Source organism: Ornithorhynchus anatinus, chromosome 3, assembly GCF_004115215.2.
Source record: "Ornithorhynchus anatinus isolate Pmale09 chromosome 3, mOrnAna1.pri.v4, whole genome shotgun sequence".
Classification (NCBI taxonomy): Eukaryota; Metazoa; Chordata; class Mammalia; order Monotremata; family Ornithorhynchidae; genus Ornithorhynchus; species Ornithorhynchus anatinus.
The window spans coordinates 37,961,619-38,088,104 of record NC_041730.1 but is presented as its reverse complement, the minus strand read 5'-3'; the positions used below and the strand labels follow the sequence as shown (position 1 = coordinate 38,088,104).

Below are 126,486 nucleotides of genomic sequence, written 5' to 3'. Positions count from 1 at the left end.
AATTAAATTTTAGCAAAAAGGAAAGATTTCTTATGACTCTCTTTGAAGGAATTAAAAGGAAACCAAGAAAGGCTACAGACCATTTCCATCAACAAAGCCATATCTGCCACCTGAATGAGTCCCAAAGTTTTCATTAGTCTTCAGCTTGGAGAATGGGAGGGAGGATCTGGACTCCTTCCCACAAAGGCTCAGGAAGGGAGGAAGAAAAAGCTTGTTATGGAGCAAGACATGATAAAATCTCAGATCAGATACATCCTCTAATGGGTCCAATACTATCCAGTTGGAAAATGCGTCAGTTTCTAAAGTTGGAAAAACAAATGTGATAATAACTCTTCAGTACTAACTCACCAAGCTGAGAGCATTATGAGAAGTCCTCGAATTACTTCTACAAGACATGGATTATGATGATAGAACATGGAGTCTCCCTTTGGACCTTGCCCCGATGCTTCAGAACTGAGAACACACATCAGGAAAATAAACAGGCAGAGGGTTCAACACATTGAGAAGCTCATGTGAAAGGCTTTAAAATGTTCTTACGTGCAGGACCCAGTTGTGGCCAGTCAATCAGTTAAAACAGTCAGTCCATTATCATGGAAGCAATACTTGAAGAACCTCACTTTCTTTAGCTGGGACACCACCGAATACAAAAGAGGAGGAAATCCAAATTGCTCAGTAGTGAGTTACAATGTGATAATCTTAAACAGAGGCACCGAAGTAACATTTTTTAATGATATTTGTTAAGTGCTTACTATGTGTCAGGAACTGTACTAAGTTCTGGGGTAGAGACAAGAAAATCAGGTGGAACAGAGTCCCTGTCCTACTTGGGGCTCACAGTCTTAATCCCAATATTTACACAGGAGGTAACTGAGGCCCAGATAAAGATAGTGACTTGTCCAAAGTCACACAGAAGTCAAGTGGCAGAGCCAGGGTTAGAACCCAGGTCCTTCTGACTCCAAGAGCTGTGCTCTAATAATAATTATAATAATAATGGTATTTGTTAAACACCTACTATGTGCTAGGCCACTCTTCTAAATCCTGGAATGGATACAAGATATAGGGTTGGACACATTCTCTATCCCACATAGGGTCACAGTCTTAATCCCCATTTTACAGTTGAGGGAACTGAGTTACAGAGAAGTGATTTGCCCAAAGTCACTCAGCAGACAATTGGGGGATTCCGGGATTAGAACTCATGACCTTCTGACTCCCAGGCCCATGCTCTGTCCACTAGGTCCTGCTGTTTCCCATTTTAAAGACCCAGTGAAGCAAAAGCTCAAATGTTGGGGCATAACAATTGGAAGACAGCAGCAGAACACAGACAATTGTTGTGCAGCAGTCAGAAATGGGGTCTTAGAATGGAGGCTTTGGAAAAATAGCTACCCTAAGAGGGAGAAGCAACAATAAAAACAGGTAACAGGAGCAGTTTGTGCATGCATACAATATAGGATTGATTGCTGGTAACCCAGGGATCTTATCACACATCAATAGGAATAAAAAAGTTTTCCCAGACAGTTGCATCACCACCGAATCCAGAGAACAGAACTCAATCTCTTTCTTTCTTTCTGTCTCTCATTCTATTTCTCTCGCTTAAAGATTGGACAGGAATAGCATTCAGTCACACAACAGAGATTCAGCTCCTGGTGACCAAAGCTCTTAAAAGTCTGTGTTAATCCAAAATGCTGACATCAAAATGATTTCTCTGTTCTATTCCCCAAGTTTTCCACACTTCTTCCCATTCTTCATTTACAACAGAGCTAAGAACAATTGGATCTTTAGGATAAGGGAATTAGTCTATTGAGGGAAATACAATTTCTAGGGTCCAAGACCCCCTCATATGAGATTCCAAATGAAAATGAAGCTAGGGCAACCAGACGGAGTTAACGTTGCTCCTTGGACTAAGCACAAATACCGTTTTTATCCATTTCAACATAATGTATCTTATGCCCTCTAGTGGTCGACACTTCAAAACTCAGGTCTCCCATTCTTAATAATAATAATGATAATAATAATGATAATAATGATAATAATGGCATTTGTTAAGCACTTATTATGTGCAAAGCACTGTTCTAAGCGCTGGGGGAGGATACAAGGTGATCAGGATGCCCCACGTGGGGCTCACAGTTTTAATCTCCATTTTATAGATGAGGTAACTGAGTCACAGAGAAGTTAAATGACTTGCCCAAAGTCACACAGCTGACAAGCGGTGAAAATGGGATTAGAACCTATGACCTCTGACTCCCAAGCCCGGGATCTTTCTACTGAACCATGCTGCTTCTCAGTGTTAGGCCTCAGTCTGGTCTTAGCGGCCAGTCAGCTAATTGTACTATTGAGCGCTTACTGTACAAGCGCTTGGGAGAATATAGTATCACAGGCATATTCACTGTCCATAAGGAGCTTACAGTATAGAGGACAACTTTACAGTCTAGAGCAATAAACCCTATATAGTATCTATTGTCATTCCAGAACTTCCCTCGTACTTCCCTCGTACACATTCTACGATTAAAAACAGACTTCTGCCAGAATTGTGTCAAGATGAACATAGTAAGGTTCTGGTCATTTGTCACCTAATATTGCCATTAATTCTATGCACTGAGTATAAAATAATAATTATTGTATTCAATAAAATTCTATATGCCAAGCTCAGGGGCAGGCCAGAAGTGTCAGATCAGACATAGTTCCTTGTCCCACATGAGGTTCAAAATCTAAGAGGCAGGGAAATCAGGTATCCTCTACTGGTTTTACAGATGATAATAATAATAATTGAATCAAGCACTGTTCTAGGCTCTGGGGTAGATATGTGTTGATCAGGTCTGGCGCCTCCTCCCCCTCCCATCCTTTAACTGTTGGAGTTCCTCAAGAGTCAGTTCTTGGCCCTCTTCTGTTCTCCATTTACACTCACTCCCTCGGTGAACTCATTCGCTCTCACGGCTTTGACTACCATCTCTACGCAGATGACACGTAGATCTACATCTCCGCCCCTGTCCTCTCCCCCTCCCTTCAGGCTCACATCTCCTCCCGCCTCCAGGATGTCTCCACCTGGATGTTGGCCCGCCACCTAAAACTCAACATGAGCAAGACTGAGCTCCTCATCTTCCCTTCCAAACCTGGTCCTCTCCCAGACTTCTCTATCACCGTGGATGGCACGACCATCCTTCCTGTCTCTCAGGCCCGCAATCTCAGTGTCATCCTTGACTCGTCTCTCTCGTTCACCCCACACATCCTATCCGTTACCGAGACCTGCCGGTTTCACCTCTACAATATCGCCAAGATCCGCCCTTTCCTCTCCACCCAGACGGCTACCTTACTGTTACGGGCTCTCGTTATATCCCGGCTAGACTACTGTGTCAGCCTTCTCTCTGACCTCCCTTCCTCCTCTCTCGCCCCGCTCCAGTCTCTTCTTCACTCTGCTGCCCGGCTCATCTTCCTGCAGAAATGATCTGGGCATGTCACTCCCCTTCTTAAACAACTCCAGTGGTTGCCTATCAACCTCTGCTCCAAACAAAAACTCCTCACTCTAGGCTTCAAGGCTCTCCATCACCTTGCCCCTTCCTACCTCTCCTCCCTTCTCTCTTTCTACCGCCCACCCCGCACGCTCCGCTCCTCCGCCGCTCACCTCCTCACCGTCCCTCGGTCTCGCCTATCCCGCCGTCGACCCCTGGGCCACGTCCTCCCGTGGTCCTGCAATGCCCTCCCTCCTCACCTCCGCCAAACTGATTCTCTTCCCCTCTTCAAAACCCTATTTAAAACTCACCTCCTCCAAGAGGCCTTCCCAGACTGAGCTCCCCTTCTCCCTCTACTCCCTCTACCACCCCCCCCTTCACCTCTCCGCAGCTTAACCCTCTTTTCCCCCCATTTCCCTCTGCTCCTCCTCCTCTCCCTTCCCATCCCCTCAGCACTGTACTCGTCTGCTCAACTGTATATATTTATTACCCTATTTATTTTGTTAATGAAATGTACATCACCTTGATTCTATTTAGTTGCCATTGTTTTTACGAAATGTTCTTCCCCTTGACTCTATTTATTGCCATTGTTCTTGTCTGTCCGTCTCCCCCGATTAGACTGTAAGCCCGTCAAACGGCAGGGACTGTCTCTATCTGTTGCCGACTTGTTCATTCCAAGCGCTTAGTACAGTGCTCTGCACATAGTAAGCGCTCAATAAATACTATTGAATGAATGAATGAATGAATACAGTCCTTGTACCACATGGGGCCCACAGCCTCACTAGGAGGGAGAACAGATATTGAATCCCCATTTTACAGTTGAGAAAACTGAGGCCCAGAGATGTTAAGTGACTTGTCCCAGGTCACAAAGCAGTCAGTGGCAGAGCCAAGAATAGAACTTGGGTCCTCTGACTCCCAGACCTAGTCTTTCCACTAGGCTACAATGCTTTACAGGTGAAGTATCTGAGGTGCATAAAAGTTAAATGACTTGCTGAAGACCACATAGAAGGCCACTGGAAGAGCAGCAATTAGAACCAGTTATTCTGATTCCCAGGATTATGCTCTCCATTAGGCAACTCTGCCAGTGAAAAGTTTGTGGGGGGGGTCTGCTTGGCCTAGCTAAATGGAGTGAGAGTCAAACCTGTAACAGTTCACTTTTTTTATTTCACTGGGCCTGTCAGGTCCAATTTGCTTTGTGAGAGGAGAGGAGGATGAGGAAAGTGAATCCATGAATATGCAGTGCTAGGTTATGTAGCCTTCTTAGCACTTTTTTTAAAATGGTATTTGTTAAGCACTTACTCTGTACCAGTCACTGTGCTAAGCGATGGGGTAGATACAAGCTAATCAGGTTGGACACAGTCCATCTCCCACAAGGGGCTCACAGTCTTAATCTCCACTTTTACAGATAATAATAATAATAATGTTGGTATTTGTTAAGCACTTACTCTGTGCCGAGCACAGTTCTAAGCGCTGGGGTAGACACAGGGTAATCAGGTTGTCTTACTTACTAATACCTTACTATTACGGGCTCTCGTTATATCCCGGCTAGACTACTGTGTCAGCCTTCTCTCTGACCTCCCTTCCTCCTCTCTCGCCCCGCTCCGGTCTATTCTTCACTCCGCTGCCCGGCTCATCTTCCTGCAGAAACGATCTGGGCATGTCACTCCCCTTCTTAAACAACTCCAGTGGTTGCCTATCGACCTCCGCTCCAAACAAAAACTCCTCACTCTAGGCTTCAAGGCTCTCCATCACCTTGCCCCTTCCTACCTCTCCTCCCTTCTCTCTTTCTACCGCCCACCCCGCACGCTCCGCTCCTCTGCCGCCCACCTCCTCGCCGTCCCTCGGTCTCGCCTATCCCGCCGTCGACCCCTGGGTCACGTCCTCCCGCGGTCCTGGAACGCCCTCCCTCCTCACCTCCGCCAAACTGATTCTCTTTCCCTCTTCAAAACCTTACTTAAAAATCACCTCCTCCAAGAGGCCTTCCCAGACTGAGCTCCTCTTCCCCCTCTACTCCCTCTGCCATCCCCCCTTTACCTCTCCGCAGCTAAAGCCTCATTTTCCCCTTTTCCCTCTGCTCCTCCACCTCTCCCTTCCCATCCCCACAGCACTGTACCCGTCCGCTCAACTGTATATATTTTCGTTACCCTATTTATTTTGTTAATGAATTGTACATCGCCTTGATTCTATTTAGTTGCCATTGTTTTTACGAGATGTTCTTCCCCTTGACGCTGTTTAGTGCCATTGTTCTTGTCTGTCCGTCTCCCCCGATTAGACTGTAAGCCCGTCAAACGGCAGGGACTGTCTCTATCTGTTGCCAACTTGTTCATCCCAAGCGCTTAGTACAGTGCTCTGCACATAGTAAGCGCTCAATAAATACTATTGAATGAATGAAAGGTTGTCCCACGTGAGGCTCACAGTTAACCCCCATTTGACAGATGAGGGAACTGAGGCACAGAGAAGTTAAGTGACTTGCCCACAGTCACACAGCTGACAAGGGGCAGAGCGGCATTCAAACCCATGACCTCTGACTCCCAAGCCCATGCTCTTTCCACTGAGCCACGCTGCTTCTCAGATGAGGTCACTTAGGCACAGAGAAGTGAAGTGACTTGACCAAGGTCACACAGAAGACAAGTTGCAGAGCTGAGATTAGCACCCGGGATCCTTCTGTCTCCCAGGCCTGTGATCTATCCACTTGGCCATGCTGCTTCTCAGTGCTTGTGCAACTGTGCTGCTGTTTTTTTTCTGGTAGCCATTGTCTCAACGCTGGCCCAGCAGTGGGGAGGGGGTAGGGAAAAGAGACACAGGCCAGTCCTGTCCAGAATAGACTCTAACTCAGCATGTCTGTCCGCTGCCTCACCTTAGCCTCCTCTATTGCGGGAGAGATCTGGTAGGATGAAAAGGCATGGGCTTTCAGTCTGATAGTCACCTTTTATCAATTTGAATTTGACTCAAACAGCTAAACCTCCTTTATATATACTCTTGCTATGCTAGTTTGTCTGGAGCTGAGTCTTCCACATAAAGCCATCAGTGGAGAAATATATATGCAGAAAGATTTGATCTTGATATTCAAGGACTTTGAAAGAAGGATGGAATCCAGGGAACCAAAACCAAAATAAAACATGGAGAATTGGGTGTCCAAACCCAAGTCTCAGCCTTGCTACCTGGGGATCCAAATCCAAAATAAAAGATGGATGTTTGTATGTCCAAACCCAAGTCCCAACCTTGATACCATCCTAACATTCGGACTGATGTCGGTAAAGTTGCCGCATTTCACACTAGTTTTCCCACCTGAATGTTAGGCTAAGTCTGCCAACTGTTTTTGTTTTCCTTGGAGAAATAGTCCTAAGGCATTATTAATCTGCAGGAAAATCATCCTTTCAGGTTTGAAAGTATCTGAAACTGCTTCCAAATTAACTATACTTCAGTTTAATGAGCCTAAGCCATCCCGGAGTGGGGCATTTGGGGTAGATGGGTGAGAACAGGAGAGTCCTTTAGAAAACAATCAAGAGAATAAACTCCTGTCATATTAACTAGTTACTAATTCACAGATCTAACTCTACTATGAGTTAGAGCAGGCCCCTGAGTCACAGTGGGCCTGTTTCAACCCAGTATTTCTGGATGAGTATTCTAGAGAGATCAATGGACTCCAGGGATACCCCACACTCCACACCAGGCTATAATGGGAAAAATGAGTGGGGGATGAGTGGGAGAATGAGTGGGGGATGAGTGAGAGAATGAGTGGGGGAAATCTAAACAGCATATCCCCTCCAAACCCACATCATGGGGGTTAGAATGACTTATTTCTCTGTCAAACATACCCCCTAAAACTCCCCACAATTATATTGTTGCCTGAATTGGTGGTTTCTCCATTACCAACCCATCTGGTGATTTATCAAGTGCATATTTCCTTTCAGATCAGTGATCTATTTGAAGGAATTCTACTTTGGAAGAAAGAGCCCTTGTAGGAATTTTTTATTATTTTTAAATCTTCCTTCTGATTTACCTGAAAGTGCAGCTGTTTCTGAGAAATGCTCAATTTACAAGCCAAAAACTGGAAAGCCCATGGGGTCAGGAAGCAGTTTGTCCCTTTCTCTAACGATGGGGCCCCAAAAGGTAGATGGAAGGAGAGAGCTAAATCAGGATGTTTTCATATGCTCTTTCTTCTGGGCAACGTTCCTGGATTTTCTGTTTGTTTTGTTAGACACTTCACTCCACAAAGCATTGTGTACATCCTCTGAGCTCTACCAACACATAAATAATATAATAATGCTGCCCTAATTCGTAAGGCTCTTTTCAATTCAAAGAGCCCCACGTGGCGAATGAAGTCTGCGGGTGATCCACAGGCCATGAATTAATTAATAGGGGGAATGTGTGGAAGTAAACACAGCTGCTCTCTTCTGGCTTGCAGGATATGAATGCAATCAGCAAGTGAAAAATGTGCTGTTGAATACACTGCTTCATTGTGTTTTGCTTCCCTGATTTAACTCACCAGCAAATCATCTGGATGGGGAGCCAATATCAATACGACATTAACTGCCTGGAAGCGGAAAGTCAACTCTGAGAAAAGCTTCCTGTCCACCGTGCTTTCACGCAACAAGAGTTTAACTGTCTGGAGCAAACATCAATAGTAGAAATTTAAAGAAGGACCCTTTCCTTACACACACACACACACACACACACACACTCACACACACACACACCCATCACACCCACACATAATGTTGTCTCCTGAGCAGAATGCCAATCCATAGCATTTTATTAGACAATGAGCTCCAACAACCAGCTCCACCCACTCAGCTGCTCTTGGTTAATCTCCAGGTCAACTCCATATCCAATTGCTCATAACCTACTTACTTCAGACCTGCTGGAGCATTTCTCCTTCTGGGAGTGACACTATTACAGCTTGGGCAGGCAAGTCAGCATTTTTGACCTTCTGAGACTGGGGAGTATATTTGAGCCTCCTTCTTGCCTGTGGGCATGGCTTCCTGATGGAACAGCAACAGAATATTGATTTCCAAAGCAAACATTGTCACCCAAAGGTCAAACATCTGACTACTGACAGACAAACCCCTCAGTCAACAACCTCCCCTTTGTAGCCCAACCTGGCTGAGGTGTCATTTGATTGCGATGGGAAAATGATTGAAAAAAGAACAGACTGATTAATCAATTCATCAATCATATTTATTGAGTGCTTATTGTGTGCAGAACATGTACTAAACGCTTGGGAGGGTACCATATAGCAAAGTTGGTAGACATTTTCCCTGCTCACAACAGTTCTAGAGGATGAGCTGGAGTCTAGAATGAGGCAGCAAAAGCCTTGCCTGCAGACAAAAGCCAACCAAGTCCACCAGAAACAAAGCAGAGAATGGGTTGTGTATTCAAGCAGGACAGGATGTTTTCCAGGGAACACATGCTGTTGCTGGTGAACTTTGCCTTTCATGAAAAACTGCTACCTCTGCAGAATCCCTTGGACCAGCCCTACCCCTCCACCAAAACAGAAGGACTCACCCAAGAGAAAAGCTAAAAGCAAGTTAGCTGGGGTTTAGTCGTTCAGACAGAGCTGAGATCTGCTTATGGGAGCTGCTGTGGAGAAAATGGTTAATTAGGCGTAGTCCACACCCCCTCTTCACCCAAGCCTCCTTTCCTCTCATCCTCTGACCCTTCTAACCTCAAGTGGGTTGTCTGGTCCTGAGTCAAAACTCAGTCAGCAAGGAGGGGTGGCCATTAGTAAGGAAGGAAAGGGTGCAGTCAGCAGGCGAGGATGGAGACAGACAGGCTTTTCGCTCACACCCACCTGATGTTTACTGTACTACCTGCCTGCACTGGTTTCAAGTCTCTCCGTTGTTCAGAGCTATAGACGGTAAGCTCCTTGTTGGCAGGGATCATGTCAGTTGACTCTTTGGTATTTTACTTTCCCAAGTGCTTAGTAGAGTGCTCTGCACACAAATACCGTTCATTGATTGATTAATGAGCCTATCTTGTGCCAGGCACATTTACCATTCACTTAGTATTAACATCCCTGCTCCGGCTTCACTGTTTCTAATGCCACAAGAGAGCATCAGACCCAGTTTAGACAGCAATTCTGTTCTAATGATTGATGCCATCGAGACTTCACTTGTGGTTTCTGAGGTATGTTCTTCCACAACTCCTTAGGCTCCCTTCTCCTCTACAATCAAGCCTCTGTCTTTCCAGCAAAAACTCCATCATAAACCTTCAGGAACTGATTTGAAGTTGGGTAAGCTTAGATAATATGAAGAGGCATTTCACTTGGAGTTGAAGATGAGAGTAAAAAATGAAATGGATTAAGAGAAAGGTTATTCAAGACTTGAAGCTAACCTCTTTTGACATTTTCCCTTCCAGTCACAGCAAAAATATTCACCATTTTCTATCAATATTTAAAAAATTGAAGTCAGATTAAATATCCCAAACTGAGTGATCACCATTTTCCACTGGAAAATGACAGTTGCTCTTTGGTGGAGCAAGAGAAGAATTATTTTATTTTCTTTGTTAAGGATTGAGACTGCTCGCAAAACAGGGAGAATATGGTTTGCCTAGTGTTCCATGTTTAACTAAATATGACTCTTTTCATTTTATTTACTGAAAATGATACTGTACACAGATAAGGACCCTAAAGTACCAAATGTAGTACTTACGTGTTTGGTCACTTGCTATATTTAGAGGTGAAGGGCTGTATGTTCTGCAGTGACCATTTCATATCTTCAATGATCCATTTATTACCACCAGTGTCCATTCACAGGGTCTGGGACTTTTACAGAGGGATTTATGAAGAGAATTACAGACAGAGAATTCCAGAGCTAAGGAACAAGCACAGACAATCCTAAGGGCTGGATATGTTTTCAGCATGGCCTAGTAGAAAGAGCCCAGGCTTGGGAGTCAGAGGACCTGCATTCTAGTCCGAGCTCTGCTACTTGTCTACTGTGTGATCTTGGGCCTGTGAGTTAACTTCTCTGTGCCTCATTCTCATCATCTGTAAAATGGGGATTAAATCCTTGCCCCACTTACTTAGTGTATGAGCCGTATGTGGGACAGGGATTGTGTCCAATCTATTTATCTTGTATCTACCCCAGTGCTTAATACAGTGCTTGATGCATAATGCTTAACAAGTACCCTAATTCATTTATTAGTTGCACTGAGTCCAAATTTGAGAGTTTTTTAGAATACATCTCTACGATCTGTCCCTTCCTCTTCATCCAAACTTTTACCATGGTGGTTGAAGCACTTGTCATTTCCCATCTCAATTGCTGCATTGGTCACCTCATTGACTTCTAACTTCTCTCCCTTTCAGACCACACTTAACTCTACTGTCCAAATCATTTTTCTAAAAAATTGTTCTGTGCATGTCTCCTCATTCCTCTGAAAACTTCCAGTAGCAGCCCATCAATCTGGCCTTAAGTAGAAACTCCTCACCATTGGTTTTTAAAGCACTTAGGGAGCTTTCCTCCCACTACCAATCCTTTTTTCTTTCATACTTCAACCTAGATCACACACTTCAATCCTTTAAACTAACTTACTCACTGTGTCTCACTCTCATCTCTCTCACCATTAACCTCTCACCCACATCTTCCCTCTGCCCTGAATCTCTTTCCCACTTCCAATCCAACAGACCACCACTCTCCCCATCTTCAAATCTCTATTAAATTCACATCTCCTAATTTCTCCCACTTCTCTTCAGCCTGCTCTTTTCAGTTCTCTCAAACTAACCATCCAACTATATGTTCTTGACTCTCTCTCCTCCATCCATTTGTTCACATTATTCTCTGTTGGAACTCTCTTCTCCCCCAGATCTATCAGATCACAACACTCCCCACAATCAAAGCATTCCTGAAAGCCCACCTCCTCCAACATGCCTTTTTCTATTAATTCCCGGCATCCAAGTCGTAATCCTATCAGTCATCAACAGCACTTGTTACTTAACATTTACAAAAATGAACTGTTCAATTGTACATTCAATTATTTATTTTGATTAGTCTGGAGATACTTTTATGCCCATTTCCACCATTAGAGTGTAAACTCCTTTGGGCTGAGAACTTCTCACATGTTTGTTTTGAGCTCCCCAAGCACTGAGTAGAGTGCATTACATCTGCATTACCATTGCTACTACTATGACGACAATGACTACTAGTACTAATTGTAGGGTTAGGAATCAGTCACTGAAATGAAACTAACAGAATTAACTTCAGAAAACAAAATTGTTCCTGTTACAGGAGAGGAAGCTTGTGCTTTCTTCAGCTGGTTTAAAGTGCATCTTAAGGAACAGGACAAGTGGTTTAAAAAATCTTTAACTTAAACCGTGAGATGCCTTCACCTTCTCAACATTTTGCCTTCCAACGCTCAAGGGAAAATGGACAGTTGTGGCAATGTTCAAAGAAATTTCTAAGAAAATGTTCCCTCTGAGGCGTCCTCAAACACTCAGGTACATATAGTTTATTAATTATGGTATTTGTTAAATGCTTACTGTGTCAAGCACTGTTCTAAACACTGGGGTAGATGCAAATTAATCAGGTTGGACCCTGCCCATGTCCCACATGGGGCTCACAGTCTAAGTAGCAGAGAAAACAATGTAAGTCTGAGGAACTTGAAGAACTCAGAGAGGAAGGTTTTCCTCCATGAGCTCCAGAAATCCAGGGTAATTGAAGTTTCATCTCTGCATCAGTCATAGTTCATGGCAGAATTTGCTGTGATTTGGGCATGACAAGGATCTTGTTTTCCTTTCTAATTTAGCTGGGCCGGATTACTTCTGATAGAACCTGACTCCAGCAAGTCTTCACATGAGCTCTTAGCTCTCGTGTTTAAACAAAGTAACAGCAGTGGTGCTTGATTTTGAATGAGTAACAGAATCTGATGTCATTTTCTTGTTAAACATGGTTATCCCTGCAGGTATGTACTTCTTCCTAACAGTTGAACTCTGTCAACACAAGTCTTTACTTTTCTCTTGCTTACTTTGGGGAGCACTCTGTCAATACTGTACAAGGTTTTTTTTTTCCTCTTTCTTTGTCATTGACCACTGAGGTTTAGAAACATGACTTTCAGTTGAAGAATCAGTTACTAGTCTTTACCTTCTTTAATATTAATTCAGGTTCACAAAACAAACAGCTATGATATAATTTCCATCCCCAAAGTCAATGTTTGGCTTACAGCACTTAATTAGTGACTGAGGAAGCTTAAATCATTTTTGCTAATTACAGAGTGATGCAATGGGATTTGGAGTAATTTCTATCAACATAATGAGGGATTAGTGAAAAACTGTTAACTATGCTGTGGGTCAATATGGTAAGAACATACTGTACTCTAATGTATGACATATTAGGAAGGAATGATTATTGCCATTAGGAAGCCCTTATATATCATTTTCAATGTGGCATTAATGAGGCTTGCTTTATGTAGGACACCACATATTTGTAAAATGGCTTTTGATCAATTTTATTAGCTCAAGAGCCTTGTGTAAACATTATGACCACAGTATTCACAGTGGGAGAAATGGTATTCATCCTCCATAATACTTCATTTGCACACATACTAAAAGAAACCAGAAATGGCTAACAGAGTAAATGCTCACTCATTTAACTCTGTATGACCCTCTTCTATAGAACGCAAAGAAATTAAGGTTTATTTTTCCTTTGACTCTCTACATTGCAACACTATGGTCCAGAATAGTTCTTAAGTCTTTGAATATTTTATAAAGAAAATCTTCTATCTCTGTGAAGTATACCTTGCCATTAAGAGTAGTAGAATTAGTAATAGTAGTGATAGTATTTATTATGAACTTTCTATGTGCAGAGCACTGTACTAAGCACTGGGGAAGAATGCATAGGTGGAAAATTGGACAGGGTTTCTGTTTCTCAGAGAGCTTACAAACAAAGAGTTTCAGTGGGGAGAAAAGATTGGAGACAGACCCATCAGGAGTGATGAAACATTAAAACACTACACAAATGCACAGAATAAGCTCAAATTCTTAACAGAGATGGAGGAGTGGTAGAGTGCATGGGAGCAGTGTGACTTAGTGTAAAGGGCACAGGCTTGGGAGTCAGAGGTCATGGGTTCTAATCCCAGCTTTGCCACTTATCAGCTGTGTGACTTTGGGCAAGTCACTTAACTTCTCTGGGCCTCAGTTACCTCATCTGTAAAATGGGGATGAAGACTGTGAGCCCCACGTGGGACAACCTGATTTCCTTGTGACTACCCCAGAGCTTAGAACAGTGTTTGGCACATAGTAAGCGTTTAAAAAATAGCATCATTAATTAATTAACTAATTCCTGGGAAGTGGGCACAGAGTATGCTGGGAGTGGAGACTTCAGGGGTAAGAGGGAAGGTAGGGGTTGTCATGAGACTTTTCTCCCTGGGATGGAGGAGTCCGAGAGTGTACAGGAGATATTTCTCTCCCTGGTCTGGTGTACCTGGAAATGCCAGAAAGAGGGACACAATATGGATAAACAGATGAAGAAATACATTTAAATGTGTTTTACCAAATCCTCTCAATTAATTGAGATATGCCCTCTACATGAACAGACACTTTCTTTTAAATATGTAATTAGTGCCATTTAAGAAAGCTTTCTAACAAAATGGCATGTGAATGAATATTTTGACATGTTTATGGGAAACTGGGCATGCTTGTCTATAAAGTAAAGTCTTACATGATCCTTAGATAACTTAGCAATCATCAAAATATGATCATTCGATCATTATGATTATCTTCTGCAAGAATGGAAAACAAAAAAAACCCCTGCTTCTAAGGCAATGCTTTGGTTTGCATTCTGCAAATCAATGTAAGAGCTATTCTCATCCTCCCTTATTGCCAGCTTGAGATTTTTCTAGAACTGAGCTGTAGGCACATCTCTATCTGTGTTAGAGCCTTAATCTAACTGACAAAGGAAAGCTGCATCTTTCAGATCTTTCCTCATTTGGCTCTTTAAAAGAATATTGGGGCCTTTTCCCCAGTGAGGATTCTGTGACCTCATTCTACTTACATTTATAACCACCCTTTTCATGATTTAAGGAAGAGAGGGCAGGAATGTGTTTGTGAAGAAAAGTGGTCATAATGGCAGCAGTAACTAAGCAGCCCCCACAGGAAAAGAAGCTAAAAGGGGAAACAGAGTCATTTGGTGATGAGGAATGGGGGACATTCGACTTAATAATTGTGGTATTTGTTAAGCACTTACTTTGTGCCAGGCCCTGCGCTAAGTGCTGGGGTGGATATAAGCAAATTAGGTTGGACACAATCCCTGTCCCACATGGGGCTCACAGTCTTAATCCCCATTTTACAGAAGAGGGAACTAGGCACAGAGAAGTAAAAGGACTTGCCCAAGGTCACTCAGCAGACAAGTGGCAGAGCTGGGATTAGATCCCAGGTCCTTCTGACTCCCAGGACTGTGCTCCATCCACTAGGCCACGCTGCTTCTCTTGCTATAGTTAACACCTGGCTACTTTCCCTTCCCCAAAATTTAACAATGAGACCACAAAAAATCCCACAGTAGTAATAGTATTTATTAAGCACCTACTAAATGCAAAGCACAGTAGTAAATGCTGGGAAAGAAGTTCATGGATGAGATGAAGACAAAGTTTCTCAAGAGAATTTCAATTTAAATGTAAGGAAAGAAAGGGGCTGGAGACAGACACATAAGGGTGAATGACATAAAAATATAAAAGACATAAAAGATGATAACTAAGGCAGAAACACCAGGGTTTTAGATTCCTGAGGACTCAGACCAACAGTTCCAGAAGTGACGGTTTCAGCCATGGTGGTGACCTCGCAGGTGCTGCCATTTTTGAGTCCTTCCTGGGCCAGGGCAGGGGCTAATGGGAATGCCCCCGTAGCCTGGGGGTGGGCCACTTCTTTCCCACATGGTTGGCCTCAGAGAGGTGGTGTAAAGGGAGAGGAGAAGGGTTCACAGTACCGGAGTCTCTCTAGGGTTGGATTAGGGCCTAATGGGAAACCCCAGGACTTGGGGGTCAGGCAGTTTTTCCCCCATGTAGGGGGTCCTGGAGGTTGGGGGTAAGGGGAGACAATGATGTGGACTCTATTTGCTGTCACTGTTTGAATCCTTTCTGGGCTATGAAAAAAGATGCTTTGGAATGGTGTGTTTCAGAGAACTAATATAACTGAAGCCTAAGGGATTAGCTTGATTTATGTACATTTGCACTTACACACCCGTGCACGCATGTGTACAAACATACAACCCCACACTCTGAAGGAACAACATTGTAATTGGATCATGGCTACTATGCTGACCAGCTCAGTATTCCATTTTATTAAGCAGTTGCTATGTGTTAAGCATTGGTGTGTAAAACAACTGGTTAGACAAACCCTGTCTGGCATGGAGCCCACAGACTAAGAGGGAGGGAGAGCAAGTTATTTTATGCCCATTTTACAGATGAAAGAACTAAGGCACAAGGTGAGCAACAGTTTCCTCCTGAATCTCAGGATTAACTCATTTCCCTTCCACTTTTGCACTGTTAAAAGAAGCTTTACCCAATTCTAAAACCATGAAAGGTCTATTCTTAGTTTACTCATCTCTGTCTGACTATTAAGACGATCCATCCTTTTGGCTAATACAAATCCAACTCTTGAATTAACATAGACATTTGATAGGTTTATTCATAGCAGATGTTTATTTGTATCAAACTAAGAGACATCTTTTAGTTATTAATTGATTTATTTAGCCCCCACATCAGCCCTGCTATTGTGCCAGAGGAAAGAGCATGGATCTGAATTTTATTCCCAGTTCTACACGTAGAGGGTCTGCTATCAGTGATGGGGTTTTTGACTGAAGAAGCCCCTGGGGCACCTAACTTGGTGGACAGACCCAGCAGAAACTTCACAAAACAGTTGGCACATCTCAATGGCAAAGACTACAGCCACTTCCAAGGCCACTGCGTGCTGGGTGGTGGTTCTGTGGCCTAGAAGTAGCACTACGCTGCAGTGACTTTAAACATAAAGATAATAATAATAATAATTATGGTACTCGTTAAGCACTTATTATGTGTCAAGCACTGTTTTAAACGTTGGAGTAGATGCAAGTTAATTAGGTTGGACCCAGTCCCCGTCCCACACGGGCACTCAGTCTTCATCCCCATTTTACAAATGAGATAACTGAAGTACAGATAAGTGAAGTGACTTTGCTCAAGGTCACAAAGCAGACAAGTGGCGGAGCTGGGATTAAAACCCAGGTCCTTCTGATTCCCAGGCCTGGGCTCTACAGGTAGAAGAAGCTTTGTATGCACTGTTCAATGTGCTGCCCTCTTGTCCATCTTCTAGCTCATTGCACTTATGTTCCAGGAGGAATGTGACTGGCAGGGCTGAGAGAATGTGAGTGGCGTTATAGTCAGGCTTTTGGTCCTGAAGATTTAAGACTGAGGCTTATCCCTGGTTTTTGACAGGAGACTCAATCAATCAATCAGTAGCATTTATTGAGCTCTTATTATGTGCTGAGCACTGTACTAAGCATTTGGGAGAGTACAACAGAATTAACTGACACCTTCCCTGCCCATAAGCTAATAGTCTAGGGTCCATCTACTCCATAATAATACGTAGTAATTATGGTATTCGTTAAGCATTTAGTATGTGCCAAGCACTGTTCTAAGTGCTGGGATAGATAAAAGGTTGTCAGTTTGGACACAGTCCTTGTCCCACCTTGGGCTCACAGTCATAAGGCCAAAGGTAAAGCCCAACCAGTCTTTCCTTCTGGTCATGCCTGGATTGCTGTTTGATCCCATGTGATTGAGGTCTCATCTCATCCCTAAGGGGTCTTTCTGTCTAGACATTTATTTTTTTTTTCTGTTTGGACTTGTGTGTTTAGCCCATCCATGTCTCCACCTTCCCCAACTTCTTATCCCCTCTGTCATTCTAGCCAATATTCATTTTTCTCTTTCACTTTTCTTTGTTAATTGTGCACCTCATTTCCTGTGTCATTTATTTCACCCTCTCAATATTCTCTCTCTGAAGTACCTGCTTTAATATTAATCTCCTTACACAGCTGGACAACACTGATTGATGAGTGAAAGGAAAATGACTATCAGCCCTAATTACGATGAATTCGGCAACACATCAAGCCTGGCAGTTAATTGGCAAGTGAGTTTACAGTGCCAGAATGGAATCCCAAGCAAGCCTCAGAGTGGTCTTTTCCTGCACAATCTGAAGAGCAAAGTCATTCATGTGCATTAAAAAGTGCTAGGTGATGACAGTGCATATGGAGGAAAAGTCCCAGGGAAATAATAGAAAGAAGGAGGTTGATTGGAATATCCAAGTCACACAACATATTCTCCTACCCTAGAAAGACAAAAGAAAGACAGAAGCAGCATAGCTTAATGGCAAGAGCACAGGCTTGAGAGTCAGAGGTCATGGGTTCTAATGCCGACCCCTCCACTTATCATCTTTGTGATTTTGGGCAAGTCACTTAACTTCTCTGTGTCTCAGTTACCCCTTATTTAAAATGGAGGTTAAGACTATGAGCCCCATGTGGGACAACCTGATTACCTTGTATCTACCGCAGTGCTTAGAACAGTGCTTGGTACAGAGTAAGCACTTAACAAATACTATCATTATTATTATTACAAAAGTGGAGTGAGATCCAATGCTACAGTTCAGTAAAATAATTGATATGTAAAATAGGTTGTACTTCTCTACTGGTTAGCGTTCACTGCGAACCTTGGTAGGGCTGTCATTTAAAATTTTTCTCTAATGGTATTTTTTTTGCACAGTGCTAGTCAATGCTGGATATTGGCTGAAAGCTAGAAGTCAACTGCCGCAGACAGACATAGGTGGTATACTGCAATTGCAAAAGAAGAGACTTTTTGGAGCAAAAGCTTTGTAAGGATCATGAGACAGGAGGCAGAGACAAATACAACACCAGGCTCTGCAAACAGCAAAGATGACAGTAAGGACAGTTTTTGTGGATAAACAAATGGCACAGTTGGAACTGTGGGTGGCACATTGACCTTTTCCACTGCACAAACCCCCATAAATGAATTTCACCACCTTCTTCTTTGAGCCCAAAGAATAACTGAATATATATATATGCTTATAGATACATCTGTAAGTTTTGTTTGTTTGTTTGTTTATCCTACCTCTAGCAAGGGCAGGTATAGTCCTTAAGATTGGGACCATTTTTTTCTCATTTATAACTCCCCCAAAGCTACTGTTGTGTTCTGCAGACAGTACATGAATAAGAAGTGTGACCATCCATGACATATTGTGACACAAAGACAGTTGCCATGGGTGGTGTCAGATATGGTAGAAATCTGGTGTCAGATATGGTAGAAATCTAAGAATTGGTACTGTCATTTATCGAATGTTTTATAAGCGTTACAGAAAATTTAGGATTAGATGTGGGTAGGGCATGTATCCATTTATTGTTGTATTATACTCTTCCAAGTACTTAATACAGCGCTCTGCACACAGTAAGAGCTCAATAAATACAGTTGGATGAATGATTAGGTTTGACATTATCATGTCCAATCAAGAAAGACTATTACAATTCCTAACCAATCATTTTATAAAATGTATCAAGTTCCCTAAATTGCCATCTGTGGAGGAATTTTTTAAAGTCAATTTATTCACAAGGAAAGAATACCTAGAAGATCTTCGCAACAACTAACCTATACATGTTTCCCAACTCAGTACATGTTTGGTATATTTCACTTAACTGTATTTAATTGACAGCTGTGCACAGCAGACATTATCATTCACAGGAGAAGTATAGCAGACAGTTTCAGGGCCTCTAAGTAGTGTTCATAGACTTTAACGAAGGCTTTTGATGGCATCAGTATTCCTGGCTCTGATCACTATTAAAAGATGTTTGACTGTCTTAAGAAACTAGATGATCTTAAGATTACTCCACTATGTGGCTGGCTGATGACAGAACTTTGTTTGCTCGTTTTCCCATCACTAATGAAGTACAGATCCAGTTTTAGTCAACCGAGGGACCCATTTTGAAGAAAGAGTAAGAACTCTGGGAGCTGATATCAAAAGACCCAGAGCACATTGCTCTTGTCATCTAATCCGATGAGTTCCTTAAATCGTGATTTGAGGAATTTTGAGGATGTTCTCATCCTCCTGAGAAGAAACCACTTCCCACAGGATCAATTTTTTTAAATCAATCAATCAACCAATGGCATTTAATGAGTGCTTACTGTGTGCAGAGCACTGAACTAAGAGCTTGGGAGAGTACAATACAATAGAGTTGGTAGGTACATTCACTGCCTCCAGGGAGCTCATAATCTAGATGGGGAAACAGACATTAAAATGAAGAAATAAATGATGGTTTTGTACATAAGTGCTGTGGGGCTGAGAGTGGTGTGAATTACAAATACCTAAGGGTAGAGATTCAAGTGCATGGGCAATGCAGAAGAGAGGGAGTAGAAGCAAAGATGACTTAATTGGGAAAGGTCTCTTGGAGGAAATGTGATTTTTTAATAAGGCTTTGAAGATGGAGAGAGTGGTAGTATGTTTTATACTAAAGGGGAAGAAGTTCCAGGGCAAATCTCTTTCCAGGGCAAATCTCAGTGTAAAAAAGCAGTGAACAGGTAGGAAGCAGTGGCTGAAGGAATGTAGGGCTTTGGGTGCAAATTTTGAGAAATAGTGATCTGAAGAAGAAGAAACGACAAAGCGAATTTTTTTGGACTATTTTTTTTTCATCATGGTAGCTTTTTCTTAGACTATTGCCACATTTTCTTTTGTACAGTACTTAGTACCCCTTAGTACTTAGGATAGTTTGAGGAGAAAGTGAGTTTTTTCTTCCAAATCAGAATTTTGGCGACCGTCCCCCACTAAAACACTAGATGGCAATCTCGCTCAAAGAACTCCTTTAGAAGCTGCAGCACAATCCTCAGACTGTTCTACTGAGAGATCATTTATAGGACAAATGAATCAAAGAATATTAAGTTGACTTTTTAAAACCCATCCAACAGTAAAATCTAGGATTTTCCTGTTATTCCCTTGGGAAATCCCCTTTACCTCTGTCAGCATTATCCTTAGATGTGGATGATTTTATTTCTGTTTTTTACCTACAACTCTGCTGGTAAGGAAATTTTGGACTTTTATTTATTTAGTAACTCTTTCCTTTGGAGAATTTTCAGTAACTTCATGTCATTTTAATTATCACAGTTCTTGTGATTTGGGGAGCAGTTCATTTGTTAAATGATTCCTTTGACGTGTTAAATTGTAACCTCAACAAGCAAATCCTATCACTTGCACCTCTTTGTCAAGATCCCAAATCTGAAAGGGAATCGGGTTAGCTTATTTTCTGGTTTTTTGTTTGTTTTTTTTTTAATGGTATTTGTTAAACACTTGCTACATGCCCCGCACAGAGACTGTGTCCAATTTGATTTGCTTGTATCTACCATAATTATTATTCCCCATTTTACAGATAGGGTGACTGAGGCACAGAGAAGTGAAGTGACTTGCCCGAGGTCAAACAGCAGACAAGTGGCAGATCCAGGAAGAGAACCCATGACTTTCTGAGTCGTGGTTGATCCACTGTGACAGGCTGCTTTCCCATATGGGAGCGGCTACCTAGCTATGTAATTCCATAGGAGGAATAATAATAATAATATTAATTCATTCAGTAGTATTTATTGAGCGCTTACTATGTGCAAGAGACGCAGCATGGCCTAATAGCAAGAGCACGGGCTACGGAGTCAGAGGATGTGGGTTCTAATACTGGCTCTCCCACTTGTCTTCTCTGTGACCTTGGGCAAGTCACTTGACTTCTCTGGGCCTCAGTTACTCATCTGTAAAATGGGGATTAAGACTGTGAGCCTCATGAGATTGTGATTATGTTGTCTTGTTTTTGTCTGTCTCCCCCGATTAGACTGTAAGCCCGTCATTGGCAGGGATTGTCTCTATCTGTTGCCGAATTGTACATTCCAAGCGCTTAGTACAGTGCTCTGCACATAGTAAGCACTCAATAAATACTATTGAATGAATGAATGAATGAATAATAATGTTGGTATTTGTTAAGTGCTTACTATGTGCAAAGCACTGTTCTAAGCGCTGGGGTAGATACAGGGTAATCAGGTTGTCCCACATGAGGCTCACAGTTAATCCCCGTTTTACAGATGAGGTAACTGAGGCACAGAGAAGTTAAGTGACTTGCCTACAGTCACACAGCTGACAAGTGGCAGAGCCGGGACTCGAACCCATGACCTCTGATTCCCAAGTCTGGGCTCTGCACAGCAAAGGAAGGCTGGGCACTGAAAGTAAAAATACTGGTGTTTTACCAGTACCAGACAGGAAACAGACCAGCTGAAAAATGGATAAATGGCCACCAAAATTGGAACTGTCCTTGCAAACTGGTGAGCCTGCCTTGCACTTCCTCTCAGTTTCTTCAGGTCACTTTAAGTGTTTGGACTTCCATGTCCAGGCTAGACTTTCCTCAGTCCATGATGGGCTGTGCATCCAAGAGTGTTGGGGACTTTAATTCCATCCTTCCTTCCCCTCTTCCTTGCTCACTGATTCTGAGAGGCTGCTGTTAATCACTCTGGAAAGGTATTTAAGGAATTTGGGGGAAAATGTTAGTTTTTTATTTTCAATAAAATTAGGAGCAATGGTATGTTTATAGTGCAGTTAAAAAGTATCATTAGCTTAAATACCAAATTCATGTAGAGAATGGAAAATGAATGAAGTGATAGCGTACTGTGACACTACTTATTTTCACTATTTTCTTTCTCTTACTATTAGATTCTAAGCTTTTTGATGGCAGGGGACAGTATCTAACCTTTACTGTGGAGGACTAGGGTAGTGTTTGTGGCTTGTGAACAATCAATATATGCTTGTTTTTTAACCTGAGGCTTCATTTACAGTGTCCCTTTGTGTTTACAAAATACCCTCCAATGTAAGTGGTTCACACATCTATTTTCATTGTCAAAAAAATCCAGGTAAAGCAAAAGATCATTTAGTGGATTTGCTCAATCAGATAAGGAATTGTCCAAATGATTTGGAATTCTGGGAGAGGAATAAGATCCTAGAATGGAGGATCCCGAGGGTCATGTGATCCTTCCACCAGGTAGGACTCTTTGCATATTTGGGTCAGTGGGATCTACTTCTCTTTCAGAGAAAGCTGGGACAGACCCAGCTCACATAAATGGAACCACAGGGAAACCAAATCCGATGTTTGCTCTGTGTTTCAGCGGGCTCTCCAACTAAACCTTTTACAAAGCTTCCAAGAAGGAGCATAGTAGACTGGTTTGTGTTTCTCTTTTTTCCTTCCTCTATTCCTAGCCAGAATCAGTCAGTCAACAGTATTTACTGAACACTTACTGTGTGTGCAAGACACTGTTTGATATTCAGAATGGTGTATTCAGCACTTGGGAGAATACAGAGTAAACAGGTTCCCTGCCCAAATAAATGATTTACAATTGAATGCATATAGGTGCTAAGGCTGGTTGTAATTCTGTAAGTTCTGGTGAGTCTATTACTTAGCTTGTCTGTGCCTCAGTTCCCTCATCTGTAAAATGGGGATGAAGACTGTGAGGCCCACGTGGGACAACCTGATCACCTTGTATCTCCCCCAGTGCTTACCATATAGTAAGCACTTAACAAATACCATCTTTAGTATTATTATTATATGAATGGGGATGTTGGGAATTATTTAGGAAAGGAGTTGCTGGAGGATGTGGAATTTAAGGGGTGCTTTGAGGATGGGCCAGGCTCAGGTCTCTTGGGCTTGTGGATGGGAAAAAATTTCCCCTCTAGACTGTAAGTTCATTTTTGGCAGGGGAAATGTCTACTTAACTCTGTTACATTGTATTCTCCCGAATGCTTAGTACAGTGCTCTGCACACAGTAAGCACTCAATAAGTATGATTGATTGATTGATAAAGTTGTAGAATGGCAAACAATATAAGTAAAGGTTCAGAGGGGGAAAGTGTAAGATAAGATTCAATTAGATGAGTTTAGAAGAAGAGTGTGGGCTGGGAAGTAATGGGTAAATCAGGCTGATCTGTAAGTTGGAGAGTCTGTGAGACCCCTAAAACCAATGGTAAGGACCTTTTGTTTGGTGTGGAGGGAGATGGGTAGACACTGAAAGTTTTTGAGGCGTGGAGAACATGCTTAGTGACATTTCAGAAAGTTGTATTATGCAGCGATATAGGATATTCACTGAAGGAACTGTCAGTAACTAGTGCTTGAACCAAGATGATAGCTCTTTTGGGTAAGAGGAAGGGGCAGATCTAGGAAAGGTTTTGGGGGAGAATTAGCATAATTTAGCAATTGCTTAAGTGTGAGAACTTATAGGGCTTGAGGAGTTGAAGGTGACATCAAGTTTGTGGGCTTCTGAAACAAGATGGATGGGGGGTATTTTTAACAGAGATGGAAAAGTTGGGCAAGTTTAGAAGGGAGTGGATGTGCTTTTTGAATTATTGTTTGGTATTTTTTGAAATTACCCTGTTATCAAAGTAATGTCTATTTTACTGTGAGCTCACTGTGCATGCAGCCTACATGCCTATCAGGGTATACACTTGGTAAAATATTTTGGCTTTCTTGGGATAAAAGGTGCTACACAGGCACAAATAAACTGAGATCAAAAAGGAAGGGTTTGTGTTCTAACCTAATATGTAAAACACAGTTACTTAATCATTCCCCAAATTGCCACACATTTTTGTATTGAATTTACCTTAAGACATTTATAAATTCTTGATTTGGTCTATTTATATTACATTTTATATAACTGCAGCTCAAAAATGCTATTTAAGTTCATCTAAAATAATTAAAACAACCCTTTTCCATTCTGTTCTTCTAAATGGCACATTTGTTTCATTTTATTTTCAGAACATCAGTTTTGCAATCCCTTATAAAGTACATGCACATCATATGCTGATTCCATTTATTGAAACATAAATCTAATGCCATTACACACATCACTTTTAGTTATACTGTGAATACAAAACTGTTTCCTTCTGTTTCATTCTCACCCACCTGGCATAAAACTGTTTAAATCCCCCACAGATCTCTTGCTGGGTTCCTTCTGGGACCAGATAATATTGAAATGGCAATTTTTAGGCTGCAAAAATGAGTTCAAAATATTTTCAGAATCCATATAAAAAAGCAACAGGAGTATTTTGAAACATGTTTGCTACATTTATGATATTAACAAGTACTCTAGCTAATATGCTTCGTCTTCCACCTAACAATTTCCATATAAAACATAATGGAAATATTAAGTTTAATGAATGTACATGAGCAATTAAGTGTTAGAAAAACAATGAAAACATACAAATACAATTTATTATCTTGTATCTACCCAGCACTTAGAACAGTGTTTGATGCATAAGTGCTTAACAAATACCATCATTATGATTTCTGATTTAGTGCAAACTCAGATCTGCTCAGATGGTAGCTAGAACTTGAAAATTCTGAGAAGCAATGTGCTCTGGTGGCTAGAGCATGAGCCTGGGAGTCAGAAGGACCTGGGTTCTAATCCTGGTTATACGACTTGTCTGCTATATGAACTTGGGCAAGTCTCTTAACTTCTCTATGTATCAGTTACCTCATCTTAAAATGGTGATTAAGATGGTGAGCCCCACGAGGAACAACCTGATGATCTTGTATCTATCCCAGTGCTTGGAATATGAAAAGCGCTTAACATATGAAAAAAACCCAAAAAACCTTGATAGTTATGCATTTTTGTCATTTTTTAAAAAATTCAACTTTATCATATTCTTAGGACTTAAACCAAAGACAGATATGTTGTACATGTGGATTTTCCCCCTAAATATCATTTTATTCCTAAAATAAGTCCTTGCATTATTTAAGCTAAATAATCAACCATTCACATATTTTAAAAGATCTTCAAAAAAAACACTTAACAATGAAGTAAAGGTTATTAATACCGGGATAATAATAATAATGATAATAATGATGTTTGTAATGTGCTTACTATGTGCCAAGCACAGGAGTAGATACAAGCTACTCAGGTTGGACATAGTCCCTGTTCCACACAGGGCTCCCGGTCAAGGAGGAGAGAGAACAGGTATTAAATCTCCATTTTACAGATGAGGAAACAGAAGCACAGAGAAGTCAAGTGATTTCCCCAAGGTCACATAGCAAACAGAAGCCAGAGCCAGGATTAATACCAAGGTCCTTTGACTCTTGGGCCCATGCTTTTTCCACTAGGAAGAATACTTTTTATTTCCAAAAAGTTCATTTTTAAAACAAACAATCTTGCCCATTACTTACTGACATACAAGCATTTATCTTGATATAATCTAAACAGAGCAGTCCGTATCCAGCCATGAAAAAGACGAATAAAATATATTCTTCTTGGAGGTAAAGCTGCCATGGTGTGAAGAAAGCATTTTTTTCATATCAGATATTATAATAATAATAATGTTGGTATTTGTTAAGCGCTTACTATGTGCCGAGCACTGTTCTAAGCGCATTATCCAGAGGGGAGGGCTGGAGTACTCCAAAGGAAAAAAAATCCAATTCTGGAATGTCAGTATGCTTAATTTATGCTTAAAGAAATATGATTATGTAATCTTTGAAAATTAAAGCAACTGTCAATTAATACTACAATTTCCTGTAATGAGGGGTCACGTTCTTTATGAGCCCCACATTAAAGAAAGTTTGTGACTTGTACCCACATCATGACTGATATTAGCCCCATTTGTTCAACTGTTTTTTCTGACATTCTATCAATACAGATCCTTTGTCAAACGCTTGTTTCCTAATTCTGCAATAGTATTCTATCTAAAATGCATAGTGAAGACATGTATTATAGGGGAACTAAACATGTTTGAGAGAGTAGCATGCTAGTAGGTAGTTACCTTTGGATGTTTATAAAGTCTATCTTAAAAATCAAAAATATATATTTTATTTTTACTTTTGTAACCGAACAGTAAAAACAGGTGCTAGGGCTAAGACCTGCCAATTCCAGAGTTGCTAAGACCAAGAAGCCCTGGCACACATCAAGATCTAGGTGATGGTGTAGCATCCAGCCAGCTGAAGCACATGTGGATTCCATGAATTTCAAGTTCATTTATATCCTTTTCCCACTCTTTTACTGTCTTCAACTTGTACCTCCATTATCAACCCCCTTATGATTGCTAATATGTTGTACATTGGAAGTGAGATTCATTCAGTAATAGTGTTTAAACTGTCCCCAGGAAACCTTCCCCTTTCTTAGCCCTTGGTCAATGAGTAATGCTCACCTGACTGGCAGGTGGTCAGAAAATGTGCACTGCTGTATTTTCATGGATAAAGAATGAAAGATTGCAAGAAATTATCTCCCAGAGACACTCAGATGCATGCATTCATTCTCATCTTCAGCTGCATTATCAAGAGCTGATGGACAATTTTCCTGGAAATTTACCTGAAACTCAAACAAACTTTGGACATTGCTGCATCCCAGCTGAAAGCTGTGCTGAATAGACCATCACAGTTCTTTGCAATCAGGAAAGGAAAGAATCTACCGGAGCAGAAGCTTCATAAGGATTGTGAAACAAGGAAGCAAAATCAATCAATGAGATTTATTGAGTGCCTATTATGCCCAGAGCACTAAACAAAGTGATAAGAGAGTACAATACAATTAGTATACCTGATCCCTGCCTTTGTGGATCTTAGAATCTAGTGGGAGGACAGATGCTAAGAGAGTTTACAGAGAGGAGAAAATGATTAGGCTTATGAGATGCACGTGTAAATGACCTGGGTTGTGGGGAAGGAGGGAAGCAAAAACAGCATCAGATGGTAAAGATAACGAGGTTTTGGCCAGGTTATTTCAGTGGCCAGTGCTTGGGGTTTGAGGAAAAGTGAAGTTGTAGGATGTGTATACTGTCTCAATTGGAAAAGGAAGAAAGTAGGATAATTAGGCCACAAGGGCTGTGTCAACCACTGAAAAGTAGCTGGCTGGTTTCAGGAATCCTGAAAAGCTGAGGGAAGGAACCCCGCTACAAACCCTAATTTTCAGCTATATTGGGCTACATCTGAAGTGATTTCTAAGGTATTTAAAAATTCTTTTGTATTTTAAAAAATGGTCATTTGAGTGTCTTTACATTCTAAATGTCTGGACTGGGATCATTTGTATTAGTCATAAAGTAAAGGAACTAGTTAAGGCAATTGTAGTTTCTTTTCACTACTTAGGTTTGAGGTATAAATTTTATTTGAAAAGTATTTTCCAGAAATGACAAGTGGTGAATGCAAGAGTCAAGTTAGGTATGATCCTTGTGGACATACACTGTGGTGGGGATTATTGGTTATCCATCTGCTTTTTCAGTCAAGTCCCAGACAATAGATGGCATCTGAATATCCAAACAACTGCTCTGTAGTGAGTTGGAATAGAATCACCATAAACAGGATGGTCAGAAGTAATATTCTGAAGACCCAATGAAGCAAATCCAAAATAAGTCTTAGCAGTAAATAGTTGAAAGACAATAACATTCACATTTATTGAACACTTACTGCATGCAGAGCATTACAATGTAACACAGTTGGTAGACACATTCCCTGCCGACAAGGAGCTCAGAGTCAAAGTGGGAGAAAGACATTAAAATAAATTATGAAGTGTGCATAAGTGCTCAAGCTCAAGTGTGCCTAAATACAAATTCAAGGGCACCCTAGAAGAAAGAGGGAGTAGGGAAAATCGAAAGAAAAGTCATCTTTGTATTTGTTAGAATCCAAAGAACAATATGAGTTCAGGTCTCTTGATTGAATTGGAAGTCCACTTTGCTAGATTCCTAACACTGTTGCCTAGTGGATAAAACACAGGCCTGTGAGTCAGAGGACCAGGGTTCTAACCATGGCTCCACCACTTGCCTGCTGTGGGATTTGGAAAAGTCACTTAACTGCTTTGTGACTCAGTTTCCTCATCTGAAAATGGGGATTCAATATTTGTTCTCCCTCCCTTTAAGACTGTTAGCCCCATATAGAAGAGGGTCTGTGTCCAACCTAATTATTTTATATTTGCTCCACATCGGTAAGTGCTTAACTAATACCACACATATTAAATCAGGACCAATATAAGTCAACTAATATTTAAACTTGGCACATAGTAAACACTTAACAGATACCATCATCCTTATTATTAGTATTAAAGGTATCTAGTGAGAGTGGATAGGGTAGGGTGTGATTACCAAAACCATGGATTGGGTCAGATTTTGTTATTGTTGGTTTAGGGGAGGGGGGATGTCCTGATCATCTCAGGACTCAGTGAACATGAGAGGGTGGGCACTTAGCACCCATTTAGTTCCCTCCCTCTTATGGGAACAGACACTCTATTTCCCAGGTCTCCTGACTACCAGTTTTGTGCTCTTTCTGTAGTAAAAACAAAAGTTCTAGGAAAAAGTATATCAGAAACTGTGGGAGGCAGGAGGTTGGGGGAAGAAGCAGTTTGGTTACAAAAGCTGAAGTTTGGGTGGAAGGGGAAGAGCCTGGCAGAGTTTTAGTAAACTTCCAACAAGTTGGTGGAATGAAATATTCTCCTGTCGTGACCAAGGATGGAAACTGGCAACTTTTCTCCTGCTTCCTTGCAAATCTCCATGAAAACCCTGGCTTGTTCCCTGATTGGGAGGTAGATGGGGGAGGCAAGCAATTTGGAACTCAGGCTTCCAGCTTTTTAAGTATTATTTAAGTGCTTACTAAGCATTGGGGTAGATACATTAGATTGGACACAGTCTTAATCCACATTTTACAGATGAAGTAGCTGGGGCACCAACAAGTCAAGTGATTTATCCAAGGTCACACAGCAGAAGAGTGGCAGAACTGGGATTAGAACCAGTTACTTCTGACTCCCAGGCTGGGGCTCTATCCACAAGGCCACACTGCTCCTCTGAGATAAATTGGAGGTAAATGGATGAACCCTGTTTCCACAAAAATTGGGGTTAAATGGTTGGTCTCTAGGTAGGCAGCCCTGAGTTGGAGGGAGCCTCACTTAGCCTTAAGTGACCTTGGGTAAATCTCTTAACTTCTCCATGCCCCAGTTAAGATTTATTTTCTTCTCCTTAGAGAGCCACATGTGAAACAGGACTGTGTCCAGTATGTTTATATTGTATCTTCCCCAGTGCTTAGTACAGTGCTTGGCAAATAAGTGTTTAACCAATACCATTATTACTGCTCTGATAATTGTTTATCAAGTTTGGAGACTTGAGTTGGAAGCTCTATTTTGTAAGCATAAAGAAACTACTTCCATGTGAGTAAGTCCAAATTTTCTTTGAATTTATTAATAGTTTGTGTGGAATGAAGACTATATAAAGTTAAACAAGCATGAAATCATGCAAATGACTTGGGAGAACATGATTTTAATTGGTTTGTTTCTGAAAAAAATGTAAACTGGTTATGGAGCACATTAGAGTACGAATAAATTTATGGAAATATCAGGCAAAAATGCACTAAATGAATCTATTACAAAAAAGTGTTTAATGATATCCAAATGTAAGTAAATGCTAACATCAACAGTATGGCATTAAAGCAGAAAATATTTTCCTGCTAAGCATCTGTGAGTGCCATCTGTTTTCTCTTTTAATAAAAATTCTCACTGATAGCATCTAAGTGGAGCAGAGTAATGCCTGATGAGCAGCTGAAATAAAGCTGCATCAGTCCCCACCATAATCATTGCTTTATTTGTCACATTTCTTCAAAAATGAAAGAAGGGAGCCCTGATGAAACCCCTTACTGATATCACACAACATTATTTGGTTTGCATTTGCACCACACTGTATTATTCTGGTTGGCGTTTTAATGTACATTACTGTGCCCAAAAGAAAACAGAAAGACACATTCCTTGCCGATGGTCATTAGAGTCCCTGTTCCTCACAGCCTGAGTTAAATTGGCAAAGTCTTTAGCAGTGACAGCAATAAATAGGAGGCACACAGGAATATGGAGAGCTGAACAAATACTAAGTATAAAAAATCAGTAAAGGGGAAGATGAATTCTGTTGTAGGAGCAAAGAAAAAAAGGATGCTTGAAGGGATGCTAGACTGTAAGCTCTTTGAGGGCAGGGATTGTGTCTAATAATAGTGATGGTATTTAAGTGCTTAATATGTGCGAAGCACTGTTCTAAGTGCTGGGGGGGATATAAGGTGATGAGGTTGTCCTACGTGAGGGTCACAGTTTTTAATCCCCATTTTACAGATGAGGTAACTGAGGCACAGAGAAGTGAAGTGACTTGCCCAAAGTCACATGGCTGACAAGTGGTAGAGCTGGGATTAGAACCCATGACCTCCGACTCCCAAGCCCATTATCTTTCCACTGAGCCACACTGCTTCTCTAACAACTCTGCACTCTGCCAAGTGCTTAATACAGTGCTCTGCACACAGTAAATACTCAATACATACCATTGTTGGATTGGCGAGGGAAAGTTTGCGAGAAAGAGAGAGATTCCTCTCTTAGTGGAGAAAGGAGTTGTGGAGAATGAGGAATTGAGAAGCAGCTTAAATAAAGGAAGGAAAAAGCTTGAATACCTGGGGAGTCGAGTGGACTATGGGTATAATGAATGTTTAGAAATAAGGTCTGGGAACAGGAATGGGCTGACTGGGTAAAGGAATTGTCTTGGAGTAAGTACAAAGGGAAGTGAGGGCTGGAGAGAAGGAGGACCAGAGGAAAGCGAGGGAGTTTATATGGTCGGTTGAAGTGCCTGATTCACTGATCATTTTAAAGCCTTAAAGGAAGGGGGAGTTTAGTCAAATCAGTATGTGGAATAATGCATGCTGGAACAGCAACCACCAGTGTACTGATGCTGCCTGCACTCTTCACTTCTCTATTTTCAACCTTGATCTCTTACCCTTGAACTCCCTCAGGCCGGGAACTCTCTCCACCTTCATGCCAGACAAACCACCACTCTCCCCACCTCCAGAGTCTTATTAAAATCACTTCTCCAAATGGCCTTCCACAACTAAGACTTCACTTCCCCTAGTCCTTCTTTCTGTCATTGCCTGTGCACTTGGATCTGAACCATTTAAGCACTTGATATTCATTCATTCAATCATATTTACTGAGTGCTTACTCTATACAGAACACTGTACTAAGTGCTTGAGAAAGTACAATATAACAATAAGCAGACACATTCCCTACCCAAAATGAGCTTACAGTCTAGAGGATAGTCAACTACCCTCAGCCCCACAGCTCTAATGTACATATACATAATTTAGTTTAATGTCTGTGTCCTTAGATTGTAAATTCCCTGTGGACAGGGAATAATGTTTACTAACTGTAGTATTGTATTCTCCCAAGCACTTAGTACAGTGTTCTGTACACAGTTAGGGCTCAGTAAATACTGCTGATTATTTGATTGCTTGAAGAGGGAGCTTTATAGAGGGTAGTCCTGATATGCTGAGGAGATCATTATAGTCCAGAGAAGAGATAACCAAAATATAACTGTAAAAAAAGGAGAGGAAGGAGTGGACTGTTTAAATAACTCAAAAATATCATGGATTGATTAATTTGACTTGGAAATATTGCAAAGTGAGAAATGTGGCAATCAGTGCTTACTGTGTGAAGAAGATTGTAGTAAAATCTTGGGAGAGTAGAGTACAACGTTGTTGGTAGACACATTCCCTGGCATCTTGGTAACTGATTGAATGCATGGAAATAGACTGGATTTTGTTTCATAAAGACTGTAAACTCTGAAACCCTTTCATTATGTTTGTAATTTAGGATGATTTTATTTTAACCTTTAAAAAGCTGTGAATTCATAGTCGGCACCCTGAAAACATCATCATAGTGGTGTATTTAAATACACCCAATTTGTAAAGTTCCGCTTGTGGCTCTCTTGAGTTGCTTGACTATTTTAAATTGGAATCCTCTGGCTCTTTCTGAACTGATAAGCAAGACCACATGGAGGAGTTCCTTATTTTCACCCCGAAGCTCTGTCTTTGGCATGAATTCCTCCTTCTAACTTATGTGGGCAGATGATGGAAGAAGAGAACCATCTGATTGAATTCTCTGTGGTTTGTAGAGTTTGTTTAGGTTACTAGACTTGGTGTTAAACACAGCAAAGCAGAAAACATTCTCAAAGTGGAAATAAGAAGAGTGGGCAAAGAGCCAGATCCCTTGGCCAATTCAAGGCCAGAGACTCATCCAACGTACATCAGGTTAGAATGAGGTCTATAATGATTCTGGTGGAAAGTCAGTATTGCAGATTGTGGTATCCAAGGAACCTAACCAGCTCTAGAACTGCATTAGCTGTATGACCCCATGATGTCATGTTATATCTAGTACTTCAGAAATTCTCAGAATGGACTGAGTTCCCCCATCCTTCATCCCATTAACGAAAGAGTGATTATAATGAATTTTCATCTCTGGGGACACAGGAAAATGGTTCATGCAGACTTAGGCTGTATCTAAAGGAATACAATAATTGTGAGTTGACTTAAAATCACCTGCTTCAGACTGTGGTGGTAAAAGTCTTTGACAATATTCTATGAAATCTGTGCTCTATGTGGAGGGAAAAGTGACAGACTTCTGGGAGTCTAGTTGAAGTGAAATTTTATTTGTAGAGAGGAAAAAATATTAAGTCACTACTTGTATATAAGTCATTGACACTATTTCTACAATGACAAAGGAAAAGCTACACTGAATGACTGGTCATATTTTAATCACAAAACTCTAATTTGAAAATGAGGTTATCAAGACTGTGATACTGATTGTGGTATTTGGGCATTACATATATAGGCATATCGCAAAGTATAATTGGTCATATCCCAAAGAAATGGCTGTCTTTTTATTGGTGTTACTATAACAAATTCTGGAGCGAAAATTCAATTTCCGTACTGGATATTTTGCTTTAAAATACGGAGTCTTGACATTACCACATCCCAGTCGGCATAAGCACCTTCAAGGTGGCGTGATATTTCTGTCCCTGCTTCATAGCTGCGTCGACCATGCAGTAAACGCCAGTTATCAAATGTTATCACATCACCTGAAAATACATGGTTTTTGAAAGATAATGAATTCTGGATAGAAATATCTCATGTGCCTTGGAAACACAAAATCCTATTTCTCACTTCCTGGCTGTTCTTGGAAGCCAAATGGGTTGGCTAGGTCTGATGGCAGTTAATTCAGAGTGCTAGAGAAACTCCCTTGGGAGGCCTCAAAGGGGGTGAAAAATCTCCTGAAGAAGCTGTCTCAGACTGTGAGATATTTCTTGGAAGCACCTTCAGAAGAGTGAGCCAAGGCCAGCTTCCAGGCTAGGAGACGTCATGAGAACACTGGGAAGCATTTTTAATGTCTCAAGAATCCTGGGCCCACAGGGTAGCAAAGGATAAACCGACAGCATCACTCTCTGTTGGATATTTCCATTCCCTGTTCTTATCAATGATTCTTCTCTTTTAGCAACTGACATTACACATTTTTTTTTTAAATTTGGATGTTTCCAATATGGCTTCCCCACAGAGCGTAGGAAAACTTGAATAGGGTCCAGTATTCATAATTTCTGGTGACTTCTCCATCAATTAGTATAATGCTCAGCACTGCTGAGTACTTATATATTAGCTCTTGCTGCTGTCAGTGATGGATGCCCCAAAGTGGAAGTGCTCAATAAGAGAATGGTGGGCAAAAGAAGGGCTCAAGCCATGACTGAAGATAGTGCTTCTGCTTTAGGAGATAAAAGATGAGTTACTGGGCCAAGGTCATTTCCAGGACAACAGAAGGAGGCTAAGTCATACAGCACTTACTTATCCAAAAATATGGTCAAGGACATTTCTTAGCTTACAATACCTAATAATAATAATGTTGGTATTTGTTAAGCGCTTACTATGTGCCGAGCACTGTTCTAAGCGCTGGGGTAGACATAGGAGAATCAGGTTGTCCCACGTGGGGCTCACAGTCTTAATCCCCATTTTACAGATGAGGGAACTGAGGCACAGAGAAGTTAAGTGACTTGCCCACAGTCACACAGCCGACAAGTGGCAGAGCTGGGATTCGAACTCATAAACCCTGATTCCAAAGCCCGTGCTCTTTCCACTGAGCCACGGACCTAACGTACAGTGTTCTTAGTCTCACAGTCTAAGGGGGAGAGAGAACTTGTATTTAATCCCTATTTTACAGATGACGAAACGGTGGCACAAAGAAGTTAAATGACTTGCCCAAGGTTTCAAAATAGGCAAGAAATAGAGTTGAGATTACAATCCAGATCTCCTGACTTCCAGTCCTGCGCTTTTTCCAGAACACCACCCTGCTTCTCTGTTTTCAGATGTGTTCACAGTTTAGTTTCCTCAGTACCATAAAAGGTGATAAGCAGCATTATTAATTCAATTTTCTGTCAAATTTCATCATGACAAATCAAATCTAAAAGGAGATTAGACAATTGGATTAGTGATATCCAACCACAGGCTCTTTTAAAATGACTGAGCATAACCCCTAACATCCTACAGATGGTGCTGCCTCTTCACAAATATTCATAGGAACGCACCCTGATTTTGAAGCCCTTTTAAGGGCAAAAAGACTTTAGATTGTAAGCTTCTCTGCAAGGATTCTGTCTAACAACTCAGTTCTATTGAATTTTCCCAATAGTTTAATACAGGGTTCTGCATCCAGCATGTGCTCAATAAATACCATTGACTAACTGATTTGTGAATCAAGGAATTGGGTGGTTTCTGCACTTGCCAGCTGGAAGGCTAAGAAGTTGTTCTGCTCTTGGATTTTGTGACGTACAGGACGCCTTAGACTACCACTCTTCTTGCAGCTATCAAGCAATCATATTTAATCAATCATATTTATTGAGCGCTTACTGTGTGCAGAGCACGGTACTAAATGCTTGAGAGAGTATACTATGACAGACTTGGTAAACGCAGCCCCTGCCTACAGCAAACTTATAGTCTTCAGGGACCCCATTCCCTGCAAAGGCCATCAGGATGCCAAAATCAATCACAAGGTCTTCTGGGTAAGGAAGTGCCAGCCAAGAGGGGGTTTTAACTCAGTGTGCCAATCAGTGTCGTTTGAAACAATTAGAGACAAGCCCTCCTGCTATTGGTACTGCAAATATGGGAAGGATCTTGGGGATATAAAAATGTTCTTTTTATTATTTACTTGTTGGAATAGCAGCTGCTTATCGGGTGAGCAGGATTTAAGTAATCATTCATTTTCTAGCCATGGTAGTTTCAAATGAAAATATCTATGCTTATTCTAGAGGATTAGGGCTCTTTGTGGGCAGGGAAAGTGCTTACATTATAATGTATTCTCCCAAGTGCTTAGTACAGTGCTCTACATAAAATAAGTGCTCAATAATAATAATTATATTTATTGAGCACTTACTGTGTGCAAAGCACTCTATTAAGTGCTTGGGAGAGTACAATATAACATCAGACACATTCCCTGCCCACGATGAACTCACAGTCTAGAGACAAGCTCATATAAATATGATTAATTGAATAGGATTGTGAGAGCAAGAAGGGAAATGGCATGACTTGATGGAAAGAGCGTAGGCCTGGGAGTCAGAGGACCTGGATTCTAATCCTGACTCTGCCAATTGTTAGTGGTGGGAACTTGCACAAATCACTTACTTTCTCGATGCTTCAGTTATCTCATCTGTAAAATGTACTCCTCCTACTCAGACTGTAAGCCCCATGGAGGACAGAGACTGTATCCAACAGATTACTTAGTACGTACCCCATCATTTAGTACAGCGCTTGACACATGCATTAAAACAAAGCCAATAAAGAAGTCAAAACCAAAATGGGGCTAGGTGAAGAAAACACCAAACACAACAGCCCAGCAAGGGATATTTTTAAGTGTGCGGCCCAGTGTGGTGGTAACTGTCAGTCCTTCACTGGGACTTTCCAGTCACATTTATAGCCATAAAAAACTACCGTGCCATTGGCATCATCTTACAATATGAGGGTTTTTAATACAACATGTATGTCTTTGCTTATAGTTGAACATGTGCAAGAAAATTCATTATGGTTACCATTTATCCTATGGGTCTGTCAGGATTCAGCATGTGATGAAAAAAATGGAATGGAAGGAATTATAATTCCCTAGTAATGTATCACTGAAAACATATTTAGTCCCCAATATTTCTAGCATTTAATGAAAGCAGAATAAAAGTTGTTCCTTTAAGTAACTTGGGAGCAACTTGCTCACTGACCTGGGTTCATCTTGAAGGTGAATTTGGATTCTTGACTGTTCATAAGGTCAACAAACTCTTTCAAGGCAGCATAAAATGGCTGCACATTTTCCACAGGTATGTCAAACACTGTGTCTCTGGTGGCATTATTGAAGTTAATACGAACCACTTGGTCTCTATCACCAAGCCTGTGAGGGGAAAAAAAGAATGGAAATAAGACATTATGATGTGATTACAACTATCCATGTGTTACCTACTTGCTATTCTATGAAGATGCCTTGTTTTAATTTGAACACCTTCCTTCTCTACTGAAATATGATTGACCTAGCCCTCTTCTTCCTTTTCTTCAGTTCCCTTCTGGATTGCCTAACTTGCTCCATTATCCATTCCCCCTCCTAGCCCCACAGCACTTATGTACATGTCCATAGTTCGTTTATATTACTGTCTGTCTCTCCCTCTAAGCTATAAGCTCATTGTGGGCAGAGAATGTCTGTTATATTTTTATACTGTAGTCTCCCAAGTGCTTAGTACAGTGCTCTGCATAGAGTAAGTGCTCAGTAAATACGATTGACTGGCTGACTGGTTCTAAGACTCCCAAATGCACCATACCAAGAATGGATTCATTTCAGTTTCACTAAGGGTTAGGGTCCCTTAAATCTTTCCTATAACAACTTATCCAAGCCAAACGTCCCCTGGAAGCTTCTGCTTTAATATTGCATGGACAATTTGATGAAGTTTTTTAGTATCTATTCGATCAATTAGTAGAATTTACTGAGCTCTTACTGGGTATAGAACATTGCACTAAGCACCTGGGTGAATACAGTAGAGTTAGTAGATATGATCCCTGGTCTCTAGGAACTTAAATTAGACAAGCTAGATTTTTCATTGGTCTGGAATTTAACTAGAAGGGAGAAAATTAGGTTTCTATGAATGATTACATTCAGAATAGCTGGTAGAAAGGTTGAATCTGACTTTTCCCAAAGGAGGAGTGAATGGGCTATGCTAAAACATTGAGAGCCTCAGTGGCCGTAGTTTTTTGCATACCTCTAAACCTGGTCTCATCCAAATTGGAAATGAAGAGAGACATGCTGGCAGGATCTTTTGCCACAAATGACCTATAATTCTCCCAATCGCCTAAAAATCATTGGCATCCTGTTACTGGATAGCAACCAGTGTAATCAAATCTATTTATACCAGGGTATAAATGTTCTTTAGCCAAAAGTCAAAAGAGGCATTTCAGTACGCAAGCAGGAAATGCTCTTAATGATAATAATTTTCATTCATTCGATCACATTTATTAAGCACTTACTGTGTGAAGAGCACTGCACTAAGCACTTGGGAAAGTACAATACAATGATTGAGAGAAAATCCCTGCCCACAATGACCTCACAGTCTAGGGGGAGAAGACAGACATCAATACAAATAAACAGATATCAATACAAATAAATAAAATTACCAATATATATACATGTGCTGTGGGGCTGGGAGGAGGTGGAAGACCACAGGGAGCAAGTCTGGGTGATGCAGAAAGTTGTTGAGCACTTACTATGTGCCCAGCACTGTACTACATTGAGAAACACAAGATAATAGAGTTAGAAACTGCCTCTGTCCCACATGGGGCTCCCAGTCTAAGCAGGAGGGAGAATTGAATCTCCATTTCACAGATGAGGAAACTTGACACACAGAAAAGTTAAGGGGCTTGCCCAGGGTCACACAGTAGGCAGGTGACTGATCATGGATTAAAATCCCGGTCCTCTGACTCCCAGGCATGTACTCTTTCCATTAGACCACATTGCTTCTCTTTCTCCATCTGCTCTTAGAGGGCACAATACTCACACTGTCTGGGCTGGGAAAGGGAGAGCTGAGAGCAGCAATTCCTGTCCTGACTACTTCTACAAAATTGGTGAAATGTTCTTGTGTGTTGATCTGGGAGCATGTTTGCTTGTATGCACATGAAGAGGCATGTGCCTCTCCAAAACTACTGTATTGCTTGGCCCAAAACACTGATCTGCACAGGGGTGGGGAGTCTATTAGAGTATAGCAAGGCGTGATCCTGATCAGACACCAGATCAGGAGGCTTGTGTATGGAAAAGACCTTTAGTATATTCAAATACACTGTTTTGAAACCAAACTTCTGATGAATTGCTTCTTTAGTACACTAACTTTAGTTCCCATATTTAGAAGCTGATTTTGTGTTAGTGTGCATTTTCCACTTCTTTTCAAAAATTCCATTTTGTTGTGATTCTCTGTTTGAACCAGAGCAGTGCCCACTTCACACACAGAAGGGGGCAGATGATGGTTGCATGCTGAAGGAGAAGGCAGGAGAGGAGAGCAAGTGTGGATTAGGTTGGTTCCTCTTCTGTAATCAATCACTCAGTTGTATTTATTGAGGGCTTACTGTTTGCCGAGCACTGTACTAAGTGCTTGGGAGTGTACAATATAACAAGAAACAGACACATTCCCTGACCTCACTTCTGAGGATGTGATATAATGACCTCAGAAGTTCTGGATGTGACTTGAGGGCTCAATTTTAGAGAATTGGTTAAAAATGCCAGAAACCAACAGGATCGAGTTCACTAGGGATAAATGCAGGGTGGTACACTGGAATACTGAATATTCTGCATGCATTAAAGGAACAAAATGATTGGCAATCAGCACAGCAGAAAAAGCACTATGGACCTCATTGAATATTAGACTGAATGTGAATCAACAGGGTGATCCATTTAAGAAGAAAGCAAAAATAAAGAAGGTTGCATAATTATGTGGGTAATGTATAAGGCAGGTTACCCTCAGCATGGATGATGGGAGGTGTTCATTAAGTCACCTGGAATGGGCATTGCCCCACTGATGCCAGTGTCCTCTGCATATCACTTCTCTAGCCTCTTATGCTCTTAGACCTAAGCTGCTGCTACTTCTGGGCTTGGACACAACTCTTAAAGCCTGGTGGCCATCTTGGTTTCTTCACCCTCCCCTTTTGCCCCTAGTTAGTGTCAACAGCAAGGCAGAACTGCATCCATGGTTCACCCTCCAATATGACAATCTCCATTTTGAAGGAATGGTGGCAGGTTCCTCATGGCCCCGAGTCTCCCTAGAAGTCTGGAACAGTTGTCCTGATTTCCTTGCCGATTGTCATAGTAACCACTTTGGTTGCCAAGACCTACCACTGAAACTTGTGAGATTAATTCTCCCCTTCTCAAGAGGCAAATTCCTGGGTAAACTATAATTCCATCATAGATGATTGTGTCCTTTGAAAAACAGTGATAAAGCTGTTTTGTTCTAAAATTATTTAAAGACTACTTACTCAATGATTCTGTGCTTGGATTGCACTAAAAAGTCACAGTAATCAATCCCAATGTCTGCAAAATCCACCAGGGTTGAAGAGAGGATTTGAAATGCCGTAGGATTCTGTTCCTTCAGTTTTCTGCATACGTTAAAGCCATCAACAACTTCACTTTCGCCACCAGTGGCTGTTTGCTTTATGCAATGAAGAAACTGAACCTGAAACAAAATTAAGGATAGTCAGCTAGAATCTTCCTATTACTCAAATATCCTAGTTAAAATTATTTTTTCCATCATAAAAAGCAAATTCAAGAAATATAATTTTTATTGTTTAGTTCTCAAACAACAGTCAGGAACTGCGGTCTTTTTTGGGGGAGGGGGAACAGTTGAAAGGTTTGCTTCCACTTCTCACTCAATATGGTTTGCTTTTGTTTAATTGGATTCTATTACCATCTCTTTGCAGTCACTAAGAATTTATTACAATACTAGAAAAAATGATTTAGTAAACTTATATTATTCAATCTTGAAGAAAATAAAAATCAATGTCTCTAGCTCTGAACAATATTTATGGTTTCTTGAAAGATAACAAAAAGCACAATTCAGAGTTTGAAGCAGCAGAAACTAGTAAAATAGAATGAAAGATGAGAAAAGAGCATAGGTATAAAACAGTTTAAAAGATAATGGATGTATATATTAAAAAAAAACAACAAGGCAGGAATAGGTCATACCTTACTCTGCAGCCTGGATCATTTTTCTACAAAAACCTTCCGGACATGTCACCCCAGGCTTCAAAAACCTTCAGTCGTTGCTCATCCACCTCCGTATCTGACAAAAATTCCTCACCATTGGCTTTAAAGCACTCCATCACCGTGTCCCATCCTACCTCACCTCTCTTCTCTCCTTCTACAACCCAGCCCACACACTTTGCTTCCCTAGTGCTAACCTTCTCCCTGTGCCTCCATCTCCCCTGTTTGCCGCCAACTCCTACCCCACATCTTGCCTCTGGCCTGGAAAGCCCCTCCCTCTCAAATCTGACAATTACTCTCCCCAACTTTCAAAGCCTTATTGAAGGCACATCTCCTCCAAAAAGCCTTTCCAAACTAAGCCCTACTTTTCCTCATCTTCCACTCCCTTCTGCATCAGCCTAACTTGCTCTCTTTGCTCCTCTTTGCCCCCACCTCCAGCCCCAAAGCACTTATGTACATATCTGTAATTTTATTTATATTTTGTATATTTGTACTGATGTCTGTCTCCCTCTCCCTCCACCCCCTAGACTGTAAGCTCGTGGTGGGCAGGGAATGTCACTGTTTATTATTGTATTGCATTTTCCCAAGTGCTTAGTTCATTGCTTTGCACATAGTAAGTGCTCAATAAATGTGATTGAATAAATGAATGAAAAATGCACCAGGGGTAAGGGAGAGAATGGAACAGGATAAGATGTGAAAACATAACCCTAGTAGGTGACTACTTTGTAATTGCTAAGACAAAAGCTTTGTTGTTTTTCACACAGGGAGCATCAGAGATGATGGCTAGTCAAAACTTCTGATTACTACAGTCTGGTTTGCCCTGGGGAACCGCTCTCTGATGGAAGCCTAGCAAGTACTGCATAATTAGGAATAAAATCTTAGCCACCTAGAAGATTTCACCAATTGGTTGAATCCCAGCTGTGGACTGTAAACTCCTTATGGGCAGGGAATAAATCTACCAAATCTGTTATACTGTACTCTTCCAAATGGATAAGTGCCTAATGAATTTAATTGATTATTAATTTTGGAGGGGCACATCATCTGGAAATATCCTCTTCCATCCTTTGCACTGTTGTTATAGGGAAAACAGTTGGCTAATCAAACAGGCAAAACAAACTAGCACTTGCCAATCCTGGTTGTGCAAGATGGTTTTTCTAGGATTTCTGGGAAGAATTTATATGGAAATCTCTAGAAGGACTTGTCATTTTGGCATTTTGTTAAAATCTGCCCTTTTCATTCCATCCGAACTGTTACCACATTGATCCTATCCTGCCTTGACTACACCAGCATCCTTGCTGACCTCCCTGCCTCCTGTCTCTGCCCACTCCAGCCAGTACTTCACTCGGCTGCCCAGATCATTTTTCTAAAAACACATTCAATCCCATGTTTCTCCACCCCTCAAGTACCTCCAGTAGTTATCCACCTACCTCTGCATCATGCAGAAACTCCTAACCGTTGGCATTAAAGCACTGAATCACCTTGCCCCCTCCTATTTTACCTTAATTTCTTTCTACAAATCAGGACACTCATTTTGCTCCTCTAATGGCAACCTACTCACTGTACCTCCGTCTTGTCTATCTCACCATGAATCCCTCAGTCACATCCCATCTCTAGCCTGGAACTCCTTCCCCCTTCATATCCAAGAGATGGTCACTCTTTCCACCTTCAAAGTCTTAATACAATCATAACTCCTCAAAGAGGCCTTCCCCATCTAAGCCCTCATTTCCCCTCCCCTCTCTCTTTTGCATCAGTCTTGCAATTAGATCTGTATCCTTTAAACACTTGATAGTCATCCTACCGTCATCTCCACAGCACTTGGGTATGTAGCTGTAATTTATTTTAATATCTGCCTCCCTGTTTAGACTGTAACTTCCATGTGGGCAGGGAACTCATCCACTAAATCTGTTTTATTCTATTCTCACAAGTCGTCCGGCCCCAGTAAGTGCCCAGTAGATATGATTGACTGATTGGCATGAATGCTGGAGAGAAACTTTTGCTCCTTAAAATTATTTTTCTTAATTTTTCTGAGCATGAGCAGAGTCTGATAGCTAATTTACAAGTGAAAACATTCAAATTTATCTTTGTGGGTGTAAATATACATGTTTATATGAATATGAAAATCTGGTTATGTAATGTAACATATTTGTGTATAAAATATTTTTCAGATTACAAATATAGGCAATAGGTGCACACAGGCACTTTTCAAACTAATTTTTTCACCTTTTTGGTTTTGTACTCTGGGATATCACCCTACTTAATTATAATGCTCTCTCCCCCCAGAAGCATTCAATTCCCATTCACTGTAAACTCCTTCGATGGGAGAAGATATTTTTCTCAAAGGATCAAAGAGCCAGGATTGCTATTGTACTGGGAGGAATTATAAATGCCAGTTAGTAGTACTTTCTGGTTGGTAAAGGGCCAGATAACGCAACTTTTACTGAATAATGATTATTCAGGACCAGGATCAAGAGAGACAAATTACAGTGTTGCTTTACTTCTTGAAGAAATGGCAGTATCATCTAGACAGTATCTTTCACCTTTCACCATCAAATTTTTAGAAAAAATTATTTAGAAAAAGTAATGACTACTTTTCTAAAGGGAAGAGCTAATGGTCACCTTCTTTGTTTCTGATATCAGATCCATGCATTTATTTTTATGAAGCCTGGTCAATTTTACACTTATATTCCTCATCCAAAAGGTAAATATATGCAGAACATACAAGAGACCACATTTTATTTCCTGCAGGAGGTTCAGAACTGAAAAGCCTTTTTCTTTTACTGCATGACAGCATGTGATTTTTGGCACAAAGAAGACAGTGAGCTAAGCAACATCTGTTTCACATTAATGGAGTATTTCTCTATTCCTTCCTTGTAATGGCTGTTTTGACCAAAATACCATTGCAACAGGTAACTCATTTATCTGGAACCCTGTTTCACAAGTTATCAGACTAGCCTGTTAAATTCATTTAAACAATCAGACTTTCTTGAGGACTGAAATTTAAATTCCAAAAAATATTTATTTTTAAAGGAAAAATAAATAGAACTACAGGTGCCTGATAGATATTTCAAATACATTATATTACTAAAAATCTTCTAATTTTGCCATCTATACTGCAATTAGAAATGAGTTGGACTGATTGAGGATATATTTCAATTTTTTTTACATATTACACCGTGCATGATGTTTGTAGAGAAAAATACATCACAAAATACCTCAGTTATACACTTTAGTTAGAGATGGATTTTTTTTGTAATTAGTTTCACTTAGGGGTAACTGACAGTCAAGAAATAGTGAAAGTTGAATGGCTGGGCTATGAATTCCCAGAAGATATTCCACATCCCATGACAGAATCTCTTCTCCAGAAAAAGTCTGATAAATACTTAACCTCCACGGATCATTAATTCAGTTTTAGAACTTTATCCTTTTAATCTTCTCCATTTACCCCGCTCCTTTGAAAAGTTCAGGATTAAACTGATGACTGTTCCATTTAATCCATGACTTTAGGACTGGCTCCAAACTCAGCTAATGGTTAGAGCAAAGTAGTACATTGCTTGTGTCTGCAAGAGATTAATCTGCTCTCGGGTTAATAAAGGATACCCAAAGCCTTCCTGGTAACTAATAAAGCAGTGGATAAATGAGAAAAAGATTTGCTACTAGTCTTCTTGTCGCAATGCAAGTAGAGAAGGGCTCAGTGATAGGTTGAGATCACGCAGGCAGAACAGATTTGGAGATGTAATGCATATGCATTTTTGTGTCATCTATTTTTTTTAATGGTATTTATTAAGCCCTCCCTGTATGCCTAGTACTGGGGTAGATATGAGATAATCAGATTGGATCCAGTGCCAATCCCCACTTTAGACTGCAAGCTTGTTATGGGTAGGAATATTTTTGCTAATTCTGTTGTAGTGTACTCTCCCAAGTGCTTAGTACAGAGCATCTGCACATACTAAGTGCTCAATAAATGCCACTGACTGTTAGGGCTCACAGTCTTAGTTTCCATTTTGCAGATGAGATAACTGAGGCACAGAAAAGTTCATTGACTTGCCTAAAGACACACAGCAGACAAGTGGTGAAAGTAGTATTAGAACCCAGGTCCTCTGGCTTCCAGGGTCCCAGGTTACCCATTCTCACACTTTTGTGGACCCTGGCCACATTCAAGCAGCTGCAGGGATGAAGAACATAGGGTAGGAAACCCTTAAATACATTGTCAGTGAGGGAAGAGTGCTATTGTCTTGGTACCAAGGGCAGGGAACATGACACTAGTGAATCGTGACTGTTCTGATATTCAGTTTGCACAGATCAGTCAGATATAAGGTTTGGCAATCTCAGAGTGGGTGGCTTATTCCTTGCAGATTTGGGCTAGTATGGAATTTGCTTAAGGAAACCTATATAAATAGATGTTATTGCCCCACGCAGCCATGCTCCAAATGCATTTCTGGCTACATTCTCTGGACCAAATGGATCATTTAGTTGGCACTATTTAGGTAAAGGAACTGTGAACATGTAAAAAGCAGCATTTAATCCCTTATGATGCCTGTATTGAGTCTACCTGAGCAAAATAAAGTTGAAAATTCTAAAAAATCCAGTCTGGATAATTCATGGGTGTGAGGGGAACCCTCTTTTTTTTTTTTTTTTAAACAAAACAAGCTTTTTAGAATTTGGGCGATTGGGGGTGGTTAACCACGTAGTCCACTAGACTTTCAATTTACCTAGAAAGATGATAATGCTAGAAGAATAAGTGCAGATACTTTTATATAGATAGGCTGGACACGGTACTTGCTTAGCAGCTCTTCGTGGAGATTTTGCACATCTTCATAGTTTCTATCACTGCAATGGAAAAACACTAGAACTGCTTGATGAGTTCAACATGAGGCATAATATCACCACCACCCGAAAAGAGATTCCCTGCACCAAGTCACCTCATGTTCCCCTGAAAATAAGTCTTCTGTGTGGAAATACCCTGAGACTTAATGTGGTATGCTGCAGCTGGGATGGACCATAGCTGGGCTGTGTGGAAAACAGGAACGGTAATTTCCGGGACAAAAATAAAGTGGAAGAAATCTCTGCCTTCTCTCACATGAATAGTGCCTATTTAGTTACTGAATGTGCCATTTCACCCTGACGGTGAACAGTCTTTGAGCTTTACAGATTGAAGTGTCCTTAGAAAAATGAGACCCCCCCACTCATTAATGGAAAAAATTAGCAGTCTGGCTGTTTCCTCACAATGCTGGAAGAAGAAATTTTCCTGTTTCTGCAAAAGAAAGCAAGCAGGTTCAACTTACCCCAGGTGGATGATGCAGAGCTGGGTAGTCAGTGTGAAAGCTTAGCTTCCCAGTTGTGTAAGCCACATTGTTAGCATCTATTTTGTCTTGCACTTGCCAAGTATGCCTGTACAATGAGAGATATACATGTTTAAACAGGCTGCTGCTGTACAAGATAAATTCATTCATTCAATCATATTTATTGAGCACTTACTGTGTGCAGAGCACTAAGCGCTTGGAAAGTACAATATGACGGCATGTGAAATCTATAACTTGATACATGATTCCTATTAAAAACATTATGAATTTGAAATAATGATCACAATGAGTCAGGGAACACTGTCTCATCATTTCCGAAGCTCCACAGCTTAAGCAAACTTGATTGTGGATTAGAAGGGATGCCCTGAAAGCTAAACTCCTGGTGTTGTCTTATCCCTTAAGAATAATAATAATAGTAATGATGTAGTAATGGAGTAATAATAATAATGTTGGTATTTGTTAAGCGCTTACTATGTGCAGCGCACTGTTCTAAGCGCTGGGGTAGATACAGGGTAATCAGGTTGTCCCACGTGAGGCTCACAGTTAATCCCCATTTTACAGATGAGGTAACTGAGGCACAGAGAAGTTAAGTGACTTGCCCACAGTCACACAGCTGACAAGTGGCAGAGGCGGAATTCAAACTCATGACCTCTGACTCCCAAGCCAGGGCTCTTTCCACTGAGCCACGTATCTTGTGGAACGAACACAGGACAGGAAGTCAGAGTGCCTGGGTTCTAATCCTAGATTTGCCACTTGCCTGCTGCTGGTGACCTTGGGCAAGTCACTTAACTTTTCTTGGGCTCAAATTATTCAGCTGTAAAATGGGGATTCAATAATTGTTCTTTCACCTACTGAGATTGCGAGCCCTATGTGGGACAGGGATGACACACAGTAAGTATTTAATATACATCATCACTATTAGCACTATTCATAATTGCATTTATTAAATGCCAACATTGTACAAAGCACTGTACTAAACTCTGGGGGGGAAAATGCTGCACAGATTCATTCATTCACTCAATAGTATTTATTGAGCGCTTACTATGTGCAGAGCACTGTACTAAGAGCTTGGGATGAACAAGTCGGCAACAGATAGAGACAGTCCCTGCCGTTTGACTGGCTTACAGTCTAATCGGGGGAGACGGACAGACGAGAACAGTGGCAATAAATAGAGTCAAGGGGAAGAACATCTCGTAAAAACAATGGCAACTAAATAGAATCAAGGCGATGTACAATTCATTAACAAAATAAATAGGGTAATGGAAATATATACAGTTGAGCGAATGAGTACAGTGCTGTGGGGATGGGAAGGGAGAGGTGGAGGAGCAGAGGGAAAGGGGGAAAAGAGGGTTTAGCTGCGGAGAGGTAAAGGGGGGGTGGTAGAGGGAGTAGAGGGAGAAGAGGAGCTCAGTCTGGGAAGGCCTCTTGGAGGAGGTGAGTTTTAAGTAGGGTTTTGAAGAGGGGAAGAGAATCAGTTTGGCGGAGGTGAGGAGGGAGGGCGTTCCGGGGGAGCGGGTGTTCCACGCGGGAGGACGTGGCCTAGGGGTCGACGGCGGGATAGGCGAGACCGAGGGATGGTGATGAGGTGGGCGGCAGAGGAGCGGAGCGTGCGGGGTGGGTGGTAGAAAGAGAGAAGGGAGGAGAGGTAGGAAGGGGCAAGGTGATGGAGAGCCTTGAAGCCTAGAGTGAGGAGTTTTTGTTTGGAGCGGAGGTTGATAGGCAACCACTGGAGTTGTTTAAGAAGGGGAGTGACATGCCCCGATCGTTTCTGCAGGAAGATGAGCCGGGCAGCGGAGTGAAGAATAGACTGGAGCGGGGCGAGAGAGGAGGAAGGGAGATCAGAGAGAAGGCTGACACAGTAGTCTAGCCGGGATATAACGAGAGCCTGTAGCGGTAAGGTAGCCGTTTTGGTAGAGAGGAAAGGGCGGATCTTGGCGATATTGTAGAGGTGAAACCGGCAGGTCTTGGTAACGGATAGGATGTGTGGGGTGAACGAGAGAGACGAGTCAAAGATGACACCGAGATTGCGGGCCTGAGAGACGGGAAGGATGGTTGTGCCATCCACGGTGATAGAGAAGTCTGGGAGAGGACCGGGTTTGGGAGGGAAGATGAGGAGCTCAGTTTTGCTCATGTTGAGTTTTAGGTGGCAGGCCGACATCCAAGTGGAAATGTCCTGGAGGCAGGAGGAGATGCGAGCCTGAAGGGAGGGGGAGAGGACAGGGGCGGAGATGTAGATCTGCGTGTCATCTGCGTAGAGATGGTAGTCAAAGCCGTGAGAGCGGATGAGTTCACCGAGGGAGTGAGTGTAAATGGAGAACAGAAGAGGGCCAAGAACTGACCCTTGAGGAACTCCAACAGTTAAAGGATGGGAGAGGGAGGAGGCTCCAGCGAAGGAGACCGAGAATGACCGGCCAGAGAGGTAAGAGGAGAACCAGGAGAGGACAGAGTCCATGAAGCAAAGGTGAGATAAGGTATGGAGGAGGAGGGGATGGTCGACAGTGTCAAAAGCAGCAGAGAGGTCAAGGAGGATTAGAATGGAGTAGGAGCCATTGGATTTGGCAAGAAGGAGGTCATGGGTGACCTTAGAGAGAGCAGTCTCGGTAGAGTGGAGGGGACGGAAGCCAGATTGGAGGGGGTCTAGGAGAGAATAGAAGTTAAGGAATTCTAAGCATCGATTGTAGACGACTCGTTCTAGGATTTTGGAAAGGAAGGGTAATAGGGAGATAGGGCGATAACAGGAGGGGGAAGTGGGGTCAAGAGCGGGTTTTTTTAGGATGGGGGAGACGTGGGCATGCTCGAAGGCAGCGGGGAAGGAGCCATTGGAGATTGAGTGGTTAAAAATAGAAGTTAAGGAAGGTAAGAGGGCAAGGGTGATGGTTTTAATAAGGTGAGAGGGAATGGGGTCCGAGGCGCAAGTGGAGGGGGTGGCACTTGCGAGGAGGGGAGATGAGAATTAAACATGTTCTTGGCATTTCAAGGGCTCAAAAACCTCAGAATAAGGTGGCTGAGTCAGCAAGTCCAAAAAGTCTGGAGGTAGAGACCAGGGGAAGATTTAGGGGGCAATCATCCAGGTCATATCTAGAGACCAGTTACAACCAAAGCCTTTCCAAAATTAATCCATCAGTCAATTAGTGGTATTTGTTGAATACTTACTGTGTGCGGGGCACTCTATTAAGCACTTGGGAGAGTACAATGGAATTGTAGACATGATTCTTGCCCTCAAGGAGCTCACAATCTTAAATTTACGGAGGCTGCATGCTACTGATACTTAAAGCTTTTGTGGTCCTACAAGCACAAGGCATGTTGGGAGCAGGGCTTGCAGGTGGCGTGGGGGAAAGATGGCAGGTTATGTTATATATTGTACTCTCCCAAGCACTTAAAGTACACTGCTCTGCACGCAGTAAGCACTCCATAAATATGATTAAATGAATGACTAAATGAATCCCGGTAGTTTTGCTCGTCAGTCCGGTGGGATGAGAAGCAATGAGATAATGGCTATAAATTCTAGTGCTCCGCTTTAAACACCTAGTGTATCTTCTTTTGAGATTTTAAAAAAAAGATTTTTGTAATTCCTGCTATAGCTCCTTTCAATCCACCTCCCAAACTCTGGTTTTGTGTAGTTTTTCTGATGGCAGTTATTACTTCACTCATTCAGTCATATTTATTGAACGCTTACTGTGTGCAAAGTACTGTACTAAGTGCTTGGGAGAGTACAATACAACAAGTAACCCTGTACACTTGCATTCATGAACACTTCCATCCTTCAGAAAAATCAACCCAGGCCTTCTTCACATGTCAGGAGAAAGAATATTTATTAGAAGGAAATATTGTATGGATAGAGCAGGGGCCTGGGACTCATAAGGATCTGGGTTTTAATCTCAACTCTGCCATCTGCTGTGTGACCTTGGGCAAGTCATTAACTTCTCTGTGCCTCAGTTACCTCATCTGTAAAATGGGGATTAAGATTGTGAGCCCCAAGTGGGGCAAGGACTGAGTCCAACCTGATTAGCTTTTATCTACCCTTGCAGTTAATACAGTGCTTGGCACATAGTAAGCACTTAACAGATACCACAATTATTATTATTATTATTTTGGAAGTGACCAAAAAATGTTAAAATATTTCCCTCTAATAATAATCTTTCTTTGAAAGTGATGAAACCTTAAAAGAGAAAGAGAATATTTGCTAACACTTAAAATGGAGAAAAACTGTCATTCAGATAAATCTAAATTTGGTGTTATTAAAGGGAGAACCAGGTACTATACAAACATAGATTGAAGTTATGACTTGCTCCTTTATAACCACTAATAAGATGTTACGGAATCTATTATTTTCAATCTGCCACATTTAATGACAAAATTTTAATTATGGAAAAACTTGGAAAAACAGGGTTCACCTCTTCTACTATTTCTTTTGAATTGAGAATGTTTCATTATTTTGTTCTGTTCTTTTCATTTGCATTTAAGATAGAAAAACTAGTAAGAATCTTTAACTGAAAGTCATACCAGCTGGAGGTAGCAGTGAATTGAAAAGTTACTGAGTAAAAGGACAAACTTTATAGATAACATTTCAAACATGTACTACTGAACAATTCATTATATTGCAGCAATTGAAGCCAACCAAGAAATACAGTGTTCAGAATTGAGTTCATCTTGCTGGATGCCCACCATACCACAGCATAACATGGATCCTGATTATTCTCAACATATGCAATCCAAGAATAATTGCAATGATTTAGGGAAGAAAAGAGCTGACTTCATAGAATTAAGGGAGAGAACTGTGAAAGATTTTGGAGGTCAGCTAATCTCCTTCCAGGCAACTCTGCACCTACCCATTCAATCAGTCAATTGTATTTATTTAGTCCTTTCTCTGTACACAGCACTGTACTGAGTGCTTGGGAGAGTACAAGATAATAGAGTTGGTTAGGCATGTTTTCAGCCCGCAAGGAAGGTATTTTTTATTATTTGCCTTAGTAGCAAATATTCGTGGAAGCATGTGACAATGTTTTCCCAATTAATATGAGGGGAGAATCATACTTTGCCCTTGAAAAAAATACTTTTTAACTCCAAAAAACCCTTGACAAGTTTCTTATTCCTGCCTTCATGCCAACCAATCAATCAATGATATTTGTCAAGCATTTACCGTGTGCCGAGCACTGTACTAAGTATTTGGGAAAATATAATGGAATCAGTAGGCACAATCCCTGCCCTCAAGTTTACAAGTAACAATTTGCTCAATTCATTCAGACTCAGTATAATTTGTGGTTGAGTGCTCCCTTCGTGGGAGGTATTTATTGGATGTGTCTGGTCTGAGGTAAATTTGTATTTACCTCACTGCTTAGTACATGCTTGTCACAGTGCTTAACAAATACCACTATTAAGATGATGGTGATGCTTGATTCCTTACTCATATCATCCCTCAAATAGTACCACAACATCAAGAAGAAATTATTTTGTTTTCAGAGAATAATTTTCAACTTGGACACATTATCTAGCCAAAGGTAATACATATATCTAAGTGTAGTCAATTAATGCAAGGGAAAGGAGATGTCGTTTCTGTGAGTATGATCAGATTCTAAAACATCACAATTTCATCCACTGTACTGCAAGCCAGGTCATCTGTATCATTAGTGTGGATTGTGGGTTTGTTCAAGTATCTGTTCAAGCTAAGTGTCCTAAGAAATTTTACTTCCTAAATAATTTAATCATTAGTATCACCAATTGCTTTGCTTCTGGGAAAATACAAAACAAGAATGACCCTTTTTAGAGTTACTGTAGCTGTGTCTCACCTGCACATGACTTTTAAGTTACTGAATCTGTTCTTTTGCCAAGATGGGGACAGAGTACAAGTAGTCCTAGTGATACAAATTTGAAATGTTCTGAGAAAAATGAAAAATTACCATATTTACTGGAAGAATATATTTTCTGGCCTTTTCCATAACATGCCAGCTTTTCTTTTTCTGTTATATAGGAAAATAAGCAGGCTCAGCTTATCCCAAGGGATATGATTCAGGGTGAGAAGCCCATATTTTATACAGGGCCATAGCAAATATCTAAAGATAAGCAGTATGCCCTACTGGAAAAAACCCAGGCTTGTGAGAGGACCTTGGTTCTAATTCCAGCTCTGCCAGTTGCCTGCTGTATGACCATGGCTAAGTCACTTAACTTCTTGGTGTCTCAGTTTCCTCATCTGCAAAATGGGGATTAAATATCTGTTTTTCCCTCTATCCAACCTGGTTAACTTTTATCTACCCCAGTGCTTAGAGTAGTGCTTGACACATAGTAAATGCTCAACATAATAATAATAATATTGTTGGGGCATGTTCTCATATTTGCAACTCCCTTGTTGTTTATTATATATAAGCAATTGTTAAGCAATGATTTTACGTGCTTTTGTATTTTGCTGCAGAATATGGGGAGCATGTATCCCATACTTAGAAAAAAATGTTTGTCATATTATGAAATCCCATCTTATGCCTCATCTTACCAATGAATTTTAAAGAAGCATGCTGGAAATTAGATTTATCTGCCACAATGTAGTCTTAGATGACTTTCATTGGGTCCTTTAAGTTAGGAGGAAAATGGTCCGATGCTAACTGGCACTTCTCTTGAAATTGTTCCCTGTAACAAGTTAGCTGCCGTGAAACTGTTATGGGACTGCATCTGAGGCTGAATATCATATGCAATCATTTAAAAAGAGGGAGAAAAAACAGGAAGTAGGGGCAAGCATTTTTGCTTTTGGCTCCACAAGTGTATTGCTGGGGTTAACACAGATGTTAGTCCAGCCTATTCAATGAGCTCTATAGGTGAAGGGAAAGTGGCCAGACAATGGCAGGGCTCAGCAACAGACTTGTTGGAATACCTCATAAATTTCCCAGAATGATTGCTGGAGGAGCAAGAGTCTCATAGATGAGTTTTCCTTTCATTCATGAGATGACTTCATACTCAAGTGGCTTGGCTGGCCACAATGTTAATTACTGAGAAACCTAATACTGAAAAAGGAACTCCAGGGAATAACTACTGGCCAATAACCCAAACTGGAAACTCACAAATGCCTGAAAAGAACAGCTTTTACTTTTCTCCAAAAAAAAAACAAACCAACCCAGAAAACATGTGTACATCTTGTTAGCAATACTACAGACTCTTTTTCACTTCATGTTTTTATAAAGAGTATCTCAAGTAGTTTGGAAAAATCTCAAAATTAATTGATATAAAATGTAGAAAGAGATTTAATATTGTCAGACTCAATGAATAGCAAAGGTCTTTTTTCTTTTCTTTTAATGCAGAAAGGTCTGTTTGCAGAAACAGAGCTGACATTTTTTATCCAAAATGAGCAGTGTGTTCTTTCAATTCATTCACTGGAGGAAGTCTGAAGGAGATGGATAAAAAGTCTCTTTTCCTTCTCTGATTTTATCCCTGCAACTCAGAATGTTTTCCTTTAGCGTATGTCAAGCCAGTCAGTAGCTGTTTCAAAGTCCACAGTGTTTTCTGGTTGATCAAGAGGGACTGCTGGCTCTTGGTATTTTGTGTGTGTGTGCTTCTCCTGGGCCAGGTGCCAAGGAATAATAATATTTGCTCAGACATATAACCCCAAATCCATAATAGACCTAATGTGTGAAATGCCACTGGGCTGGCTTACAAGCACCAGCAAAACAGTGAGTATTGGAAAGGCTGAAGAACTACCTCCAAGTGGCTAACTGCACTTTTTGTTCATTTTTAACTACTCTTGTGTGTTTTATCTGTAAAAGATTCCAATAGGCATAATTTAAGGGAAACTTTATCAATTTATGGGTCTTAAATGCAAAATATGCATGTTTGCTGGGAGAGTCATTTTGCAATTTTATAGAAGCTTGAAACCAGAGTTATAGGGTTGACAAATATGAATTCACACTTTTGCTTAAATGTGAGCTGAGTTTTTCATTCTACTGCACACACCAGGGATTGGACAAGGAAAGGTTAAATATGATTTCTCCTACACATAAAATCTGTGATGGAGTGTGATAAAAGTCCTATACTCAACTCCCTAGGAGATTGCGTGTTCCACAAAGGTGGGATAAACATCTTTTCTAGGGACTCTGTCCAGAGAGGGCAAAGTATCTTCTTGAAATAGTAAAATAAAGATGTTTCAAAATATTTATCACTTCAACTGGTGAATTTTGCAAGTTTGATTCGGACATTTGTTTATACACATTCCACGCATATCTTCATATGCCAGACTTTTACAACAGAAGCACACAAATTCTTCTTTCAACCTGTCCCCTTTCTAGCCTCACAGATTAAGGTTTCTGATAAACACATTTTCCCTAATATCAACATGTTGTGCTTATCAGTCTTACTAGTCCTACATATACTACCACAACTTATATGTGGCCCCACACAAAACATTATTACAAGAAAGTGAATTTTAACTTCTGTGTTCTAATCTGGAAAGAATGCAGCCAGACCAGCCAAGTTTGAAAAGCTTCTTTTTTTCTACTTTTTTTTTCACATGAAGGAAGAGACATTCACAGCAACAGACATTTTTTACTTAAAGGTGCTTAGCTGCTTAGGCAGAAAGTATCTCTTGTTAATGGTGGAAACATTGTGGGTGTCCTGTCTTTAACAGCTTTTCAGACTAAAGAATAGAAGCACTAGGTGAAGTATTCAAGTAATTCAAGTATTAATGCTGCTTTTCTAAGTAACAGCGGTAGGGAAGCAACAAGTTGTCTAAAATCAATTGATCAAAAACTTCAAACATTTACTTCCCCAAACCAAAATAAACCAACCTCTAATTTCAATCACTATATTCTACTTGTTTTGTTTTGTTGTCTGTCTCCCCCTTTCTAGACTGTGAGCCCGTTGTTAAGTAGGGATTGTCTCTATCTGTTGCTGAATTGTACTTTCCAAGCACTTAATACAGTGCTCGGCACAGTAAGTGCTCATTAAATACGATTGAATGAATGAATAGTCATCAAGTTTTACATAAGGTTATATTGATCAAAGCTGCGTTGCACTTCCCCTGAAGTGACTGTGCTTGGCTGCAAATGCCCTTCTTTGATGTTCTTGTTGTTCTCCAGTTCCAAGCTGTCTAGTTGTTGCAGACAGTAATAATGGTATTGGTTAAATGCTTATTATGTATCAAGCCCTCTTCTAAGCTCTGGAGTAAATTCATTCATTCAATCTTACTTATTGAGCACTTACTGTGTGCAGAGCACTGTACTATGCACTTGGAATGTAAAATTCAGCAACAGAGACAATCCCTAACCAACAATGGGCTCACAGTCTCAAAGGGGGAGACAGACAGCAAAACAAAACAAAGTAGTCATGCATCAATACCATCAAAATAGATAAATAGAATCATAGATATATACACATCATTAATAAAATAGAGTAATAAATGATATATACAAATATACACAAGTGCTATGGGGAGGGGAAGAGCAGAGAGAGGGAGGAGGGGCAGAGGGAAAGGAAGGCTCAGTCTGGGAAGGCCTCCTGAAGAAGGTGAGCTCTCTGTAGGGCTTTGAAAAGGGGAAGAGAGTTAGTTTGGCAGATGAGAGGAGGGAGGGCATTCCAGGACAGCGGTAGGACCTGAGCTGGGGTCATCGGTGGGACAGGCGAGAACGAGGAGGTTGGGAGGTTAGCCGGGACAGGCGAGAATGAGGAGGTGGGGAGGTTAGCGGCAGAGGAGCAGAGTGTGTGGGCTGGACTGTAGAAAGAGAGAAAGGGAGTTGAGGTAGGAGGTGATGGAGAGCTTTGAAGCCAAGAGTGAGGAGTTTTTGCTTCAGGTGAAGGTTGATAAGCAACCACTGTAGATTTTTGAGGACAGGACTGACATGCCCAGAGCGTTTCGGTAAAAAGATAATCCGGGCAGCAGAGTGAAGTATAGGCTGAAATGGGGAGAGACAGGAGGATGGGAGATCAGAGAGGAGGCAGATGCAATAATCCAGTGGAGATATTTTGAGAGAATAATTATGGTATTTAAGTGCTTAGTATGTGCCAAGCACTGTTCTAAGCACTGGGGTAGATACAAGGATATCATGTTGTCCCACGTGGGGATCACAGTCTTTATCCCCATTTTACAGATGAGGGAACTGAGGCCCAGAGAAGTTAAGTGATTTGCCCAAAGTCACACAGCTGGTAAGTGGTGGAGTGGGAATTTGAACCCACAACCTCTGACTCCCAAGATCATGCCCTTTCCACTAAGCCACGCTGCTTCGCACTAGTCAGGTTGGACACAGTCCCTGTCCCACAGGGGCTCCCAGTCTTAATCCCCCCTTTACAGATGAGGTCACTGCAGCCCAAAGAAGTTAGGTGACTTGCCCAAGGTCACACAGCAGACAAGTGGTGGAGCCGGGATTATTATCCAGGTCTTTCTGTCTCCCAGGGTAGTGCTCTATCCTCTAAGCCATGCTGCTTCACACTGAATACTTTTTAATGTTGCTTCACACTGAATACTTTTTTGTGGCTCAGTGGAAACAGCACGGGCTTTGGAGTCAGAGGACATGGGGTCGAATCCCAGCTTGGCCACTTGTCAGCTGTGTGACTGTGGGCAAGTCACTTAACTTCTCTGTGCCTCAGTTACCTCACCTGTAAAATGGGGATTAAGACTGTGAGCCCCACATGGGACAACCTGATTCCCCTGTGTCTACCCCAGCGCTTAGAACAGTGTTCGGCACATAGTAAGCCCTTAACAAATACCAACATTAATGTTGTGGTTCTTTGTGTTTTTTTTTCTTTTTCATACTTCCTGATGAAGTGGGAAAGAGTCCTAAACCCTGCACCTCATTATGCTTTCCTTTAGAATATATCAAGCCAATCGGTAGCTGTTTCATACTCAACTGTTTTCTGGTTAATCAAAACTGAGAGCTGGAAAAGACTGCCTGCCACACCTCACTAAGCAATTTGAGTATTGTTTTCAGGAATGGTTTTCCAAATAGATAAGGGCACAGCGGTGACTGCTGCTGATGAACTCTCAGGAGATGTTCTGTTTTGTGTTCTCAGGCTGCATCCATTCTCTCTAGCAGCCATAGCGCAATGTGGGGCAGGAAGGACATGTTTGGGAGAAAGGTAAAAGCTGAGCAAGTGAGTGTGGATGGTTCAGTGCAAACCATCACCACTACTGCAAAAAACAACTCAATGATAGGACATACCTTTTCTCTTTTAAAGTTTGTGTTTGAGCAATACTCACCTGAATAGCAAGGGGCCAGAAAATATAGGCCATCATATTTCCATGCAAAAAGTGTACAAGAGATTGTCAAAGACTCTCCCATACATGGATGCAGTTCCATCATTGGCACTGCTCTCTTTGAACAGAGAAAAACGATTGCTGGTAAGAGATATCTCTGGAATAGCTCTTTCCATTTTATCTGGGAAAAGCAAGAGGGGTATTTGGAAGCCTAACAGAAGAGTGGATCCATAATAATAATAATTTTATATTTGTTAAGTGCTTACTATGTGTCAAGCACTGTTCTAAGCGCCGGGGTAGATACTAGGTAATTAGGTTGTCCCACATGGGGCTCACAATCTTAATCCGCATTTTACAGTTGAGGTAACTGAGGCACAGAGAAGTTAAGTGGCTTGCCCAAGGTCACGCAGCAGACAAGTGGCGGAGCTGGGATTAGAATACACATCCTCTGACTCCTAAACCCATGCTCTTTCCACTAAGACATGCTGCTTATGTTGGTATTTGTTAAGCGCTTACTATGTGCAGAGCACTGTTCTAAGCACTGGGGTAGACACAGGGGAATCAGGTTGTCCCACATGGGGCTCACAGTCTTAATCCCCATTTTACAGATGAGGTAACTGAGGCACAGAGAAGTTAAGTGACTTGCCCACGGTCACACAGCTGACAAGTGGCAGAGCTGGGATTCGAACCCACGACCTCTGACTCCAAAGCCCTTGCTCTTTCCACTGAGCCACGCTGCTTCTCTTGCACCACTGATATTTGTCCCTTCCTCCCCACAGTATGACTGGGGAAGCAGCATGGAGTAATGGATAGAGCATGGGCCTAAGAGTCAGAAGCTAATGGGTTCTAATGCTGGCTCTGCCACTTGTCTTTCTGTGTGGCCTTGGGCAAGTCATTTCACTTCTCTGTGCTTCAATTTCCCTCATCTGTAAAATGCGGATTAGGACTGTGAGCAAACCCGATTTGCTTGTACCCATCCCAGGGCTTAGTACAGTGCCTGGGCACATAGTAAGTGTTTATCAAATACCACAATTATTATAAGTATTATTATTAGGTGTCCAGTAGCTAGTCCTGCTTAAGGATCCACCCAGGAATGGCATTCATGATTCAGATGAATGGAGAGGGTGGTTCATATCGTGGGTCCCACCCTCCCTCAAAAGGAGGGATTGATTGATTGATGGTTGTTTGAGCTGGGTGGTACCATGATAGTGGAGCCAATTTTTGTTTAAAGGACTGGTAAGAAAGACTGTTTTTCACATGTTAATCGCTTCCCAGTGGTTTTAGCAACAAATTATCATCTTAAAAATACTAAAATTTTTGTTTAATGTAATCAACTAAGATAAAGAGCAGGGGGCAAGGGGGAGGATGCTGAAAGGAAAAATTAATTCAGCCAGGAGGATGGAGGCAGGGGCAGGGCAGGGAAGGACAGAGCAGGGCATGTCCAGACAGGACAGGGAAACTTGGGTGCAGATGGCTGAGGGGATCCACTCTCTCTCTCCCAGTGACTTCAGTCTTGTTGAGGGTAAACACTGATTTATGTCCCTTGAACAAAGTTTGAAATCAACACAATTCTCTTTCTGAATTCCTCCAGCTGAACCCCAAAATTACAAAGAAATGGGCAAAGCTCTGAAAAAATACATGGTAGTGACTGCAGCTGGGTGAGATGGCACATTGTCAAACCATTTTTCGTTTGAATTAGGCTGAAAAGGTTTTGGCCTTATTGTCCAGACTGGGACATTACTTGTACCCCCGGCAAATGATCAACCCATAAAATTGGTAATAAGGTCAGGATGAATAATAAAATGATGAAATACAAAAAATAAAATCGAACACCTAAGAGCCCAATTCACTTAATACTTGAAACAACAGTTCTTTTAGAGTGGAAAGTTATTTTGCACAACTGATTCACATTCAATTTGCTCTTTAGTTTGCAATGGAGATGGGGAGTTGGGGTTGGAGGAAGCATATTACTTAGCTTCTGGCAAGGAAGAGGGGGAGACAGGGAACTTTGGAACTTACTGGTTAACTGAGGAAAGGAAAGCTTTACAAGAATAAAACTTTTCAGCCTGCAGAGAATCTACTTAAGATTTTTACACGGTACTTATCATTTGAAAGGGGATCATTTCATTTGAAATGCACATAGCTATTGGGTTTCTGCCAACAGCTGCGGAGGTGCTTATTTTGGTCTACAAAGCTTTTGAGAGAAAGAGCACAAGTAATCTGGCGTGGCTCGGTTTGGAAAGAGCATGGGCTTTGGAGTCAGAGGTCATGAGTTCGAATTCCAGCTCTGCCACTTGTCAGCTGTGTGACCGTGGGCAAGTCACTTAACTTCTCTGTGCCTCAGTTACCTCATCTGTAAAATGGGGATTAAGACTGTGAGCCCCACGTGGGACATCCTGATTCCCCTGTGTCTACCCCAGCACTTAGAACAGTGCTCGGGACATAGTAAGCGCTTAACAAATACCAACATTATTATTATTATTACTTCTCCATTTGTCAATAATTGGTTGCATTGATGAGTAGTTTCAATTAGTGAGTGGCTGATCTCTGCTCATTTTCTAGCAAGTGGATCATTCTTAGCTTCAACTCTTATGCTCCATTGCCATTAGGGGAAAAATACCCCAACTAAATCTGTTGGAATTTTCTTTAAATTACTTTTAAGGAAGACCCCTTTTTGGTTTCATAAAGAATCGAAAGTGATAAGTGACAACTGAAAATGAAATGTTCCCAAGCACCTATCATAACCTGGTTGGAATACTGGACCAGGTTCCTTGTAGGCCTCCCTGTCTTCAGTCTTTCCCCTCATCACTTTATACTTCTGTCTGCTGCCCAGATCATTTTTGAGGAAACTGTTTTGTGCACATGTCCGCAAAAATCTCCAATGTTTGCCCATTCATGGCATCAAGCAGAACTCCTGTCCATCAGCTTTAAAGCATCAGTCAACTTCCTTGCTCTCACTTGAAACTCTCTCTTAGAGAAGCACCATGGCTCAGTGGAAAGAGCACGGGCTGGGGAATCAGAGATCATGAATTCTAATCCCGATTCGTCACTTGGCAGCTTTGTGACTTTGAGCAAGTCACTTCACTTCTCTGTGCCTCAGGTCCCTCATCTGGAAAATGGGGATTAAAACCATGAGGCCCACGTGGAACAACCTGATTGCCTTGTACCTATCCCAGCACTTAGAACAGTGGTTGGCACATAGTAAGCACTTAACAAATACCAACATTATTATTATTATCTGCAAAATGGATATTCAATAACTGTTCTCCCTTCTACTTGGACTGTGAGGCCCATGTAGAACCTGATGATCTTGTATCTGCTCCAGAGCTTAGTACAGTGCTTGACACATAGTAAGTGCTTGACAATACCTTAAGTATTGTACCTCATTGTACCCATTGTACCCATTGTACCTTGTTTCACACATTTCATTCTTTCAATCCAAACTTCTCTGTCTTTCTCCTCTATCCAGCTGCTGATGTCTTGCTCATACCTTCCTTTCTTCTTGGAATCCCCTCCTCCTCACATCTGGCAGAGCATCAGTCACTCCATCTTCAGAGCCTTCTGAAATCACACCTCCTCTAGGAGACCTTCCCTGATTAGGCTCTTATCCTGCCACCCTATACAGTGACAACTGCCACTTCAGCATTTCTGCATTACCTAAGCACTCAAGTAATCACAACCTTCCCCACCTCCCCCAACATAGCACTTAAATACATGTCTTTGTATTCTATTGCATCCTCATACCTGTAATTTATTTCAGTGTCTGCCTCCTCTGCTAGATTATAAACTCTTTAAGGGCAGGGATAATTTTTACTAATTCTATTTTACTCTCTCAAGCACTTTTACAGTGCTCTTTATATAATAACCAATGTGTTGATCCTTGACAGTAGCTCTTTTAAAAGAGCTTAAATATATTATTTCTTTATAAAAGAGTTGGAGTTATAGTTAGCTTTAAAGATTAAGGGAAAGCAAACTCATAAAACCCCTACACTTTGTCGTTAAAGGTTGTAAAATTCATTAGAAATCAATAACATTTATTGAGTGCTTACTATTTGCAGAGCACTGTATTATTATTAATATTATTATGGTATTAACAGTTACTATTTGCTTAAACACTTACTTTGTCCAGGACATGTCACCCCCCCCCCCCCCCAAATCTCCAGTGGTTGCCTATCAACCTTCGCATGAAGCAAAAACTCTTTACTATTGGCTTCAGAGCTCTCTATCAGCTTGCCCCCTCCTACCTCACCTCCCTTCTCTCCTTCTACAGCCCACACCATCCACTCCGCCTCTCTGCCGCTAACCTCCTCATTGTGCCTCATTCTCACCTATCCCGCTGATGACCCCTGGCCCATGTCCTACCTCTGGCCTGGAATGCCCTCCCTCTTCACATCTGCCAAACTAGCTCTTTTTCTCCCTTCAAAGCCCTACTGAGCACTCATCTCCTCCAGGAGGCCTTCCCAGACTGAGCCCTCCTTTTCCCTCTGCTCCTCCTCCCCTCCCCATTGCCCCTACTCCCTCCCTCTGCTCTTTCCCCTTCCCCGCCCCACAGCACTTGTGTATATTTGTACATATTTATTATTCTATTCATTTTATTAATGATGTGTGTATATATCTATAATTCTCTTTATCTATTTTGATACTATTGATGCCAGTCTACTTGTTTTGTTTTATTGTCTGTCTCCCCCTTCTAAACTGTGAACCCATTGGGTAGGCATTGTCTTTATCTGTTGCCGAATTGTACTTTCCAAGTGCTTAGTACAGTGTTCTGCACACAGTAAGTGCTCAATATATATGATTGAATGAATGGATACAAGCAAATCATTTTGGACACAGTTCCTGTCCCATGTGGGGCTCATGGTCTCAGTCTCCATTTTACAGATGAGGGAACTGAGGAACAGAGAAATGAAGTGACTTACTCAAGGTCATACAGCAGACAAGTGGCAGAGTGAGAATTAGAACCCTTGACCAGACTCCTACTAAGCACTTGGAAGAATACAACATTATGAAGTTAGTAGACACATTCCCTGCCCACAATGAGCTTACAGTCCGCAGCTTTCAGTCCACAGTCTAGAATACACTGACAGAAGAATTCCTGCTAGATGGTAAATGCCTCTCTACACTGTAAACTCTCTGAGTAGCTACCTAGTCTACTGTACTCTCTCATGCACTTTAATACAGTTATCTGCACACAGTAAGGTTAGCTCAACAAATAGAACAGATTAATTTTAAAAGCATGTACAATTAATCTAGAAGACTGTACTAATATGACAGTGTGCTGACTTACTGAGGACAAAAGATAACCAAGGATTTTGGGTTCTTCAGTATCAATAAGTAATGTGATTCAGTAGATGATATGCTGGATGAAAGCTAGTCTAAATAGGTCCTTCTGCATGCTAGTCAGCAAATACTTTGTTTTTCCCTCTCATCTAAAAACTCATTTAGTTCTATCCTTTTTATATTACATTATTTCCCTCTTTTTAGCAAATCCTGTAGTTGCTTTTAATTCCTCAAGGGCCAATTTCATTGAACTTTTAATTCTCAGAAATTTTCAATAACTAATATTTGTCAAACAGGGCATTCAAAATTCTGGTTGATTCAGTGTTCTAAATCAGAATAATCTTAATATCTCCTAATAGTTACATTTAACCTCATTTTCATCTGACATTCTTTTTCTAAAGCCATTTTTTAAATCCCTTCTTGTTATAAAGCTTCATGTTTAATATGCTATGAAATGATATATTTACAAATCTGTATGCACTTCTAAGTTAATTTCATCAGAGAGATTCACCTCCATGTAAGGTATGTCAAAGTTTATCTTCTGGAGGAACTGGAATATATTATAAATGGCTACTCACCCATAAAATGTGAGGTACAGGAAGCCAATCCTTTTACCAAGTTTAGCCACTTCTCCTTGCTTGGCAGAAGCTCCTGTTAGCCGCACAATGCCTACTTTCTTCAGGGTGGACAGCCAATTATATGCATGTTCATCACTGCTTAAAATGTCTTTAAAACCCATGGTAGGAAGCTGCAGGTCTGAGCCCCAATACTGGCACTCTGCGAATCAAGGACATGATGAATGAGACTTTCCTTCTCTCTATTAAATTAATTCATATACCGTGAGGTCCTGGTTACAGTCGCAAACAGCACAGAAGTACTGATTTTAGTTTGGTTTTAGTTTGAAGATAGTCTGATTGTAAAGAGGAGCCAGGGAAACACCAATATTAATTCTCATGGTTTCAGCCGCCACCTCCCCCCACCCCCCGCCGCCGAACTCCACCACTCTTCTTCAGTCTCCATCTTCTGTCTCAGGAATCTTGCTTTCAGATACTGTGGATAGATGAAAGTCAGCCATTAGTGAATCACTGTGCCTTAAATCTGACCCCAGTTGCCGGGGTAAGGTGGGTTAATGTAGACCAAAATTTTTCAGGCAAGAAGGTGAACTTGGGAACAGAATGGGAGGAGTTAGCAAGGTAGAACTCCAGGGAGTTTGTGTTTACGTAAATGGGGCCTGTAGTTATGGCAACAACAAGAGGACAGGGCACAGGTAACTTTGACCTCAAGATTGCTATCCGCTCTGTCTGCCCACCCCTGCTCCTTATTAACTCTCTGATACAAGGATAGCTTTGGGTCATGTGTTCAGAGGCCCAATGAATTCTTTGCAAATATTTTCATTAGAAATATCTATTTTAGGTTTCAATCTTCCCAATGGATAGATCCCAATGTTTGACACCCAATTAGCACTCCTGGAGGTTGATGTTTAGGAGCCAGGTATTACTAGTCCAGTGTCTGATTCTACCTCAGGAGCTGCTCCCTCACCAGACTGTCCACCTGATGGCTATCCTACATTTCATGGTCTTCCATACTCAGCCCCTCTCTCAGAACCAGTTGGCAGCCATGTGAGAGCAGGAGAGGGCTGTCCAGATCTTTTGGGCAGCAGCTGTGAAATGGAAGGTCCCTGTGCCAGCCAAAGACACTCTCCAACTGGGCCAACTTCAGATACTTGGCTGCCCTGAGGCACAGAAAATTGTCCTCCTCCACCTGTTCCATATGCCATTTTTACATTACTAACATAATGATGTCATATCCTTCAGCTTAGCGTCATTTTTCTGGCCAGACTATGGTGATGGTGTGCCCTGAATCCCTTCCCCAAGACTCAGTGCTCTCTGAGATTCCCCACACCACCTGTCTACTCCAAGGCCCCTCCTACTGCACTGTGGGTCCTAAGGTTCCTCTTCCCTCCCCAGTTTGTGCTCTGAGGCTCCTCCAACCTTTGATTGTATGCCCTGAGAGCCTACCCACCATCCCCTTGCCAGCCCAGACAGCATGGCGTAGTGGATAGAGCATGGGGCTGAGAGTCATAAGGTCAGGGGTTCTAATCCTGGCTCCTCCACATGTCTGCTGTGCCCTTGGGCAAGTCACTTCATTTCTCTGTGCCTCAATTCCCTGATCTGTCAAATGGGCATTGAGACTGTGAGCCCCACATGGGACTGTGTTCAACCCAATTTGCTAGTATCCATCCCAATGCTTAGTACAGTTCTTGCCACATAGTAAGTGCTTAACAAATACCATAATTATTATTATATTGCTATAGGTACCCTTACCCTTGATGGTGTGCCCTGAGATAACTGTCTTACTTGATTACTCTCTGAAGTTGGCCCTGCTCTCCAAAGAAAAATGCCCTGTCTTCATCATCTCAGTCCAACCCTTTTGTGTCCTACTATGATTAATTGTGATAAAACCTATTCATGCATGTAACCCTGATGTTAGTTGCTTCATGAGTCAGGTGACATTACTGAACAGCCATCCTTAATGTGTAAATACATATTGATCTGCACACAATAATAACTGTGGTATTTGTTCCTCACCTACTGTATGTCAAGTACTGTATTAAGTGCTGGGGTAGGTAGAAGATAAGAAGGTAGAAGACCCAGTCTCAGTGTCTCATCAGGCTCAAATTCTACATAGGAGGTAGAGCATGTATTTATTTCCCATTTTATAGATGACATGCAGAGAAGTTGAGTGACTTGCCCAAGGTCACATGGTAGGCAAGTAGCTGAGCTGGCATTAGAACCCAGAACTTCTCATTCCCAGTCCTGGGCTTTTTCTGCTAGACCATGCTGCTTCTCATGCTGCCCCACTTACTGATCTCTCCTTATACTTGCTGTTGGGGTTATATTGTTTTCTCCACTCTGTCAAAATACTTATGTCCCCCTGGTTTCCCCTGGTTGAGGGCAAGGACTGTAGCTTTCATATTCATTGTACTTCCCTACATGCTTAGTTCACTTTTCTCCTCATAATAGGCACTCGGTAAGTATGAAACTGCTGTCAAGGAAAGAGTGGCTCTTTTTGAGCAAAAGCTACATAAAGAAGGAAACATGAATAGTCAAAAGAGAAAACAGTGTCTGGTACTGTAAACATCAGTCATCCCAAATCACAAGAGATAACACACTGTTGTCGAGCTATCGGTCATTTAATCATGTATGTACTCAGAGATGAATTTAATTGCCAGGGTGTTTTCTCTAAATACAAGACCTGTTGGACTATTGAATTGTTAACTTTCCGAAGAGCAGATGAAAACCCAGGTAAGCTGAAAATCAGTGCATAGTTGAAGCCTGGTCCAAGAGATAGGAGATTTCACATGGTGTGGACATCAAAGAGTCTTACAACACCTGACCTCTGTCCAGAAACGTGCCTGAATCTTTGTGCGATTTATCTGCTAGATTAGCCCTGCCACAGCAAAGGGAATGATAGAAACAAGATAGGAACAGCCAACTGAGAAGCAACTGTGGCTAAATTCAAACCAGAACACCTACCACAAAGGAAACAGTCTCGTCATTTTCCTTTCCTATTTCTTAAGCACATAAGCTCCCTTAGAAGTCAATAGGAGTCTCATGCTGTAATGCCAGATTGAGAATTAGGTTTAATTCTCATCTTGGTCTATATTTTCAGGCCAGGTAAAGGAGTTCTTTTTTGGCATTGCCATCTGGAGAAGATAAGCGGATGAATCAGACATACCCATGGTAATCTATTTTTTTTGGCCAACAATCCTAAACGAATAACTTATTCTGCAAAAGTTACTTTCTAAAAACTAGGAGAAAATCTAATTTTAACAGAAATTTCTCTGGCATAGAAACAGGTCCCTCCCAGAGGAGGTGGAACAGAGAGGAAATCATACTTTGCCAAGGGAAACAACCATAATATTAACAACTGAACTCCAGAAGGATTTCACTCTACTTGTTCGGGTTTGATATCCCACTGCTATCTTTCACATCTTATTGCAAAATCAAACTCACCCCTAAACTGGGAGGATAAGTGTTTAAAATTGAAATCACTCTGGTTAAACTGTGTTTTTTAGAATTGATGCCACAATCACAACACTTGCTTGATTCAAATCAATCAATAGTATTTAGTGAGCATTTACTGTGAGTAGAGCACCGTATTAAGGGCTTTGGAGAGTACAATATAACAGAGTTGGTAGGCATGTTCCCTGCCCACAAAGAGCTTACAGTCTAGATGATTTAAAGTGGATAATGGTTATAGGAAATGTGCCCTAGTATACCCTATTCCTCTTGTCCAACTCTAAAATTCTTTCTGCCAGATTTACTGGATTAACTGGAAACTGCCTAGTTAATAACCCCGGAGAGTAACTAGGCCCATTTTGTAGAGATCATAGGAACATGACAACACTATATGTGTGTAATGTATAGTCAACTTAAGGGTCAAAGGGCATAATCACTGTTGTCAACATACAGTAGGTAGAACTGAGGTACCTTCCTTCAAAATAGTAATTCTGTGCACAGTTTTATTCCCTCATCAAATTATGTTCCCACCTAAAGATATGCTTTCAGGTTTAGGCAAAAACCTGGAATTTACTACATGAAAATTCCTTTCAAAAATACTCCTGTGTGAAGCAAACGTAGGGGCAATAAATGTTGCTGATGGAAGATGGCTGGTTCCCTAAATTAGAAGAAAATGCACTGGGCAAAATTTCAGTCAAAATGCATACATAAATCAACATTTGTTTTTTCCAAGAGTAACAATTCAATGGAATACATCCACAATCTTAGTTCAAATACAAATAATACTTTCAAGATTTTCAAGCCTAAAATTAGGTCTTTCCTTTTTTTCATTTACTGAGGTTAGAGAAGACTAATTCCCTTTATCCTTCCCCTCCATTCCAGTACTCTGCTTTTGCTTGAAAGTGGGATGAATTTTGTTAGACTTTGTGTTTTGCCATACAGATTGGAAAATAGGCATAGATGGAATTTCTTAATATTGACTTTTCCAAGAGAGTACTAAAATTATGTGTCACTGCCATTCCTACTGCATCAGTGCAACCCCAATGAAGACGCGCAGAGCCCATCTGTGATGCTTCTAATCCTAATGTTTAATCTTTTAGGGTCCTTTCTATGATTCCCATTAATGAATCATTTTCAAAGAATTCAGAACTTCTCCTTAAACATCTAAATAACTGGAAATAAATTTTTTTTAGATGGACGGGAGCATTATTGAAATATGCCTGAATTTGGGCCTTTAAAGAAATTAAGTATTTGGTGGGTCTTAAATGAAAAGTATTACAAGTGGATTTTATTGCACAATATACCATGGTTTTCTCAAAACCAAAGCATATTTAGTGATGAAATAATTTTTCTTCAATTAATGGATACCAGTTTTAATGTGGGGACTCCAGTTGGAACAATTAAATTAGTAACCCATTTCCTTTTTTTGCCTACTGCTAGTTACTAGAAAGGTCACTTTCCAGTTCTAATACAATTTAAGAAAAAAATGTCGGTTTCCAAATGTATATTTGTAGTTTGCCCTAAGGGATCCATGAAGGAACAGCAATCCTGCTATTTGGAGAACTCTTTAAAGTTTGGCAGCCATGAGGCTGGAGTAATGGAATGACAACACTTTCCCAAGTTCTTGCTCTCTGCAAGTGTGTTCCCCTCCCAGATCCAGTTGGGCTCCAAAGTTTTCACTATGCATGTTTCAAAACAAAAACTTGATCTTGTTTTCTTCAGGAATTCCAGGGCATTTTAATGTATGCATAATGAAATCCTTGCCAAAGACTGCTGCTACTGTTGCCATTTTCTAGAGATTGGTCAGTGGTGTCTGCCAGTAAGATACCATTTGGGAGAACCAGTCAGAAGAAGCAACCCACAAAGGCCCCACAGAGCAGTGCTTTTGGTGGAATACAATCTAAAAAGGTCTCCTGGTGACCATTCATTCTGTAGTCCTTCATATCTTAGCAAGGCACATCTATCTCTTGTACCATCCTGAGAATTTAAAGTTAATAAATATTTGCAGATTCACTGTAAATGTGTGCTAAATGTAATGATATTGAATTTTTCAAAGAATGAGTTCTATTGGTATGGATGGAAAGAGCCGAAAGAGTAGGGGCCTGGGATTCAGAGGACTTGGGATTCTAATCCTAGCTCTGCCACTTGTCTGCAGTGGGACCTTGGACAAGTCACTTAACTTCTCTGTGCATTAGTACCCTCATCTGCAACTTGGGTATTCAATAGCTGTTAGTACTTCTACTCTGACCGTGAACTCCATATGGGACCTGACTAGCTTGTATCTACCACAGTGCTGAGACGGTGCTTGACACATAGTAAGCTCTTAATAAACACCAAATTGTTATTAAAATTAAATAATTAGTTTTGGCAAGGCTTAAAATTATTCTAAATATTCTAAGACAAAACTAAATATTCACCAAGAATTTATCAATTATTGTACACAGTTTTCCAGCTTTTCCTATTAATAGACCTCTCTTGCAAGCACAGATTATTCCATAAAAGAATTGAGACTTTTCTAGGGGCTGGCAACAGAGATTCTTCTAGACTTCTCTTTGAATGAAAATCTTTCATTTAGAAGTTGCTTGTCAATTACATTCTTGTTTTGAAAATTTTCTCACCAATGAGAACAATGGATTGTATTTTTTTTTAGGTTTTTATTTAATAGTGTGGTATTTGTTCAGCGCTTAATATGTGCCAGGCACTGTACTAAGCGCTGGGATAGATAACAAGGTAATCAGGTTGGACACAGTCCATGCCCTACTTGGGCCCCACAGTCTTAATCCCCATTCAATAGATGAGGTAACTGAGGCACAGAGAAGTGAAATGACTTGTCCAAGGTCACACACAGCAGTTTCTTTACATTTTGTAGGTAAAGCAAGAAAATACTCCTGTTTAAAAATGATGTGAAAAAGATCTGAACAGTTTTCTGCAACTTAATAGAAAGCACACTGACAGTTTTAGAGTGGCTACAGTGTTTGGCACATAGTAAATGCTTAACAAATACCATCTATTATTCAGTGAAAACCAACCAGGGTTGAGACAAAAATTCTTCAAACATATAGAACTGTCCATTCTCATTTCTCCTTACTCCCATTTCTGCTTTTAACTACAGACTTTTTTTAAAAAAACAAACACAAGTACTTTTAGTCCTTAGCTGTATTTGAAAAAAATAGAATTTCTTCATTTATACTTTTGTGTTTCATACCAACAATACCTTGTTGGGAATGGAAACTATCTGGGAGTTGGGATCTTTTTTAGTTTTTAGCTACACCCACAAAGAAGGTCAAGAATAAATCAATGCTAGTGATACATGACTTTAGCATGAAGTATAAATAAGAGGATAAAGTACATCAATCTGAAAAGTTACAGTTTGTAGTTACAACAATTTTCAAATTCTGCAACGTTTTCAAATTTCCAACCACAACCACGAATTTCAAGCCCTCTGGCATAAGTTCTATTAAAATAGAATCCAAGAAACATAAGACATAGATTCTAATGTAAACCATTCAAACAGACCATCTTTCATTCTACCCTCAGTTTCTAGAGAACTGTGGTTTAGGTAACATCATCAAATTTATCAAAATAGTCACAATATGAAAACTAGAAAAATCTTTGAGATGAAACTGCTCCTTAAATTCATTTGTAAAATTATTCTGATATATTATTCACCACTCCATGATATAACAATATTAGCCTAGATGGAAGCTCTGAAACTACAAGAATTAAAACAGTAAATTTCTTGCCCTTTGCACACTAGCTCCTGCCCCACTTCCCCAAAAGATACCTAAAGACCTAATACCTGAAGTCCTCAAAAAACATGTATTTGCCTATAATAAAACGTATTTGAGGATACTTTATAATACACACATATAGAGAATGTGTGGAAAAGTATGTAATATTTAAAGTGTGAATTATTCTAATTTTAATTGTGATCTCCCTGAATACATATTTTGAACACAAAAAATGCATAGATACATTGGATGTGATCAGAACCTTCCTTAAATTCAGCATTAAATAATTTGTTTCTGTCTTTTTACTTCAAGAAGAGAAAAGATAAGGAGAAGGGTCATAGTTAATGAATAAAAAGTCCACAATAGCATGTTGCAATCTGTTTTTTAAAAGTCTAGGACTTTCTGTCACTGGCACTGAACTGTGCTTTTTGGCTCTGGATTTGATTCACTGAATGTGATGAACCATCAGTCCACCTGCCAGTATCATTTTTTTTTAATGACTTCTGTGGGCCACATAAAATAAATTTACCAGATGAAAGAAGGCCTTAAGGGAAAGGACTCTAACCCAATAAGATTCCAAATGCAAACCTTTCGTTTATCATTTCCAAAATGAGTAAAAATTCAAATACTGCTTCTCTGGACATCATCTCTTAACTCTTAGCTTAATCAAACAATCATATTTACTGAGTGCTTACTCTGTGCAGAACACTATACTAAGTGCTTTGGAGAGTACTATACAACAGAGTTGGTAGACATGTTCCCTGCCCACAGGGAGCTAGAGGGAGAGATAGTCATTAAAATAAATTGTGGATTTGTACATAAGTGTTGTGGAGCTAATGATGGGGTGCATATCAAGCGCTTAAAGGGTACAAATTCAAGTACATAGGTGACAGAAAAGGGAGAAGGAATAGGGGAACTGAAGCCTTAGTTGAAGAAGGCCTCCTGGAGAAGATATTCTTTTAATAAGGCTTTGAAGGTTGGGAGAGTGGTGGTCTGTCATACGTGAAGGGGGAGGAAGTTCAAGGACAGAAGGAGGGTGTGAGTTGGAGTTCAGTGGCAAAATAGATGATATCGAGGTACAGTGTGTAGGTTGGCATTAGAGAAGTAAAGTGTGCAGGCTGGGTTGTAATAGGAAATCCAAGAGGCAAGATTAGGAGGGGGTAAACTAATTGAGTGCTTTAATGCTAGTGGTAAGGAGTTTCTGTTTGTTGGAGGAGAGGTGGGAAGGCATGGATTGAACTAGGTTTTTAGAAAGATGATCCAGGCATCAGAGTGTATGTGGAACGGAGAGAGAAAGGAGGTTGGGAGGTCAGCAAGAAGCTGATGGAATAATCAAGGAAAGATATGATGAGTGTTTGGATCAGCATAGTAGCAATCAGGATTCTTTGTTTTTTTTTAAAAAAAAATCGTCAAAACCTTTTATCTGTTCACAATCAGAATCAATAAGACCTGGGAGTATAGCTGGGATATAATGCTAATAAGCAACAATAAAGAGTACAGGCCTGTGGATCAAGAGGACCTTAGTTCTAATCTAGACTCTGCCAGTTGCCTGCTGGTTAACCTTCGGCAAGGCATATAATTTCTATGTGCCTCAGTTTCCTCACCTTTAAAATTGGATTCAATGCCCGTTCTCCCTTCTTCTTAGATTGTGAACCCCATGTGGGACAGGGACTGTGTACAATCTGATTAACTTGTATTTTACCCAGTGTTTAGGACAGTGCTTGACACATATAAGTGCTTAACAAATACCGTAATAATAATATATTAATAATATAAACACTCGCCAAGCACACTTTTAAAACGCAAGTAGAGAAATACTTGTAAGTATGAGGAGTTTGTGATGATAGAAGGTTAAATACTGCCTTCCTAGTGATCAGAGCCAGCATTTCACTTGAATAAATCAATTGTATTTATCAAAAATATATTCTTGCCCTATTTAAAAAAAGGACCCAAAACATCATGGCCAACTCAGCCAGCTGATCACAATCCAGAAAACTACATTATTTCTCTAGTTGGGGAAATGAGTGGGAAGAAAATCTAAATCCAAAAATTCCATGACAACTCTGCTGGCATGTGGAAAGTTTCTGCCAGGTGGAGTGGGAGGAGAAATAGAAAAATGAACTATATTACTGTGATTATATGAGGAGCCTGAATATTACACGATGAGGGGAAGTTGGTACAACAAGAGGAAGAGCGGTTGTCTCTTTGGGTTGGTTGAGTGGTGAGAGAGAAGTGTATACATTTTGGAGAACAGATTCTGTTCTAAGCAGAAGCATGACAAGGCTGAGCTAGTGTAGAAGAAGCAGAAATATTTACCATCAAGATTCCTGGTCTTCCCACTGGAAGTGTTCTTCAATAGGTCAGGAATCAGATTTAAGTGGTAGAAACTTTTTAAATTATGTGTACATGGCAAGTGGCTTTTCTGATGTAAACACCTCCAGTGGTTGCCTATCAACCTCCGCTCCAAACAAAAACTCCTCACTCTAGGCTTCAAGGCTCTCCATCACCTTGCCCCTTCCTACCTCTCCTCCCTTCTCTCTTTCTACTGCCCACCCTGCATGCTCCACTCCTCTGCCGCCCACCTCCTCACCGTCCCTCGGTCTCGCCTATCCCGCCATCGACCCCTGGGCCACGTCCTCCCACGGTCCTGGAATGCCCTCCCTCCTCACTTCCGCCAAACTAATTCTCTTCCCCTCTTCAAAACCCTACTTAAAACTCAGCTCCTCCAAGAGGCCTTCCCAGACTTAGCTCCCCTTCTCCCTCTACTCCCTCTACTGCCCCCCTTCACCTAAACCCTCTTTTCCCCCCATTTCCCTCTGCTCCTCCCCCTCTCCCTTCCCATCCCCTCAGCACTGTACTCGTCTGCTCAACTGTATATATTTTCATTACCCTATTTATTTTGTTAATGAGATGTACATCACCTTGATTTTATTTATTTGCTATTGTTTTAATGAGATGTTCATCCCCTTGATTCTATTTATTGCTATTGTTTTTGTCTGTCTCCCCCATTTAGACTGTAAGCCCGTCAAAGGGCAGGGACTGTATCTGTTATCGATTTGTACGTTCCAAGTGCTTAGTACATTGCTCTGCACATAGTAAGTGCTCAATAAATACTAATGAATGAATGAATGATGTTATGAACTCTGAGAGGCAAAAAGTGCCCCATTAGTTCAAAACATCTGATGAAGTAGGAGGAAACCTGTACAATAATCCAGGTTTACATAATGTTAGTGCTATAGAGTATAATTTTGCTAAATTGGAGAGTTCCTCTCATTCATTCATTCAGTCATATTTATTGAGTGCTTAATGTGTGCAGACCACTGTACTAAGCGCTTGAGAGAGTACATTACAATAATAACAGTCCCATTCCCTGCGCACAATGGATGTACAGTCTAGAGTTGGGAAGACAGGCATCTATACAAATAAATAAAACTACAGATATATACATAAGTGCTATGGGGCTGGGGGGTGGGAAGAGAAAGGGAGCAGGACAGGGAGAGTGTCATTCAAAAAAGAAACTAATTCCTGGGTGGAGAAAAAAAGCCTATTTTTAAGTTTGTTCTATTCACTTATCTAAAAACAAATGATCACGTTTGGTCCCTCTTGAAAAATACAGCAACTCACTTTGGTGAAATACTGAAAATTGCTCTCTCAAGCAACACCTTATCTTTAATTCTTCATACAGCCATTACTCTGGATAGAGTATAGAAGTGTGGCAATAAATCTTTAAACTTCAGACTTTAGGGATCTTGGAAAATGAATGCAGCATTTCTGTTCTAATTTAGGATTTACATAAAAATGAAACTACATTAAGAAGTAAAACTAAAATTATAAATACAAAGGCATCCAAAATTTATATTAAAAGCCTTGAGTCTGTGCCCATTCTGCCTGTTTCTCTACCACCTCCTCCACTTAAACTTTTGAAGTAAGTCTGAATCTCCTGAAAAATGGAGGGTTGCATTCTTGCAAAACTCTGCATTAAAGAAAACTCACTATATTTACATATGTTTTGATGGTCTGTATATAGGTGTATATGAATATATACATCTCTCTATATATTTTATATCTTAAATGAGATTTCATCAGCAAAGGTATCATCTGAAGTATGTTAAATCAGTTAATAATAATAATAATATTTAAGATAATAGTGTTTAATTGAATACCTATTCTATGTAGAGCACTCTACCAAGTGCTTGGAAGAGCAGAATAGAGCTAATAGATATCATTCCTGCCTTTAGATAGCATACAGTCTAGTGGGGAGATAGAAAATAAAGTAACTGACTTGGAGGAAGTAATATAGAATAAAGATGCATACATAAGTACTACAGGAATGTGTGAGTTTCCAAGGACTTAGGCAATGCAGAAGTGCTGCCGGAGCATTTGGGACTGCAGTAAGGTGATAGGAGCAGATAAGAGAGATTAATGAAGGTAGGACTCTTGAAAGAGATGTGATTTCAGAAGGGCTTGAAGATTGGGAGCGTAGTGGACTGACAGATGTGATGTGGGAAGGAGTTCTAGGCAGAAGCGAGGGCTTGAGCAGTGGTTTGATTTTAAGAGAAAGGAGAGCCAGGCACAGAGAGCAGGTTGTCTTGAGAGGAATGAATCTCTTGGGCTGGGTTGTAGTGGGAGAGGAGCAAGGCTAACCATGATGTGCAGACTACTGTATTAAACATTTAGGAGGGTACAGTATAACAGAGTTCCCTGCCTACAAGTTTATAGCCTTGAGGATAAGTAGGGAAGAGAGGGTTGATTGAGTGACTAGCTGATGATCTTCAGTTTCTGCTTGATTAGAAGAGGAACGGACAACAAATGGAAGTTGTGGAGGTGTGGGGAGATATATGAAGAAGAATGTTTTAGAAAAATGATCTTGGCAGCAGAGTGAAGTCTACAATGGAGAGGGGAGGTCAGCAAGGACGTACACGCAGTAGTCAAGTCAAGATATGACAAGTGCTTGGACTAGAGCGGTGGCAGTTTGGATAAAGGAAAGGGTAGATTCTGGAGATGCTGCGGAGGAAGAACTGGCAAGATTTAATGACCAGCAGCACAGACACATCAGGGATGTGGCAGACAATCTTTGCTTGCATCCAATGTTGATATATTAACCTTTTCAGTGATGTCTTTAGTAATAATAATAATGATTATGATGGTATTTGTTAAGTGCTTACTATGCATCAGGCACTGTTCTAAGCAGTGGGGTAGATACAAGATAATCTGGTTGGACACAGTCTCTGTCCCAAACAGTGCTCACAGTTCTAATCCCCATTTTACAAATGAGGGAACTGAGACCCAGATAAGTGACTTGCCCAAGGTCATATAACAGAAAAGTGGCAGAGCTGTTATTAGAACCTATGACCTTCTGACTCCCAGTCCCATGCTCTATCCACAAAGAGAAGCAGCATGACCTAGTGGCAAGAGCATGGGCTTGGGAATCAGGGAATTTGGGTTCTAATCCTGGCTATGCCATTCGTCTTCTGTGTGACCATGGGCAAGTCACTTAACATCTTTGTGCTTCAGTTACTTCATCTGTAAAATGGGGATTAAATTTGTGAATCCCACATGAGACAACCTGACTACCCTGTATCTACCCCAGTGCTTAGAACAGTCCTTGGAACATAGTGAGTGCTTAACAGATACCTTCATTATTATTTTTACTAGCCATGCTGCTTCTATAAGGTCTCAGAAAATAGGAATCTATACAGTTATTTCAGTTATTTATCTGTTTTCATTAAACAATTTAAAGGAAGATGGAATTATCTGGGATTATTAATCAATCAATGATAGTTATTGAGTGCTTACTATGTTCAGAGCACTGTACTCTCTCACAATATGAGTATATTCTGGGCATAACACAGTCCATGGGTTGATGGGAGTAGATCAGTGCAGGCAAGAGTTATGCAAATGGACGTGGCATTGGTCAATGTGTAGTGATGCTACACTTCCCAGCATCTTTCCATAGAGCATGGACCTGGGAGTCAGAAGGACCTGGATTCTAATTCCAGCCCTGCTACATGTCTGCTGTGTGACCTTGGGCAAGTCCCTTCACTTCTCTGAGCCTCAGTTCCTCCCTCATCTGTAAAATGGGGATTAAGATTATGAATCCTGTTGTGGGACAGGGACTGTAACCAGCCTGATTATCTTATATCTATCCCAACACTTAGAACAATACCTGACACATAGTAAGTGCTTAACAAATGCCACAGTTATTATTATTACCATATAATACATTGTGTTTCTTTGAGTTTTTCCAATTTTACTTTGTTTAATGCAGTAAAATAATCCTCTCATTCAATTGTATTTACTAAGCACTTACTGTCTGCAGAGCACTGTACTAAGCACTTGGAATGTATAATTCAGCAACAGATAGAGACAATCCCTGCCCAACAACAGGAACAATGGAAGATAAGAGCATAAAACATTCTGCTAGTGGTGGTCACTGGAATATGAGTTACTTTTGGACATGGGTGGATATTGTCTTTATCTTTTTAATGTCTATCCCCCCCTCTAGACTGTAAACTCACTGTGAACAGGGAGTATTTACCAACTCTGATGGTATTGTACTCTCCCAAGTGCCTAGTACAAAGTTTTGCATACAATAAGCACTCAATAAATACAAATTATTGATTAATTCCCAAGGACTTAGTACAGTGCATTGCATTCAGTAAGTGCCCAATAAATACCAATACTACTACTGGTGGATCTGTCAGAAATATAGGAATCTGTATGAATATATGTCACTCAGAGTGGTATCTTTGAACCATTTTCCCCCTAATCTATTAATTCCAGTTGTATCAATGATTAATATAATTCAATTTTCCCATGAGTTTCTTCAAGACCACAAGTAGGATCTATCTTAATAGATAAAGCTAGTCATTTCTGCTTTCCTCTCTTTCTCTTCCCCTCTTCCCCCCCGCCCCCATTAGTTACTGGCTCCAACTGGCCAGGTAAGGGTGAAAGGGCCAGAGGTGAGGTGAATAGATGCCTTTACCCAATAGAGGGGCCTGAGAAGTCACCAGGGTCTAGTCTATGTTCATCCCCAATCAAGCCCAGTCTCCACCTGCCCCCAACCTGTGGTGCCTCAAGAGGACCAAAAATGTGTCTGGTATCAAGCTCTTCCTGCTACTCCTACTGGTGATGGCCTCATCTTCCCTCCCAAGCCCGGTCCTCTCTCAGACTTCCCTATCACCGTGGATGGTACGACCATCCCTCCCGACTCTCAGGCCCGCAACCTCGGTGTCATCTTTGACTCATCTCTCTCGTTCACCCCACACATCCGATCCGTTACCAAGACCTGCCAGTTTCACCTTTACAATATTGCCAAGATCCGCCCTTTCCTCTCCACCCAAACGGCTACCTTACTGCTACAGGCTCTCGTTATATCCCGGCTAGATTACTGTGTCAGCCTTCTCTCTGATCTCCCTTCCTCCTCTCTCGCCCCGCTTCAGTCTATTCTTCACTCCGCTGCCTGGCTCATCTTCCTGCAAAAACGTTCTGGGCATGTCACTCCCCTTCTTAAACACCTCCAATGGTTGCCTATCGACCTCTGTACAAAACAAAAACTCCTCACTCTAGGCTTTAAGGCTCTCCATCACCTTGCCCCTTCCTACCTCTCCTCCCTTCTCTCTTTCTACTGCCCATCCCGCACGCTCCGCTCCTCTGCCGCCCACCTCATCACCATCCCTCGGTCTCGCCTATCCCGCCGTCGACCCCTGGGCCACATCCTCCCGCAGTCCTGGAATGCCCTCCATCCTCACCTCCGCCAAATTAATTATCTTCCCCTCTTCAAAACCCTACTTAAAGCTCACCTCCTCCAAGAGGCCTTCCCAGACTGAGCTCCCCCCTTTTTCCCTCTGCTCCCTCTACCCTCCCCCTTCACCTCTCCGCAGCTAAACCCTCTTCTCCCCCCTTTCCCTCTCCTCCCCCTCTTCCGTCCCACCCCCTCAGCACTGTACTCATCCGCTCAACTGTATATATCTTGATCACCCTATATATTTTGTTTATTTTGTTTAATGAGATGTACATCACCCTCATTCCATTTATTTGCCATTGTTTTTATGAGATGTTTTTCCCCTTGACTCTATTTATTGCCATTGTTCTTGTCTGCCTGTCTCCCCCGATTAGACTGTAAGCCCGTCAAAGAGCAGGGACTGTCTCTATCTGTTGCCGATTTGTACATTCCAAGTGTTTAGTACAATGCTCTAAACATAGTAAGCACTCAATAAATACTATTGAAAGAATGAATGAATGAAGAGGGGGAATTGCCATCTTGGCTCCACATCTGTTGGGCTGTCTTGAGCTGTCCATCCTGCCCAAACAGCTGGGGGACAAGTAAGGGGCAGTGGTGCTCACCCACAGAAGTGATTGCCCCCTTCTTACCCTTGGAGTTGGGGCTTGTGGTTTCAATAGTTTTTTTTTAATTATGCTTATAGGTTATTGAGTTTTGAATATACTGATAAACTGGAAACATATTCTGAGATTTACATCCCATTAATGTGTCCCTCAAAGGTGAAGACTGTGTCTTCTGGTTCTATTTTATGTTTCCAAGAGAAGCAGCATGGTCTAGTAGAAAGAACTTGGGCCTAGGAGTCAGAGGACTTGGGTTCAAGTCCTGGCTCTATCTGCCCACTTTGTGACCTTGGGCAAGTTACTTAACTCCTCTGTGCCTCCAGATCTTCTGAAAATGGATATTCAATACCTATTCACACCTCCCTTTTAGACTGTGAGCTTAGTACAGTGTTTAGCCCATACTAAGCACTTAGCTAATTCCATAATTATTATTATCCCAAGTGCCAATGTATAGTGCTCTGCACACAGTAGACATTCAATAAAGGCTGCTGCTGCTGATTTCCAAACATGGACCATTAGAATAGATTGAAAGCAATTGAATTTACTACAAAGCCCTTCTCAATTCTGATGGTGATCCAGAGAAGATCAGAATAGGCATTTCAACTCTGAGTAGCCCTTAGGATCACGGTGAACTTCTTAAGGCATCAAAATTGGATAAGTAGTTGCCAATAATTCATGTCTGCTAGTCATGTTAAATGCTTTTGCAGGAGTTAGAGATACAGAGGTTTTGGTGTTTTCTTTCTCAGTTGGCAAGGAGAGATTCTATCTGCTGTGGTATATTGTGGAATAATAATTTTACTTTGTATTTTATATTTCTTTGGAATTTTGATAGTTATTAATGAATATACCTGGGGAAAGTCTCTAGCAAGAGGAACAATACTCTGGGCAACTAAATTCTTTGTAGAATTAAATTGTGTTTGTGTATTTACAGAACTATAATTTTTCTATAGTTTCTAAATCTATAGCCTCTTCCCATACATACATGGCAGCTGAGAATGATCCAAACTAGAACCCTCATTCTGTATTGACAAAATTTTTTTCAATAGGACCTATAAGTATGTTTATTTTTCTCGTTGCTAGTACTGTGAACTAGCTCAGGCATCCATAATTTTAAGTGCCTGTTAGAGATCTTACATTTATACACAACATGCAATACTGAGTCTGGGTTTTCCATATGAAATTAGATATTAGTGTAGCACAGAATGAAAACCCTGTACTTGTCTCCTGCATTAAATAACCAGTTTATATTAGCTTCTGGATAGACAGTATCTCATTTATGCCCAGAAGAGACAAGGCATACATTTTTAAATATTAAAAATAAACTTTGTAAATGTATTTAATCTTTTTCCTGGGGAAATGCATAAAAGGGGTAGCATTAAGGTTATAAAAGACTATTCTACGCCATGCACTCAAAAAATGCTCTCATTAACTCTTTATCCAGAAAAGTTATAGTTTGTAAATAATGATGGTATTTGTTAAGCTCTTACTATGTGCCAAACACTGTTCTAAGTGCTGGGATAGATAAAAGGTTATCAGGTTGTCCTACTTGAGGCTCACAGTCTTAATCCCCATTTTATAATTGAGGCAACTGAAGCACATAGAAGCTAAGTGACTTGCCCTAAGTCAAACAGCTGACAAGTGGCAATATTTTAAAAGCCCTAAAACAGTTTTGAATCATTAAACAATCCTTTAGAGTATCTTGGCAGGGGAGGGGGTGTCAATCCTTTTTCTGTTCAATATTAATTTATGTCATGTGAAACTCTTCGTTATTTACTATTGTAGCATTTCCATTTTCCCACCTTATCAATGTACTGAAATGTGGAAGCTACAAGTCTTTAGTTCTCAAGAATTGATAGTAATGTACTATGAGTTAATTTGACAATTCTGGCTATTACTTTTTAAATTCATTTTTCCTCCAATTAATGTGTAAAAGCCTCTGTACCTCTATCATAACCACATTCCTACACCTTTTTAAAAATCAAAGCTGTATTTTTCACTTATAATAAGGGTTCTTTATAAGTTCTAAGGAACAAAAATCACTTTTTCAGTTGAGGTTTAAAAATCCACCCTCTTCTACAGTAAAATCTACCATACATGATTTTTCCTACTAATTTCTATCTACTCTCACATCTCCATTTTCTTTTTTTCTTTCAGTTTTCCAGTACAGTGTTTGGAAAACATTTATCCATTCTCATTTGTTCCATTGTATTGTATGCTAAAACATGGTCTTGAAAACATAGTGATGGAGGGAAAAATTCAGGCAGAACTATATGAATTCATTTTTGGAATTACTTGAATGACTTAAATTACAATTATGATAGCTACTAAGTATTTTAAAGTTCAGCAAAATGGAGGGAATCTAGGCACTGCTTCCCCTCTACACTGTAAGCTCATTGTGGACAGGAAACACTGTTTGCCAACTCTTGGACTGTACTCTACCAAACAGTATAGTGCTCTGCCACACACTGTGCCCAATAAATACCACTGATTGATTAATATAAAATGTTATTTGCCCCTGAGGTACACTGTTACTAATTAAATATGCAAACATCACTTTACTGAGACAGTTTTTACAGAAATACCAAACACTTCTTTCCCCCAGCTGTCTACCTACACGGGGGGGGGGGCGCGCGTGCACACACACACACACACACACACACACACACACACACACACACACACACACACACACACACACACACACACACACATTCTCTCTCTCTCTCTCTCTCCTCTTTCTTTCACAGAGATAGGTGCATTACAGGACTATAGGAGGGCCTGAATCAGTAATGCTTCGGAGGCCTCAGGCTAATTTCTCTCCCTCCTAAACTCTCAGGCCAAGGGTGTGTACTTAGTCAAACCTCCCCATTGCCCAAATTCTTTTTAGTTCAGCAGCTATCATGCCAGAGGCAAAAAGAGGTAGGGAGACCCCTGAGGGGAAAATGTCCTTTTCAGTGATGCCCATTAGGTAGAACAACCCAGATAAGGCTCTCTCCCTCTGAGAAATGTGATTATGATGCTGATAACCTATTGTATTTCTTTCTATTCCTTCACTTTCAATGAAAGTGAGACTCTGTACTCTGCAGGCCCTGATGTAGATGTGATTAGCTTCAAATATGGAGCAATATAGGATTGGAGGATTAGAATTAGTTGAAAGAGATCATGGCTGAAGTGATGAAAAGAATCAAAGGAAAAGTGGGGTACTGTATTAGATGCTTGCCTGACTCACACTTTCCTAATAACTCCTCTCTTTCACCATATTTCCTTCCTTAACATGCTGGCTCGTCACTTGTCAGCTGTGTGACTTTGGGCAAGTCACTTAACTTCTCTGTGCCTCAGTGACCTCATCTGTCAAATGGGGATTAAAACTGTGAACCCCATGTGGGACAACCTGATCACCTTGTATCCCCCAGCGCTTAGAACAGTGCTTTGCACATAGTAAGTGCTTAACAAATACCACAATTTATGTGTCTGTTACCAATCCTGAAAGGCCAGGGATCATGTCTCATTCTCTCCCATATTTTTTCCCAGCACTTTGCAAATCCATACTCTGAATAAATGCTATTACTAGTACTACTACTTATTAGGTGCTTCATGAATACATTCCAACCCAAATATCTTTGATAGTCCCTCAAAGAAAATTTATAAATTTGGTCAGACATCCTTCATGATTCATCTCTTTAATGTCTTCAGAGGCAGCTGTATAGAATTAAGAATGATATATAACAGCAAATTCAAATATTTATTGACAGTCAAGTCTTTAGTTTTCTGAAGAGAAGTTTAATTGAACTTGTTCTAGACACTAGCACAGGGCCTCTTGGAGCTCAATTCTCCCATATTTTGAAGAATTTGTAAATTCTTCATTCTTGAAGTAGTTAGGCAAAGAAGTTACATAACCTCACACATCACCATTTCTTTGTAGATTATGATACTTTAGCCTCATGTAACCTTCATATATCTTTAATTGTATGGCTTTCAAAATGAGGGAAATGGAGACTGGGGGCTATTTGGCCATTTAATAATGCAGTTTTAGAAAATATGCTATTTTAATTTCACTATTTTGTGAAAAGAACAGAGGTCACTATTGATTCCATGATAATCTCCAGTTATGGGAAATATGAATCAGTGTACTTGAGAATTGATATGTTCACCAAAAACCTACCTGGAAAGAATAATTCTTGTTGGAACTTTGCTCTAGATTTTTGAGAAAAACATCTTTTCTTCAGCCAGGCAGCTTCAAATTCACTGGAATGTTCATCAGGCCATATAATGTGGACCTTGTAACATTAAAAAAATAGCATGATCATAATAAATATTAGCAACTTCCTAAAATGTAATTTTAGTTTCTCACAGAAAATCCCTGTGTTCTGTAGACTGAAAAAGAAAAGATGAAACAATTTCAAAATAGCTTTATTTAGTAAACCACCCTAAAGACCACAGCACTTTTGTACATATCTATAAATTATATATTATAAATTATTTATATCAGTGTTTGTCTCCCCCTCTAGACTGTAAGTTCATTCATTCATTCAATAGTATTTATTAGGTGCTTACTATGTGCAGAGCACTGTACTAAGTGCTTGGAATGTACAAATCGGCAACAGATAGAGACAGTCCCTGCCCTTTGACGGGCTTACAGTCTAATCGAAGGAGACAAGGTCATTGTGGGAAGGAAACTTTGCCAATTCTGCTGTGCTGTACTCTTCCAGGTGCTTAGTACAGTGCACTGAATACAGTAAGCATTCAGTAAATACCAGGGAACAGATGCCCCTTATTCCTATTTTTAAACTTTTCAAGCAAAGAAGTCATAAGGATAAGCAACTGAGATTGACATAGAGCTCTAGCTGCTTTCAGAATAATAAACTATGTTTTCTCAACACCTTTGGTTAATACTGTAATCATATTTCACATATCCAATATCCCAAACGATCAGAACTGACCCATGAGATGAATAAATTATTATCCAAATTATTATTAGATAGTGCTTTTTAAAAAAGAGGTACCTTTTTTCTTTCTGTCAAAATCAGGCTCTTTACACCAGTGTTAATGTCCAGGGCTTCGATAAGAAGTTTCCGAGCCTTTGCAGAATTTAGGTAGCAATCACAGCACTGGCAATTATCTCTCAACCAAACGGCAGGATACAGTGATTCACCCCCATCTTCCCAATGAACTCGGACCATCCGCTGCGTATCCAGAGCCTCCACCTTCTGGATAGCTGAACTCATGTTGCTGGTTTGCATTGTGAATCACTTCAGAGTTTGTTGTAATGCTTCTGGGTTAAAGGGGAGGCCTGTGGTCACCGCTGTTCTTTTAAACTCTCCGCAAATGAAAGAACAGTCAGAATGGACTTTGGTCATTACCATTCATTTTATCCCTCCAAATAGCTTTTTGACTCTCAAATCTCCAAAGAAGCGAACTTTGTTCAGGTAAAAATTCCCCAGAGACTGTAAATAGAAACCCATTAGGTTGCTGATAAATTCAAGTACAATATACTGTGGGACAACGACCCAGAGTTTAAAACAAATAAACACAAAAACAAGGAAAAGGAGAGAGGTAAATGCCTGCTTCTCCCAAGTGGATAGGCATTAGATATAATTATTTGAAAAATAATAAGAACTCATATCATGAACCTATTTAACCATACCTAAAGGAACATTCACATTTCTTATTCCACACTCAGACTTCTGAAGATGGTAACATTTAGGTCTATACAATATACTGACACATACTAATAAAAAAGAATGAATTATTAAGTTCTGGATTTTAAATGGAAGACGTGGGGACTCAATACAGCTGTACTATACATATACAGGACAAGTGAATAACAGGTCGAGACATGTAATTGAATATATGCTTAACTGAAATCGGTGCATACCACAAGGGTGCCAAACAATACCTGAAGGCAAATGGAGGTAAAATTCAATCTCTCATTCCTACATTCAAGCTTGAGTTTGGAATTTGTTAAAGATTAACTCTGTGTCATGAGGTGTACTAATGGCTGGGGTAAGTACAAGATAATCAGGTCAGACAACAGTCCCTATCTAGCAAAGGACTCACAGTCTAAATAGGTGAGAGAACCAGTATTTAATCCCCATTTTACAGATGAGAAAACTGAAGCACAGAGAAGTTAAGTGGCTGCCTGAGCTCATGAAGCCGGCAAATGGCAGAGCCAGGGTTAGAGCCCAAGTCTCCCGATTCCCAGGCCCATGCTTTTTCCACTGTAATTTCACATTGTTTAAGATTGTACATCATTATGTCTAAATAATTTATTTTGCCTTCTTGGAAGCAGTGTGGCTTAGTGGATAGGGCACAGGCCTGGGAGTCATAAGGTGGTGGGTTCTATTCCCAGTTCCGCCACTTGTCTGCTGTGTGACGTTGGGCAAGTCACTTAACTTCTCTGGGCCTCAGTTAACCTCATCTGTGAAATGGGGATTAAGAACTGGCAACCTATTGGCTTGTATCTCCCTGCTCCTCTACCCCACGGCTTAGCAGTTATGTGGCCTGGCATGTAATAAGTCGTTAAAAAATACTACAATTACATGTTTTACCCAGAAGGGTAATGCTTCAATTCATCATTAGTAATCTTGTCCTACCAGTTGAATTTGGATATAGTTCTTAGGTGGTGCTGGTGAATTGCTCTAGAATCTTCATGTGTCTTCTACAGTCAACCCAGGTCTCAGCCAAAAAAGGAAATTGGATATCACAATAGCCATATAGACCTTTGATTTGGTATAGAATTTGATACCCCTTTAAACTTCTTGTCTTATGCTGTTGAGTCATCTCTGACCCATAGCAACTCCATGGACACCTCTCTCCCAGATCATCCCATCTCCCTCTGCAATCATTCTGGTAGTATATCCATAGTTTTCTTGGTAAAAGTTACTATTGCCTTTTTCCGCGCAATAAACTTGTCTTCTATCTCGACTCTCTCCCATGCTGCTGCTACCCAGCACAGGTGAGTTTTGACTTGTAGCAGATTGCCTTCCTCTCGCTAGCCACTGCCCAAGCTAGGAATGGAATGGGTATGCCTTGACTTTCCCTCCCATAGGTAAGACTAGAGAAGCAGCTTCGCTCAGTGGAAAGAGCGCAGGCTTGGGAGTCAGAGGTCACGGGTTCTAATCCCGGCTCCGCTGCTAGTCAGCTGTGTGACCTTGGGCAAGTCACTTGACTTCTCTGGGCCTCAGTTACCTCATCTGTCAAATGGGCATTAAAAAACTGTGAGCCCCACGTGGGACAACCTGATCACCTTGTATCCCCCAGTGCTTAGAACAGTGCTTTGTACATAGTAAGTGCTTAACAAATACAATTTTTTTTATCATATTTAAGACTAGAAACTCTCCAGGTGTGATCCTGAGAAAGGGCCTTCAACTCACTCTGTTAAAAAAACAAGCTCTTTTTATTTTGTTTCCCTTCTCTTTGTCTATCATGTAACATTGGGCAGCATAATGCCTAAGTGAGAGAATTAAGGGACAAATTGAAGTTCCATGTTAACCAATTGATGTTATTTAATAAGAATAACAATATTTATGGTGTTTGTTAAGCGCTTTCTATGTGCCATGAACTGTTCTGAGTGTTGGGGTAGATACAAGATAATCAGGTTGGACACAGTCCCTGTCCCATATGGGCCTCACAGTCTTAATCCCCATTTTACAGATGAGGTAACTGAGGCCCAGAGAAGTGAAGTGACTTGCCTAAGGTCACACAGCTGACAAGTGGCAGAGCTGGGATTAGATTAGACTGTGAGCCCATCATTGGGCAGGGATTGTCTCTATTTGTTGCCGAATTGTACATTCCAAGTGCTTAGTACAGTGCTCTGCACATAGAAAGCACTCAATAAATACTATTGAATGAATGAATGAACCCAAGACATTCTGACTCCCAGGCTCATGCTCTATCCATGCACCATGCTGCTTCCCCAAATCAGATATTTATTGAACATTTACTATGATCAGAGAACTATACAATGAATTGAGTATTAAGACTTAACCCTATCTCCTGATTTGGTCTGTTTGGTTTAATGTTAGGCTTCTCAGGTTTGGGCTGGTGCATAACTCTGGTTTTCCTCAGACCTAATTTTAACCCATAGCAGCCTAGAAAAGGTTGAAGCCCAGTGGGCCTACCACACAGCCCAGTTCACTCAGCTGGCAATGGACAAATATTCATACATTCATTCAGTCATATTGATTGAGTGCTTACTGTGTGCAAAGCACTGTAGTAAGCATTTGGGAAAGTACAATATAACAATAAGCAGACACATTCCCTGCCCACAATGAGCTCATAGTCTAGAGGATGGGGAGCAGGCAATCCTGACTCTGCCAACCTCACTGCCCTGCTTTAGCTTAAGGATCCTGATGAATTTCTCAAGTCAGCTAAAATTGCTTAGAAGTTACCAGAGCTCTGGGCTGTTGATAATGCCATATGATTTTGAAAGGTCAGTGAACACACTATAGATACCTTAGTGTTGCTCTCTACACTTTTCCTGCAACTGTGTTTTAGTCTGAAGCCACAGATCATATGTGATTCAGTAGTTACTGGTAGACAGTGATCTTCAGGAGTGCTAATAATAGTATTGTTATGGTTTTTGTTTAGCACTTACTATGGGTCTAGCACTGTTTTAAGTGCTGAGGTAGATTCAAATTAATCAGGCTGGACAGAGTCCTTGTCCCACCTGGGGCTTACAGCCAAAGTAGGAAGGAGTAGGATTCAATCCCCATTTTACAGTTGAGGTATTTACTGAACACCTACTGTGGGTGCAAAGTGCTGTGCTAAGGGTTGGAAAACAGGATACGGGTAAGAATTAGAGATAATCTCTGGCCTCTAAGGGGCTCAAAATCTAAAAATAAGTGTAGGAAGAAGGACTGGCAATAGAGCTAAAAGATGAAACATAGAAATACAGAAAATGAAATAAAGATAAGGATAATGATAAATAGGAAAGAACACTAAGTTTTGCTTCAAGAGAGCAGAGTTTCAAGCTCCTTGTGGCTCAGAATCCAACAGTCTCATCATGCTCTTTCTGCTGCTTCTCCAGCGTGGCTCAGAGGAAAGAGCATGGATTTAGGAGTCAGAGGTCATAGGTTCTAATCCCTGCTCTGCCACCTTTCAGCTGTGTGATATTGGGCACGTCACTTAACTTCTCGGTGCCTTAGTTGCCTTATCTGTAAAATGGGGATTAAGACTGTGAACCTCACGTTGGACAACCTGATTACCCTGTATCTACCCCAGCGCTTAGAACAGTACTGGCACATAGTAAGCACTTAACAAATACCAACATTATTATTAATATTATTACCATGGTGGTGGAGAGCAGGGACTGACAGGACATTTCTGTGGCATAGGGGAAGGCCAGCTTCTCTCTTCAGTATTGTGTGCAGAAGGACTCTTGACAATTAGAAAGCAGGACATTCCCCGGTAGTGTCCACAGTCACCTTTTCCCCTGACTCCTTGATAATCATGGTTATCGTGGCATCTTTAAGTTTCTGTGGCATCTGCTGAGGAAACCTCGTTCAGATGTCCGAGACTTAGGATCTCTCATGTGTGCAGATTTATGTAGGATTCAGTTGCTTTTCCAGTTTTCAGAGCTCTGACTGCAGAGGTTATTTCCTCAAAAGTAGGAACTGAGGTCATGTCTCTAAACTGTGACCAGTTCTTAATGTCTAGAAGGGCCTCCTCCTCAATGGGGGAAAGCATGTTCAGGAATCAATTATAAGCATTCTCACATGTGTGCATCTGGGTACAATTCCCTACACACACACACACACACACACACACACACACAAACATATGCACACACACCCTCACATCTATAGAAACGATTAACATGCACTCTGTTGCCAAATGTTCTACTTCTTGCTGGGTGTTTATGGTCCATCAGTGCTCAACCACAGAGAAACATCTATGAGTAGGCAGTAAGCATTTGTCTTTCACAGCAAATAAATACAGTAGTGGGGATGATGGATGAACCACAATGAAAACACAAGCAGCAGGAAAATATCCAGGAGCAGCCTTTTGGCTAGCTTGCTATATTCCTATGGTATTTGTTACTTAATCGGTATCTATTTCCAGACTAATGGATAATTCAGCCACTTAAGGTGCATGCCAAGGAGAAACTGGTTAGAAACAGAAGGCAAGAACCTCCCAAATGAATTACAATTGAGGATTAATTTACTAAAAGAGGCAACACCAAATCAGGGAGATACATTAGGCATTTGGGGCTGTTCACATGAAATCAAAATTCATGCACAACCTTTTTTAGGCCTTTAAATGGAAAAACAGGAACTTGCTTGGATGCAAGACATCAAGATATTACCTACTCTCAGGTGACAAGCTGAAGCAGCTTGGCCTAGTGGAAACAGTGTGGGCCTGGGAGTCAGAGGACTTGGTTCTAATCCCGGCTTCACCACTTGCTTCCTGTGTGACCCTTCCCTTGTGACCCTGGACAAGACACTTAACTTCTCTGTGTCTTAGTTTCCTCATCTGTAAAATGGGGATTAAATACGGTCTGCACACAGTAAGCGCTCAATAAATATGATTGAATGAATATTCTTCCTGTGCCTTGGACTGTGAACTCTTTGGAGCAGGGACTGTGCCCAACCTCATTTTCTCGTATCTACCACAGTGTTTAGTACAGTAACATTAATATTGTGCCTAGGCCTTCTACTGGTATTGTTATTCTTGCAATCCAGCAGCAATAAAGCTTGCAGTGCTATTACATACACTGCTTCTGCTTCTGGGCAAAGGGAGCCAGTCTCTAGAATTGATCTTACTCCATGCATTCTCTGAAAGATATTTTGATAATTTTCTCACTTCTAGGATCAAATACAGGCAACCAACATTTTCAGACCTACCAGTTGCACATTACTTAAAAATAATATAAAATATAGCACACAAAGTTTGAAGGTCACTACTGCAGTAAACAGCATAGAAAATAAAACTGGGCAGGAGCTTACAAGGCAAGTGAAGATAAGTATAAGTATATACACATGCTACATGGCCTCACATAATAAAAGGAAGCTCAGTAATACCTCAGAAATCTATAAACACATCAGTCGAGGGAGGCATAAGGCAAAGCGGATTGACACTCATTTTACTGGGCCTGGACTGGCTTTTTTATGGTATTTGTTAAGTGGTTACTATGTGGCAGGCACTGTAATAATTGTGGTATTTGTCAAGTGCTATGTTCAATCATATTTATTGAGCAGTAACATATTTATCGAGGGCTAACCGTATGCAGAGTACTATATCAAGCACTTGGGAAAGTACAATATAGCAATAAACAGACACATTCCCTGCCCACAACAAGCTCACAGTCTAGAGGCACTTAGTACAGTTCTTGGCACATAGTAAGTGCTTAATAAATATAACAACTATTACTATTATTACAAGCAAATCAGGCAAGTCACAGTCCCAGTCCCACATAGGGCTCAAAGTCTCAATATCCATTTTACAGATGAGGTAACTGAGGCAGAGGAAAGTGAAGATACTTGGCCAAGGTCACAGAGCTGACTTCTTTCCTGGCTTCTTTCCTGGTGGTTCTTTCTTACAGTCAGAAATGCCCCAGGTTGAACTAATTGTCATTATAAGAACTGTCTCCCCTACCTACTTTTTGTTCAAATGAGAAAGACCATTGTGGGATTTCCTCCAAAGCCTGGAATAACCTTTGACCCAGACTTGGAGTCATCAGAGGCCTTCAGTAGGCTAGTTTACCAGTTGCTCTGGACACTCTCACTGGACTTTTGATTAGTTCCCTACTGCTGCTGTAGACAACTAGATAGAAAGTGACAGCCTGAGTCATTTTGTTTGTTTTAAAAGATTAAACAGATATTTATTCTAATATTCAACTGCTCTCGTGAGTAAACACATATGTGTAGCACTTTGAATGTTTGAATTCTAGGGGTCAACAAGATCAGTGAGAGATAATCCCTTCTGGAAGTAAGTTTTGAGGCTATTTCTTTTTCATTCATAGAATCTAATTGCAAAGAAAGACAATTTTTTTCTTCTTTTTTCTTAGTGATTTACCATAAGCATGGTTGTGTTATTATTGTTGGTCTATTGTGTATCCATTCGGGAATCAGTAGCAACCCAGGAGACCACTGCATGTTGACATGGACTAAACCCTATAGACCTTTTAGGTTCCAGTAAGCCAGCTCCATATAAATGTATGGGATATGGGCATTTCAGGAAGGAAGCTAATGCCTTCTGCATTTTAACTTAACGCTCCAGCATCCGTTAGCTTATATTGGTCAATTTTCCACATGTAAGTAGGTTTTAAAGTTTAAATTCATATCCTCAATTTGGGACACAGGTGAATTCCTTAACTCCCATTCTCTCCTAGACCCCCTCCAATCTGGCTTCCGTCCCCTCCACTCTACCGAGACTGCTCTCTCCAAGGTCACCCATGACCTCCTTCTTGCCAAATCCAATGGCTCCTACTCCATTCTGATCCTCCTTGACCTCTCTGCTGCCTTTGACACTGTCGACCATCCCCTCCTCCTCCATACCTTATCTCACCTTGGCTTCACGGACTCTGTCCTCTCCTGGTTCTCCTCTTACCTCTCTGGCCGATCATTCTCGGTCTCCTACGCTGGAGCCTCCTCCCCCTCCCATCCTTTAACTGTTGGAGTTCCTCAAGGGTCAGTTCTTGGCCCTCTTCTGTTCTCCATTTACACTCACTCCCTCGGTGAACTCATCCGCTCTCACGGCTTTGACTACCATCTCTACGCAGATGACACGCAGATCTACATCTCCGCCCCTGTCCTCTCCCCCTCCCTTCAGGCTCGCATCTCCTCCTGCCTCCGGGACATCTCCACCTGGATGTCGGCCCGCCACCTAAAACTCAACATGAGCAAGACCGAGCTCCTCATCTTCCCTCCCAAACCCGGTCCTCTCCCAGTCTTCTCTATCACCGTGGATGGCACGACCATCCTTCCCGTCTCTCAGGCCCGCAATCTCGGTGTCATCCTTGACTCGTCTCTCTCGTTCACCCCACACATCCTATCCGTTACCAAGACCTGCCGGTTTCACCTCTACAATATCGCCAAGATCCGCCCTTTCCTCTCCACCCAAACGGCTACCTTACTATTACGGGCTCTCGTTATATCCCGGCTAGACTACTGTGTCAGCCTTCTCTCTGATCTCCCTTCCTCCTCTCTCGCCCCGCTCCGGTCTATTCTTCACTCCGCTGCCCGGCTCATCTTCCTGCAGAAACGATCTGGGCGTGTCACTCCCCTTCTTAAACAACTCCAGTGGTTGCCTATCGACCTCCGCTCCAAACAAAAACTCCTCACTCTAGGCTTCAAGGCTCTCCATCACCTTGCCCCTTCCTACCTCTCCTCCCTTCTCTCTTTCTACCGCCCACCCCGCACACTCCGCTCCTCTGCCGCCCACCTCTTCACCGTCCCTCGGTCTTGCCTATCCCGCCGTCGACCCCTGGGTCACGTCCTCCCGCGGTCCTGGAACGCCCTCCCTCCTCACCTCCGCCAAACTGATTCTCTTTCCCTCTTCAAAACCTTACTTAAAAATCACCTCCTCCAAGAGACCTTCCCAGACTGAGCTCCTCTTCCCCCTCTACTCCCTCTGCCATCCCCCCTTTACCTCTCCGCAGCTAAAGCCTCCTTTTCCCCTTTTCCCTCTGCTCCTCCACCTCTCCCTTCCCATCCCCACAGCACTGTACTCATTCGCTCAACTGTATATATTTCCATTACCCTATTTATTTTGTTAATGAATTGTACATCGCCTTGATTCTATTTAGTTGCCATTGTTTTTACGAGATGTTCTTCCCCTTGACGCTGTTTAGTGCCATTGTTCTTGTCTGTCCGTCTCCCCCGATTAGACTGTAAGCCCGTCAAACGGCAGGGACTGTCTCTATCTGTTGCCGACTTGTTCATCCCAAGCGCTTAGTACAGTGCTCTGTACATAGTAAGCGCTCAATAAATACTATTGAATAAATACTATTGAATGAACAGCTGAAACCAGCCAAAACATGTCCCTTGTTAGTGAAAAGAGCTGTTTGCTTTTCAACTTAGCTTCTTATTTTTTTAATTGCTCAGGCTCATTGCTTCCAAATGACTTTTCCTTATTCCTTGCTACAGATGGGCTAAAATACAGTACTCCTAAATATGTTGCCATTTTAGTCAATACAATTTTCTTCTTTTTGGAGCTGAAACAAAAAAAATCATAACCCTGATCTTAGCCCCCATAGTCTTTTATTGGCAGAAAGACAAGGAGTGAAACAGAGTGAGAGAGAAGGAGAAAAAGGTTGAGGGCTGGGGGAGAGGGGAGTGACTGAGGTGGAAAGAGAGAGGAAGAAGAAAAGAAAAAGGTGGAAAGAGAGTGATAGAGAGAAAGGGAGAGGGAAAGATAAAGAGAAAAGAGTGAGTGAGAGAAAAAGAAAGGCAAAGAAAAAGGAGGAAAGTAAATGAAAGATACAGAAAGAGAGAAAGAGAGAGAGAGAGACGGGAGAGAGACAGAGGGAGGGAGTGGGAAAATAAAAGGGAAAAGAGAATGAGAGAATGGGGGGAAAAGGAGGAAAATGAATGAGAGATAGGAAGAGAAAGAGAGAAAACTGGTTTGGTCTGCATAGAGATGCAGCAGAGGCTAGTGGAAAGAGCAAGGATCTGGGAGTCAGAGGACCTGGGTTATAATCCTTGATCTGCCACTTGCCTGCTGTGGGACCTTGGACAAGTCACTCAACTTCGTGGTGCCTCAGTTTCCTCATCTGTGAAATGGGGAGACAATGCCTGTTCTCCCTCCTACTTAGACTGTGAGCCTCATAGAGGACAAGGACTGTGTCCAATCTTTTTATCTTGTAACTACTCCAGTGCTTAGTACAGTGCTTGACACATAGTAAGTGTTTAACAAATATCACTATTATAATAGGGAAGCCTAATTACATGTATCTAAGAAATGGAGTGAGGGGAGAGAAGAAAGGGGGTTGGGATGAAGGTGCTCTTTCTGTACACAACACAAATATGTCCTATAGTGTTCTGAGAGGGGCATACTATCAATGATGAACATGGAGCTATTTGGTGGGGAGAGACAGGGAAGTTTCTGCCCACAAAGCATTCCTCTTTTGACATCATTTCAATGAACCCCGAAAAAGGCCTCAGATGGAGAAAAATAAATGTTGTGGGTGGGAGTTATTTTCCCTTCTGCCACTTCTACAGGTGTACTGTGCCCCCAAATATTCCAGCTAAGAGAAAATGAATCGTTATCACTAAATAAAATAACCTTCAAAAGCCTTTCAGTAGATAAATTGTTGGGAATGTAATTCTGGAATTTGTGGGTGGCTTAAATATTTTAATACAAGACTGCAGCTTTAACACTTCCCAGTGGTCATTACAGAGACAAGTATTCATACCTTTCAAAATTATATTTTTCTACTATGATACATTTTCATAATGCAAGTCTAGGTCCATGTTTAGTACACTACAAAATTCTTATCTATTTTCCTTATTTTGACACAAATATAACAAAATATTTTATGCTCTAGAATATTTTCACGCCAAATGATGTATATTACAAATGAATATTCCAAGAGCTTCTATTTGAGCTAGATTTTTGTATGGAACAAACACACAATGTGGTCCCCTCCCTAAGTGGTATGATGACCATATTGAATATACTGCATATGTATCAGACATACATATTTTCTACAAACAAATTGAACTCTTTTAAAAACAAGGTTTTCAATTTTGCTTGCTTGATTTTTCTACTTGCATTTTCCATTTTTTTGCAGGTTAGATAGACTTTTAGTGAATACTTTGGGGAAGAGCTAATGTTAGAGGTTTTGTCTACCACATATAAACTGTCCTGATAGCTGAGTCTCAAAAATATACTTTGTCAGGACTTATCCAACTATTTCAGTGAGTATGTTGGGAAAGAGAATCTCAAATATGCAAAATTTATATTTTCTGGGTAATTTGTTAATATATACATACTGAGGAAATGAGTCTTCTTACCAAACTGATCTGACCTCAGATTATGCTCCACATGCATGGAGGTTTGAGGAAAGTCTTTGAATATGGGGAGGCAGGAGGCTTAGGATGACAAAGTGGAGATCATTCCTATATATGGGGCAGTGTGGAAAATTTTGGTTTACACTGTACGGAAGAAGTTTAATTTCCTGGGAAATCTAGGAAGGACATTTTCAGTTTAAGACAGTTAAGTATATTATTTAGAATATAACTAATGCAAACGCCAAGTAGGAGATGAAAATCACTTTTTCCGTACAAACGATGACTGGTGCGGTAACTTTTTCTGGCTGAGCTGAGGTCTATTTTTGAGGGCTAAAGATGGGATCAGATTTAGAAAATGAAATATCCATTAATGAGAATTAACATTCATAGTTAACCTCCAGTATGTCTAATGATTTGAATCATTTAGTATGATTCATTTTGCAGTTGCTCTCAAAAGTAAGGTAATTTAGCACACTTGCCTTAGCTGGAGTTAAGTTTTTGTCTGTGAGAATTTGACTCTGGCAGCAACATATGGGTAGTCACGACTACTCTATGGTTAGGTATTTGAAAAGCTGTTGACATCCCATGAAGAAAGAGAAACGGCGGTGGAAAAACCTCTAAAAATACTTCTGGTTCCACATGGACTTCCAGTATTGCACTCCTCCCAGTTGCCTAACTTAAGAAATTTCCATAAACGAAGGATGATTGTTTCTTTCAAACTCATCTGGTTCAGCTGGCTTATTTCCCAAACAGAATCATAATTCACTCTGTGAGATATCAGATTTGGTTGCTGGGGAAATGACTGTTCTATGTCCTTGAAAATATAGTGCTAGGTTGAAGGTGATTACTATCTTATGTGATAACTTTTTCCTTAATTCTACTCTTTATCTGATTTTTTTCTCTCCTTCCCACCTCCACCATCACCCTCACAAACACCTTGAGCTTTAAAAGATCGTAGAATAGATGGGTGCCAATACTTTTCTCCAGCAGATTACTTTATCGTAGGAAATTTCCACTGCAATGATAGACAAGATTTTTTGTTCTGGTTTTCTTTATCTTTCAGATAGTTTTGGATAAAAGTAGGTTGAATTCTCCATCCTGATTTACCAGAATAGGAGGCAATACAGAGGACCATTGTCCTATACCAATTGCCCAGAGAGGACACAACTATGAGGTGATGCTAAAATTCCAAAACAGCTGGAAGTTAAGCAGTGTGGGAAGCAGTGTGGATTAGAGGAAAGAGCATAGGCAGCTTGGGTCCTAATTCCAGCTTTACCACTTGCCTGCTAGTGGCAAGTCATTTAATTTCTCTGTGCCTCAGCTTCCTCATCTGTTAAATGGGGATTAAATACCTGTCTTCTCTCTTCTTTAGATCGAGTTCAATGGGATTCAAGGACTTTGTCTGATCTGATTCTACCGTACCTATCCTAGTGCTTGGCACACTATGATTGCTTAACAAATACTATTATTATTATTAAAGTCCACTTGAATGATGAAGATATGGTCAAAGGCAGACCTACTTGGATTTTAGTCTTTAGCCCAAATTCACAGCTGAATTAAGGAAGAAGGACAGTTTCAGAAAAGGAGTGTTCTTAATATTCAAAATAAGATCTAAGACATTTTTACATACCTAGTACAAACATTTTTCAGATGCTGGTTATATACAGTGCAAATACTGGACTTGGAAATGGATTCCTTGAGAAAGACTCCAGCTGTTTCTTTCAGCTGTGGTATGCACAACTAAACTGAGGCAAGACCAGTTTCATCTAGCTTAAACAGTAACTGTCTCTGAGGACATAGCTGCATTAATCAGTCAAACGATAGTATTTATTGAGCACTTACTGTGCTTACTGAGCACTTGCTGGGCACTTACTGTGCTAAGTACTTACTGAGCACTTACTGTGCTCAGTGCTCAGTAGTAAGTGCTCAGTAGTAAAGTACAGTTGAGAAGCAGCATGGCCTAGAGAAACAGTGTGGCCTAGTGGAAAGAGCCTGGGCTTGGGAGTCAGAGGTCATGAGTTCGAATCCTGGCTCTGCCACTTGTCAGCTGTGTGACTGTGGGCAAGTCACTTAACTTCTCTGTGCCTCAGTTACCTCATCTGTAAAATGGGGATTAACTGTGAGCCTCATGTGGGACAACCTGATTACCCTGGATCTACCCCAGCACTTAGAACAGTGCTCTGCACATAGTAAGCGCTTAACAAATACCAACATTATTTATTTATTTATTATTTATTTATAGCACTGTACTAAGGTCTTGAGAGAGTACAATACATTGGAGTTGGTGGATACGTTCTTTGCCTGCAAGGAGCTTACACTCCAAAAGGAGAGACAGACATTAAAATAATTATGGATCTGTAGTGTTGTGGGGTTTGGGGGGTCGGGTGACTATCAAATACTCAAAGGGTATGTGACTATCAAGTGCTCAAAGGGTACTGATCCAAGTGCATAGATGATGCACATGGGAGGGGGAGTAGGATAGATGAGGGTTTAGTCACGGAAAGCCTCTTGGAAGAGATGTGATTTTAATAAGACTTTGAAGATGTAATAATAATAATAATGTTGGTATTTGTTAAGCGCTTACTATGTGCCGAGCACTGTTCTAAGCGCTGGGGTAGACGCAGGGGAATCAGCTTGTCCCACGTGGGGCTCACAGTCTTAATCCCCATTTTACAGATGAGGTAACTGAGGCACAGAGAAGTTAAGTGACTTGCCCAAAGTCACACAGCTGACAAGTGGCCGAGCCGGGATTCGAACCCATGAACTCTGACTCCAAAGCCCGTGCTCTTTCCACTGAGCCACGCTGAGAGTGGTGGCCTGTCACAGACTAAAGAGTGAGGAGGAGAACCCTGGCCAGGAAGAGGACCTAGGCAAGGGGTTGGCAGAGAGATAGAAAAGATCAAAGTATAGTGAGTAGGTTGCTGTTAGAAGAGTGAGGTGTGTGGGCAAATACAGTCAAATCTATTCATGCATGGTAACTAGGGACAGGAAAGCATTAATAATGGAAATGCTGTATAATTTAAAAATCCTCACTTTATCAATTAATACTCTTTTCCACGAATACTTTTTCACCAGAACCACTAAAATATAGCGGAATTGACAGATTTGAGTTTCACTTCTCCCTGCCCCTGCCAAAATGGTTAAAAACAAGCAATGGAGAGGATGAGGACTAGCAAGTTGGAGTCTGGAAACTCAGTGGACTGAAGGATAAGTGTTTTCTTAGCTTACTTTCAAAGATGATTGCAGAATGATAGTTTAATTAATCAACTTCTTCTATAGGTGTCCAGAAATAAATCTTTTTGAAATATCACATATCTCAAATATATATTTGAACAGATTTTCATATCTCCTGAACTGGAGATCTTGTCCACTCATTCATGAGGAGGTCCTAAATTTGAAATCAATTAAAAATGCTCAAGAAATGTCTCCCTGTTCAATTCAAATAAGAGGAAGCCCAGTAATGTCCCATTTCAAATCAAGATCACCCCGCATCTGATGAAATCATGCAAAAGTTTACTGAAGACGGCAAAGAAAAGTTACCTCCTGTTTTTAATGTACAACGATTGTCCTTCGAGGGTTCCCTTTGAAAATTCTTGTTGGCTAATCACATCATGAGAAACAGAAAGCTCCAATTTTCCATGCAACTTTTTCTGTTGTGGCAGTCCTTCTTTGCAGCTGTGGTTTTCAAGTTTTGGAGAACCTTCACAGCACTTCCCTCAGATTGCAGCACCTCCCTGACTGCTAATGAGAAAGGATATTCTCCTCTGAAGAAGTTGCCAGCCAAACAAGGACCGGTTATGATAAATAATGTTCAAAGCTTGCACAGCCCAAGGGCTTGAGCTAGAGAAGCTGTCATTGGCTGTAACTTGTTCCCAGAACCAGAATTACCCACTGGGCATCTCAGCAAAGGCAGTATTACTTCCTTAGGTGGCAAGGGAAAAATCCCCTCTCTCCTGAGGAATACTGGCCTCTTTTCTGAGGTTCATTTTTTTCCCCACTTGCCTGCGTTACTTTTGGCAAAACCAAAAACAGAATAGGCACCTTGATCTCTTCAGGGGAAAGTCCAAATATAATCATTAAACAAATGTCTTCCCTTTCTGTTTCCCCAGTTTCTCAGTACTCAACCGAAGTAACTGAATTTCCTTATAGAGAGCTACCTATTTCTACATGAGTGGGCCACAGGAAAAGACAGAAAGGCAGAACCCCTGTGGAGATCTCCGGACACTGAATTTTAAAGCAAATCTTCTACAATAAAATATATGGCCACCTCCTCTCCCTCCTGCTCACCTCTTTCCTCTGAATGCACAATCTGGGTGATAAAGTGAAGATTCTGGAGGGAAACCTAGATGGGGAATTTACTGCCCTAAGGTGTTATTGCTAACTAATGTCACTGAATTGCTTGACATACACATTCACTGTAGACACAAAAGCAAACCAAAAAGGAAATACATGTGGCAACCCACCAAGATCTAGGCTGCAGTGAGGAACTAATTAGGTCAGCACCTGGTTTGAATGACAGATCTCCCTGCTGTTAATATAGTGTCTTGCCATAAGAGAGGGAAATGGAAAATAAATCATTCGTCCAGACACTCACCCAACTGTCTACCCTTTCCCCCACCACCCTTCCTGTTCACCCACTACAAATGTCTGAAAAATACCATCTGCTGCTTCAACTGGGAGCCAGTTGCTTCTTGTCCGACTCTCTCAGCTGGATGACTCTGACGAGCCGGAAAAAGAATAAACCATAGAGCAGTAGCAAGGAGTCATGCTGAGACCTCTCTGTCCATCTCATCTCGGTGGTTGCTATCTCTGAAGTGCACCTGTTCCTAAGAATTCCTTCCTCAGGCACTAGGCTGCAGGGACAGCTTAATTTTTGAAAGCAAAAGGCATATCTCTTTTTGTGTTGTTCCCCCCCCCCCCACTACTTTTAAATAACACCACACATCATAATCCCCCTAAAATTAAAACATTTTAGGGGCCCATTTTCCAAGATCAGGAAAGGAAATCTGCTCATTCTGAGGTAATCACTACTGTAGAGGTAGAAGAGTTACACACGGCTTAGAGAAGGCAGGTCTACAAATCAGTAAAAATGAATAATAGAGCCTAAAAGTCTCATCCTCAGAATGCGTACATAGATATTAATTCACTCACAGAAACTAGTGGGGTTCAGGGAGAGGGAAGATAATTACAAGTTCCCTCCTCTTTGCTGAGTTGTGGAGAGAGAAAATTGCTGCTGCATTTGTGGTATATCTTGTGATTCTCTAGTCATATTTATTTCTAGTCATTTTCCTTCTCTTCAGGATTTTTGCAGCTCTCTGCCCAAATACCTACTCCTGGCCTCAATGCAAACTTTTTTCCTATTTATTTTACTCTGCAATTCTGCTCCTTGGGTTAACTGTGTGTGAGAGACATCTCATTTTCATGACATCCCCAAGGGAACAGTATTCAACAGCATTACTCCTTTTAGAAAGCTTGGTTAAAATTCCACTTGGCTCTAAGTCAGTTATCTGAGACTAAGGAAGGAAAACCTCTTTTTCAAGCTTTAAATTTTCTTTCAGATGCATTCAGTGTGCTGGAATAATTGAAAAAATGAAGGTTTTGTTTTAATACTTCAAATTTGGCATGTTCCATGTGTCGTTCTCGGTGAGGAATGTGTTGAGTTTTAAAAAGAGCAGTTGAAAAACAAAGATGCGATAACCAATTGACAATTGGAATGTCAAATTTTCCTTGTCAATTAAGGTAGACCACAACAGTATGCAGGCTGGCAGGCCGCTTCATATGCTAACACTTTGGGATGTCCCTCTGTTTATAAGTTCTATGATAGATCGCCATTTTTAAGTTTAAACTTTCATTTTAATTGCTATTAGTGATGTTTCCCCTTTTCTCAGCAGGTAGTTTTGATTTCCAAAAAGTTTAGAAGGGTCAAAATATTTTCAGGAGGTCCCATTCCCAAATTAAATTATTTTTCTTCCTTCTCTGTCACTTTTTGACAAAACAAGATGAACTTTGCATGAACATCGATGCATTTAGGTAGACACTGAAAACCATCCTGTTTTGAAGCCTCATTGACTGAAAACAAAGCCTATGACATAAGCTGCATAGTCTTAGTTTTGAAGCAACAATGGAATCAGTTCAAAACACTAATTTACTAGAAAGAGAAGTTACTTATACAAACTAAAGGCCTCACCTTAATCTAATCCATCTATATCTCTTCAAACAGATCTCCGAATAATATTTATATTAAGGTCTTGAAAATGTCTAACTTCCAATTTTCCCTGAAACACACATGAAGACCCAGACATCAAATTTCCAGAGTAAATGGCAAACAGTCTTTGTCTCTGAAGGTAAAGTAAGAAATGAAACTGACTGATAATAGGGATTTTCATATGTGCAGAAACTGTGTCAACAGGATCCATTGAAAGTTCCAATTGCATGGAAAATTGCACCTTTCTCTCCTCAGTGCTGTTCATAACAAAATACTTTTTAAAAATACTTTTAGCTACAAAGGCCATTACCCCTTAAGGCATATGGTAAAGAAAAGGTAACAGCTTTTCAAAAGATTAATTGGAGCCTAGGGATCAGCATGATGTAAGGCATATGTTATTTTGGACAGCTGTATTCTTTCTGCTGTAGTTCACAGGCATTCAGCTATTTACTGTTCGAATAAAGTGTGTGCCTCAAACTGTGTTTGTTTAAAATTCAGGATGGATTGAGAAACTGTATAGTGCTGGGGAGAATTTGTCCTCCACTTGAGTTTCAGAGTCAAAAATGATTGCTTTGGAATGATTGTTGAGTAATGTTGAAAATGAGTGAAGGTGACTTGTTTCAGTTTTTACCACTCATTGTTGGAACTACCGGCTTCTTCAAAATCAAGCTTTGTGCAAAAAATAGAGCAAGTTCAACAGCCCCCAAAATGCTTACTCTTGAGGGAAATTCCCAGAGGGGTAGTCTTGAGGCTTTACAGAGAATTTTCTTTCTGTTACATCAATCCTGCATTCTGGTCAAAGATACCTTTAAACTATATGCTTTCTGAAACATTTTCTTCAGTAGCTCAGTAATAATAGCGGTCTATGTTAAGTGCTTACTATGTGAAAGCACTGGGATTAGACACAAGATATTCAGGTCTTTTGTGGTATTTGTTAAGTGCATACTGTGTGTAAAACACCAAGTGCTGGGGCAGGTACAAGTTAACTAGATTGGACACGCAGTCCCTGTCCTGTATGGGGTCCACAGTCTAAGTAGGAGGGAGAACAAGTGCTTATTTAATCTCTATTTTGCAGTTGAGGACATTGAGGCAAAGAGAAGTTAAGTGATTTGCCCAAAGTCAGACAGTAAACAGTTGGCAGAGCTGGGATAAAGACCCAGGTCTTCTGACTCCCAGTCCCATTCTCTTTACAATATGCCACACAGCTCCTTACAGTGTGGACACAGTCCCTATATCACATGGGACTCACAGGACATCCAGAAAGATTGAGGGTTTTGTCCCTGACTGAACAAGATGGATTGTGGATTTGTGATTTAGAAAATATTTCACTGAATGTCTTTCTCTCCCTGTAGAGAAGCAGCCTGGCATAGTGTATAGAGCATGGGCCTAGGAGTCAGAAGGTCATGGGTTCTAATCCTGGATACACCACTTGTCTGCTGTGTGACCTTAGGCGAGTCACTTCACTTCTCTGGCCTCAGTTACCTCATTTGGAAAATGGGGATTAAGACTTTGAGCCCTTTGTGGGACAGGGACTTTGTGGTATACTATAAACTCCATTTTATATGTTATTTAATTGCTTACTATGTGTCAAGCACTCTTCTAAGAGCATGGGTCTTGTCTAGTATTATGCTGTCGGGTCATCTCCGACCCTTAGCAACTCCATGAACACATCTCTCCCAGAACATCCCACTTCCATCTGCAATAATTTTGGTAGTATATCCATAGAGTTTTCTTGAAAAAAAATGGAAGTGGTTTACCATTGCCTTCTTCTGCACAGGAAAAACTTGAGTGTCTGCCCTCTCCTCTCTCCCTTGCTGCTGCTGCCCAGCACAGGTGAATTTTTACTTGTAGCAGATTGCCTTCCACTCACTAAACACTGCCCAAGCTGAGAATGGAATGGGTAGGCCTCTGCTGGATGCTAACTCCCATAGCCGAGACCGGTAGACCACTGGAAACTCTCCAAGTGCAATCCTGAGTGGGGAAGAGCTGGGGTAGAATCAGGTTAACCAGATTAGACACAGTTTCTGTCCTATATGGGACTCAAAGTCGAAGTAGGAGATAGAACAGGCAATGAATACCCATTTTACAGGTGAGGGAACTGAGGCACAGAGAAACTAAATTAAATGACTTTTCTGTGGACAGGAATCCTTTTGGGCAGGGATCATATCTACCCAGCACTTAGAACAGGGCTCCAGCACTTAGAACAGTGCTTGGCACATAGTAAGCGCTTAACAAATACCATCATTATTATTACCAACTCTCTTACATTGTACTTTCCCAAGCACTTCATACAGTGATCTGCACATAGTAAGCCCTCAATAAATACCATTGATTCACTGTGTGAAACACTAGCACAATAATCAATTCTCAGCATAGGCCCTTGATCCTGAAGTTTCAGGACCGAGGCTCACCCATCCTTCCTGAGTGGAGACTTTAACTTCAAAATTATGCATTAAAGCATTGATTTAGAACCTAACTATTGGATAAAGTCTCCAGTAGTTTTAATCAGTGAAGGAGGGAAGGCCAAAAGGGTTCGGTTCTTCTAAGCCTTTTTTGATAATGATAATAATAATTGTGGTATTTGTTAAGCACCTAATATGTGCCAAGCACTGTTCTAAGTGCTGGGGTAGATACAAGCAAATGGGGTTAGACAGAGTCCCTGTCCCACATGGGGCTCACAGTCTTAATCCCCTTTTTACAGATGAGGTAACTGAGGCACAGAGAAGTGAAGTGACTTCCCCAAAATCACATAGCATATGTGGCAGATCCAAGATTAGAATCCATGTCCTCTGACTCCCTTGCCTATGCTCTTTCCACTAGACCATGCTGCTTCCTTTTCAAAATGAGTATTTCTCCTATCCCAAATGGGATAAGTCTATCCCATTCTCTTTACAATATTTCACGCTGTTCCTCACAGTGTGGACACAGTCCCTATTTCACATGGGGCTCACAGGACATCCAGAAAGATTGTGGGTCTTGTCCCTGACTGAACAAGATGTATTGTGGATTTGTGATTTAGGAACTATTTTGTTGAATGTCTGTCTCTCCCTGTGGAGAAGCAGCATGGCATAGTGTATAGAGCATGGGCCTAAGGCCCAAACACAGTTAGTTCTTCTTTGGTTTAAATTTTTTTCCAAGAAGTAATTAAGGAGTTCAGACTACAGAAATCCTGTTTGAATCAGGGGTGACAGTAAGAAGGAATTTATAACTAGAACCGCATTGCCAGCAGCAGCAGCATAGGAGGGCATTCCTGGTGAGAACAGGGTGGGTAAATATAGTTCAACCTGCTCTCGGAGCAAGGTCCAGATTACCTCCACAGGTTCCCTTGCTGGGCTAGGGGACATGACCGACAGTGGAGGGTAAGGATTGGAACTGCCACTTGGCTCCACTGCCAATCCTCACCCCTTCTAGTTCCAAGGAAATGTCAGGCACACTGCCCAAAGGCTTGTGGTGGAGTCAAAACTGGGGAGCTGGGCATGCAGCTGCTGGAGACCAGAGGTAATAGGGGCTGAGGCAGGGTGGCCGCTATATATGCCCTCGCTGGCTCAGCCCCTTGTGGTCTGAAGTACTCCCCTCCCCCACCCCACGCTCCCTGGACCAGCCATAGACTCTGCCTCCACCCCTGCAGTGATATCATTTTCAGATTGGAACTGGCATTCATGGATGTTTTCTGGCTTGCTCCAGTTTGCTTCCAAAACAGGTTGGAATCAAAGATGTTCTGATCTGAACTGAGAAAATGAAATTGATAAGTTGACCCACCTGGCCCTGAAATCATAAAACATATAATGCCTTCCATTGGTCAAAGCAGATCACTATTAGTTAAGCCAGTGAATTTACAATCTAGAAAACCACCAAATTCAGATCGAGACTTTCCAGAAGTTTGCCAGGAAATATTTCAAATTGATATATCGTTGTTGGCAGGGAATATGTCTGTTATGCTGTTACACTGTACTCTCCCAAGTGCTTAGTACAGTGCTCTGTACCCAGTAAGTGCTGATTAAATAAATATGATTGATTTATTGATATGTATACTTTAACTTAAAGGGAATGTATAACTTTTAATTTTGAGTCGCTTTTAACTTGAGAAGCTTTAGCAATTCCACCTAAAGAAAAGTACTCTCAAAATAGATGACTTGAAAGGATTCTGTCCAATGGCTTTTTAGAAAAACTTTGATAAATGTACCTTTGAAATTAAAAACATGCCCAAGTAAAGTGAAAATCTGGAACAAATTTATTTTATAATATATTAACTTAGCTTGGTTACCTTGACAATATTAGTTACAGGCAGGGCCTCTGGAAGAAAGTTCAGGAGCTCTTTCTTATGACCCCCTGTTTCTGCGGGGTCCAAGCTTGAGGTGCTTTAGCAGTCCTCAGCGCTCATATCATTTTCTTCAAGTGTCCCTTGGCAACATCTTTCATCTCTTTCAAACTCTGCCCTGACTTTTGGTAACCCTCTGCATTAAGCAAGAATGCCTCACAGTTGGCTTCAAGCTACTGTGAAGCAACCAAGAAGCAGTGTGAGCTAATGGTTAGAGCACAAGCCTGGGAGTCAGAAGGACCCTGATACTGATCTCAGCTCCACCAGTTGTCTGTTGTATGAACTTGGACAAGTCACTTAACTTCTCTGTCCCTCAGTTATATCATTTGTAAAATGGGGATTACAACTATGGGTCCCATGTGGGATGTGGATTGGGTCCATACTGATTAGCATGTGCCTATGCCAGGGCTTATTACAGTGCCTGGCACATAGTAAACACTTAACAAGTACCACAAAAAAGGCTCTCCACCAACTCATCAAAGAGTTAAGATTAGGAATAGAAAAAGAATGGAGAGGGCATGGGGAGAGTTAGAGACAGAGTATGAGTTAGGCAGAAACAAATGAACAAATAGAAAAATCAGAAGAGGAGTTAGTAGAAGTAATAGTAATAATGATTGTATTTGTTAAGCACTTACTATGTGCCAAGCACTGTCTGTACTACTAGTAGAAGTAGTATTTATTAAGCCCTTAGTGTGTTCAAAGCTAATACAGTGAATACCCTAATAAAGACAGATAAAGCAATTGGAACACGAAAACAGTGGAAAAGACAAGGAGAGGATATATTCAATAATAAAATTAAAAAGGCAATAGAGTGCTGTGGCTAGAAGACTGGAGTTTGGGGTTCCTCCCCTCCGCAGCCACAGCAATAGAGGGTGTGAGTCTGCTAATTCTGTTGTATTGTTCTTTCCCAAGAACTTAGTAAAATGCTCGGCAAATAGTAAGTGCTCAATAAATGCCATTGATTGATTGATTCTGAGTGAAAGTTCTTAGAGGGATAAAGGATGACAAGAATAAGGAAAAACAGAAAGGATCATAGCGTGATGGGCAACAAGGAAAATTAGAGACACCAATTGGGATGGATTGAATAGAGGGGTAAAAAACAAGTGACAGGAAGCAACAAGCTTATGCAGAGAGGAAGACACATATGGATCAACAAAAACATTGAGAACATTGTGAAAGATGGGGTAAAATAGGAGAACAAGCAAAATTACTGAGCGAATTCCAAGAGGGAGGAAAGAAAGTTTGTGACAGAGAGGCAGAGAGAGGATAATATAAAAGAGTGTAAGGATTCTAGAGATGAAAAGCACAACATATATGAAGTGCAGTTGGCATTCTGGGTATTTCCATTAGAAGAACAAAAGCAATATGCTAAATTGTAAACTCCTTTAGATTGCAAGCTTCTTGTGGGCAGGGATCATTTTCTACCAACTATTGCATTGTACTCTCCCAAATACTCTGTAGAGTGCTCTGCACACAGTAAGCTCTCAATAAATATGATTGAATCGTTGACAGAGCACAAGTGTGGGAGTCAGAAGGACCTGGATTCTAATCTTGCTTTGCCCTCTGTCTGCTGTGTGACATTGGGCAAGTCACTTCACTTCTATGTGCCTCAGTTACCTCATCTGTAAAATGAAGATGAAGAGTGGGGCTCCATGTGGGACAGGGACTCTGTCCATCCTGATTATCTTGTACCTACCCCAGAATTTAGAACAGTGCCTGGCATATAACAAGAAGTACCATGATTAATTTTAATTTAAAACCAAGCCATAGTCATGGCTACTGGGTTATTTTAGGGTAAACCACTGGGCTGTAAAACCAAGAGGACAAGAGAACAGGATGTGGGAAGAACATATTAACTGCTTTCTCTGAAATACCAGCCTACTTTCTGTGGAAATTCCAACTGGAAGAATGGTACTGATTATTTATGTTTGACTTAGGATCCAGGCATTTTCCAAATTTCTAGCTGAGAAGTGGTTTAGCAGCCTGAATTATCTTTCAAATCCTGTTCACCATGCTAGTTGCTCTACAGGCTTCCAATTGCTTCTTCAAATATTCTTCTTCACTGTGATCTTTAATCTTTTCCATTTGGGCGATGCTCTGTTCTTGTAGTAGAAGGAGCATGGGATTGGGAGTCAGAAGACTTGGCTTCTAATCCTAGGTGGCCACTGGCCTGTTGTTTGACCATGAATAAACATGTTCACCTATCCTCATCTATCCTCTCTAGACCTAAGATGTCTCATCTGTAAAATGGGGAGAAAATAGAAGGTGTGATAGAGAAGCAGAGTGGTCTAGTGAATCGAGCACGGGCCTGAGAGTCAGAAGGACATGGGGTCTAATTTCGGCTCTGCTACTTGTCTGCTGTGTGATCTTGGGCAAGTCACTTCACTTCTCTGTGCCTCAGTTCCCTCATCTGTAAAATGGGGATAAAGACTGTGAGTCCCATGAAGGGCAGGAACTGTGTCCAACCTTATAATTTTGTGTTTTCCCCAGCACTTAGTAGAGTGCCTGACACAGAGTAAGCACTTAATGAATATCATTAAAAAAGAGTCCTGCGTGGGATGGGGACTGTCTTTAATCATATAACCTTGTTTTTATCCCCCTTTTAGCATATAATAAAGTGTTTATTTTTTTCTTTTATGGTATTTGTTAAGCACTTATTATGTGTCAGTCACTCTACTAAGTGCTGGAGCAGACACAGTCCCTCCTCACATGGGCCCATTTTACAAATGAAGTAACTGAGGCCCAGAGAAGTTAAATGACTTGCCCAAGGTCATAAGGCAGACAAGTGGCCGAGCTTTGATTCCCAGGCCAAATGCCATAATTATGGCCACTTTAACTCAGTGTGGCTTTGTCAAAAGAATACAAGACTGAGAGGTAGGAGCTCTGGGTTTTAATCTCAACTTTGCCGCTGACCTGCCATGTGACTTTGGGCCTCAATTTCCTCATATGTAAAAAGGGGAGAATACATCTCTTCCCAATCTGTTTGATTTTGAACACTTTGTGGAACAGGGAAAATGTTTGATTATCCAGTATCTACCCTAGCACTTAGCCCTATGCTACGGCATTTCAGAAGCCTTTAATAAATACCATGATAGCATTTATCGTTATTATTGCGTCTAGAGGTTGCTGAATATAGAATCTTGCAAATAGGCTTCCAGTCACTCAGAGCATATCAAAAATTATGCAGGCTGGACAGGAAATGAGGAGTTCATTTATTTTAAAACTCATGTACATTCAGTTTTGCCATAAGGTGTGTTTTCAATTAGCATTTTGGCTGGAGTGTTGTTAGGGATTTAGGGAACGTTCCTTGGGAGGCGTTTGGATATACTGCGATGTGTTGTTGGAAGAAACAGCACGTGTGCTTGTGGACATGCTCATGGAGATGGAAAGATTTGGTGCCACAGTACCAGTTTTCCCTACTGTGTTCTAGGAGAATTGAGTGCATCCTTTCAGGAAAGACCAGGCTGATGAATACAACCACAGTTTTGCCCAGTGTGATTTGAATATCCATACTTCTTATTCTGTAGGCCCTTATGCTACTCTTTTTTGTTAAGTGATTACTATGTGTCAGGAACTGACTAAGCACTAGGGCAGATACAAGATAATCAGGTTGGACACAGTCCCTATCCCACTTGAGGCTCACGGTCTTAATCCCCATTTTATAGATGAGGTAACTGAGGCACAGAGCAGTTAAGTGACTTGCCCAAGGTCACACAGCAGATAAGTAGTGGAGCCAGGATTAGAGTCCTCTGACTCTCAGGCCTGCGCTCTTTCTACTATGCCATGCTGCTTCTAACCGTGTTGCCTAAGCTCTCACTGATTATTCTGGCACTCCCTTCGCATCATGCATTCCCCATTAAGACCAACTCACAATACCCTGCAATTTTGTTTAGAAATTAGTTTGTCCAAAATAGCTGAATTATTGCCTGTTTCTAGTAATTCCCACCCTCTATGGCTGTAACTTGACATTAGAAACTTGACAGTGTGGATAGAGCTGGAGACTTGGCATTGAAGATTCTCATTTGCAAACCCAGTATAATTTTCCCACACATCAAAAGGCTACTCTCACGCTGAGGACTAAGCCCTTGACAAATGTGACATTGAAAAGTCAGTGTACCAGAAGAAGGCACAAAAGTGCAAGGGATTTTTGCTTTTTATTCAGCAGCACATATTAGTTAACAGTTTGAAAAGAAAGTTTCCTTCTCTAGTAAGCCTCAATCAGTACCTCTGCCTGGGTTCCTAAATGTAAACATATTTGCTATGGCAGCAGAAGAACTGAGTCCTTTTGAAACAGGGATTTTTGTTTCTAAATCTCTCTGGACTCTGACATCTGAACCAAAGCAATAAAATTATCTTCCTCATTCCCTCAGATCTGATGGAACTTGAAAGATGTCCCACTCCATTGTTCTGGTGTTTCAGTGTTTAGGGCAAAGACAAAAACATGTTACTGCATATGTATTTTGTTTTTTTTAATAGCCTCTTCATCCTGCAAAATACTAGCGTTTTTTTTTTTTCATCATGGTCTTTCCTAAAACATTACCAACCGAACCAGCCAACTAAAGCCGGTTAGAAACAATATTTTCCCCAGGAATAAAGCCGCAGACACTAGCTGAATCAGTAGGATCTGGGCCTCACTTAGGCTTCCAGATGCTGGACAAAGATGACTAGTTCAACATTACATAATGGTGGATCTGTAAAATGATTAGGAAACATTCTACAAGGGGAATCAGCTTAGAGATATTCTCTGCTCTGCTTCTTCAATATTCATTCCTTCATGGGATTTAGCAAACCTACTGGGCAGTTGATTCAAAGTCTGTCTGTCTAGAGGCCTGAACTGACATTGATTTTAGCCAAAGTCACTTCAGAATCTCCTTCAATCCTAAAGACACAGTAGTTGCCTTAGGACAATATTGCAATTTTAGCAAGGTATAGGGATCTTCAAATAGGGAGTTGTTGAACTCTTTCTTTCAAAATTTAGGAACTCAACCAGATCCCTCTTATTTTCCAAATACCAAGCAAATGTATTATATTCACAACAGATCGAATTTCCATTAGTGGATTTAATATTTTTATGGCCCCTATAGATTTTATTTCATTCTTAAGCATCACATATTTTACTGTTCTGCAGCTAATTTTTTATGTGTCTCCATTTTAATGTTAGACTGTAAGCTCATTGTGGACAGGGAATGTGTCTGTTTATTGTTGTGTTGTACTCTTCCAAGTGCTTAATACAGTACTTTGCACACTGTAAGCCCTCAGTAAATACAACTGAATGAATGTGTTATTTTTGAAATGGCATTAAGAAAACCAGGAACTATAATAAAAGTGGGTCTGTTTATCTAGTGCCCTGACATTCCCTTTTCTAGAGTTTTAGTGTCGTTAAACTTTAAAAAGTATAGTGGATATTTGTAAAGATACAACTCCTTAATTAGCAAAAAAAAGAATAATTAATGAGAGATTCTCAGAGACATAGTGGAGTCATGGGGCAAAGTTTTGAGGTTGAGGTTCATGAAACCCAGTCTCTAGTCCAATTTCTGTCAATGATCTGTTGTGTGACCTGGGGTAAGTAACTTAATTACTCTTTTTAAATTTTTTATGGTATTGGCTAAGTGCTTACTATGTTCCAGGCACTGTACTAAGTGCTGTGGTATAGACAAATTAATCAGGTTGGATATAGTCCCTGTCCCACATGGGGCTCACAGTCTTAATCCCCACTTTACAGATAAGGGGACTGAGCCACAGGGAATTTAAGTGACTTGCCCAAGGTCACACAGACAAGGGGTAAAGCCAGGAATTGAAACCAGGTCCTTCTGACTTCCCGGCCTGTGTTCTTTCCACTAGGCCATGCTGCTTCTCTCTGAGCGTCAGTTTCTTTATTAATTAAATGGGAATATTATTTGTCTTTCATACCTCCCAGGACTGTTTCAAGGTTAAAAGGAGATAAATGATGTAAAAGAGCTTTAGAAAAATAAAAGCTCTATAAAAGCACAGGGCATTACTTAAAAGTGCGGAGCGGCCTTTTTCTTACAGTGCTCTGTAATGCCTATAACAATTTACAGCAGATCTTCAGAGCTAGTAGGGACAGTAGAAATTGGTTGATGACTCTGATTTAACCTGTCACTCTACCATAATATCTTAGAAAAAACATAGACCAGACCTGCCATACTCAGTTGTTGAGAGAATCAATATGGCCTAGTGGATAGAGGCTACTCTCTTACTACAACCCATCCCACACACTTCACTCCTCTAATGCTAACCTTCTCACTGTGCCTTGATTTTGCTAATCTCGCTGCAGACCCCTCGCCCCGCCCTGCCTCTGGCCTGAAATGCCCTCCCTCCTCAAGTCCAACAGACTCTTCCCTCCTTCAAAGCCTTAATGAAGGTACATCTCCTCCAAGAGGGCTTCCCAAAATAAGCCCCTCCTTTCCTCTTCTCCCACTCCCTTCTGTGTCACCCTGACTTGTTCCCTTTGTTCTTCCCCCCTCCCAGCCCCACAGCACTTTTGTGCATATCTGTAATTTATTTATTTATATTAATGTCTGTTTCTCCCCCCTCCCCACCAGCTCTGGACTGTAAGCATGTCGTGGACAGGGAATGTGTCTGTTTATTGTTGCACTGTACTCTTCCAAGCACCTAGTACAGTACTCTGCACCCAGTAAGTGCTTAATAGATATGATAGAATAAATACAATTGAATGAATAGAGCATGGGTCTGGAAATCAGAAGGACCTGATTTCTAATCCCAGTTCTTCCACTTGTGTGTGATGCTGTGTGACTTTGGCCACTCCTCCCCCCTTCAAAGCCCTACAGAAGGTGCACCTCCTCCAAGAGGCCTTCCCAGACTAAACCCTCTTCTCCTCAGCTCCCCCTCCCTTCCACGTCACCTCGACTCGCTCCCTTTGCTCTTCCCCCCATCTCCCTACCCCACAGTACTTATGTATTTATGTATATATCTATAATTCTATTTATTTATAGTGATGTCTGTTTACTTGTTTTGATGTCTGTGTCCCCAACCCCCTTGACTATAAGTCCACAGTGGGCAGGGATTGTCTCTCTTTATTGCTGTATTGTACTTTCCAAGCATTTAGTACAGTGCTCTGCACACAGTAAGCACTCAATAAATACAATTGAATGAATGAATGAATGAAGTCACTTCACTTCTCTGTGCTTCCTTTACCTCATCTGTAAAATGGGGATTAAGAATATGAGGCCCATGTGGATCAGGGACTGTGTCTGACCTGATTATCTTGTATCTATCCCAGTGCTTAGAACAGTGCCTAGCACATAGTAAGTGCTTAAAAATAGCATAAATAAAAAGCCTGTGCTAGTGACACAACAGTTTAATAAAGATAAAGTTGAAAATTTGACTATTATCAAGCACCTCTGACTCCATTAGCAGAATTCTTTGAAGAAGCAAGCTCCAGATTACAAACACTCCTTATGATTCCCTTCATGAAGTAATTTCATTCTATAGCAAACACCCAAGATTACGTTATGGGATCATATACAAGAATTTAGGGAGTGTCTTATTTCCTCCAAATGAGGGATTGCCTATTTTTCTTCAAATGCTTCTATAGCAAAGTAAGTGGGAAATGAAGAAAAATTATACATCTTTTGCCAATGAATTTCTCTTCCAGTTTACTGGTTTAACTTGCTGATAATGACTTCTTCAAAACTTCTCTTTTAGCCTGATCTTTCCATAGCTGATCTCAACCCAAAGATGAAACTTTTGGTAATGCTTTAGGAAAATATGTTCATCTGTTTTTGTATGGAAAAAATGGATCTGCCGGGCTTTTATTTAACCTCTTCATTTCCTAACTCTTCAAATAAATCAGGTAGCCAACCCTCTAAGGAAGAATCTTGGTTTGATTTTTAAAATTTGAATAGACAAAAATGTCATGTAATATATCAGATGGGATGGCCACAGTGCATTTTCACTATCAGTCTTAGTAACAGAGTTTTAGTCCAGTGCTCTTCACACAGTAAGCACTTAGTAAATACCATTAGATGATGGATTGATGAGACAAGCTCCAGGAAAGCAGGGACAAAGACTAACTTGTTTTGTTTTCCATTCACTAATCACTTTGTAAATATATTGTAAATTGACTCTATAAGTACAAATGGGAGTCCTCCCATCATGGAAGAACCTAAGCAAAGGCATACTCTGTCAGATGACAGGGTCATGCAGCCATACAGTATGAAGATAAAGGGTAATAGTATTAATAAGAACAATAATAATAATGATAATAATAATTGTGGTATTTGCTAAAGTGCTTACTATGTGCCAGGCACTGTACTAACTCCTGGGGGGATACAAGCAAATTAGGTTGGCCATAGTCCCACACTGGACTCACACACTTAATCCCCATTTCACAGATGAGGTAACTGGGGGAAACACAAAATGATAAGATCGGACTAAGTGTCTGTCCTACTTGGGGCTTAGAGTATAAATAAGAGAGAGAACAGGTATTGAATCCCCATTTTGCATATGAGAAAACTGAGGCACAGAGAAGTTAAGTAACTTGTCGAAGGTCACTCAGCAGGCAAGTGATGGATTTGGGATTAGAATCCAGGTCTTCTGACTCCCAGGCCTGTGTTCATTCCTCTAGGACTCACTGCTTACTATTAACATCTCAACAAGCCCCATTTTACAGATAAGGATATTGAGGCATAGAGAAGTTGAGTAACTTGTCCAAGGTCACAGATAAGGAAAGTGGCAGAGTCATGATTAGAACCCAGATCCTCTAACTCCCAAGCCTGTGCTCTTTTTTCTAGGCCACACTACTTACTGCTAACATTACAACAAAAATACAATTGTTTTTCATATTGTGCAAGAAAAACTTTACAGACTCTGCATTGTGTTTAAAAAGAGTATGTCAGAGGCAAGTTTATTACTACTAGCACTTCTTTTAACAGTAGAAGGGAGAGGCGGTTGAGAAGCAGAGATTCCTCTGCTAGTCAAGGCCAGCTCAGCTCCAAGCAATAAGAGTTTCTTTAGATACCATTGGTACAGCATTCATAATGATCAGAAAACAAGAAAAATACTTTAGGATAAAAAACAGTAAGTCCCTTGGGTGTTTTCCAATCATCCCTGGACCTGCTTTATTCTAGGTGATCTGAATACTACTGATAAGCAGGCCCAGGGGTCTTGATTAGCTCAAGGGAGTAATTTCACCTTGTTTCAAATAAAGCTTGACTACTCAAGTTGAGTCAATAAAATAGCCAGGTTTGGCTAGAGTAGATCAAGTCATCAGGCACACCCAGTGTGGTCCAGCAAGCCTAGGGCAGAGGGGAAGATCAGAGAGAAAGGGGACAAATGCAGGGCCTTGACCATTGTGCTTCCCATTATATATCTCAATATTCCAACAACATAGGTTTTTGGATAAGACGACTGAATTTGAATTTATATGAATTAGACTATTTTCTAACTTTTTTTTTCAGGACTAAGACTCTCCCAAAATACAACAGTCCAACATTTGAACATAAATCAGTAGCATGTCTAAGTAAACACTTGGTCTACATAAGTGCAAACATTAGTTGAACTATGAAAGTAATCCCAAATGATGTGATAAATGAGGAACAAACTGACAGAAACGGATGGTTTTTAGACAGAGTTAAGATTTCCTCAGGTGATATTGAAAATTACTTAAAAACTTGACATGTTTATTATTAGAATTATCAGGTCTCTTCTTACAAAATTAATTATATTTCCTTTCATAGGAAAATTCCTGGAACCTCAAAAGACCATGGAAAATTATTATAGGGTTTTTTTAAATTAATAATTTTAGGGTTTCCAATCTCAAAATCTGAAAATGAGCTTCTCTTTAAGCCAACATATAACTCATAATATACAGCTGCCCCTTCCAATATGGTATAATGCAGTACAATAATAATAATAATAATAATGTTGGTATTTGTTAAGTGCTTACTATGTGCAGAGCACTGTAGACACAGTAGACACAGGGGAATCAGGTTGTCCAAGGTGGGGCTCACAGTCTTTATCCCCATTTTGCAGATGAGGGAACTGAGGCACAGAGAAGTTGTGACTTGCCCACAGTCACACAGCTAAGTGGCAGAGCTGGGATTCGAACTCATGACCTCTGGCTCCAAAGCCCATGCTCTTTCCACTGAGCCACGCTGCTTCTCCAAGTCCTTGATCATTGTGGCTATATCGAGTGTATCATGAAACATACTTCCCTATAGAATTACATGAAGTACATTAGGTTCTGCTCCAAAACAAGCCCCAACTCAATGACTGGGTCCTCTAGGTAAGGGGCAATTACACTGTAAATCCCCTAGCCCTCTTTCCTTCTCCCCCTTTCCAAGCATCTTTCTTGCCCCTCTAAACTCAGCCCCTTGGATCTCTCACCTTCCTAGCAATTGTGGTATTTGTTAAGCTGCTTACATGCCCCAGGCATAGAGCTGGTGTGGATACTGACTAAATGCTGTGCTCCAGAATTTTCCTATGAACTTTGTTCACAGTTCACCTAGTTTCTCTGCACTCCTCTCCCCTCTGCTATGGTTCCTGCTGGCAATAAAAAGACAGGAAGAGAAAGGGGAAGAGGGAGCAGGGAAACAGCTCTGGTAGCTATGCCCACAGCAACAACTGCTTGCTCCACCATCCTGCCCTGGACCAGTGAATGGCAAGGAGGAGGAAGAAGTGTACTCTCTCATGTGCTTAGCACAGTGCTCTGCATACAGTAATTACTCAATAAATATTGAATGAATGAATGAATGGAGGGGCAATTTCAGGGGGCAGGGGACAAGAAAACTGCTAGGAACAAAAGAGAGTGCGAAGGAAACAGAATGAAGGAAGGAGGAGTCAGGGATGGATTTGATTTGCTGGCAGTAATTGTAGTAGTAATAATGATAATAATAATAAAAAATAGTATTTGTTAAGCCTTTACATGTGTCAAGGCTGTTCCAAGGACTGGGGTAGATACAAGTTAATCCGGTTGGACACAATCTCTGTCCCACATAGGGCTCACAGTCTTAATCCCCATTATACAGATGAAGTAATTTAGGCCCAGAGAAGTGAAGTGCCTTGCCCAAGGTCACACAGCAGAAAAGGAAGTGGTGGAGTGGGGATTAGAAACCAGATCTTTCTGACTCCCAGGCCCATGCTCTATCCACTAGGCCATGTTGCTTCAGGACTTGCAGATCCTGGGGTAATTCAGCAGTTATTACTGATCAAATCTCTTGGTTGCACATGTCATGGAGCCCAGGTTGGAGCCCAGGTTGGAGCCCAGGTACAGCAGTATCCCAAATGTCATTTGTTATTTCTGAAGTTTTTCATACGGGATTAATTATTTTTAGTTTGGAAATCAAACATCAAGCCTAGCTCTATCTCTGATGCAGAATAAAATGATGGTGGGAGTAAATTGGGAGGAGGAGCAGATATGCCCCCCTCTCTGTGAACTGCACAAGGATGCTGAGGAGTGCCCTTGACTGGACCAGCTAGTGATGGTATGGTGTCACCGGTTGGTGTGTGTGGGCATGGACCAGTGTTAGAGTGGCCATTTTTGCAGTTTTAAACCTGATAGTCCAGTTTTCAGCTGACCTATCCCTATCTACTGCATGAGACCCTGAGTTGTACGAATGGTATTTTATTTTCAGTTCCCAGCCTCCCACAAACCTGGCTTCTTTTGCCAAGTTTTGTGGCTCAAAAATGGTGCCTGTGTTATAGGAATCCTGGAAGGGAACACACAATTCTTCTTCAAATAGAGTAGTCAGGAGCCTCCCAGAAAAATCATGTTTTTTTAATAGTATCTGTGAAGCACTTACTGTATGTCAGGCATTTTACTAAGCAGTGGTGTAGCCTTTTTCTTAATGGTCTTTGTTAAGTGCTTACTATGTGTCAGGCACTGAACTAAGTGCTGGGGTAGATATAAAATAATCAGGTTGGACACAGACCATGTCCAACATGGCGTTCACAGTCATAATCCCCATTTTACAGATGAGGCACAGAGAAATCGAATAATTTACCCAGGGCCATACAGCAGATGAGTGGCGGATCTGGGATTAGAATATAAGACTTTTGGTTCCCAGGTCCCTGCTATTTCCAGTAGGCCACACTGCTTCTAGCATATAATAATGTTGGTATTTGTTAAGCATTTACTATGTGCAGAGCACTGTTCTAAGCGCTGGGGTAGATACAGCATCATCAGGTTGTCCCACATGAGGCTCACAATCTGAATCCCCATTTTACAGATGAGGGAACTGAGGCCCAGAGAAGTTAAGTGACTTGCCCACCATCACACAGCTGGCAAGTGGCAGAACCGGGACTCGAACACATGACTCCTGACTCCCAAGCCCGGACTCTTTCCACTGAGCCACCACATTGCCTGCCTGATGTAACTTGTGCTGTGTCATGGGATTCTCAGTGTTCGATATCTGTGCAGGATGCCAGTGTCTGCTTCAGATAGACTTCCTCAGAGGGAGGGGAGACCTAAGCTGCACAGACCGCTCGCTGCCACCCAAGGAGCAATCTGGTTTCAAGCGAATAACAGAGGGCATAGAAAGAGATTAGTTTCTCTAATGCGATTGCCAAGTGTCTTTTGGAGAAGTGCCCTTGGGTCCTCTAAAAAGGAGAACAGAAATCATAATGAATTCCCTCTTGCTCTTTTATACACAGTAAAACCTGATTTGGACTAAAGTGAGGGAAGTCTGAACTGAAGTAGGAAAAAATTATATTGTAGAAGTGTTTTTTTTCCTACCCCAAAATGTGGATCTCTACGCGCGTGCTTCCTTGTGTCTCCCTTAGGTATCTCTAAACTTGCCCATTAAGTGAGTAGAGATTGCAGATATGTACTGGGTCACTTCTCCTCTGACTTCTGCTGCTGGCTCCCAGGGACCCTGTGGCTTCAGTAACCAGAGTCACAGCTTAAAAACATCTGTCTCTACATCCAGCCTTCTTTCCTTCAACAAAAGTGGTGAGATAACCTGTGGGGGTTGGGGGGAGGGTGGCAGAGATGCCATGTTCAAATGATCAGAAATTTGGATTGAAGATCTGAGTGAAAGAATGATTAAATGTAGGGAAGCAGAGTGGCTCAATGGAAAGAGCCCGGGCTGGGGAGTCAGAGGTCATGGGTTCGAATCCCGGCTCTGCCGCTTGTCAGCTGTGTGACTGTGGGCAAGTCACTTAACTTCTCTGTGCCTCAGTTACCTCATCTGTCAAATGGGGATTAGGACCGTGAGCCTCATGTGGGACAATCTGATTATCCTGTATTTACTCCAGCGCTTAGAACAGTGCTCTGCGCATAGTAAGCGCTTAACAAATACCAACATTATTATTAGTTACTATTACTATTATTAGTAGTAATAATAATGTTGGTATTTGTTAAATGCTTACTATGCGCCAAGCAGAATTTCTACTATATTGATTGTGAGTCCCATGTGGGACAGGGACTATGGCTGGATCTACTTTGCATTTGCTTGTATCTACTCCAGCACTTAATACAGTGCTTGGCACACCAAACTGCAGCACAAATACCATGAATTATTATATTTGCTCTTCCCTCAGCCACATAGGTATGCATTCTGTACTTTGGGAATAGAGATTTTGCTGGAGCTCTCTCAAGCCTAGAGAGAGAATGAATCTCTCCCTCGTCCACTAGACTGTAAGGGCAGGAATCGTCGTTGACCAACTTTATTGTATTGTTCTCTCCTCAGAGTTTATTGCAGTGCTCTTCACACAGGAAGTGCTCAATAAATACTACTGATTTATTGATCTCACTTCAAGTACCTCTTCTATTCAAATATGGCACTGGATAGGGGTGCGAATGTCCTTGGCTGCCTAGAAAGAAGAATTGCTAATGGTAATAATAATGATAATAATGTTGGTATTTGTTAAGCGCTTACTATGTGCCGAGCACTGTTCTAAGCGCTGGGGTAGACACAGGGGAATCAGGTTGTCCCACGTGGGGCACACAGTCTTAATCCCCATTTTACAGATGAGGGAACTGAGGCACCGAGAAGTTAAGCGACTTGCCCAACGTCACACAGCTGACAAGTGGCAGAGCTGGGGTTTGAACCCATGACCTCTGACTCCAAAGCCCATGCTTTTTCCAGTGAGCCAGGCTGCTTGGTACAATGGGCGCAGCTGGTTTTGCTCAAAGATAATTTTCAATGCCCCACTGAAATAAATATCCATATTCCTACTGCAGAGAGGCATAGCCAGGTAAATTAGAATTGCTCTGAAGAAGCATATGAGTGTGCAGCTTAAAAGAGAATATCTGCAAGTACAATATTCATAAGCAGTAGTTGAATCAGGAGTGTGGCCTAGTTGAGAACAGAGGCCTGGGAGTCAGAAGGTCCTGTGTTCTAATGCTGACTCGGCCACTTGTCTGCTGTGTGTGTGAACTTGGACAAGTCACTTAACTTCTCTTTGCTTCAATTAACTCATTTGTAAAACCGGGATTAAGACTGTGAGCCCTATTTGGGACAGGTAATGTGACCAACCTGATTAACTTGTGTCTACTCCAGCATTTAGTCTGGCACATATAAGCACTTAATAAATACCATAAAAAAAATCAGAAAATTGGAATTAAGAGGAAGACCAAAGTCCTATTTGCCTAGCCTAAGCTTCCTCACCAAATTGTACTCACTTAACAAGGTGGTTAATGAAACACTCACCATGTGTAGGAGCTTACACCCAGAAACGAAGGCAGCAGCACATCAGAGTGAATCCCAGAGACCAGCAGCAGGAAAACAAGGTAACCAAAACTGCTTGATTTTCCAGTACTTAAGGCTTTTACCTCAAAAAATACAAAGGAAGGTCTTCTGGATGGCCTTGCTGTTTCCAGTTTCTGACTCCGAACAGGAAACAGCCCTCTGCCTAATGGGAAATATAGTTGTGTTAGAGAAGATTCTCAGTCTAACCTTTTCCCCTTTATTTCCTTAGCTATTCAGCCAACAAGAAACTTGAGTTGCTGTTTGGAAGACAGCGCAGCCCAACTTTTACTTGAAACTGAGATTCTTTCTCCGTCAAACCTCCAGGGAAAGGTTGCCAGTTCAGGACAGACATTTATTTTAAATTTTGATTTCTCTCACTACAGCATAAGGGGAGAGATGAAAGGAAATACTGTGATGGCAGAGGGTGCAAAGAATTGAACAGGAGATAGTAAACAGGAATCAAGAAAGAGAGCAGGCAATGGTAAGCAAAGCCCAAACTGTAGAACAAAATGTATCTTAAAACTAGATGTTTCATTTGTGGCAGAGATAACTAAGGGAAACTTAAACCCATGAGGTTTTCTAGTCTTTATTAATAGATATATGTGTAGTGGTATGATGTGGAAAATGTTAGTGGTTAACTCCAATCATCTTTTCAGTAAAACATATTTTGAGAGTTGGGGGTAGACTTAGAATATGCTTGGGGTGTGTGGATAATGATTGGGCAAAGATTAAAATAAGAGAAGAAATTGAAGGAACTAGACTCCTTAACTGTCTGAAGGAGAGCAACGTTTCTTTACAGTTGGAAAAAGCAAGAAATTATGGCCAAACATCATTGGCCATAGTTGTGAACATAAAAGCCATATGGCCATAAAAGTGAACATCATTAATCATAGTTGTCAAATTTATTTCCCAATACAAGCAGCCTGTTGACATATAAAATACTTTTTTTCCAATAGAGCAAAAAATACAATAGAGTGACAATCACAAATTCAGGAGTCCTCATGCCCTGAACAGATTGTTTTCTTAGGTCCAGCCTGGGGTAGGTTATTGGGATGGGCAATCTTTCACACTCACTCTTCTGCCTTCAACCTACATTCCACGGTTGCTCTTCCTTTCTGACCATTCAAAAGACTGTAGGGCAGAAGGCGAGCTCTCCAGAGACCTTTCACTTATTCTTCTGCTGTCCATCTCTCCTGCCAAGTTCGTAGTGAGGAGTGATGGGTGGTTTGTGAGAAAGAAGACCAGTTACCTCAACAAACAGCTGGAACTTCCAGGACTAATAGCATGACTTTTTTTTTTTTTTAAGGATGAACAGAAACATGAGTTCATATGAGTCTTGAAAGAAGAAAATTGAATATGAACATTCAGGAGCCAATGGGGATTTGAATGGCTGAAGCTTCCAAAATAACAGATGATATGGAAACCACCAGCTAGACATAGAGGAATCCTTCTGGGCCTCACTGGCCACATGGGTTCTTTGGTCAGTCTGCACACAAATCCTTGGCTAGATGGATGACTGCATCCTTGGCTTGGGAGATGTGTATGCGTCATTTGTTCTTGAAGACAGACTATCCAAACTGAATTCCAGAAGAATTGATAGTAGAACTCCTTCCATAGCAAAGCAAGAATACACTCTTTCCTCTTGCTCTGTTTACCGAGCTCAAAATCGTGGTGCTCAAATCAGAGTAGAGCTTGCCTACATTATGCCTTGGGTAGATAATTCTTTTCCCTAGCAAGATCACAATGATGTGTAATGGCCAGGTGTGATGGAGTAAGCTTGTATTTGGAAGAGAATCAGCAGAAAAATCTGTTTGGAGAATGAACCTGCTCCAGGCAAGCCTAATATTAAGCTCCAGCAAGAGTCAACTTAGTCTTGGGATAACATGTCTGATAGTGGGATATTACTATATCATGATATTGGTGGCATTTCTCTTAGTTTGGAACTTGCCCCAAGCCACTGCCTCTTCTAGAATCTAATCCAGCCTGGGCTCAAGAATTGCTCCAGGGTCAGGAGAGGTGGATATAAGCGGCAAAAACCTGATCTGGACTGGAGCAGTCTGCGTGGGCTATGATGGCAGGAAGCCTGGGAAATAGTGCTTCTCCAGGGCCAGGAAGTCTCTGTGCCAGCTTCGCAGACTGCTCCAGCACAAAGCTTTGGCTTCTGCTGCTATTTACAATCCCCTCCGATTCCAGTGCAGTACTGAGTCCCAGCAGTGCCCAAAATAGGGCTGTCTGGAACAGTTGCTGGAGGTCGTGGAAGTCCAGAATTGATGATAGTGCTCTTCTGGGAGCTTGAGGAGACCAGAGCAACTCTGTCTCCTCTGCCATCATGAGGCCCACCTGGAAATACGGGACTCAGAGCAGTTGTTGTACTCACCTCTTCAATCACTCAATCATCAATCAATAGTTTCCATGGAGCACCTACTCTCTGAAGCTGAACTAAGCACTTGGGCGAGTACGTTAAAATTAGTATATGTGGTCCCTGACTTCAAGAAGCTTGCAGTCTTGTAGGAGACACACACTAAAATAAATGACAGAAAGGAGGAAGTAATTGAGAATGGACACCTACATAAGTGCTGCTTGGGACTGTGAATACTTAAGGCTTAAGGAGGCAAGGAAATATGCTTCAGCTGTTCCTTGACATTAACCTAACACAAAGATAAGAGTTTTCACTTTCCATGGGAGCACTTGGGAATGGAGTTCTGGCCCTCCTGCTAATATTGCAGAGGGAATGAGTAGCAAATACATATGCACAGAACAAATACCAGGGAGAGAGGCAACTTTACAAGGAGCTGCCCTGTTTCCCCTGCTGTTCAGAGCTCTTCAACTCAAGGCCCTGGACCAACATGGTTGTGGAATTTAACAACTTTTCTTCTTGATCTACTGTCTACCCTTGGGTCTGGAAGTTGATAATTCTGTCACTGTTTCATGGGAAGAAGAACCTGAATTAACAGCATATGAATCACTAGATTGAAAATTCTAAAGTGGAATAAGTCAATGCTTTCATCTCAAGGTATGCTATCAAGTTCATTTTTCAATCGTGTTTTTTGAGCAATGATTCTGTACCAGCCACGGTACTAAGTGCTGGGGGACACAGGCTGATCAAGTTGGACACAGTTCCTGTCCCAAATAGAGATCACAGTTTTAATCCCCATTTTACAGATGAGGTAACTAAGGCACAGAGGAGTTAAGTATTTGTCCAAAGTCACACAGCAGACAAATGACAGGACCAACATTAGAACCCAGGTCCTCTGACTCTCAGGCTTGTGCTCTTTCCACTAGGCCATGCTCTTCTGCTATTGACCCAAGTGGCAAAGAAGGCTTTTTTTGCATCCCTCTTGTAGCCCAGTACTAGCCCTGCCATCCTGGTGGTTTCAGAATGGTCCTAAGTATTCAGCCAGATTGTCCACAGAGGCAGAAGGAAGCCCAGGGCTGGCAGCATCCTAGGTAACAGCTGGCAAGCAAAAAAGGCCTCTCAATCTCACAGCAAAATTACCTTGTAGGGTTCAAAAACTATCATTTTTCAGACTTCAACGCTGAATCACCATAAAAAGGATTGGTAGCAAATTCTCTAGCAGGAGCATTGGAAGTACCATCTGGAAGACACAGGAGGATTTAGCCAAATGTTTTATACCTGCCTAATTCAGGGCTCTGGACACTGTAAATGCTTAATAGATGACATTTCAAAGACCACGCCTGCTGTTAAATTTATCTTGTGCCCATGTGGGCATTAAATATGCCTGTGGAATTTTCTGCATATCAACAGTCCCTTTCTCTTCTTTTTCTAATTTGGTTTGGGAAGCAGTGTAGCAGGTTTAGGAGTCAGAGAAGCTGTGTTCTAATCCGAGCTCCTCCACTTGCCTGCTGTGTGATCTTGGGCAAGCCACTTAACTTCTCCGTGCCTCAGTTTACTCCTCTGTAATGAAGAGTCAATACCTGTTCTTCCTCCTTAGACTTGAACCCCATGAGGACAGGAACTGTGTTTGATCTGATTAACTTGAAACTAGCCCAGCAATTGGAACAATGCTTGGCACAAAGTAAGCTCATAATAAATACATAATAATAATAATACATAAATAGAGAAGCAGCGTGGCTCAGTGGAAAGAGCCCGGGCTTGGGAGTCAGAGGTCATGGGTTTGAATCCTGGCTCTGCTACTTGTCAGTTGTGTGACTGTGGGCAAATCACTTAACTTCTCTGTGCCTCAATTTCCCCATTTGTAAAATGGGGATTAACTGTGAGCCTCACGTGGGAAAACCTGATTACCCTGTATCTACCCCAGTGCTTAGAACAGTGCTCTGCACATAGTAAGGGCTTAACAAATACCAACATTATCATCATTATTATTATTATTATTATTCTCAAGTGGCCCTCTCTAGGGTCATGTTGACAGCCCACAAGGCAACTTGAAGTCTCTCTCCCGTAGTGATTTTCTGAAAAGATCTTTGTACTTCTGACCAATGCACAGAAGTCATGTTAGAAACCTAATCTTTAAACAGTCCCGGCCACATTTATCAAGACCCCATCCAGGCCGTAAAATTGGACTAATTACTCTACAGAGGCCTTTTAAGATATAATGAGATTCAGAGTATAGAGTTTTAACTAAGATGATGGGATTCTGAGTCCCTATCCCAGTACTAGGGATTTACTATGCTTTGAGCCTCTTGTTTTATGGTTTTTCTGAGCACAACTTCAAGTTTCAGGTGTTCTTAAAGCTGCTTATAGAAAAGGGATTCACAAATCCAGATTGCTACTGAAATGATTATCACCATCAGCAATTTAAGTGCTGGTAACTGTTCAGTAAATGTCACTGATTTATTATAAAAGGTTACCCCAGAATAGTCAAACGAGGCCTTAGCTGAGACATTTCCATTTAACTTCCTGCATCTGACTGACTCACATTCAAGTACCTTGAAATACACTGATACCTTCAAGCTTTGTTTACTTGGATAAATGATTAAGCCAGACCTCTATTTGCATTTTCAGACTCTGTAGGCATTCTGATGTAGAACATAGTATTGCTAATGACCAATAAAGGACAAAGCAAATCCAAGCAACTTGTAATCTCAACTCTTCAATAATTATCACAAGCTATTATTATTAAAGCATTCCTCTGACCCATTCTTTCAGTGATTGTGGGGCAAAAATTAAGTTCTCCAGAGATTAAGGTAGTATTATAAATTATTACTACAAGAATTAATTAGCAACTCTAATAACATTATTGATTTATGTTTTATCCAAGTTGAAATATTTGGATCTTGTTTACAACCAAGGATTTCCTGTTCATTCCTAAACCTCATTAAGAATTTTAATCAGTGTAATTCTTGAAAAAAAAGAATCCTAAGATTTTACTGAACAACTCTGTACTGGTTTTATGTCTTTAATGTTCATGGACATTTTTATTGGTTATTAAAATAGGCTCCACATAATAGATTCAAGACTTCTCCAAGCTAAATTTGAATTTGTTTCCTGCATACGGTTGCAAAAGACATTTGAAAAATATCTGTGAAAAGTGGGTGAACCATTTCTAGAGCATCCTGGAGCTTGAGGCCTCATCTATGGGCACATCAGATTGGAGATTATGCTACCAGGGTGATGGTCAGTTTGCATGGATTAGAATGCCTGGAGCTATTTATTGTCAGATTTCAGGCCACAAACAGTATTGTATTCCTGGAGAAGTGTTCCTTTCCTTCCACATCTATATTAAAAATTGTGATGGGAAAGAGACCTGGATGAAGAGAAGAATGATTATTGAGAAGCATATTCTAAAGTCATGGATGCCATGGAAAACTTACTGTCGACTCTCTAGAGACTCTCTGGTCATTCCAGTGCACTGAGTGGGTCCAGGGCCCCATTGATGGCAAATTCCCAGGCAGCAGCATACCCTAAAGGAAAGAGCACAGGCCTGGGAGCCAGGAGGCCTGGATTTTAATTCCAGCTCTGCTGCTTGTCTGCTATGTGACCTGGGGCCAAATTAACTTCTCTGTGCCTCAGTTTCTTCAGCTGTAAAATGGGGATAAAATCCTACTCCCTCTTAGGCTGTGAGCCCCATGTTGACAGGAACTCTGTCAAATCTGATTATCTTCTATCAACCCCAGCACTTCGTACAGAGCATGGCACATAGTAAGTGCTTAACAAGTGCCATAAATATTATTATTATACATTCTCCAGAAGACAGAGTTCAGACATTTAATAATAATGATGGCATTTATTAAGTCCTCACTCTGTGCTAAGCATTGTACCAAGTGCTGGAGCACCTCTGGCTGCTTAAAGTTGGGAAAAATACTTTCCCTTCCCATCATTATGCCACCACGCAGAAGTCCTTGTGAACCTCAGAACATACAGTGTGTTTCTGGGGGAACCCTGGCTCCCCAATTCCCTTGGGACCAGAGCAGCGGTGCTCTCCTCCCTGTTCCTGGGTCACATAGGTCGCCAGAGGATGATTTTGCCAGCAAATTCAGCACCTTTATTTCACCAAGTCAATGTAGACATTCTGGACAGGCATTCCTCTGCATGACAGCTTTAGGATGTTGAAAAAGAGGGTGGGAGGATGGCCTTGGTAATAGAATATCAATTTTAGTGCTTAAAATAAGCCAAATTCTGCAATAAGCCCTTTGAAAAGTCAGGCTAGTGATAAAGCACTGGAGATAGTTGTAAGGTGGGACTACTATCAGTGATTAAAATTCTTGGAAGGAAGAGAGAGGAATTTGGACCCATCCGTCAAACAGCACTTTTTAAAGAGAGAAATGTTCTTGAGTATTTGTTATTGAAATCGACATACTAAATATTTGAAAACTTTTACTTAATTTCAAGGTTTCCACTTCCTCACCTCCTTTTCCTCTTGTGCTGGTAACACATTAATTTGATTTCCCAGTAGCCTGTTTTTTTTTTTTCTCACAGTGTTTATTTTTGTTTTTAAATTTAGAGGAAAACCAGTTTGAAAATGAAAATTCAGACTGATCCAAGAGAAGTCATGGAGTAAAATGCATTTCTGCTTTTTTCTTCAACCATTTATTAAAGTGAAATGAAC

The 126,486-nt window shown here is 41.1% G+C and overlaps 1 protein-coding gene and 2 long non-coding RNA genes across 4 annotated transcripts; 2 read left to right on the top strand and 1 right to left on the bottom strand.

The window, feature by feature from the left end:
* The first annotated feature begins 17,471 nt into the window (after window positions 1-17,471).
* LOC114810071 lies at window positions 17,472-18,480 on the top strand. Its single transcript, XR_003757801.2, has 2 exons — window positions 17,472-17,526; window positions 18,156-18,480. It is a non-coding gene; the product is annotated as an uncharacterized LOC114810071 (long non-coding RNA).
* A 14,371-nt stretch (window positions 18,481-32,851) lies between these two features.
* Window positions 32,852-98,171, bottom strand: BBOX1 (gamma-butyrobetaine hydroxylase 1). Its single transcript, XM_001511096.5, has 8 exons — window positions 97,804-98,171; window positions 83,314-83,627; window positions 82,473-82,587; window positions 62,793-62,991; window positions 45,753-45,858; window positions 39,747-39,943; window positions 36,467-36,633; window positions 32,852-33,301 (listed from the first exon to the last, which is right to left on the bottom strand). Exons 2-8 carry the CDS (start codon window positions 83,548-83,550, stop codon window positions 33,141-33,143), a joined length of 1,182 nt encoding a protein of 393 aa, XP_001511146.2. The 5' UTR covers window positions 83,551-83,627; window positions 97,804-98,171; the 3' UTR covers window positions 32,852-33,140.
* LOC103166130 lies at window positions 65,895-121,116 on the top strand. Of its 2 annotated transcripts, none has more exons than XR_003757849.2 (3): window positions 65,895-65,957; window positions 119,842-119,939; window positions 120,765-121,116. It is a non-coding gene; the product is annotated as an uncharacterized LOC103166130 (long non-coding RNA). The 2 variants fall into 2 exon arrangements; XR_484753.3 differs by lacking the exon at window positions 65,895-65,957 and adding an exon at window positions 117,555-117,717.
* The last annotated feature ends 5,370 nt before the right edge of the window (window positions 121,117-126,486 follow it).

What these genes read in the sequence shown, in the direction of transcription:
- BBOX1 (XM_001511096.5), bottom strand. Translation starts at nt 83,550, where the DNA reads ATGCAAACCAGCAACATGAGTTCAGCTATCCAGAAGGTGGAGGCTCTG. An exon ending in ACAAGAATTATTCTTTCCAG is followed by an intron (nt 62,992 to 82,472) that starts GTAGGTTTTTGG and finishes CTTGATTCGCAG; the next exon opens with AGTGCCAGTATTGGGGCTCA. An exon ending in TCCAAGCACAGAATCATTGA is followed by an intron (nt 36,634 to 39,746) that starts GTAAGTAGTCTT and finishes TTCCCCTCACAG; the next exon opens with GCTTGGTGATAGAGACCAAG.